Source organism: Rhinatrema bivittatum, chromosome 4 (assembly GCF_901001135.1).
Source record: "Rhinatrema bivittatum chromosome 4, aRhiBiv1.1, whole genome shotgun sequence".
In the NCBI taxonomy this organism is placed as follows: domain Eukaryota; kingdom Metazoa; phylum Chordata; class Amphibia; order Gymnophiona; family Rhinatrematidae; genus Rhinatrema; species Rhinatrema bivittatum.
In genome coordinates, this window is record NC_042618.1 from 18,254,651 (window position 1) to 18,398,829 (window position 144,179).

The following is a 144,179-nucleotide window of genomic DNA, read 5'->3' on the forward strand; positions in this document are numbered from 1 at the left end:
GAGGCACCCATTCCATCGTAGAAGCTGTCTGAAGCAGATTGTCGAGCTTTTACGCGTCGTGGGCAAGGATTAACTCGGACCGCTGGAGCTTGGAAGTGGTCCGGGGGACAGTTACGCTCTTGAGTTTTCGTGCTTGGTGCGGGAGGCCTTTGTGGAGTCTCACGTAGCTTCGCGGACCAAACGCGAGGCAATGCAGGGGACCCTACAACAGCTTCTTGACCTCAGGGCCATTGTTCCAGTTCCCCTAGCGGAACAGGGCAAGGGACGGTATTCCCTTTGTGGTTCCCAAGAAAGAGGGCACCTTTCATCCCATTCTGGATTTGCAGAAGGTGAACCGGTGTCTGCGAGTCCCCCATTTTCGCATGGAGACCTTGAGGACAGTGGTGGCCGCTGTGCGCAAAGGGGAGTTTCTCGCATTCTTAGACCTCTGTGAGGTGTATCTCCACATCCTAATCTGCCAGGATCACCAGTAGTATCTCCGATTCAAGGTGCTGGGTCAACATTTCCAATTTCAAGCTCTTCCTTTTGGCCTGGCGACGACTCCATTTACCTTCACCAAGGGTCATGGTGGTTATGGCGACGTTCCTGTGCAAGGAGGGAGTCCTAGTTCACCCGTAACTAGACAACTGGTTGATTCGAGTGAAGTCACGGGAGGACTGCGAAAGATTGGTCCAGAGGGTGATGCTCTCCAGAAGAGTCACTTGTGGTTTACTTGGGAGTGCTTTTCGATACCTCCCAAGGCATGGTTTTTCCTAACATTGGACCTTGTGACGAAGTTGCAAGATCAGGTCAAGGCCCTCCTTCAGAGGAAGGATCGACTGTTTGGCATCACTTACAAGTCCTGGGATCCATGGTCTCCACCTTGGATTTGGTCCCGTGGGCGTTCGCTCATTTGCGGCCGTTGCAGCATGCGCTGTATTTGAGGTGGAGCCCAATGTCGGAACAGTTCCATTTACTGTTGCCTCTCCTTTCAGAGTCCAGAGCCAGTCTGTCGTGGTGGCTTTTACGCAGCAACCTGGTACAGGGAGTGGATTTGGATCTGCCAAATTGGGTGGTTATCTCCACAGATGCCAGTCTGTCAGACTGGGGAGCAGTTTGCCTAAAAAAATCCACTCAAGGTCTTTGGTCCCCAATGGAAAGATCCTGGTCCATCAACCGCCTCAAGATGAGGGCTGACCGACTGGCCCTACGAGCATTTCTGCCCCTAGTCGAGAACAGAATGGTTTGAGTGTTCAGACAACACGACGACGGTAGCTTACATCAATCGGCAAGGCGGGACAAGGAGTCTTGCAGTGGCGCTGGAAGGAAAGGTTTTGTTCACTTGGGCAGAGCGCAACTCAAGGGACTTGCCGCATCGCATGTCGCAGGGGTGGAAAATGTTCAGGCGGACTTCCTCAGCAGGCAACAGCTTGATCCGGGGGAATGGGAGCTAGCTCCCAAAGCTTGAAACCTCATTTGCACCATGTGGGGCTTCCCTCAGTTGGATCTGATGGCAACTTGGGCCAATGTGAAGACAGAACGCTTTTTCAGTCGTCGTCAAGAGGTGGGCTCGGTAGGATTAGACGCCTTAGAGTGTCCTTGCCCCACGGGAATTCTTCTCTATAGCTCTCCCCCACCCCCCACCCCCACCCCCCCGGCCTCTCATCTGTCAGCTTCTCCGACGCATAGAGAGACATCCAGGCAGCGTAGTGCTGGTGGCTCCAGAGTGGCCACGTTGTCCATGGTTTGTGGACTGGTTCGAATAGCGCTGGAAGGTTCCCTGCAGCTGGCTCATCTTCCGCGCCTGCTCCATCAGGGGCCCATATTTTCAGATTGGGAGGATCACTTCTCTCTCGCAGCTTGGCTTTTGAGAGGCGACAATTGCGATTGAGGGAATATTCAGAGCAGGTCATTTCCACTCTTCTTCAGGCGCGTTGACCATCTACTTCTATGGCCTATGTTAGGGTCTGGAAGTTGTTTGAGGCATGGTGCTTCCAGCGTTCCTTGGATCCATTGTCAACGGAGGTTCCCCAGATGTTGGATTTCCTTCAAAAGGGGTTGGCTAAGGGTTTGGCTTTCAATTCCCTTCGGGTCCAGGTAGCGGTCTTAGGTGCCTTAAGGGGTAGGTTTAACGGTCAGTCGCTGGCAGTTCACCCAGATATTTCACGGTTCCTCAAGGGAGTCAAACATTTACACCCTCCCGTCCGCCTGTTATGTCCGAATTGGAGCTTGAACCTGGTGCTTCCTGTGCTTGCGGAGCCCCCTTTGAGCCTTTAAGCAGTGCTCCAATTAAGGATTTGCCTTTGAAGACAGTTTGCCTGGTAGCCATTTGTTCTGTGCAACAGATTCCTTTCCTTAGGATTTATGATGATAGAGTTTCGTTGCGCACAGTTCCTTCTTTCATTCCTAAGGTGGTGTCTGCCTTTCATGTTAATCAGGCAGTGGATCTGCCAGGATTCCCGCAGTGGTCCCGGGATTCCCCTCAGGAGAAGGAGCTTCATCCTTTGGATGTGCATCGTCCTCTTTTGTGCTATTTGGAGGTTACCAATGATTTCCAGCCATCAGAACATCTGTTTGTCTTGTTCGGTGGACCTAAGAAAGGTGACAAGGCTTCTAGGGCGATGATTTCACGCTGGATTAAGAAGGCTATCTGGTCGGCCTATGTTGCCTGAGGGCGTCAGGTCCCCTTGGGTCTGAGAGCTCATTCCACTAGGGCCCAGGCTACCTCCTGGGTTGAGTGTCAGCTTCTGTCGCCACAGGTAGGATTAAATGGTCAATTTTCTCAGTGGAAAAGGGTAAACAGTGGATCTGTACTTGGACCGGTGCTTTTCAATATATATATATATATATATATATATATATATATATATATATATAAATGATCATTTTGTTGACTTTCCTCCTACGGGCCCTCAACTCTGGAAGGTCTGCGGCATCCCAAAAGGACAATTGTCTTTTTGAAGACTGCTTCTGTCCAGACAAAGAAGTCCCCTTGCCTGAACGAAAACGTCTCATATCCCAGAAATGGGAATGGTGAAGGAAACTCTTTTTGCCTCGCTTTTTATCAAATGGCTATGGGGGGGACACATTAGCCCACTTCTACGGAAAATGGACAAAGATCACCTCAGACCAATGAGTTCTGGCGGTGGAAAGAGATGGTTACACCTTAGAATTTTCATGCCCCATCCAGGAGGCTTTTCTAGAGTCCCATTGCTCATCTCAAAGCAAGCAAAAGGCAGTGTGGGAATTGCTGCAGAGGTTGTTAAGGTTGGACACCGTCTTAGCAAGGAAAATGAGGGCACATTTCAACCCATTTTGAAATCTGCCAGCTCCTCTCCGACCTTAAACTCAAATTCTATCTCTATGCTGATGATGTTCAGATCATTATTCCCATTCACAACTCTATCTCTGACGCCCTAGAGCACTGGGAAAACTGCCTTGCAGCCATCAACTCCCTCCTCACCAACCTTCACCTTGCTCTCAACGCTAATAAAACTGAACTCCTACACATCTCCTCGCAACCCCCTCCCCCCCCCCCCTGTCTAATGACCCCAAACTTAACCTTCTCTCAGCACAACCATCCGTTAGGGACCTCGGAGTTCTTCTTGATCACGAACTAAGCATGAAACCTCACATCAACTCTATTCTCAAAGCAGGTTTCTTCAAACTCAACGTTCTTAAAAAACTCCGACCCCTACTATACACCCAAGATCTCCGCGCAGTGATCCAAGCCACCCTCACCTCCAAACTAGACTACTGCAATGTACTCCTCCTAGGGCTCCCCATGTCTACGATAAAACCTCTCCAATTGTTGCAAAATGCCACTGCAAGACTCATCACTAACACACGTAAAGACGAACACATTACCCCTATCCTCAAGGATCTACATTGGCTCCCCATCCTCTCCCGTATACACTACAAAACTCTGACCATAGTACACAAGTCTATCCACACCCACAACTCCAACTGGCTTGACCTTCCCTTCAATGCCCCCCTGTCCACTCGAGCTACCAGATCTGCCAGCAAAGGTACCCTACATGTACCTTCCTTGAAAACAGCTCATCTTTCCTCCACCCGCGACCGCACCCTCTCCATTGCTGGTCCGGCTCTCTGGAACTCCCTGCCCGTCCACATGCGCCTTGAACCATGTGCGATCAAATTCAAAAAGAAACTAAAAACAGTTCTGTTCAACCAAGTTTACTCAGAATAGTTCCTCCCATTCACACCATCTCCCGCACCTCCCCCAGGTGACCTCCCTTTCCTTATATTAAGGAGATAATTATTTTGTAAATTGTTCATTCTGTTATGGTTCTTGTTTCATTGTTCCTTTTAAACTATTCTTCCATACTGCCTTTGGTTAACCCCCCGCCCAGTTCTCCTTCCCTGTTGATATGTATTTCCAAGCCTTTTGTTAGTATGTGAACCGGTATGATGTCCCCACTAATACCGGTATATAAAAGTTTCTAAATAAATAAATAAATTTTAGATCTGCAGAAGTTCAATGTAGCCTTGTGGGTTTCGCGTTTTTGCATGGAAACATTGTGCATAGTGATAGCGGCAGTTGCAGAAAGGAGTTCCTAGCATCATTAGATCTTTTTTTTTTTTAATCAAGTTCTATTGAGAGTTGCATAAATGAAGCAAAATCAAACAAGCATTCACAATAAATCAAAGCGAATACATTAATGTTCATTGGGTATAGGTGAACAATAAACCAATAAAAGGTAGTGAAACAAGCGCTGACACCAGAAACAGCCAATAGAAGTATTCAAAATCACTCCAAAGGAGAAAAGAAAACATCATTTAGTCATAAGTAAGCAGAGTGAAACGGACCCCAACAACTCCACCAGTCCTTATGGTTCCCTGGTTTTTATACCCACCAACCCACCCATTCTGCCCAACCCTCAAGAGACCCCGAACAATAACCTAATATAAGGCATAGAAAAAGGGAGAGAAATGCATAGGAGTAATCCAATATACCCAGGGACATATCAGAACAACTTCATAAGGAAATGTTAAGGAAAGGAAGTAGAGTTCTGTTTCCAGTGAATGTAACAGGACCAAGTTCCCTCAAATTTAACGAGGTGCCTACATTTGAATGCTGTGATCTGGCCCAAATGATACACTCGATCAAGTCTCGCTTTTGTTATTGCTATAGTGAGAACCTTATGATATCGCCATATCTCACACGGGGTGGACACAATTTGCTGTACCAGCATTTGCAGATATTTATCGCTTTGGGGTATGGGGACATTAAGCAAAGCCTGTTTGGGAGACAAATCAATGGAAATATGAATTTATTTCTTGTATTCAGTTGGATATTTCTCTCTAATAGTTTTGAATATATGTGCATTCTCACCATAAGTGGAAAAAAAGAGCCCAAGCAAGAACAGCCTTTCCAACAGATTCTGAGAGTGCTCCGTGGGCCTCTGTTTGAGCCCTTATGGAGGAGCATATATAAAGGACCTACCTTTGAAGGCAGTGTTTCTGGTGGCCATTTGTTCGGCCATATGGATTTTGCAACTTCAGGCTCTATCCTGCGGAGACCCTTTTTTACATATTTTGAAGCATGGGGTAACAATGTGTACGGTCCCCTCCTTCTTACTGAAGTGGTTTCTTCTTTTCATGTTAATCAGACAATGGAACTGCTGGCTTTTCTGGAGTGATCTGAGGAGTCACCGCAGTCAAAGGAGCTTCATCTGTAGGATGTGCATTGGATTCTGTTACAGTATCTTAAGGTCGCTAACAGTTTTTGGCGATTGGATCATCTCTTTGTGGTGTTCAGTGGAGCAAAGAAAGGATGCAAAGCAGCTAAAGCCACGATTTCTCGTTGGTTGAAAGAGACCATTTGTTTGGCTTATATTTGTCGGGATTGAGAAACACTGGTAGATCTGCGGGTGCATTCTGTTACAGTTTTGGCTGCAGTGCAACCGCCTCACCACCAGGGGTCCCTCTAGTGCTGGCTTTCCGGACAGGTCCAGTCCGTCTCCTCTGTCCACTCTATGTTCTGGGTGTGCCCTTATAACCCTGCCTGACAGTTGCCTCGGTGGTTCGGCATCGAGCTCACCTGGGCTCCCTGCTCTAGCCTTGCGCGGCCTTCGGGCCTTTCCTTGCCCTGCGTGGCCTTCGGGCCTTTCCTTGCCCTGCGCGGCCTTCGGGCCTTTCCTTGCCTTGCGCGGCCTTCGGGCCTCCTTCCTCGCTGTTCTCACCTGGCCTACGGGCCTTCTGACCTGCCTGCTCTGCTTACGGTGTGTGGCCTACGGGCTTTCTGTGTATGTGTGGCCTATGGGCCTTCTGACCTGCTTGCCCTGACTACGGTGTGTGGCCTACGGGCCTTCTGTGTATGTGTGGCCTACGGGCCTTCTGACCTGCCTGCTCTACTTATGGTGTGTGGCCTACGGGCCTTCTGTGTGTGTGTGGCCTACGGGCCTTCTGACCTGCCCTGCTCTGCTTATGGTGTGTGGCCTACGGGCCTTCTGTCTGTGTGTGTGTGGCCTACGGGCCTTCTGACCTGCCTTGCCCCGCTTATGGTGTGTGGCCTACGGGCCTTCTGTATGTGTGTGGCCTACGGGCCTTCTGACCTGCCTTGCCCCGCTTATGGTGTGTGGCCTACGGGCCTTCTGTGTGTGTGTGGCCTACGGGCCTTCTGACCTGCCTTGCCCCGCTTATGGTGTGTGGCCTACGGGCCTTCTGTGTGTGTGTGGCCTACGGGCCTTCTGACCTGCCTTGCCCTGCTTACTGTGCCCTGACCCAGCCTGGACCCAGACACTGCTTATTGCCGCCTGCCCTGACCCAGCCTGAACTTAGACTCTGCTCCTTGCCGCCTGCCCTGACCCAGCCTGAACTAGACACTGCTTATTGCTGCCTGCCCTGACCCAGCCTGGAACCAGACACTGTTTCTAAGCTTCCTGTCTCTCTCCACCTGGAGCCACCCTGCTGGGTGGTGTTCACGCCTCCTGACCGGAGCCCAAGCGTAACACATTCTACTAGAGCACAAGCTGCCTCCTGGGCTGAGTCTTGGCGTTGCCCCAGGAGATATTCAGAGCTGGGATGAGGTCTTTGTTGCATACTTTCACCAGGCAGTAGCGATTGGATGTTTGGGCGCAGGAAGACGCAGCACTCGGTGAGAGTGTGTTGCATGCGTGCCTTTCGGGTTCCCGCCCTGTTTAGGGGTGCTTGGGTACATCCTACTTGTCTGGTCTGATCTGGAGTAACCTACAAGGAGTGGCAGTTGCAACCCTACACCAAGGAGGTCTGATTGCACCGGGGTATTCTGTACAGAGGGACTATGGTAAAAACCCAGTTTGGGGAGACTGGAATTTTTATTTTTTACAATGGCCTCACTAACCTTAGTGGTTGTGGGAATTAATACAAAATTTGGTTCTAAGACACAGAAGGGGGGCCTAGTTGTGACTTCCATATTGGTCTTGTAAGAATCAAAGCTAAAGATGGCACGGCCTGAAATGACCGGTAACTAGCAGAGGCCATTACTGTGATGGATTTTAGGCATTTTGGGATGGATATGGAGAGCAGTGGTTAAAAGACTAGGAGAAAAGAGGAATTGGGGTTGGACTGAACATGGGAATATATATTCCCATCTACCCAAAATAAATGAATTTCATCTGCTCCGAATGGATGGGTCATTTACCATGTTCCAAGAAGGCCACTTATTTTGAGCCTTTTATCATGTTCCCAGAATTCCCTTCCACTGCAATGTGCCTCTTGTGTATTCATGGGTTTGATCTCCCCCCACCCCCACCCCTCCCCCAATGTCTATTTAGGTCCTTAAGTCTTTATCTCGTATGGCTTTTGGTAACTCATCTCTGGGCCACCTCCAGAATTGGACTCAGTAGAGGAAGACAAGTTAATTTCTCTGTCTCCAGATCCGTAGGACTATGTGTTGTTTGTGCTGAGTTCTCAGCATGAACAGTTAGCCTTAGCTGGCTTTTTGAGAAACCAAATTTGAAGTGCCCCCTTTAAAGGGTAATTTTCAAAGAGACTTCCACGGCTGCTTTGCCTGGGCAAATGGTCTGTTGTAACGCTGCCTGCCTGATATGCAGGTATAGGGCCTGCATGTGCATTCCTGGAGGAGAGGCTTTTGCACTTGCACATGTACTTTTTCAAATTTCAAAGGTCTGCATGTAATTTTTCTCAATAAAAAAAACAAACAAACTTACATGCACCTTATCAAGCCTGAATGTGTGCAGGTAATTTTGGTGGAACAATTTTCAAAAGGAAAGTGTATATGTTTTCTTTTTGAAAATTGGTATTTTAGGTATATATTTGCTTGAAAATTTAAGTGGGCTGTTATGAAAGCACACCTTTATTGCCTCTGGATTTTGATAAAATTGCATACGTGTTTCAGGAACAATCGATTTCAAATGAACCTGTTTTCCCTTTGTCAACGAGCAGGGCTGAATTAGTGTGGTATCATCCGAAGGTGCTGAATGGCCCCCATCTCTCTAGCTCAATAAAGTTTTAGTACTGAGCATGTGTGGGACTTCCTGCAAACACTGCCCAGTGAGCACCACTGTTCTTTTTGTCTGTCTGCTTACATTTTTGTTCTCTCTGTTTCTGCAACAGCATTGTCTTCAAGGTCTATGAATTAATTGTAGGATTTTATAAAAGTAGGCTTCTGGTATGGAATGGAGAAAGCCTGTTAAAGGATGCCCCAGAATCCAGTTTAAAATTGTCAAATTCTATTTTCAGTGTAGCAAAAGTAAAATATTAATAGCTTATCAACCGGCTTAATGATTAAAGTGATTCATTAGATGGGTAGAGCAAGCCACAGCAAGACAGTAGTAATTAAACTCTTCCAGGCTCCTTAATTCAGTAATTAAAAGAACTGTGTAAAATACTGAACAGTACAATATTTATTTAGTAGAACATTAAATTGGATTTACAGTAAGTTCTGGTATTGACATTACAATAAATAGCCTTTTACCACTTTATATAGTCACAGGATTTCTAAAATGTAAAAAATAAATGTGTATTCTGTGATGTGAGATTAATAGCATACAGCTGTACCACTATGAAATATTATTGTTGTCTCTGTTCAACAAGATTGGACCTTGGGTTGTATGTTAAATGCACCTGAGCGGTATTTTACAATGAATCGCTGAGATGAACTCAGAATACACTGCTCCGTTCAGGAGATATAGAAATGCTAAAGTGTTAATCCAGAATTTTCTGCAGTGAATTGAATGGAGCTTCATGATTCAGAGCCAGCCTAAGTGGCCGGTGCTTTCTGCTTCTGAAACCGCGGCGTGGTCCTGCTTGCCTCAATTCAGGCTGCTGCTTATTAGAGGGAGAGGTCTGCACAAACCACAGAGATGGCTAACTATGTACTAAGCTTGTGCCGCTGCCCGCATGCTGGTCATGGAGCTGATTTCGTGCCACAGGAGGTGGAGGGGAAGATAAGATATGTCATGCTGGATCCATTAAGCCCAGGTTGGGTCCCAAAAGGTAGACCTAGGTCTTGTTGCTCATTCCCAGAGATAAGCAATGGCTTTCCCCAAGTCTACTTGGCTTAATCGATTTTTCCTCCAGGAACCAGGAGTGGATTTAGGAACTGGCATATACCTAAGGTGCCAAATTCTGAAAGTGCCCGAAAACAGGGACTCCCTCTGTTTTGGATTCCAGGGAAAATCTTCCTGTGGATGCTATAATTTTAAATCCAGCCCTCTGGCATCAGCTTCCACAGCTTGACTGGGTTGAGTGAAAAAAAAAAACAAAACACTTTCTACAATTTATTTTAAATCTGCCGCTTGTTACCAGAAGCTGCTCATGGTGCCCTCGCTGCTGTCCACTCTATCTACGCAGCTGACTCAGTATTCCTCTATCGGCCTTATTCTGTAGAGAGATTTAGGACAATGCAAGACAGAAACTTGTGCGCAGAGACAGAGGGTTTTAAAGTAAGAGGAGATCACTGGAGGAAAGGACTGAAACCAACAAAGGTCCTTCTGCTTTCTGAATGTTTAAAATGAGCAGAGCAGTTTGAAGGATACTGAGAACATTCTCCTCAGACAATGATTTCCAGTCTTGCATTTTCTTTGGACAGCTATTCACCAGTCTGGGACTTTCCTTCAGGAAACCACGTATGTCTTTCATTCAGGAATAGTAGTAGCGTGGACCTTCCCTCTGAGCCAGCTGGTAATCTCCCAGTTCCTGACCCTAAAAAGATTGCAAATCGTTGTAGGCAGCCATGGTGCTCGTGTTAAATTTGCTTTGCTACTGCTTTTACATTTGTAATCGTATCTCACCTCGATGACTTCAAACTGGATCCGTTCTTGCTCGGCTCGTCTCCTGACGACAATCTTCATAAAAAAAAAAAAAAAACATAGTTAATGACTACATTTCTTGTCTGCTGTACAGCACACACAAAAGCTTCAGTCTTTCAGTGCTCTCTGGCTGGACAAATAGTTATGTCAGTGCCCTCTTCCCCAGCGAACAGGAGTGGGGATAGTGCTGCAGGAATTGGTTTTCTTCAGTGCATTTTGCTGGGCACCCGAAGCCACCTGGGCTCTTGAGGAAAAATCTAAAGTTGGCTCCATTTATTACAGAAATGATGAAGGATTATTCCTTAACTCCCAGTTTAGAGGGGCAAAAAGCATGGTTGGTGTTGAATTGTACTGAGAACCAAGCAAAAGAATCGGCAGACCCTTGTCTGTCTTTCTCCGCCTTTGATAGTCTTTGGTTGTCCATTAAGTATTTCAGAGCAGGCCGGGCAAGCCAACAGAAGAAGGGAAACCCAAGGGCTGGCAGCCGTTTATCTCAGCTCCCAGTGAATTTAGCTGGAACCATATTATGAATGGTGCTTCTCCCTTGCAAAGAAAAGAGCTGCTTGAACTTGTTTAATTGCAACTCCTTTGCCTTATGTTTTGCTAATAGAAGACACAGGTATAAAGTCAAAGATTGGAACGCAGGCAACTCCAGTCCTTGAGTGCTGCGAGTTGAGTGGGTTTTCAGGCTCTGCAAAATGAAGATGCATGAACTGTATTTCTATGCAGTGGAGGCAGCGCGTGCAAATGTATCTCATGCATATTTAGTGGGGTTTGCAGTGCTGGAGGACTGGGATTGCCTGCCTCTGTATCAGAACATTTATTTATTTAGGGCTTTTTTTTATACCGACGTTCGTTTGCACATCACATCGGTTTACAAGGAACATATAGATAAACGTTGTGAAAGTATAAGAGAAGGAAATTACATATTAAACAATATAAGTAATGTTACAATTTAGGGGGGGGAGTGCATTAGTAATTAGTTTTGTCCATTTCCTTTCAAGGCCATGCACACATTTGTCCTTTGCTCCACTTTTCTTTCCTTTCTCAACTCCAAAATGGTCCAGTTTACATAAAAATCACATTTTACAGATTTTACCAGTTTGGAGCCAGTCCAGTTCTTGGAGGCTCTCTTTAGCGAGAGTGAAAGGAGTACGAGACCCATTACATTTGTTCTGTGTTAAAAGATTAAAGAATCTACTGCATTGATGGGTCTGCAAGGTGTGAACCTTTAATCTTCCAATCAACCTTTACTCCCTAGGCTTTGCTGTAGGGCAACCAAACATTACGGTAAATTGCACCAAGAACTGAGCCAACACAGGAAGCACACAGTGTACAGAAGCTATTTCACACTCCGAGTCACTGAGTGTGCCAAAGCAATCCAGAATCTCAGGGCAGTAAGTGCGGTATAACTGAGCAGGTATGGTGATGGCAGAGCCAAAACAGCACTCTGAGCTTCCAGAAGCAAAGGCAAGCAGGGATGGTGCCAGCCCAGCTAGCAGGCGCTGGCGAGCATACTGCCTGGGCCCACTTTCTGCCTATCCTGACCTACATAATTGGGCCCTGGAGCAATGCAGAGCTAGCTTCCATTTTCATTCATGAAGGCAGAGGCTAAAGATGGCCAAAAGCCTAAACGACTGTTCTACACTGAAAGAAATAATGATTTACACTCAAACTAGAGGTGGATCACTGTGAGGTTTTAAGCAGGCCTGATCGTTCCTGAGGGGAGTGGATTGTAAGTGCGTATCCCTGTAAATGCTTGCAGCTACTCACAAACACAGCGATTCCTGTGAGGATAGCCAGGGCTATGACGATGATGATGGCTGCAAAGCCTGGGGAAATCGTCTTCATGTTAATTCGAGGCGGCTCATTGTCAAAGAAGAAGATCCGAATTGAATCCAGCTCCACCTCCAAGTTCCTTCCATCCAAGGAAACAACTAATCTGTTCCTCTTTAGCTGTGGAGAACAATGCACGCTAGGTTTAGACCTTCAATAGGATTATTTCATACTAGCATCAAGTAGGCACAGGCAGTCACTCCCCTGGCCTCCCCAAGCCCAGAGACCATTCCTTTCCTCGGTGCATCTTTGCATCCCAAGAGACAATCATTTGTCTTGTATTTCATCTTCTATTAATGCACAAATTAGTGCAACTAGACATTGCATCAACTTTTCAGGCTGTTCCACATGACAAGTTGCCTTGTCGGTTGCAAGGGGAACTGCATTACAGGTGGTTTACTTCTTTCCTAGCCAGCAGGGAACAGAGGGGTCCGTAGAAATGGGAAAACCTTAAGTTGGTATGGTGTTTTGGTGGAGGTACTGCAAGGGTCTGTTTTGTCCCCCATGTTATTTAAACCTATATTTGAGTCCGCTAGGGAATTTATCCGCTTTAGGGTTAATGTATAAATGTTATGCAGGTGGGCAATGTTTTATCTCAAGCATTAAACCAGGTGAAATACCATTCAGCAATTCCAGCAAAGTAGGAAAGCTATTCAGGAGTAGCTAATGGAAAATGAATTGCTTTTAAATTGAGGCAAAACAAATTTTTTATGGTTAGGGAGATCTCAGGTTCTGCAGTCAATGACTGTGAATTTTGACACTTACATGTTGACAGTGAAAACTGAATCCCGTAATTTGGGAGTTACGTTGGATTCTGCATTGACATTGAAGGCTAACATTGAAAGTTTAAGAATATAAGAAAAGAACATAAGAAATTGCCATACTGGGTCAGACCAAGGGTCCATCAAGCCCAGCATCCTGTTTCCAACAGAGGCCAAACCAGGCCACAAGAACTTGGCAAGTACCCAAACACCAAGAAGATCCCATGCTACTGATGCAATTAATAGCAAAGGCTATTCCCTAAATCAGCTTGATTAATAGCAGTTAATGGACTTCTCCTCCAAGAGGTTATCCAAACCTTTTTTAAACCCAGCTACACTAACTGCACTAACCACATCCTCTGGCAACAAATTCCAGAGCTTAATTGTGCATTGAGTGAAAAACCATTTTCTCCGATTAGTCTTAAATGTGCTACTTGCTAACTTCATGGAGTGCCCCCTAATCCTTCTATTATCCAGAAGTGTAAATAACCGACTCACATCTATTTGTTCAAGACCTCTATCATATCCCCCCTCAGCTGTCTCTTCTCCAAGCTGAACAGCCCTAACGTCTTCAGACATTCCTCATAGGGGAGCTGTTCCATCCCCTTTATCATTTTGGTTGCCCTTCTCTGTACCTTTTCCATCACAACTATATCTTTTTTGAGATGTGGTGACCAGAATTGTACACAGTATTCAAGGTGTGGTCTCACCATGGAGCGATGCAGAGGCATTATGACATTTTCCATTTTATTCACCATTCCCTTCCTAATATTCTGTTTGCTTTTTTGACCACCACAACACACTGAGCTGACAATTTCAATGTATTATCCATTATGATGCCTAGGTCTTTTTCCTGGGTGGTAGCTCCTAATATGGAACCTAACATCGTGTAACTACAGCATGGGTTATTTTTCCCTATATGCAACACCTTGCACTTGACCATTAAGGAATGTGTTATCTGTGGAGGACGTTAGATTGATTGTTCCGGCATTAGTCTTAGTTATTTAGATTATTGTAATGCTGTTATACAGGAATGCCAGCCAGTTTGGTAAAAGTACTCCAACTGATTCAAAATGCTGCTGTTAGGGTGATATTTAATTTACTGTGGGGGGGGGGGGGGGGTATCAATTAAGCCTTATTTGTTGAAGTTACATTGGCTTCTGGTAACTTAACCGGATTCAATTTAGGATGTACACTATGATATATAAATCAACTACACAGGAATCATGCATTTAGCTGGCAAACTTAATAAATATGAACCTCTTTGTACATTAAGATCATCCTCCCAAGAACTGCTGAGCAAGCCTTCTGCACAGGATTACCAGCTAGCCAGAGCCAGATCGAGGGCTTATTCAGTTATGTGGAAGAGGTTGCCACTAAGGCTGCGTTAAGAGCAGGATTACTGAAAATTATTAAAAGATGATTTATTTTAAAAAGCCTACAGTGGGGAAGAGGATTGAAATATGAGGAGAAAAGTAAGATTATAGTGTGTGTATGTTGTAGTTTTATAATTTTGTTTTTAGCTATTTTGCTGATTTTATGAATGTTATCTGGTAATCCAAGGTGAACAAAATGGATAACGCAGAGTAAAAGATGTAATAAATAAATAAAAATTATGGTAGGTTAGGACAAGTACATCCCAAAGAAAGGAAATCGATCATTAAATGTCCCAAAAGAGTAGCATAAATTTGCTTTTTGGAGTGTGACTAACAGAGTGACCAACACACCACCATAACAAATTATTTAGAGAAAGAACATATTCTCCTTTGCTTATTTTTTTGACATTACTTTGTGTGATTATGCATTAGGTTTTGCATCAGCATCTGCTTCAAAGATGCAGCGAGTGATCTTAAGTGGCCAATAGCAAAATGCAAATCTGTGACCTTCTTCCAGTGTTGCCCATTGACCACTAGGTGTCACCAAAAGAACAGTGCCTCATTGTTTCCTGTTCCAGTCTATGGAAGAGCAAATATCCTAAACCTCTGCAGAGGAGAGAGGAGGAGGACTTAATCTCCCATTGGAACAAATCAATGAGGGAACTTTAAGGAGTCAGAAAAATAGCCACTGCTTTGTGCAAGAAAGGAGAGAGCCCTGCCTCGTTACAAAAAAAATAAAATTTCAGTGGTGATTTTCTGCCACGTCATCAACCTGTAACCTTTTGTCACTGACCTAGAACTGTTTTGGAAGGTGGAGACTGCCACTGGCCCTATCATAGAAACATAGAAATGACGGCAGAAGAAGACCAAACGGCCCATCCAGTCTGCCCAGCAAGCTATGCACTTTTTTTTTTCCTCTTACTTGTTACGCTTGGTTCTTAGTACCTTTTAGTTATATTTCTCTTCCACCCCACCATTAATGTAGAGAGCAGTGTTGGAACTGCATCTAATTAAATATGTAGCTTAGTTAGGGGTAGTAACCACCTCAATAAGCAAGCTACACCCATGCTTTTGTTTACTCAACTATGTAATTCAGTCCTTGTTGGTTGGACCTCTTTTCTACATTGCCCCTGCCGTTGAAGCAGAGAGCTATGCTAGCTATGCATTGAAGGTGAAGTAACAGACTTTCTCCCCTGCCGTTGAAGCAGAGAGCTATGCGTTGAAGGTGAAGTAACAGACTTTCTCCCCTGCCGTTGAAGCAGAGAGCTATGCGTTGAAGGTGAAGTAACAGACTTTCTCCCCTGCCATTGAAGCAGAGAGCTATGCTGGCTATGCGTTGAAGGTGAAGTAACAGACTTTCTCCCCTGCCGTTGAAGCAGAGAGCTATGTGTTGAAGGTGAAGTAACAGACTTTCTCCCCTGCTGTTGAAGCAGAGAGCTATGCTGGCTATGCTTTGAAAGTGAAGTAACAGACTTTCTCCCCTGCCGTTGAAGCAGAGAGCTATGAGTTGAAGGTGAAGTAACAGACTTTCTCCCCTGCCGTTGAAGCAGAGAGCTATGCTGGCTATGCGTTGAAGGTGAAGTAACAGACTTTCTCCCCTGCTGTTGAAGCAGAGAGCTATGCTAACTTTTTTTTTTTTTAGAAAATTACTACTGGGAAAGTTGATAACTCTTTGAGCTGCAAATGAAACCCAGATTTCCTACTTAGTTGTGCAGAGGCATGGCCACCTTGTGGTTAAAGCAGCAGGCTGAAACCTAGGGCAGTCAGGGTTCACATCCTGCTGCCAATGCCTTGAATCTTTGGGCAAGTCACGTCACCCTCCATTTCCTCTGATTCAAACTTACAGGCCAGTACAATCCAGGGCACTCAGCTGAGCACTGGTTAACCCACATCCCCAAGCCCTTATGCAATAAGGAGATTAGTGCATCCAAAACACACATAGCTAATAGCACTCATCACATGTAAATTCATAGGGGTAGATTTTCAGACGAGCGCGAACAGCCTACTTTTGTTTGCGCTCCAGGCGCAAACAAAAGTACGCTGGATTTTAGTAGATACGCGCGTAGTCGCGCGTATCTACTAAAATCCTGGATCGGCGCGCGCAAGGCTATCGATTTTGTATAGCCTGCGCGCGCCGAGCCACGCTGCCTCCCCCCGTTCCCTCCAAGGCCGCTCCGAAATCGGAGCGGCCTTGGAGGGAACTTTCCTTTGCCCTCCCCTCACCTTCCCCTCCCTTCCCCTACCTAACCCACCCGCCCGGCCCTGTCTACACCCCCCCCTTACCTTTGTCGGGGGATTTACGCCTCCCGGAGGGAGACGTAAATCCCCGCGCGCCAGCGGGCCTGCTGCGCGCCGGGCCGCGACCTGGGGGCGGGTACGGAGGGCGCGGCCACGCCCCCGGGCCGTAGCCACGCCCCGTACCCGCCCCCAAAACGCTGCCGACACGCCCCCGGAACGCCGCGACGACCGGGCCCGCCCCCCGACACGCCCCCGACACGCCCCCCTCCGAGAACCCCGGGACTTACGCGAGTCCCGGGGCTCTGCGCGCGCCGGGAGGCCTATGTAAAATAGGCTTCCCGGCGCGCAGGGCCCTGCTCGCCTAAATCCGCCCGGTTTTGGGCGGATTTAGGCGAGCAGGGCTCTGAAAATCTACCCCATAGTGCTGAGGCTATTCACTATTACCTCCCAATGCAAAAAAAAAAAGTGCACCCAGCACACACATTTTTACCCTCAGAAGTAAACGCCTGCCCCAGAGCAGGCATTAAGTTTTGAGGAGCCCCTAAAGCTGACAGAAAAGTAGAAAATACTGCTTTTCTGTAATTCTTCCGACTTAATATCATGTGCAATATTAAATCAGAGGAACTGAAAAAAGGAGTTATGTAAAAAAAAAAAATAAAAACATTTTTTTTAAATGTTCCAGTGGTCAGGTTGGGGAAAGGGACACTCAATTAATGTGTCCCTTTTCCTAACCTGTGGCTGTGCACAGGTTAGAAACACGGACGCTCGTAAAATTGAGCCTCTGTTTTCCTAACCGGCTGACAGCCGCCTCTCCCGGATGCCCAATGCCAAGGAGGCGCTGGGGATGCACAATTTCCCCTAGCGCCTCCTTTTTACCGTGGTTCTCCATTTGCATATTGCATCGGGCGCCCCGGAGAGGTCTATCGGCTCGCGCTAGGAGAGCAGGCGCGTGTTTTCCATGTGCCGATGTTGCATCAGCCTGTTAGATTGTGAGCCCTCTGGAGATGGGGAGATATCTCCAGCACCTGATGGTTACTCTCCTTGAGCCAATAGGAAGTGGAGATGACGAGCGGTATACGCTAGTGGTGACTAACCATGAGTAGAACTGGTAGGTGCTAGAAAATCACGGCTCCTATTGGTGAGTAAATCAAAAAACGAGGACTTAAAGCGCGTGTTTCCACCTTTTATTCAGGAATATTCCCGAAACACGTGCTTTGTTTCGGGAATATTCCTGAATAAAAGGTGGAAACACGCGCTTTAAGTCCTCGTTTTTTGATTTACTCACCACAAGGATCTGTGATTTTCTAACACCTATCTAATTCAAAAAGAGGATAGCTTGAAATTTTTAATCATTTATTAATACAAATCTTTATTATCAAAATGTGTCCACTTAAAATAACACACATCCATCCATACACACTCATACCTTAAAAATATGCATCCTCAAGGAAGGTACATCTAAACACCTACAAAATACATGTAAACCTAATCTAATAATTGTTGATCCCTGTGGACAAATTCCACTTACAATCTATCAATACACTTATAAAAATAGGTATCCTCGGTAGTCTGACTTCTCCAAAGTATCCTCCCTTCTTAATGCATTTCTTAGATGTACATGAGGTTTATCTCGGTGTAGTCAACCCCAACAAGTGGCCCCTGTTTCGCACTCGTTTGCTTCCTCAGGGGGATGAAAAACCTCAAACCAGTACTCCTCTATGCTCAATTATAACTTCAGTTCCAAAACCTCTCCGACATGGGTTATACTTTCAAAACCTCTCCAACGTGAGCTTCTTCATGTTAACCAAGAAGTTGTAACACGAACGTTCCATCTGGCAAATGCTTTTTTCAATCGCTTTTAAATCTCAAAAGCATAGAGGAGCAAAGAGCATAGAGGAGTACTGGTTTGAGGTTTTTCATCCCCCTGAGGAAGCAAACGAGTGCGAAACAGGGGCCACTTGTTGGGGTTGACTACACCGAGATAAACCTCATGTACATCTAAGAAATGCATTAAGAAGGGAGGATACTTTGGAGAAGTCAGACTACCGAGGATACCTATTTTTATAAGTGTATTGATAGATTGTAAGTGGAATTTGTCCACAGGGATCAACAATTATTAGATTAGGTTTACATGTATTTTGTAGGTGTTTAGATGTACCTTCCTTGAGGATGCATATTTTTAAGGTATGAGTGTGTATGGATGGATGTGTGTTATTTTAAGTGGACACATTTTGATAATAAAGATTTGTATTAATAAATGATTAAAAATTTCAAGCTATCCTCTTTTTGAATTAGATAGTATTGCACTTATAGAGGAATTAGGTCTATTCACCCAGTGTTTATACCTTGTACGATTTTCTAACACCTACCAGTTCTATTCTCCTTGAGCTACATAAATAACCACCAGGCCATCAAAGTAGGACCTTAACTTTAAATGTATGGCAACAGCTCCTCACCGAAGGAAGAGGCCCAATGACCCATGCTGTACACTCCCTTTCTGAGGATCAGTGCTTGGGATTGACAAAAGTTGGAATGCAGAGGATTGTATGGGGGTATTTATAGCAGATCAACTTCTAGGCACAGCTTCATGCCCACTCCAGAAGCAAAGCATCCTTCCCCAGGAGAGAACACAGACATTGTTCTGTAATATTTTCATCACTAAAAACATATAACAGGCAAGGAAAATTCACTTTCTAAAGGAAGGGCTAAGTAAATTAAATGTGTTCACCTAATTCACCATTAGGAAATGTTTTTGCTTCTCTTTCCACTGAGCAAATAAAAAAAAACAAAAATACTTACGTCCCTCTCTATATAGTAAGCCACGGTGGCGATATCCACAGGCTCCTTGGTACCATTTTTGTACAGTTTGATAGTAACTTCCTGAGTGAGTTCGTGCACCTGCAGCCAAGAGCAAATAAGTGAGGTCAAGCTTGTGGGGAATCGCCAGGTGAAGGGCTAGGACTGGCTGGAGTTCTGAGCCTTCCCCAGTGAAGAGCAAACCTGAGAAGGACCCAGGCGCATGGACTGCAGAGGACGAGCTGATGCCTGCCAGTACTGTAGCTAGATACACAGTCGCTATACGGAGGCCCTGGGGTAGTAGGAGGGGATTTACAGGGACTGTTGGGTAGTAATAGTAACGTTTGGGGCTTTCAGACACACAAACAGTTCTGTAGAAACGCAGCAGCAAATAAAGTTCATATCGCCTCTCTAGTCTGCACATCCCTACCAAGTGCGCGCTCAGCTCTGCCATCCCCCATCATTCCATCAGAGATCCCCTGTGCCTATCCCAGGCTTTCCTGAATCCAAGTATTGTCCTTGTCTCCACCACTTCCACTGGGAGGCTGTTCCATGCTCTCTGTAAAAAGTACTCCTCAGTCTATCCCACTTCAACCTCATCCCATGACCCCTCGTTCTAAAGCTTCCTTTACATTGAAAGGGGCCTGCCTCTTGTGCATTGATGCCTTGTAGATATTTAAATGTCTCTGTCATATCTCCTTTATCCCATCTTTTCTCTAGGGTATGAATATTTAGATGTTTATGTCTCTTTCCATATGCTTTATAATGAAGACCATTAATCATCATAGTAGCCTCCCTCTGGACCAACTCCATCCTGTTTATAGCCTTCTGAAGGTGCGGGCTCCAGTACTGTACACAGTATTCCAGGTGAGGTCTCACCAGGGACCTATACAGGAGCAATATCACCTCCCTTTTTCTGCTGACCATTCCTCTCCCTATGCAGCCAAGCTTCTTTCTGGCTTTTGCTGTCACTTTATTCATCTGTTTGGCCACCTTAAGACCATCAGATACAATCACCCCCAGATCCTGCTTTTTTCCTCCATAGAAGAATTTCTCCCTCCATTCTGTACAACTCCCTTGAGTTTTGCAGTCCAAATCCTTGACTCTATTTTTTAGCATTAAATCTTATTTGCCAAACTCTAGAGATCATTTCTCCAGCTTTGCTAGATTCTCTCTCATGTTTTCAACACCTTCCTGGGCATCTACCCTGTTTCAAATGTTGGTATCATCCACAAAAAGACAAACCTTTCCCAAAATCGCTTAGGAAAATGTTGAAAAGGCCCAATCCCTGCTTCTCCATTTAGCACTACCCTTTGTCGCCTCCCACTCCACCAGGTTTTAACGCAGTTAGGCATAGAAGGTAGAAAGGTCTGTGACTGCAAGCCTGAGGCAAGCAAACCCGATAAGAAAAGACTCGTGAAGAGACGGCTGTAAGATTGCCAACTGGCCGGTTTTATTGAAGGGAGTCCTCTGATGGGCAGGACCGTAAAACCAGTGATATAATTGTTGGCAATCCACTGACTGCCAGCATCCCTAGCAGTAGACCTTCTCCAGCAATGCGTGTGGACTCCACTTTCTTCCTCCGTGTACCAGCCTCCTAGCCCCCTAGTTCATTACTCACTCTCCCCAACTTTGCTTTCACCTCCCCTGACTCAGGCCCCCAACGCCACTCTCCTCTCCACCTCCATGCCCCTTTCTCTCTCCTTCCCCCCCCCCCCCCCCCCCCCAGTCAGCCCCCAGCTCCACGAGCTTTCCCTAGCTCCCTGCTCAGCTCCACGCTCTTCAGTTTTTAGTTTTGCTTATTTCATACTTGATTACAAATCTTACCACGGCAAAATGACGCTTTCTCCCGTAGCCCCTGCTCAGCTCCCCAATTCCACTCTTCTCCTCCCCTTCCTGGCCCACAAACTCCATACTTACTCTCTCCCTCCATTCCCCACCCTCAGCTCCAGTATCTCTCCCCTCTTCCTCCTCTCAAAGCAGGGAAATATGTCCCCTCTGGAGCTGACCTTTCAGTGGGGGGCTCCTTATTCCCACACACCCCTCACAGTCTTGGGCAGAAGTCAGGCGGATTCACTCCCAGCTGACCCGGCCTGCAGCGAGGGAAGCAGGACACACGTCCAGGGCTTGGGTCTCAGGCAAGGAGCCACAGCAGTACCCTGCCCCCTAGTGGACACGATGCAGGAAGCTTGTGCACATGCGCATAAGGCAGCCCAGTGCCTGCCCTCACTCTTTAAAAAGGCATCCTGCCTCATTTAAATGTTATGACGCTGAAAAGGAGCTTCAGGGAGATGAGAGTTACTTAAAAATTAAAAGTAATTATTCCACTGGATGCTCAGGAAGTACAGTTGTCAAAAGGATAAAGCTTTTAAAGATGCACAGCAAAGTTTCTTGGCTGCCGAGTGAAGATTAGAAGTTATGGGGAGTGAAGCCGCCACTGGCCTATGAGGATTGTTTCTGTCCAGTACTTACAGTTATTTCTAGGATCTGCGGTGTCTTCAAAGGGAAGCGAGAGACCACCAGAGCAACCAGATACCTGTGGGAATCGGATCATTTCAGTTAAGCAAGTTTTTGCTTTCTGTCTTATCACTTCCCATCATTGGAGCATGCTGATGTTTTACATTGTAATTAGCAAATGACCCCATCCAGACTGCTCACATGAGATGTTACCAGTTTGGGCTTCGTGTGGGATTAATATGCAATTTAACGCAATCCCAGCAAGCACCCCCACCTATGTCTTGTACCTAAACTCTCAACCCTTTTCCTAGTGCTGCCCTCTCTATCTGTCCCAAGCACGCCCAAAATCTGTTAGAGTGATGGCCTTTGCAACCTCCGCTAGTAGGCCATGTCAGGCCTTCCCGCCTTCATTCATGCTTCTTACAAGATCAGTACTTAACTTGACACCCGGGTCCAGCTTTGTAATAATCCCCACAGCCACCACCAAGGTCAGTGAGAACTGCTGTAAAACACATCCAGCCTCCCCGTGCTCAACGGCGTCTGCATGTTAACTGTGGTCCCTCCGTGGAAATCAACCCCAGCCTTTTTGGAAGCCTCATGCAATTGTATCCCTGCTGTTCAGGGTTGCAATCGCCACTCTGAGGGGCCGATGCAATACACTGTGCTCAGCCGAGCGCACTGTATAACCAGCAGTCGGACGCGGGTAGAATAGGCGCTAATCAATCCCCTAATGCAATAAGGGGATTAGCGCATATTCAACGCGCGTCCAACGTGGAGTGAATCTAATAGCGCTCATCACGTGCAAATGCATGTGAAAGAGGCAATTAGGCATTCACTCCCGATGCAAAAAAAAAATGTGCGTCTTGGACGCACATTTAACTGCCATCTATTAACGCCTGCCTGGAGCAGGCGTTAATAGCTGAGCGCATCAAAAAAAGTACAGAAAAGCAGAAAAAAATGCTTTTCTGTACTGCCTCCTATTTATTATCGTTGTGATATTAAGTAGGATGAAAAATAAAAGAAACAAAAAAAGTTAAAAAAAAAAATAGTTGGATTCAGGAAATGGCGCTCGACTGACAAGTGTTTGCTTCCTGCACCCTTGGCGTCTGTTTTCCTTACCGGTGGACGGCCGTCACGAAAATTGACGCCGGGTTTATCGGCGTGGGTTTTCGTGACTCGGCTGTCCGCCGGTAAGGAAAACCGATGCCGAGTTCGATGGCTGTCTGCCAAATCACAAAAACCAATAGGGTTCGCATTAAATATTGCATGGCGCCCTCCTCCTTGGGGTGCATTAGGAGAGTGGGCGCTCACTGTTCAGCGCCCACTTTCTACGCGACTTTATTGCATCGGCCCCTGTGTGGGTTACCCCAACGCGTTCTTAGAAGCAGAGTGCAGTCATTCCCACTGCTGTCGCATGCACGTTACCCTTAGGCTTCTTTATCATCCACACTCTACATAATACGCTCTCTCCTCCCCTGGACCTTTTCCAGCATTACAGAAAGCTCATTCCCAGCAAGCAGAATTCAGATAATTTCAAGAAGAACCGTAAGAGGTGGGAAGTCACCCAGCAGCAACTGACCTCTGCAGCTCCTTCTCTTTTCCTTTCAGAAGTGTGACGTCCGCTTTGAAGCTGAAATGTATTTGAATGAGACTGGAATGCAATCATAATCAGAAAGAGCCTGTGAGTTACAGGTCGTGATCCAGAGCACTCAGTGAGCAAACTTCGGCTTCATACAAACAGAGACCCTTGCTGCAGACTCCCGTTATTTTACTTGTGAGCTTCAGTATACACTGTTGTTTTTATCCCATGACTGAGAACGAGAAATTTTGTTTCCTCGGTTTTACGGGGTTTCCTGGTAGGTCCAAACAGAAGCCAGAATAAGTTAAGTTTAGGAACCAACCTCATGAATCTGACCAGGACAGTCACTGCTGGAAACAGAAAAGAGTCCAAGCAGAATGTAAACGAACATGTTTGAAGAATGACACCAGCATACCAGGTCTGTAGGGAGATTAATGGTCTGGCATGGCAGGTTTAGTTTATTAACTTGTTATTACCGCCTTTTATAAACAATCAAAGCAGTCTGCAAGAAATTTCAACATACTGTAAATAATACAATAAAACTTAATCTAAAACTACATAACATAATCAAAAGATCCAATCAGAGCATCTCTAAAGTAAGAAAAAGCACAAAATAAAATCAACAGCAAACATCAAATAAAGTAAAAATAAGCAGTTAAATAATAACATATCAATCAGCCTCTCTGTTAAGTAAAAGCCCGATTAAAAACTGTCTTTATGAAATCTAGAATAGTTCAGTTCCTTACAAATCTGTACTCAAGGCATTCCATAAAAAAGGACCTTGTTAGCTAAAAGTTACTTGGGTATATTGAAGCCTCATCTTATTAGGACCTGGAAACTCTAGAAGGCAAGATCCTACGGTGCTGGTCAAAGGGCTCTCACAGGATGATCAGGTATTTGTTTTATTTATTTCAAAACTTATATTCTGCAGTTTTCAACAATGTTCTGCAATGCAGATTGCAGTTTAAAAGATCAAACAATGGTTCCACAATTAGACATAACATTACTTTCAAAACAGATAACCTGTCTGCTGCTGCTCTCATTCCGACTTTCATTCCTCAATCGATTCTCAGCCAATGCTCCTCTGAAATGCTTCATGAAACAGGACATCTGTAAGCCCCCTTAGGAAACTTCAGAATATCAATTTCTTATCCAAGGGCAACTGGCCAGAAGATCAGACTGGCACTCAGATCAAGTCTAACACAGTCCTAACGCCAGGAAGGTTTTCCATCTGTCAGGCCGATTCTGTAAAGTGCAGTCGGCCGTGCGCACTATTTAACACGCAGTTGGCCACATGTTTTCGACGTGTGTCTATTACCCCTTATACTATAAGGGGTTTAGCGCGTCAGAAGCATGCGGCCAAACCCCTGGAAACTAACAGCGCTCATCAACATGCAAATGCATGTTGATGAGCGCTGTTAGTCACTCGGGATGCTGAAAGTAAAATGTGCAGCCAATCCGCACGTTTTACGCTCAGAAATTAACGCCTGCCCAAGAGAAGGCACTAATTTATGAGCAGCCCAAAAAAGTGTACAGAAAAGCAGAAAATACTGCTTTTCTGTACAACCTCCGACTTAATATCCTAGCGATACTAAGTCAGAGGAACCAAAAATGTTTAAAAAAAAAATAAAAAAATGTTTAAAGTGCCGGCAGGTCCGGTTAGCAGAACGGGTGCTCAATTTTACCGGCGTCCGTTTTCCTAACCAATGGCTGTCAGAGGGTTCGTAAAACCTACCCTCGTAAAATTGAGCGTCGGTTTCCTGAACTCCTGGGCCAAGGAGGCACCAGGGGCGCGTAATAAAGGGTGAAAGACAAATAGAATTCCAGAAAATGTTACCGATTGCACCGAGCTTGGACACTGAGGAGGAAACGCAGGGGGTTAGGGCCTGGTTTCTGTGGAAAGAGAAGGCATCCACTGGCAGAAAAAGAAGCAGGGGTAACCTGCAGCGTTATTCCAGCTAAACCCAGAAAAGCCATCTCGCTGTCTTCAAAAAGGAAAAAAAACCTTCCTTTATTAGAAATAAGCTCAGCTGAAAAGTCAGCCCTGGGAGGCTTCTACAGAACAGATCAGGACCCCCATGCTTGGCCAACCTGATGATGCACGATAGCTTTGGCAGACACGAAATACGAAATACGAGAATTTTCCCTTAATAACCCTGCAATCCAGAACAGCAGGGGGATCAAAGCCTGAGAAGTGATGCATCGTGGGTTTACTGCTTTAAATCCTTCTTACAAGAGCACTCAACACCTAGGGGCAGATGGATCCAAGCTTTGCTTCCCTGAGGGTGCCTTCAGGGATACATCTGGAGCAAAACCCTCCTACATCTGCCTTTGACCGTTTCTGGGGAACATGCGGGTATTGTAAACCCGGGCAGGAGTGCTCAGCAGCTGCTTTTACTGTGCTCTTCCACAGGCTCGGAGAGGCTGATTAATAAACCATGTGTTAGAACTGTGCACTGAAATTCTTTTCTTGATGCACACATTAAGAAAAAATGTAACCCTTGATGCAGTAAGCTAATGGTATGCTAATGCATCCAGGGTTACAATGTGTGTTAAAAAAGGCTCAGCGTGCATAAAAACAAGATGCTACATAAACCATGATTTATACACCGACAACATGGTTTATATGCACAAATCATTTTCTGTGCTATTTTGTGACCCTAATTCTGTTCCTGGGGATTACAGGGGAAAGAGATTCGAAAATTACAACTTATTGAAAATACGACTGGCCGTTTGGTTTTAGGTAAATCTCGAAGAAGTTCGGCCAGACCTTTGTTGCTGGAACTGCATTAGTTGTTATCCATAGTGGATAGAAGCAGATGCAAGAATTTAGTGTTGGCTTCTAAAATCTTAAATGGCTATAGCTCTCCCTCCTTGAAGGGATCTTTGTTGCCAAAAGAACTTTACGATCTGCAGGAAGGCGGTTTTGGAATCTTCCGCCTGTAAAAAAAATATATTTATTCCCGAATGGGTGCAAGATCATTTTCAAATATAATCCCGAGTTTAGGGAACAGTTTGCCTCTGGAGATAAGAGAAGAACTAAACTTGGCCAAATTTCGGAAGAAATCAAAGACTTGGTTTATGTTGGCAAATAATTAATCTTTGTCTATATATCATTAACATGTGATCCATGTTTGGCAAAAGCTGCACAAAGTAAAGGGTGGTGATAGGTTTATGCTAGGAATGTTGTATGTTTTTATTTTATTTTATTAAGTTTCATTTTATTGATTTATATTTTATGTTCTGAAATTTGTACATCGCTTTGGGCAATATTTTATCTGGAAAGTGATTCATAAGTTCTAATCAATCAATAAATAATTCATGTTGTGCTCCTAAGTTAAATATGATTTATGTGCACAAAAAGGCTTTCAGCACAGAAAACATTTTTTGGGGGCCCATTAATCATATTTTATGCACAGATAATTCCTGACTACAGGTCCCAGCACCAAAACTCCAGCTTCTGCCTACAACCTAATACTCGCCCTGGAAACTTTAAGCCACCTTGGACTAGGAGTTAGCCAGTGCACCTTTCTGCTCTGGGGAGGAAAGAGCTAATTTGCATGAGACTGAACTGTCCCACACACATATTTTTGTGTGCAAAACTCCTTGCTGCAATAGGAGTAATGTTTGTGCACAAAAAATGTGTGCAGAACAGCAGAAGAACATAAGAAATTGCCATGCTGGGTCAGACCAAGGGTCCATCAAGCCCAGCATCCTGTTTCCAACAGAGGCCAAACCAGGCCACAAGAACCTGGCAATTACTCAAACACTAAGAAGATCCCATGCTACTGATGCAATTAATAGCAGTGGCTATTCCCTAAGTAAACTTGATTAATAGCAATTAATGGACTTCTCCTCCAAGAACTTATCCAAACCTTTTTTGAACCCAGCTACACTAACTGCACTAACCACATCCTCTGGCAATGAATTCCAGAGCTTAATTGTGCATTGAGTGGAAAAGAATTTTCTCAATTTGTTTTAAATGTGCTACTTTCTAACTTCATGGAGTGCTCCCTAGTCCTTCTATTATCAGAAAGAGTAAATAACCGATTCACATCTACCCGTTCTAGACCCGTTCTCATGATCTTAAAGACCTCTATCATATCCCCCCCCTCAGCTGTCTCTTCTCCAAGCTGAACAGCCCTAACCTCTTCAGCCTTTCCTCATAGGGGAGCTGTTCCATCCCCTTTATCATTTTGGTTGCCCTTCTCTGTACCTTCTCCATCGCAACTATATTTTTTTGAGATGTGGTGACCAGAATTGCACACAGTATTCAAGATGTGGTCTCACCATGGAGCGATACAGAGACATTATGACATTTTCCATTTTATTAACTATGCCCTTCCTAATAATTCCTAATAATTCCTAACATTCTGTTTGCTTTTTTGACTGCTGTGGCACACTGAGCTGACGATTTTAAAGTATTATCCACTATGATGCCTAGATCCCTTTCCTGGGTGGTAGCTCCTAATATGGAACCTAACATCGTGTAACTACAGCAAGGGTTATTTTTCCCTATATGCATCACCTTGCACTTGTGCACATTAAATTTCATCTGCCATTTGGATGCCCAATCTTCCAATCTCGCAAGGTCCTCCTGCAATTTATCATAATCCGCTTGTGATTTAACTACTCTGAATAATTTTGTGTCATCTGCAAATTTGGTCAACTCACTTGTCGTTCCCCTTTTCAATCATTTATAAATATTAAAAAGCACCGGTCCAAGTACAGAACCTGAGGCACTTCACTGTTTTCCTCTCTCTACTGAGAAAATTGATCATTTAATCCTACTCTCTGTTTCCTGTCTTTTAACCAGTTTGTAATCCACGAAAGGACATTGCCTGCTATCCCATGACTTTTTAGTTTTCTTAGAAGCCTCTCATATGGAACTTTGTCACTTTCTGAAAATCCAAATATACTACGTCTACCAGCTCACCTTTATCCACTTGTTATTTAAAAAAAAAAAAAAATGTAGCAGATTTGTGAGGCAAGACCTTCCCTTGGGTTAAATGCAAGCTGGCTGTGCCCCATTAAACCATGTCTGTCTATATGCTCCGTGAAAAATAGTTTCCACGATTTTTCCCGGCACTGAAGTCAGGCTCACTCAGAGACCTGAGACGCTAAGAAAGACATGAAACTGTGAGTGGGATCAGCAGAGTTGCTGCAATGTTGGTTATTGCATGTTTTCATGTCAGTTGAGGAGTATTGGATTGTAAGTTAGAAGCAGGGGAGCCTGAACCTCTGTAAGTGGGTGGCTGGAATCCTCTTCAGGAAGGGTCTCTGCACCTAGGCAGGGAAACCTGTGGGGGTGTTTTTTTTGGGGGGGGATACCCTGGTGAAGATGCTGGGAGGGCCAGCTGGTAGAAAGACCAGGAAGGGTATCTGTATCCAGGTAGGGCAAGTGGTATCTGCCTGTGCCTGTGTTGAATCACTGTCATACGTGAACCCGTGTGCTGTGGAGCTGCCACTACCAGCTGGACCAAGCCAGCATCTCTGGGGCTGCAAAAGTGCGGCATATAGGAAGTAAAACACCTCTCAAATCGGGGAGCACTGAGACCTAAAACCGTGAGTAAGCAGGCTCTGCCTGCCGTGCTGTCGCCACCTACAAAACGAAGTTGTTAGACCCTTCTTGTCTGCACTCTCCTTTGTTGCACACCGGCACCGAACCCACGGCCTCAGGGGCAGGGACGGGAGAGGAACCCAAAACGTGCAACGGTATCGCGAAGGACCCACGGAACAGTCCCGAACTGGCGGCTGGGAACAGCTGTACTCACTGCACCCGGACTGCGCGATCACATTTCGGGTCGTCTCCCGTCTTGTCGGTGACCCTGATGCCAGCGCTGTCCACACACCAGCACAGGTTAGAGTCTTCGTCGCACTGCTTGGCTTTAAAGGTGCCGTTCGCCTCGCACTCGGGGTCGTAGACGTTATCCACCTCCAGCCTGCCTCTCCCGGGGCGGCTCTGCCCGCCTCTGCTCTTGTGAAGCATCTCCAGGTGCATCAGACGACATTTAGGTGTCACTAGAAATAGATAATTGTCATTTTTATACGACATCTTGCGCAGCAGAATAATGTCAAAATGTTTAACACTTTAAAGCCAACGTTATTTCCAGCCTGTAAGACCTGGAGGAGAGAAGCACAGGATAAAGACTTTCAAATGCCTCAGAAAAGTATAAAGAGTGCAGGAAAGAAGCATTTTATATGTTGGTAGAAAAGGATTTCTTGAACAAGGGCTCGTGATACGAGGCTAGAGGGGGCCAGACTGAGGAGTAACCTAAGGAAGCCTTTATCCACAGTAGGAGCGGCAGGGTTCAGGGTCAGGGAATGGGGTCAAAGTTATAGGACAAACGCGGAGAAGCCTCAATGATGGAAGCGGATTCTCTGCAGGTTGTGTTCCCTAATTTTTGGACCAACAGATGTGAAGGGACATGTGAGAGACCAAAAACCCATGTGGCCTTGAATCTGGATAATCCTTTCTATTCTGTCCTGACGTTTGTATCCTGCCTAATCAATCTTTAGCCCTAAGCGGCTTACAGCGGTAAAAGCAAAGCTGCATATTATGAAATGCATTTCATAAAAGGAATACTTACAGACTTATACAGATACAAATTGAGAAATGCAATGCTCGGGATGCACATTTTAATCTGCTAAATGGGTTTAGCCTTCTCCCTCTATCAACTATCACAATCTGCAAAGAATCCTTTTCTCCAGGGCCAACCTGGCTGCTGGAGCTTCTTCACTGTTTAATGGTAGAAAAGTCAGAGAATCCGTGACGTCTGAAGTAGTTCAGTACATGGGTGAAACAGGAAGCTGAACTGGACCTAGAGGGGCTTTATTTGCCTGCAGTCTTAGTGGTGGGAACTGACAAATGCTGAGTCCGTTTGGCACAAACTGCGTCAGCAACAAGGGATAGGGAAATGCTACCATGACTGCCACAGTTTGCTCTGTTGCCCTGGCATTCATGGAGACGGGCAACACACTGGCATCCTGGAAATTTGTTTCAATGAGTCTTGCACCTCAACGGCACAGAGCAGCCATGCCAGCTGGCTTGGCATCTGCGCAGGGCCGGGTCAAGGCCAACTGATGCCCCGTGCGCAGCCCAACAATGGTCGCCTCCTCGGCCCTTCTATTGCTTAACCGACAAGACATTAAGACTCAGGAAGTGCTGAAGGTGAAATAAGAGATTAAAAATTCAGCTTTCTTCCGGGCCATCCCTCAGGCCAGATCCCACAACTATATTAAATCTAAACTTTTTTTTTTTAATTGCATTTATTTAACACTAATTAGCAGTAAGCAATATAAGCAAATTATTTACAACTGGGGGAGGGGGGCAACAGAAAAAATGTAAATTTTCAACCTTCTGTGGTGCCCCCTTTCCTTGGTATCCTATGCATGTGCTTATTTTGCTTAATGATTAATCCAGGGCTGCCTGTGCTAACCACTCTGAGGTCTATATCCAAAAGCCATTTAGACAGGTAACTTAAAAGTCTAAATGGTAAAGCTGGCATATACAGCCACTTATCCAGCTAAATTTGTTAGTTAGCCCGATAAAGTTATCCGACTAACTAGCCAAGCTGCACAGCAGCTGAAAATGGAGCCCTCTGTTACTAGATCTCTGCTGAGATGCCATCTTGTCCAGGTGCTTTCCCTCATGCTATCTGGTTTATTGCTACTCCCAGAAGTCAATGCTGCACAGAAGCTCTTTTTATAAACTGAAAAGTGAAAGAAAAGATCAAAGGTTTCTGTACAACTGGAGAGAGAGAGAGAGACGTGGCCCATGCTAAAAAGGCCTAAAGCACTGCAAATGTTACTACAAGAAAATTATATTTCCCATAATGAAAAAAGCTATGCAAATTATATATACACTATGTGGTCATGGACTACTCTCAGGACCAGCAAGGAAAGAGCAAAATTCCTGAAAGAAAAATTGCAAATCTCTTAATTATTGCAACTTTGAAATATATTTTTTACCCAAGGCTTAGATTTCCCTCAGAAAATATTCAGCAAAGATTAACCGTGCTGGTTGCAAGTTCCATTTTTTTTCAGGACTGGGGCTTCAGAGAGTCAGACCATGAACGGACGGGCAAGGGTCTTACACTGTTTGCAGTTCACGGTGAGGTTGTCGTAGCCACGAAAGACAGCTTCACAGGTCCCACAGCGGTTCAGGTGGCAGGTCACATACTCGTTGTACTGGCAGGAGGCGTCTTCACACACTTCATCAAACTCGCAGTTCTCGTGAGCAGGGAAGGCATCCGGGCACTCATCGTCTAAGGGAGATATTACTCGTTTACTTGGGAATAAATGGAATTTGTAAGTCAAGCAAGCTGACCTCACTGAAGGCTATTGAAGTACAAGCAGGCAAAAGCTATGGGAGGGAGGCCCAGCCGAAGTTACTCAGCTCTTCCCTCGGCATCTGTGGCGAAACGGGAGTTTTACCTGTTAATGTTATTATTGTCTGTCATGTACAGCTCCTTGGTGTTTTGTGCTCTCTGCTGACGATTTTCAGCCGGGCAGCAGGTGGCAGCTTAACAATGAAGTGCTCCGTCCATAGTCACCAGCAGCTGGAGGCAGCTGGGTTAATATCGGAAAGGCCGATGCAACAAGGTAAGTCCTAACGATGCAGGAAGGAGTTCACGCTCACCAAACGCACGCTAAAAAATGTGCGGTCAGCTTAGCGCCCCCGGCATGGAACTTCCATATGGGCTGATACAGTGCAGTGCGCTCCGGCTGAGCGCACTGTTAGTCCGGGTTTGGACGCGCGTTTTTGACGCGCCATCTTTACCCCTTATACATAGCGATATTAAGTCAGAGGCCCCAAAATTTAAAAAAAATTTAAAATTTAAAAAAAAAATGTAAAATCGGCCCGCGGGTCGGAAGACGGATGCTCAATTATGCCAGCATCCATTTTCCGAACCCAAAGCTGTCAGCGGGTCTGAGAACCAATGCCAGCAAAATTGAGCATCGGCTGTCAAACCCGCTGACAGCTGCCGCTCCTGTCAAAAAGGAGGCGCTAGGGACGCCCGCTCTCCCGCGACTTTTACTGAATCGGCCCAATGCGTTAGCATACAATTTGTGCAGGATAAATCATACTTTATGTGTAAAAAACATGATTTGTACACATAGATCATGTATGCTGTGTGCTAAGCCTTTTCTTTGTGCAATTTTCTGGTTTGTGTGCATTAACGCCCAATGCGTTAGCATACAATTAATTTACAGCATTGGGAGTTAAACAAAATATTAGCTTGTGCATTATTTTATTTAGATTCTGCTTTTCAGACACTTTTCAGAATGGATTACATTCAGATACTATAGGTATTTCCTTTTCCTCAATGGGCTCACAATCTGAGTTTGTACCTGAGGTAATGGAGGATGAAGTGACTTGCCCAAGGTCACAAAAAGCAACAGCAGGACTTGAATGCTGGTTTCCAGTCCACTGCTCTAACCACTAAGCTACTCATCTAGCACACAGCTTTTTGCATCAGCCCCTATTAAAGTTACAGGTGTTCAACTCTGTATACAGGCTGATTTAAAACTATTAGTGTTACTGTGAAAATCCCTTTTTTCCTGTGAATTTGTAATGCAGTTTTTAATCTTTATTTAGTTTATTAGTTCTGTGTTTTGTGACTGATTAGTGACCCAGGTGAGTGCTAAAGGATCCCAGTATTTTTAGTAAATGATCTGAGTATGTTTTTCCGAGAATGCTGTGACCTCAGGTTGTTGTGAGGTCACAGTGTCTCCAGAAACCCTCAGGGTGTAGCTTCAGGATAGGGTACTTATCCAGAAACAAATGGAAACCTAGCTGGCAGGTGTCAAGTTGATAGGATAGGGGCACGTATGCAGGTTCAGGTGAGATCTGTACAGTGCTTGCTGGGATCCTCAAGTGACCAAGGGTTTAACCCGTGGGAGTGGCAGGGTTAGCTCAAGGGTCTTACATGATAGCATTCATGAAAATTCCTATTTTGGGCAACTTTGTTTAAGTAAGAGGGTACCTTCCAAACTGATCCTTAAAAATTCTGAAGTCTGAAAACAAAGCAGCCAGTTTTCCATGTTTTTGGCATAACCTAGACAAGATCCCTCTTTAAATGATCCCAATGGCACATACTTAATCCTATTTCCATTGACAGGGTTCTTTTTTAAATAGCCTTGTGCATGCAATGAACTGCAATTTCCTCTCCCCCTCCCTATGGAAAGCAGTGGTCCCCAAACCTGTCCTGGAGGGCCACCAGCCAGTCGGGTTTTTGGGATATCCACAATGAATATGCATGAGAGAAAATTTGCATGTTATGGAGGCAGTGCATGGAAATTTTCTCTCATGCATATTCATTGAGGATATCCCAAAAACCCAACTGGCTGGTGGCCCTCCAGGACAGGTTTGGGGACCACTGAAAGATTGTTTCTCTTCAGACCAAATAAACTGCAGCACTGCTCTTGAGGGTGTTTGTGCTGAGCGCTAAGTGCAGCATGGGAACCATGAGTTAAGGTCAATTCCTTGGTCTTTTAGCAGGGACTGAGAACCTGTATAATATGTATGGGGGGGAAGGGGAAGAAGGGAGCTTATACTCTGCCATCCGACCCCCTCTAAGGACACAACCATTTCGGAGGATTAAACCTCATGCAAAAAATATCTATTTTACTGCAGTAATTACACTTAAGAAGACCCTGTCATCAGGACACACAAACACACTCATGTACGGGCAAGGTGCAGAATTATAATTTGGTGACTGGATGGAAAATTCCAGAAGCTGAGGGACACTCTCACTGCTAAGAGACATTATTGTCAGGTGTAGTCGAACTCAAATTTTTCTGATGGGTGGGCACTGTGGCCAGTCCTCCCCCATCCCATACCATATGGGTCTTCACAGCAGGGGCTACAAAACCTTTTTTAATTTCTGTAACACCTGTCTCTTCACTGTCTCTGCTGTTTCTCCCTCTCCCTCTGTGGTTTAGGCAATTGTTTTATACAAATGTTAATCCCTCAGGGGCCGATGCAAATCAGTCTGCTCAGCCTAGCGCACAGCTTGCCACGCGGTTGGACGTGCGCTTTGGACGCGCTAGAATGACTCCTGATGCAATAAATGGGATTAGCACATCCAAAACATGCGTCCAAACCAGCGCATTGCTAATAGCGCTCATCACATATAAATGCCATGTACGTAAGGCTATTAGCTATTACCCCCGATGCAAAAAAATCATCGTGTGCCCAATGCACACATTTTAACATGCAAAACTTAACGCCAGCCCAGGAGCTGGCATTAAGTCTTCATGTGCTCCAAGCCACCACAAAAAAAGCCCAAAACACTGCTTTTCAGCAAGCAGCATGAAAAAAAAATCTTGATGTCTGTCAGGATAGGAAAACGGATGCTCAATTAACGAGCGTCCGTTTTCCTAACCTGCAAAATGGATGTTCAATTTACGAGTGTCCGTTTTCCTAACCCGCACACAGCCACATCCCCTGGGCGCTCGATGCCATGGACTAGCTAGGGAAGCACAGTTTATTCCTAGTGCGTCCTTTTTAGCACGGAAGCTCATTTGTCTATTGCATCAAGCGCCCTGGAGAGGGGGATGTGCGCGTTTTGAAAAAACAAGTGCCCAGTCTGGATGCACGTTTTTCGTGCTTGATATTGCATCAGCCCCTCAGGCTGCTGGAGAGCAATTATGTAAAGAGGTTTCCACCCAACCCAGGCATTCCTGACCTCTAAAGGGGCTGAGGGTAGCACAGGGTGAGATATAAATAATCACTTGTCAAAAGTAGACGTCTACACGTCTAGCCCAAGGGCAGTGGAGTTTCCTATTCTATTTAGCCTCCTTAAAGGTGCAGGAGATCATGGACTAGCAGTGATTCCAATGCCAAAATCAATAAGAGGCACGTGAAGCAAACTCACTGGAAACTCCCAGAAAACCTGCTTTACGAAAATTAATCTTAGTGCAACATCAACCACTTTGGTTCATTACTTTTTCTGGTGTATTTAAAACACAACTATCTAATTGTATCCTAATAATATTTTTATTATTTATAATGGTTTTTTTTTGTTTAATTCTAAGGAGGAAAAGGTCTCAGAACCATGGAATGGTAAAAACAAGCACTCACTTTGCTTCAAGTATGGGGCTTAAAACGTCCTATTTATAAATATAGAAAGAACTAAATTTGCACAAATATCCTTCACACATGAGAAAACTCTAACTTGGCGATAGAAAATAGTGACTTAACAAGTCAAGAGCATAATAGAGTCACTTCTCTTAAAGAAAAGCTCCCAAGGCTATCAGAGAACGCCAGCATGCGCACAATTCACCAATGGTTGCCTCAGGGTGTCAAGATTATTAAAGTCTGCAAAAACATAAAATAGCATAAAGATCTTTTCTTTCATTATAGCATGAAGGGTAGGTCAGTTACCGTAACTTGGCTATGATGATTTTCCGGCTTAAAGAAGTGAACATAGGTATACAACCGTCTCATTCAAATGGCACAACAGCGACGAGACGTGCTTGAGATTTATAAATACTAAACCGACCAATCATTTAAAAACCTTTCAAAGTGATTTCCAGCCAATCAAAAGTCTCTTTGGCGTGAGTAACATGCGCACTACTGCACTGTTTTAAACACTAATATCCAATATTCGCTTTGAGACCATTGGGTTCCATAGATTTGTAGATTGAAGATCCACTTCTGTTTCCTTTGGCTCAGTAAGAGACCATGATTACCGCCTTGGGGACGTGGTGGAATGTGATCTGTTACCAAACATTGCAAAGAGTCAAAATAAAACTGTTGATACAGTGTGTTCTTTGCTATTCTCCTTTGTTTTACAAAATAGCTAAAATCATCAGGACAGATTTGTCAGTGCTTTCACTATTACCATGTTTTAAGAATCGAGATTTGCATATTCAAAGGATAAAAATGCTACCCATTGTTAAAAAAGAAGATATAGCAGACAGGAGAAAAGCTTTTGGGACACTTAAAATGTGCAAAAAGGTGATAGGCGAGGGTCCAACCATCAAAGATGAAAGAGCAATGAGAAGAGGAAGGCCATAAAAGGTTCAAGCAAATCCCATTAAGTTCAAAGTTTTATTATATTCAAGGCAAGCGAAACGTTCAGATTGACAACATTCATATCAATGATTTCACGGGGGCACAATTTGGACATTTCTCTTGCCTTGAATATAATAAAACTTTGAACTTTATGGACATTGCTTGAACACTTTAAATGTGGACATGGTTCTTTTTGTGTCAACTTGTTTTGAAAGAAAGTATATGAGAATCCGACTAACAATCAAATATGGTTTTTTTGTGTTATTTCACTTCTGGTGCAGCTGCATTTGTTGTTTATATATGGTCTCCCTGCATGAAAATACATGTGGGGAAGACTATTAAGGCACTACATACACATTAGCTGGATATCAAATGTTTGCATCTAAACAAGTTGGAACTCATATAGTTTCCCACCAAATTCAATATTAGCCTAGTTTTCCAAGGTGATAGATCACATTCCACTATGTTCCCCGAGGCAATAATTGTGGTCTCTTACTGAACCAGAGGGAACAATCTAAGGAGCCTAATGGTCTCAATGTGAATATTGATTGGAATCAGTTCCTTCAGTTGTGTATTCGAGATAAGAAGTGAGCTTTCATGTTTTGCTTGTGATTATTTTTTATGAAATCACCATTGTACATCTTTTTATTGGATATTAGTGTTTAAAACAATGGACTGTTGCGCACGTCACTCTAGCCAAAGAGGCTTTGGATTGGCTGGAAATTATTTTGAAACATTTTCAAATAATTGGTCGGCTTAATAGCTGTAGGTCTCGAGCACTTCTCGGCACCATCGTGCCATTTGAATGAGATTGTTGTACACCTATGGTCACTTAATTAAGCTGGAAAATCATCATGGCCAAGGAAATGGAACGGATGTAACCTTCGTGCTGTAAATGAAAGAAAATATCTTTACACTAATTTTTGTTTTTGCTGACTTCAATAATTTTGAGGCAACCCTTGGCGAAATGTGCGCGTGCTGGCTTTCTTTGAGAGCCTTGGGAGCTTCTCTTTAAGAAAAGTGGCTCTATTATGCTCTTGACTTGTTAAGTCACTATTTTCTATTGTCATGTTGGTGTTTTTTCATGTGTGAAGGATAGTTGTGCAAATTTGGTTCAATCTATATTTACAGATAGCTTCAAGTACGGGTCTAAAAACCTAAGTGAATGGTTGTTTTACCGTTCCATAGTTCTGAGGTCTTTTCCTCCAAAATAAAAGTTATAAATAAAAATATTATTAGGAAAACATGAGATGGCTGTGTTTTAGATACAGCAGGAAAAGTAACGAACCAAAGTGGCTGATGTTGCACTAAGAGAGCTATACCTGTTTCATTTTTGGGAAGCAGTTTTTCTGCTGGTCTCTAGTGGTTGCATTGCCACCAGACCCTCTGACTTTAGCATCCTTAAAGGACTGACTCAGGTGGGAGATGACCCTTCTGCTAGGGATGGGGTCCGAGCCAAAAGTGAGGGGGCCGAGGTTCGCTGGCTTGAGGCCGTTTGACATTTTCAGACTGTTCCAGGACAACTGGGGATATGCCTTAGTGGGAAAATAAATGGGAATTGTCATCTAAATCCTGTTTCATGTTGTTTTTAAAATGAAAGAAAAACAAATGAATATTTTGCTGCAGAAAACAAAAGCTCAGAAAAGCAAAAACCTCTCATTCCCTCCACTCCAGTCTGGCATCATTTTCCGACCTAAATGAAAGAAATTGATATTTGGTACTGAGCTCAGCGCTGCTGGCATCATTTAACCGTTGAAATACTGGTGGGGCAGGAGCGGCCAGGGATTGCTCCAGCTCCATGAAGAGAGACGAAGACTAGGGAGGGAGAAGATCCTAGGGAGGGGGAGGAATCAAGAGAAGACCTGGGAGGGGGTTGTGGTTTCAAAATGAAGTGTGCAGGTACGTGCTTCAGGACAAATCATTTGTTTTCAGTGTTCGACGTGCGCTCGTCCATGCTCAAATTCAAAGAGAGGGACTCCTGCCAGCCTTGTCCCCAGCTTCACGTCGGCCCTGTGTCCTCTTTTCCGGGTCCCTGCTCCACGTGACATGGAGATACTGACAGGGACAGAGAACACCTGGATATCCGATCTCCAGCACCAGGCAAACGTCAGACACTCATGGTTTGATTTTTACAGGAGCTAGCACCGAAACGAGAATTCGGCCCATGTACCTCGCGCTCGTAGCACTTCAGCAACATACACGTGAGTGAGTACGCGTGGGACGAATGCCCAGATCAACTCTTATCAGTACTGGACCCCCACGTAGCTTCTGAACTGGGAACAGCTAAGCAGGAACATTGTTACTGGGCCCACATCCATTAGAATTATCCAAACTGATAGTTGGATAGATTGTGGTAAAGTGACACTAAGAGCTGTAAGGCAGAGCCAGGATTAGAACCCAGGCTTTCTGAGCCCCAGCTCACCTCTCTCTGGTTGTAGTTGCTAAATGAGTCAGGAGTAAAAGCCATTTTTCTTCTTACCTGGGACCGGAGAGACCAGGAAGATGCAATCCAAGATTAACAGGGACAGGAAGAAGCTGTGAAAGCGAATTTTTTCCTTTGCCATGGGGAAGGGGAAGAGAAGGATGCAGAGCGACTGTACCGAGCAGGACCAGATTCTGCTTCTCCCCTTTACCTTCTGCGTGCGGCCTCATCTCAGCCGGTTCCAGGTCACCGAAGGCCCAGTTTGGCATTATAGCTCCCAGGCACTCCTGCTTACCAAGGTGTGCTGATACATATCTTAACTCACTATAAATAGAGTCATGTGTGCTAGAAGCTCTTTCAAGGGGAATGAACGCACAAGCACCCCCTACAAGGATCCGGACTGGAGAACAGGGACAAGCAGAACTTCACTCGCTCTTCTGCAGGCTCCCTTCCACCAAACTAAGGGGTGCCACCGGTTTTAAACAGGGTGACGCACCCCCTGAAAGAGAAGATTCAGCGACACGAGGCCCCTACCAGCCTCTAGTCTACAGGAAAGGCATGCGCGTCAATACTCGGGCAGACTTTGAGCTGGACGGTTTGTTTGCAAGAAGGAAAAGCTCGTTATGAACAGCCACCAAGTGCCTTGCATTCGGGCTCTTGCAGTTAATGCAACACAACGCACTGCAAGTGACCTATCTGCCAGTCCTGGTTAGTGGATGCCCTGCGGTCACCATTGCTTTGTACTTTTATAAACCGCTGTGCTGTGAACACATACCAAAAAGGGGGATAATCAAGCCAATAATTACGGTAACGTCACACACACTTCCCTTTGCAGAGTGATGGTGCTCTGCTGCCTGCACCGCTCCTCTCACCCCCGCCAGTCACTTCTCTCCCTCCCTTTATTTCACTCTGATCCTGCGTGCCACCACTTACCAGACCTTTAGTAACAGCCAGCTGCTCGGATATTAACTTTTCTCCCAGGGGAATCAAGAAAAGAGGACATGCCAGCCCACGCCACTCACTGCCTCCCCTTCCCAATGACATCTTGTGCTCTGCGCGGCCGATGTAACAAGTGCGCCGAGCCTACCGGGGTTTTTCTTTTAGTGCCAGCCTTACTCATATACGCAATTTAGGTTTTAGCGCTGAAAAGACCCGCGTTGAGAAACCCATGCACACAAATGGCATTTAAATGAAGCCATTAACTATTACAGGGCAATGCAGTCAGCCGCGTTAGCAGGAAGACATTTCAGTGCAGGTTTTTTTAATGCAGGAAACTTACCGCCTGGCTCGGGGCAGGAGTAAAACTTAACTCACGTTCCTGATGGCCTCGTTACACTATTGCTGTGCCCGGTTGTGGGAGTGTCTAGCTTTTTCTATCACACCGGGCACAGCAATAGAATAACTTTGGCCACCAGACTTCACTTGGCGTGCCTTGCCCAAATGGCCTTGCATGTGATATTGTGCCCACGTTGGGATGCCCAGTGCCAATCTTGCAGGTAAAGCCATTTTAGTCACACTCCTCCCCTCTCCAAGCACTCCTGTTTTAAAGCACTATTCTGCATTGGTGAGGATTTTTTCAGGTTAACTCATATTTTAGCACTTTTTATTTTATTTATTTATTTTTTTAATTTAGCATGCTTTTTTTTTTTTTTTTATTTAGCATGCTTTTTTTTTTTTTTTTATTTAGCATGCTTTTTTTTTTTTTTTTAAACTCCTGCTCGATTTCCATGCCATTAGCTTACTGCATCCCACAGGGACCTGTTTTTAATGCGCACTGTAACCCCTATTTTAGCGCGGGTTGTATTACATCAGCCCTGTGTGAGCCAGCCTTGTCACCTCCCCTTTCTTCTCCAGAATTAGGATGAGTTGCCCCCTTTATTCATGGCACTAGGATTGTTTGTACCAGCACAAAGCCCCAACAGCTGCCCAAACTCTCTTGTATGCTGTACAGATCCTCATTCTCTTCCTCCCCACAGATTCCTGAGGCCGAGGGTCAAGTTGACAGCTGTCAGCTAGCCACAGTGCAGGTACTAGAACAGGCAACGGGGCAGCTGGTAATGCTGAGAAGTAAAGCGAATGAACTATGCCAATTCAAGCACTTTTTTGTAGCCTGTCCAGGAGAGGGTTTAAGGCTCTTGCAATCACGCAGCTGCCTCAAGGTTGGTTACCTTTCACTAGATCCAGGAGCCACGGATGAGGGAGATCTGGGACACTAAACTTACACCCCGAATGATGTCATCTTGGGATTCCCATGTTCACAATTAAGGCACATGCTCATCACTAACAAATTCTATTTCAAATACTGGCACAAAGATCAATGTCAGATTAACCTTTACTCATTTAAGGTGTATTCTTTATTTTATATATACAATAAAATACAGAATAAAAAATTGGAAGGCTGATAAACCTTAATATGTTTTTACAATTCAATATATAAATACTATTTACAGCTGTGTGTTTTTTTACATCATCCAACATAGCTCATTCAAAAATTATGCACATTTCAACAAAGTGCAGTACACCTGGCATTAGAGAATTTAAAATGCTGCAAGATGAATATATAGCCAAATTCCAGAAAAACTGTTTTAAGTCGTATGTAAAAATATATACATTGAATGAGCAGACAGATTTACTGCAGGAGAGGCAGAGAATACCCCCAATGCAGTTAGGAAGTGAACGTAAATGCAGTGTAAGAACTACAATTCTATTTTATAACAGAGACCGGAGGTTACTCCTAGAAGAGACTTTGCACACATCCTCTCCGCATAAAAAAAAAAAAGCTTGACCCGGAAGCCACTGTATTACCGCATCCATCATGTCCCAGGGAAGCTCACTGCCCTGACCAGTACATGCTTTTGTGCTGATCCCCCACACCCATGCTCACACTGAAATGGGGAGTTCAAGCCTCGCAGGTGGCAGCAGATGGTTCGCCATCACAGACAGATTTTTGTCTGCTGCGAGCCGATGCTGCAAACGCTTGCGTTATCTGGAGGGATGTGCCATGCGTGTGATTTATCATACTCACACATGAAACCGGTGCATCCTGGCTTCTTTAGAATTAAGCAATCTGGAAGCTGCAGTGATGTGGGTTTTTTTTAAATTTAAAGCACCATTTCAGCTCTGTGGTAGAAGAGGCAGAACCCTTAGATAGTGCAGGGCACCGTGCAGGAGGAGCTGGCAGAGCTCAGAGGACTAAGGACAGGAGAAATTCTGGGAGGGCTGAGGGTAACTGAAGAAAAGGGAGGAAGGACCAGATACAGGAGGAACCTGTTCTATTTCTATTTTTCTCTCTATTCATTTCCCTCAGATTTAAAGTGTTTTAATTGATTCAGTTTTAACGCAAGAGGTACATGGGCATGGAGAAGATGTTCCCTGTTATGGAGCTCCAAATTTAGGCCACAGGGTTTCTGTTGTGTTTTATTACTGAATTTCTTCCGTGTGTGTATATTATGTTCTTATGTTCTGTTCCATCGCGGTGTCTCATTTGTGCTTTACGGTGGGTGTTGATTTTATTAGATTGTGATTTATTTGACTTGAATTGATGAATGAAAACTATTTTACGTAGAGTTAACGGTCTTGGGTGGGGCTATTTTTTTTTTATGTTGTGGCTTTATATATAACTTATTATGATTGATATATCTGACCGTTTTATGGTAAACCTCTGATTAACCTAGAAAGGCGATATATTAGGAGTATGAATAGATTAAACTGTGTCACGTTTTGCTTTAATGACAACCGCTCTGGAACACTGTAGAATGCTGGATACCCGCTTGAGACCCTCAAAAAAATAAAGTATATATTAAAAAAAAAAAAGCCTAAGGGCAGAGCATAAGGTAAAGAATGGAAATGCACATCAGGCCCTGCTACGCCATTCGTTCCCTCTCCGTCTGGTTAGCACATTTGTCCCGACAGGCAGGCACTTTGTAGAAGGCCAGACTGCAGAGCCTTCCGGATACCTTGTGCTCCTGCCTTTTTCTACAACAGGGATCACCTATTGCAAAAACCACATTTTCTATCCATTCTGCAAGATTCCTCTCTGTTTCTGAATCGCTCGGCGTTTGGCGGATTCCTTGGCGACCCGAGCCCGTGTCCGGAGCTGAAGCGGCTCAGTCTTCCAGCAGCAGCTCCAGCTCTTCCAGAGGCACGCGGACCCGCAGTTCCTTCTCCACCATCAGATCCAGGATCTCCTGGAGCTGATCCGGGAAGTAGTCGATGGCATCCATGTACAGCACCTGCTGGCCAAAGTGTGTGCATCATTACAAATCCTGCACCCAGAGGCTCCATAAGTAGTGCAGACAAACAGGACGATCGGGTCCCGAAAACAGCAGAAATAAATATATTGGGGGGGGGGGGAGAAGGGGCCTCAGGAGGAGATTTCAATCCACTCCTCATAAGATACTTCATGAAACCGAACGCATTTCCACAGGCGTATCGGATCTCATCACTAAACACAGATGCGGGATTTGGCTCCGAGACTTTCTTCGGATGTCGGGAATTTTTTTTTTTTTTTAAACCAGCAGAACAAATGAACTTTGTATAAATTTAAAAGGCGTTCTTCGGAGCATCTCAAATAATTGCCAAAACACGAGCAATTCAAAGAAGACAAAATTCAATGAACTCCTATCTTCCTTCTACCCACCCAAGTTTCCGTGATCCTGCAAACACGCTCACGCATGCACACGCATGCAGGAGTAACGTGTAAGTGCTGCACAGCAGATTACAAGGATCAGGTATAACAGAGACGCAGCTGGTAACCTTCCTCCCCCACAAGACAGGAGAAGGATCTGCAGCCACTAGTCCCGTCCCTGTTCACAGGACGATCCCAGGTCTCACCTCGAGTTTCTATAGAGAAAGGTTTGATGCCATTTTGGATAAAAGAAATGATATATAATTTTATTTCCAAAGTATTCTATAAAGAATAATGCCCCCCTCCAAACAATGCTTTTCTCAATAGGGATAAAGGGCCCACAGACAGAAAAGCCCTCAGCACATCTGGCTCCAAAACGTCTGCGTCACAAGGTCAGTGGCGGAAGCAGGACGCGCACCCGATTCCCGCTCCGCACCAGCACAGCCCCTTCCTCCTACCTTGGCCCAGGGACAGCTCTGAAGTGCTTTATAAAACAGCCCTTTACCGCCTTCCTTCTCGCCCGATGAAACCTGGGAAATGGAAAAAGAAAAAGTGATGGCAACACAGATGCAGCCGAGCTGAATGCAAAGTGTAAAGCTCTGTTATTAGCAGGGGCCCCGCACTGCGGAGGTAAATCAGCCTGGGCTCCAGAGGGCGACTGTCACACTGGGGGGGAGACACAATAAAGATTTTGCTTGACTCAAATTCCCCCCTCCCCCCCCCCCCAAACGTAACCATAGCACATTCAGGGGGTGCAGGTGGAAGTCCATTCATGCCTCTTCTCCTCCAGTCACCCTTACACGTTCGCCCTATTTTATTCGCCAGCCTGAACCCAGCGACCCCAACAGAAAGTGATTCTTGCCCCGCTGCAGTCACAAAGCTCCCAAAACGTTGCCACTGGTTTTTTTCTGGTCTTTACCAAAAAGCAGAACCCTAGCCTAGCTGAGACAGGCCTTGCTGTTTTTTGCCACAGAAGAAAGGCCAAAAACAGTTCTACCCTTTAAACATCACTCACTCACTTTCTCTTAGAGCAAGAGAGGCAGTAATGCTTTTTTTTTTTTTTTAATTAATTTGCACAAATTTCTACACTTTGTCATTATGGGGTATTGCATGTAGATTGAGGAGGAAAAACATGCATATTATCCATTTTAGAATAAGGATGTAACATAACAAAATGTGGAAAAGGCGAAGGGGGTCTGTGACTTTAAAAGTTATTTACTCCTCTGCACACTGCAAGGGTTGCCAAGTCTCCTACAGCAGAATATTTCAACGCAGGGCAAATCTAGAGGAGCTGAAAGCGCTAGCGTCCCAGAGCTTCATCTCTCAGCTCTGTGAGGATTTGTAGGCCGCCATGACAGCTCGTCTGTTAAAGTGAAAGTCAGAACGACCAGAGCTAGCTGGATACGTTATCCGCCTAACTCTGAATATCCGGCTAACTCAGCTCCTTCCTGTCACGCCCGTTTCCCACCCCTGACTTATCTGGCTAAACACTCAGCTGGATAATTGAATAAGTAGGACTTATCTGGCCAAGTATCAGTTTGAGTATCGGGCTCTGTATGTTTTCTTAGTCTCGGTTTAAGGAACGTAGCCTTATAAGTCCGTGTAGTGTGCGTGTGCCCGTGTGTCTCCTTTCACTTTCTAAACAGCAGGACCTAGGTAATCAACCTTTGTATGGCGGCAGCTTTTGGAGGCACATCAGACTTTTCAAAATAAGTGAGAAATATGGGGGGGGGGGAGGTGCAGGAGGGGGCAAAATGGGGCAATTTTCTCATAAGCAATGCATGGGGGATTGAACGGACGCTATCTAGAATGTTACAGCTTCTTCTGGTTTTATCCATCTTAAATTTATATTGAGGAATTAAACAGATAAAGAAAAAAAAAAGGAGAAATTTATAGATTGTCTTTCCGATTGTAGCTCAAGGCAGGTCATAGAAATAACCTTCAACAGAAATATAAGAAAGTACAATATTAAAAGGGAAATCAAACAACCGTAAAACTTCTAAAGATAAATCCTAAGAAAAAAAAGGCCATCAGATAAGAAATCCGAGAACCAGAGCGCCCATTATGTAAAGCAGTAAAAATAAAATCAAAATAAATACAGACCCTAGATATCAACACAAAACTAATTTCTTAAAACCCAAGAACGCTACTAGAGCTCTCTCTCGGGTGCTGTGCCCTTCAAGTTGCCCCATGGCAGAGCAGATAAGGCGCCTCTTCACACTGGGGTGGATTTTAAAAGCCCTGCTCGCGTAAATCCGCCCGGATTAAGCGAGCAGGGCCCTCGCGTGCCTAATTTGCATAGGCTGCCGACCCGCGTAAGTCCCGGGGTTTTTTTAAGGGGGCGTGTCGGGGGCGGGGCGCCGGCCCGGGGGCGTGATCGAGGCCTCCGGACCAGCACCCGGGTCGGATGACGGCGCGCCAGCAGTCCGCTGGCGCGCGTAGATTTACGTCTGCTTCTCGCAGGCGTAAATCTAGGGACAAAGGTAAGGGGGGGGTTTAGATAGGGCCGGGGGGATGGGTTAGGTAGGGGGAGGGGAAGGTGAGGGGAGGGCGAAAGAAAGTTTCCTCCGAGGCCGCTCTGAAATCGGAGCGGCCTCGGAGGGAACGGAGGCAGGCTGCGCGCCGATCCAGGATTTTATAAGTTACGCGCAGCTATGTGCGTAACTTATAAAATCCTGCGTACTTTTGTTTGCGCCAAGAGGCTAAGAGGTGAAAGCAGTTACAATAAACAAGGAGCAGAAAAACTGGGAGTGGATGGATGGCCATGGGAGTGAAATTAGGATAGGGAAACAAAGTTAGGACCTCAACACTGATTTTCAGAACTGGGCACCTAATTTAGGAGCCTAAATCTATGAAAATGAATAGCAGGCCTAAATGACGGATCCTAACTTCTAGGTGAATTTTCAGCCGAAAACCTAGGTCCCTAAGTTTGGATAAAATTAGGCACCCAATTTAGGAGCTCAGCTTTTTTTTTTTAAATATTGGCCTATACGTATCTTCCAAAGGAAGCTCTGATTTGTGAGCCCTGACTAAGAAAAGTCTCTATGATGCCGGGTATCGCCTGGCAGGGGGATAAGCAGAGAGGAAAAACCTGAGCAGTCTGAATGAAGGCTCAGAGCAACATAGCCCAGCAGAGACGGGCACCGATAGGCCTGGAAGCCACACCCCCCTCCCTACATATTTCATTTCTAAAAAGGCACTTCCGTACCAAAACTATTTCTGGCCAAGCACGCATCCATTCAGAAATCCCTGATGTGCTTTTCTATTGCGCAAACCACACACATTTGCAGCTTATTATGGGATAAAAGAAGTCACTCCTGGAACAAATACGTAAACCACAAATGAGTAATTAACATGCTGACAACTACACAGAAAGTACAGCTCTTCTCTCACCATAAAGTGCAAATACATCCTCCACAACAGCGGGCAGTGAGCTCCCTGTTGGCTTCGGACGGCGTGTTCGAATAACGCTTTGATCCGGTTTGTCAATCCTGTCTCAGGGATTGTTGCATGGATCGCTCCTATGTCTTGCCTGTAACAGAGGACCGAAAAGGGGCGTAACACATCGGCGGAGAGAGGAGGGATGGCATGCACCACAACCTCGTCTGCTGTTGGAAATTTCACAAAATACAATTTTTTTATTGGGTTTTTTGGGGGGTTTTTTGGCAGATCTACACTGATCTACCAAAAAAAAGCATGAAAGTGCTTCCTTACAGCAACTCCTCATGACAGACTTTTGTGTTGCTCATTGGTAGACTGCACAAGACACTACTGCAAAAAATGTGATTCAGATGAAGGCATGTTCTGCTCACATAAATTTATGGCCACTTATAAAAGGTTACTGGCTAATAGGGTCATTCATCAAAATGCGTTAAGGCGTTAATGCACGCCATAATGCATGCGATAAGATCACTAACGCATGGAATTTGGGTGGAATTTAGGAAAATGAGGGGCAATATCGCACCATACATAAGAACATAAGAAATTGCCATGCTGGGTCAGACCAAGGGTCCATCAAGCCCAGCATCCTGTTTCCAACAGAGACCAAAACCAGGCCACAAGAACATAAGAACATACGGTAGCATAATGCATGGAATCGCATGGTTTTAACACCAGAAATAACTACACTTTTTTTCCTGGCGTTAGGCTGTGCGATATGCCCGAAATGGCCATAACGTAATTCGAGATAAACTTTTAGAATTGCATTTTGACCATTTCTGGGCTTGGGAAAGAGAGGGGAGGGAGAGAGAGAGAGAATGGGGAGGAGAGAGAGAGAATGGGGAGGAGAGAGAGAGAGAAGGGGGAAGGGGAGGGAGAGGGGAGGAAAGAGAGAGAGCGCATCTCCTGGGAGGGCCTCACAGTGTGCAACTCTCTAAAGGAGGGCCATCTAATAGCTTGAGGTGATGTGTTGGTGGTGATTTAGGGTTTAGGAGCCAGTTTCTCATGTAGAGTGAGACATACAAACTTACCAGTCCATCAAGCTAGGGTGAGAGAACATTGTAGAAATGGCATCTTTGTGAGACTTTCCTCACTCCAATTGATGTCAAATCTTCACCAAGGTGTACCGTGCTGTTCGTGTGTCTCACTCTACATGAGAAACTGGCCCCTAAACCACCAACACCTCACCTCGACCTATTAAGATGGCCCTCCTATAGAGATATAAATACTTCACTACTATGACGGCCTTGTAGATAGGATCTCTCTCTCTCTAGCACAAGATGTGAAAAATAAGGATTATCGCAGGGCACGCTAAGTTTACCGCACCACGTGATACTACTGATGCGAAGCAGTAATTCTAAAATTTCCCTAAACACGCCCCTTTTTCTTAACGCAGGCATTATCAATGCATTAATAACGCATTTTGATTAATCTAGGGGTTAGTAACTAGAATTTACCTCTGAACTGTCTCCACAAGCTTTTTTCTAGCTTGCTCTGCCTGGATCGCAAAGAGCCATGGTTCAAGGCATGTGGAGGATCTTCTCATGTTGTCGAAAAATTTCCTTGCTTTACTAGCATTGTGCAATTTACTTTCCACTTCCACATAGGACTTCCAGAGCAACTGGTTGCCAGGATACAACCTCAGAGCCCCCGTAAGGGTCTCTCTCAGCGAACTCAAGGGATGCACGCCAACTCTGAGGTGATACCTGAGCAAATTTGCATGCATCAGAGAGAGGGTTTCAAGTGCAGTCGGCGAACTCCGAGTTTCCAGGTTCCCATCACTAGGTCCTCCAGCTTTCTGCACGCTAACACCACTAGCTTTATCGGTAAAAAGTCCGAAAACCTGAACCGCAGCTTCAACCCCCACAGTCAAATACTGGAAGAGGGCAAAACAACCCACCAAGCTCACAAGGTGGTCAAGGGACATGCTGTGGCCACCGACGCAGCCTTCCTGGAGGCAGTCACGCACTGCGTGCTCGTACACCTTCCGAGCTTTCAAAACGCCGACCGATAAAACCTGCCCGTTGTAGGGGACGTACGGCGCGCTATCGGCGAGCTTGGTCAGGACGTGGACAGCGCGGGAGCTGACTGTTCCTTCCAGGCTCGTCAGCAGGCCCACTTCCAGTTCAGCATAAAGCAGGCACAGGCTGCACAGCCCAGCGCTCTTCAGCCCACCGCTCCCTGCCAGGCTGATGGCTGTATCGAAAACCTTACGGGAATCATCCGCGTTTCCCAGCAGCCACTCCAGGCGGGCATACTCTCTCCAGAGGGGAAGACTGTTTCGGTTCTCCACTTCCTTAAGGAGGCGTTTGGCTAGCTTTTTGCTCTTTTTCCCCTGAGACTTCAGGTTCTTCTTGTTTTTCACTCGTAAATACCAAATGGCCTGAAATTTAGAAGGACAAAAACATTTTTAGAATGGGCCCTGTTTTTGGAATTTTCAATTTCATGAGTCCGTTTACCATTCATCACCAATGTGCACACATCGTTAAAGGCAATCAGGAAAAGAGATTGCAACAAGGAAAAAAAACCAACATAACAGTAGATAAGGCCCATCTAGTCTTCCAGTCCTGATGCAATACCCGATCTCAGGCTTTACCCTCACATCCTCCTCTGTGCTTATCCCAGGCCTTCTTGAATTCTGTCATAGATATGGCCTCCGCCACCTCCAGCGGGAGGCCACGCCACAAATCCACCACCCTTTCCAAGAAGAAATATTTGTGTGACTCTTGCGTCTATCCCCTTTGAGTCGCATATCATAAACCCCTGTTCTAGAACTTTCTTTCAGTGAAAAAATGTTTGCTTCCTGTGCATTATACTTTTGAGGTATTTGAATGTCTCTTATCATATTTCCTTCCCCTGCAGCCAGGTTATTCACATTTAGGTTTTTATGCCCTATCTTGTAGAGTTTACAGTGCATACTTTGCGTCTTTTGGTGCAGACATTCTTTGGACCACGTCTATTCTGTCGATATCATTCTTGAAATATGACTTCCAGAACTGGACCTGATACTCCAACTGAGGCATTATCACCTTCGTTTCTTCTCCCTCGAATCCCTCTCCCTATGCACCCTGGGATTCTTCCAGCTGTCAACTCAAATATGTGTACTTGCTCTTAGTTATCAATAGTACTTTAAATAATTGTGTCTTTCTTATACCGAGACAATAAGTCATAGCCTCTGGTGATTTGAAGTTATACAGCGAGCTTCAACCAAACAGGATGCCTTACAAGCACTTCAGACACACTGGGAAATCCACCTTGGAATTATTTGCAGGTTGCAATTCTTATGCTGTTCTAATAAAAATCATCATCCAAAGCTGCTGCAGGAAATGGGTTTCCCAGTCTACATGTCATCTGTGTGCTCTTGAAGGCTCATGCACTACGGTTATCTTCATTGTTCTTTTGACCAAGACCAGTCCAGGAACTATTTATTTATTTATTTAAAGGCTTTTATATACCGGAGTTCATGCACTTGTGCATACCACTTCGGTTTACACAGAACAAGGAACAGAAAATTACATCAAACAGATTGAACAATTAAACAAATATACAATTACATCCAACAATTGGGTATAAATAAAAAATTTATATTTTTTAATAAAAAATAAAAAGGAACTAGAACTCTGATCTATGGAGTCCGGATCTGGGATGAAGGGACTCGCAGCTTCTTCTAGCAGGTGCTCCCTCAGCATTGCTCGTTGGCCAGCAAGGACTCCCACAGCGGCTGCGGCAGCCACCTTCTCTCTCATCCCAGGGCTGGCTGCACACATGGCATGCGAGGAAGACCAAAATGCCTGTGGCTTCTCCTAAATTTTGTATGTTCTCGTGTAAGAAAAATGCAGCATTTGGAATCTTGCAGCCTGGTGGATTCTATGGGTCAGCCTGGTTAGTGTAGTGAGCCCAAGAGCTGCGAAGCCTCCTCCAGTCCAGCAGGAGGTGAGACTGAGAAGGAAGGTGTCAGATGCTCTCAGGTTCTGCTGGTCCTGGGTACAGAAGATTTCTGCCCACCTCCTGGTTTGGAAAACACTGCTGTGGCTGTGGGCCCTGAAGAAGTGGAGGCTGGGGAATTCACCTACTGGAAGACCTTTGCGGTGACGAGCAAGGACCCATCTGCCTGGGCCGAAGTCCTTCCTGATTACATGAAGGACAGCACTAGTGTGATTCCAAAACAAATGCAATTGGCTGCTCCATTTGGAATAATGCAGATAAAATTTTTACTTTCACTGAACCCATTTTGGATGCCTCTAGGTGGCAGCAGTGCCCATGTATGATATATAAAAATATAAAGTATACATAAGCTTAAATCAACAAAAGATGACATGGAGAAGGTGCGATATCCCACAAGCAGCCAAGTTTCTATGGCTGCCAATAGGGCTATATGTAACAGTGTGAACTGGACTAGCTGGACGGGCCACCTGGCTTCTACTATAGTACTGCGTTACAGTATAAGAAGAAATAAAAAGGAATATGGCTCAAATCCTGGGCGTACCTTGGATATTTCATACTGTAACCAACAGACTGAGAAATGAGACTTCTCCTCTCCCGAGAAGCAAGTCAGCGCCAGCTGGAAGATGCTCTGTAAGAACTCCTCCCCTTCCTTAGCATGGCCCACCTGCCGTCTCCCCCTGGCCAGTGTGGCCATGTGGCCCAGAGTGCCGAGTCCAGAGAGGGGGCAGTCAGCAGGGGTCAGCGGCCTCCCAGAAGGGTGCCCGCTATCAAAGACAGAGTTCTCATCCATGGCGAGGTACAAGCCGGAAGCAGGGAGCCAGTGTCCACATGGAACCCCCAAAAACTGCAGGAATGCGTCCATCAGCTGAAATTTCAGCTCGGGGCTGGAAATCCTGAATAAAGATGGGCCCAGTTCATCAAACACCACCTGCAAGAGACAGTAAATACAAGTGAGAGAACAGCAGCCCACGCTCCCTGATCTCTGACAAACGCGGAGAGAAAGGGACGCGCGTTCTGTACCAATTAAAAATCATGGACTTTAACAAGAGAGACCCAGCAAGCTGGCCCACCTGACATCACTCCCCCATGCACGTTTTGCAAATACGCTTTCTCTGGGGGGAGGGACACAAACTACTGGATCTTCAGAGGGATTGTCTGATGTAGCAAAAACGACCCGAGGCGGGTGGCACCTTCTAGACTTAACCAATTTATTGAGGCATGAGCATTCGAGGACAGAGTCCACTTCGTCTGACAAAGTGTCCTCGAAAGTTCATGCTTCAATAAATTGGTGCCACCCGCCTCGCATCAAAAATACTGTAGTGACCTGTTAAAAAAATAAACAAACACAACAGTGCAATCTACAGACCATATCTTAATAAAAATAGAAAAGTCAAATCACAACATAAAAAATTTCAAATACAATTTACAAATTATCTTAATCATTATAAATACCCATTATAACAAATTCCAAAACACATGAATATAAATTCTAGTATATAATAATTCTGCATTGTACTATTCTTTCCAAAAAAGCTTCTCTTCCATTCTCTGCAATTACTAATAGCCAAGAGTAACAGATAAGTATGAGAAAAAAAGAGTGTGAAACTTGCTGGGCAGATTGGATGGGCCTTTTGGTCTTCTTCTGCCGTCATTTCTATGTTAACAGATTTCATAAATGTGTGAACATGTTGAGGGGACCTCTACAGTGCCACTGAGCCCAGACTCTGGGCTCCAGACTACAGAATCTCCCACCCAGAACTTAAGAACCCAAAAACATTTAATCTGCTGAGAAAAGCCTTCCCAGTTCTCCCCTGGCAGGAATTCTTGTTCTAGGGCCTTGCCTCAATGTACCTAGCACATTTTTGAAGACTATAATAATTCTTTAAAAAAATAATTATTCAACTCACACTTGTCATTTTTTAAACGAGTGCTTTCACTGGTGGCTAAATCAAGTTTAGTTCAGAACATGTGTTCTAGAAGCCCAGGCCAGCCCACCTGTCTCTCTGGGTCCTCGCAGTCCTCTTCCGACTGGCCACCGGCTTTGCTGGGTCTCCAGGGCAGCCAGTGCTTGGCTTCGCGTGCACACTCCATCTCCAGCCAGATCTGCCATTTTGGACGCGTTTTATCCTCTATTTCTGGCTCATCCTCTACGTCATCTTCCTCCTCCTCCTTATCATCTAAAAATATACACCACACAGATTACAAAACTGAACTCGCTGCCCCACCCTGGACATCACAGCGTCTGGCACAGCCGACCTCAAGTCACACTTCAAGATGGCTCACCAAAAGGTGGTGACATGCTCCCGGAAGGTGCCCAGTGTTATAACACACACAGGGGAACATCAGGCGTTGTCTTGTGGTTCCAGGCTGGCGGTACGTCACGGGAATCCCTGTGCCCCTCTCCTCCCCTACCACGTACAGCTGCATGATTCTATGGTAGCTTTCCGACTGGCCAGAAAGGAAATCAGAGGGCAACCATACCGGCAAGAAAGTAAACAATACACAGGAGGTATTTGTTTCTTTCTGAAAGAGCACTGGACGCATCCAGGCAGTATTTCAACCTTGCTGACTTCCTGAGTCTGCTAGACTGAAGTTCCTCTGTTTAGGATTCCTGTGTTAAAGATGTCAGGCCCTGCTCTTGCAGCCCAGTTTGCCTGATACAAAGTCCCCCACTGCCGTTCACCATCTCGGTTTGAAAGACATAAGATCTGGCTATGCTGAAATGCTTCCTAAGGGGGGGTAACAGAGCCCTAAAACACCTGTACTAGGCGAGACAAGTTTCTACAAGAAGTGTCATGTTTTTCTGCAACCTGGAAACCAGTTGCAGCCGACACGTGAGTGCTCTTGGATCTCCTTGCTGGGGTCCATGAAAGACCACTAACTGGAGCAGCAAGGAGCAAGTACGGTGGCACTGAGACGAGGGCCAAGTACAGAATTAGGAGCGCTCAGATATGGAAACGCACACATTATCTGTCTACATCTATTTATATATGGTCAATATTCAAAGGGGTTTTTCCAGCTGCGTTCAAGACTTAGACAAATCTCGTGTTTCAAATTTCCCTCCATGCTGAACAGTTATGTTTTAGAGTGTAAATCATTACACAGCTAAAACTTTGTCAGATTAAAAAAAAAAGGAAGGCTATTTCAGAGTGTGATTTACATTTATCTGGCTAGCACTAACTGGTCGACCAAAGTTAGCCTGAGAACTGCCTCCCCTGCCAAAAAAACCCCAACATATATCCAAACAGAAGCAGCTTAACAGGCACAGCATGTCCTCTCCTGCCCGATCCCCTGAAACACACAGTGAGCAACCCCGCCCTCTCCCGATCCCCTTCTGACAGGGATTGGGCCTTTCACTGACAGCTGTCAGTCAAGGGACCAATCAGAAAGCAAGTGACATGAATACATGAACACTGAATGCCGGTACAGCTCTCCTCTAAACGCTCTTCCTATCCAGAACATAGAAAGTAAAAAGTGCCGATAACTGTGCACACGCTGAAAAGAATCCAAGGAACAGCAAACAAAAAAAAAAACCACAACCTACAAAATCCCTGGCTCTGTAAGACAGCATGAGGCGCCATGCGAGCATTTGATGGCAAGGTTGGCACATGGCACTGTTGGTGTGTGGCGCAAAAAACCGTGCGAGCTCCTCTGTCCCTCCCCAGCGGCAGGCCCCCCCCGAGACCCCCCCCCCCCCGGCTCCCAGACCTGCTTCTAAGAGACAGCAGCAGAGAGCCGCAGAGCAGTCCGACGGTGCTCATCTGTTGTCTGGGACCTGGGCCTCATGGTCCAGACAGCCCCTGAAAAACCGGAATTTGCAAAAAAAAAGGTTTCCCCTCGTACCCAGGAAGCTGATTAGTGGGCGATTACTGCTGAGAAGGAAGGCTTACCGTGGAGCACAACCCAGCCTCCCCTTTCTTGCTGACGCATCCAGGAGTTCCAGCCTTTGGCTCCTCTCTCCCCAAACCGAGGCTCCCCGCTGTCCCAGAAGGGTTCGAAGAACTCCACCTGCGGAGGAAAGGAAGACCTCAAGGTCCGTTCTGCAACAATCATCGAAAAGGACAGGGCTGGCGGCCGGAAACTCAGACTGCAGGTCAAACTCAAAAATACGAATCTAACCCACCACTTCTCTTCTCTCACCGTGAAGCCAAAGAAGCCATAAGATCGGCAGCACAAGGTGAGAGAATACACATCATAAATACAAGAGTCCGTGATAAGCAGACTGTTATGGCGGGACAGACAATCTAAACACAACATGAAGATTAAATCTACATTCTAGAAGCAGAGTTAATAACGCTATATGCTTACTAGGCAACAATTTCATGTATGTAATGTGAAGCATGTGCAATTTTGTAACCCGCTCTAGATAATTTTATTGGAAGATCAGCATACTATAAGAACTTATAAATAAATATATACGACTAGCTTGGGAAAAGAAAATTGGTTCTTACCTGCTAATTTTCGTTCCTGTAGTACCACGGATCAGTCCAGACCATGGGTTATGCCTCCCTTCCAGCAGGTGGAGACAGAGAAAAATTTGAAAGGCACCCTCACTTAACCTGATGTGCCTCCTGCATCCCTTCAGTATATAGAGTATCAAAGCAGAATAAGACTAGCAATGAATCAAGCAAGAACAGAACTTTAAGAGTGAACATATAAACATGTAACCGTAGCTTTCTTTCTTAGTATGCTGCAATAGCATAACCCAATATTAGAAAAAACTGGCAACAATGTGACTAGATAACAACAATAGAAAGAAAAGGTCACATTCTATTCATGGTTTTAAAATGTGGAAAATACCATCATACCAGGGCTAGTGCACATTTCCGCCCACCGGCGTCTTTTACTTTTATGTACTACCGCCAATTTGGCTGCCCAATTAAATTGCAATCATGGGGTAACCACCTTTTTGTTTAAACCATGATACACTGCCGCATTTCTTAGCAGTTTAATTCATTTCTCATAAAATTTTTTCTTAGCACTTTCCAATTTGAAAATGAGAAATGATAGAGAGTAAAAGAGTTTCTGGGACCAAAATTGTGGTTGAAAAAGCAAATAAGTTATTATAAAAAATATATAAAAAGAAGAAAATATTTAAAATCTTTTTTTAAAAACATTTTTTTGTAAAGACAAAAATGGGAAATGAAAACAAAATGAGAAATGAATTAAACTGCTAAGAAATGCGGCAGTGTATCATGGTTTAAACAAAAAGGTGGTTACCCCATGATTGCAATTTAATTGGGCAGCCAAATTGGCGGTAGTACATAAAAGTAAAAGACGCCGGTGGGCGGAAATGTGCACTAGCCCTGGTATGAGGGTATTTTCCGCAATAGCATAACCTGCATAAGCGCGTGCGGACTTTATAAATCCCCGTTACCCACTCCTAGTCTTTGGGCAGGCGTCTGGAATGATCCGTGGTACTCCAGGAACGAAAATTATCAGGTAAGAACCAATTTTCTTTTCCTTGTACGTACCCGGATCAGTCCAAACCATGGGATGTACCAAAGCTTCCCTAAACCGGGTGGGACCTCGCGAGTCCCGAGCGTAATATGCCACTGCCAAAATCTCCAGGTGCCTGAACATCCAAGCAGAAGTGGCGAGCAAATGTGTGGAGCATCTTCCAAGTAGCAGCTCTGCAAATCTCCTGAGGCGATACCATTCGGCCCACGAAGTTGCTTGAGAGCGAATTGAATGGGCCTTCAGGCCCTCAGGAACAGGTCTTCCTTTACAAATGTATGCAGACGAAATGGCTTCTCTCAACCATTGTGCAATCGTCTTAGATGCCTTATGACCCTTCCTGGGACCAATCCATAGGACAAACAAATGATCTGAGAGTCTGAAATAATTTGTGACTTCCAAGTAACGTAACAAGGAACGCCGAACATCTAGCCGACAAATCTCTCATGCGTGTTGTACATCGTTCGACAAATTAGGAAAAGCCGGAAGCTCAACTGATTGACAAATGAAAAGATGAGACCACTTTGGGCAAAAAGGACGGAACCGTTAGAAGAGAAACTCCCGAGTCCGAGATTCTCAAAAAGGGCTCCCTACAGGAGAGAGCCTGCAACTCAGAAATTCGGCGAGCTGAGCATATAGCCACCAAAAACACCGTTTTCAAGGTGAGGTCCTTCAACATCACTGACCTAATAGGTTCAAATGGCGGATCACACAATACGCAAAGAACCAAATTAAGACTCCATGACGGACATACCGGATGGACAGGGGGCTTCAAATGCCTTATCCTCGGATCCTGGATGTGACGCCACCGAGGTACCAACTAGAATGCCTAGGGCCGCCACCTGTATCCGGAGGGAGTTAAGAGACAAGCCCTTGGCTAAACCACTTTGCAAAAAGCTTAACATCTGAGCAATCGTAGCGTGTCTGGAAAGAATCTCTTGCTCACGACACCATGTCTCAAAAATCCTCCATGCCCTGATGTATGAGAGAGAGGTAGACGGTTTCTTGGCTTGTAGCAGTGTAGTGATCACCTCCTCAGAATACTCCTTCTTCCTCAATCTCCTCCTTTCAAAAGCCAAGCCACTAGACAACAGCGAGCTGCCTGGTCGAAATATATAGGCCCTTGACGGAGAAGACATGGAAGATGCCAGAGTCGTAGAGGGCCATCCACGGCCAGATTGATGAGATCCGCAAACCACGGACGTAGGGGCCACTCAGGAGCCATTAGGATTACCCTCCCTGGGTAGACCTCTATCCTGCGAAGCACCTTGCCCACCAGAGGCCATGGAGGGAACACATACAGGAGAACTGAGGTTAGCCAGGGAAGTGCTAGCACATCGACTCCCTCTGCGCCGTGATCTCTCCTGCGACTGAAAAAGCGAGGAGCCTTGGCATTATCCCACATTGCCATCAAGTCCATGTGGGCAGTCCCCCATCTGCGAGAAATGAGATCCATCGCTCTTGTCCGAGAGTTCCCACTCTCCGGGATCTATGCGCCTCCGACTCAGGAAGTCCACTTGTATGTTGTCATTCCCGGCAATGTGAGAAGACGCTAGCATCGCAAGATTTTGCTCCGCCCAAGCCATGAGTAGCTCCGCCTCATCGGCTACAGCTTGACTTCTGGTGCCTCCTTGACGGTTGATATAGAACACTGTCGTCGCATTGTCGGAGAAGACGCGAACCGCCTGATGGCATAAGTGAGGAAGAAAGTGCAGCAAGGCCAAGCAAACCACTCTGGTCTCCAAGCGATTGATTGGCCATCCGGACTCCTCTGGGGACCAGCTGCCCTGTACTGAAAGATACTGGCAGACAGCTCCCCAGCCGGAGAGGCTGGCATCCATGGTCACCACTATCCAGTTTGGGACTTCCAGATCCACCCCTTGAGACAGGCTGTGCGGGCAAAATCACCACCCAAGACTGGACCTGGCTGATCGGTGAGTGGCAGAGGGAATTGGAAATTCTCCGACTTGGGATCCCACTGGGAAAGTAATGCTCGTTGTAACGGTCTCATATGAGCAAAGGCCCAAGGAACCACCTCCAGCATGGATGCTATCGAGCAGAGAACTTGAAGGTAGGCCCAGGCCTTGGGCAGTGGAAGAACCAACAAGCGACGAACTTGTCCCATTAGTTTGTTCCTTCGATCCGTCGGAAGAAAAACTTTCCCGACCATAGTGTCAAACCTGGCTCCCAGAAATTCCAATGTCTGAGAGGAGACAAGGTTGCTCTTGGCCTGATTGATTACCCAGCTGAGGGATTCCAAGAGTGTGGTCACCTTGTGGATCGCCTCCACACAGCAGTCCCTTGACTTTGCCCTGACGAGCAGGCCTTGTCTCCGAAGGGACGCCGCCACAACCACCATGACCTTGGTGAATGTACGGGGTGCGGTCACGAGACCGAAAGGCAGAGCGCAGAATTGGTAATGCATTCCCAGGACCATAAAGCGAAGGAACTTTTGATGATCTTCGTGGATGGGAATGTGCAAGTATGCCTCCATCAGATCCAAAGAAGCCAGGAATTCTCCCCTGTGTACCGCCGCGATGACTGAATGCAGAGACTCCATGCGAAAGTGTGGCACCTTGAGAGACTTGTTTACCTTCTTGAGGTCCAAAATTGGCTGGAACTACAAAGTAAATGAAGTACCTTCCTTTCCTCCAGTGTTCTGGAGGAACTGGCTTTACCGCTCCCAGAGCCAGGAGACGTTCAAGAGTCTGACGAACAATCTGCCGTTTGACTTGTGGACCCGCATGGAGATATTAAGTAGAAGTCTCTGAGAGGCCAAGCAAATTCCAAAGCATAGCCTCGTTCTATTATGCTTAGCACCCACTGATTGGAAGTAATTCTAGCTCATGCCTCGTAAAACTGGGACAGGCGACCCCCAACCCAAGGGATCGAGGGATGGGCCGGCCCCATCTAATTGTGTAGTCTTAAGAACATAAGAACATGCCATACTGGGTCAGACTAGAGGCGAGAGAGGAGGAAGAACCCCCCTCTCGAGAAGTTCTGCGTCATCGAAAGGACGAGGACCAGGCTTGGTTCCTGGCCAATGGTTGCCGCTGTCCAGCCGCTTGCTGCCTGTTCTGCCGACACCTCCGCTACCCCTGAAAACAAGAGCGGGTTTCGGCCTGTTCTCTGGTAACTTCGTTAAGAACGCAGCGATTCAGATGGGGAGGGGTCCTGGATTGCAGCAGAGCAAAAAAGAAAATTTTTGAAAAATTTTTTTTTTATTTTTATTTTTTTAAATGCTCAGAATCACCACGGGGGTAAGAGGGACTGGACCACCAGTAATCTCTTCCCCAGCTCCTTACCTGACTGGAGCCCCGCGGAGTTACCAACCCCAGCTCCAATAACCTGCCACCAGAGGGGATGACACCGCAGGATCCAGCAACCCTCTGAGAGGATTGGGAAACACTCCCCTCTGTAGAAGAGCTTCTCCTTTTTTTTTTTTTCCTAAACTTGCTTGATTCAAAACTTATAGCTAGTTCACTCTTAGTTAATTTTAAGGGATAGCCTAACCCCAAAAACAGGACAAGGCTGCAGGGTTTGCACCACCTCCATCTGCTGGAGACAGAGAAATACTGAAGGGATGCAGGAGGCACACCAGGTTAAGTGAGGGTGCAGCCTTTCAAGTTTCTCTCTGTCTCCACCTGCTGGAAGGGAGGCATAACCCATGGTCTTGGACTGATCCGGGTACATACAGGGAATCAGTTATGCTAATGTGTAAATTCTCAAACTTCGAGGTCCACATTCAAACAAACAGTCACATAATAAGACAAGAGAGATACCAAGCCCTCGGAGGCAGAGTCCTTACCTGCCTCTTCGTCGGCACGTCTCTGAGGCTGTCCGGTTTGAAAAAGGTGAAGTCGCTCATGGCCTGGAAGAGAGCGACGGCTTTCTCGGACTGGCCCGCCTGGCGCAGGAAATGGCACTGTTGCAGGAAGATGGCTGAAAGGTACAGGAGAGGAGGCTGTCTCTAACGGGGCAGAGGCATGCACCATTCCCAGAGAAAGCACCCGCCAGGGCAGGGAAAATCCTAGGGGACAGAGAGCTTACGAATTTCGTAGGGGAAAAATAAATTATGGCAAATAAAGGAGGAAAGATAAATAAATAATGTTTCCTCTTCTACGCAACTGCAGAAACAAGTACAACAAAGCAGTCATTCATGGACGGGAGGAAAGGCACTTTGAAAGCACTGAAACTTTGTGGTCAGATAATAAACAGCAGAATGCCTCGTTCGCTTAGTGTGCCATTAAATCACTGAATTACTGCAAGACGAGCATGGCTTATGATCAACGCTCCGTGCTCGTTCTCCCTCTCACCTCGCTATATGTCCGATGAGGTTAGGAGAACAAGAGTGAGCTGGACCTAGGCCACTTTGGAACACAGCTCCTCTGAAAGAGCTGGGCATGATCACACGGCTTCTTCCTCCTAAACTGCACCCACACACCCCGAATCAGTAAGCTGTGCCACCTTCCAGGTATATGCATGGATGGTACAGAAGCTCAATCGTTCTGACCAGCTGCTTCACAAAAACGTGTTTTCCCAAGGCTGTGGTTACTGCATCTAACGTTAACTTCTCCCTCTGCTAGGTAGATTACAAGAAAATTGGTTCTTACCTCCTAATTTTGTTCCTGTAGTACCAAGGATCAGTCCAGAGAAGTGGGTTGTGCATCCCTACCAGCAGATGGAGTCAGAGAACAAAGCTTTGGGTACTGCCATATATACTAGAGTGCCACCTGCAGTCCCTCAGTATTGTCCTGTACCCAAGCCCAGGCTAACAGAACTAAGGAGCGAGAGGTAGTAAACATCAAAAACCCGGACTACCCCTCTGCTCTAGACAAAAAATAAACTAACCCAACCGTGCATAACTGCTCCATCAATCCGTTTTCTGCCAAAAAAGGAGCTTCAATAAATGCTTCAGGCCACAATATCGGCCAATGGTAGCCAACACAGTTTTTTGGAATCTGAAATAAGAGGTGGGCCTCTGGACTGATCCTTGGTACTACAGGAACGAAAATTAGCAGGTAAGAACCAATTTTCTTTTCCCAATACGTACCAGGATCAGTCCAGAGAAGTGGGATGTACCCAAACCACCTTACACTGGGCGGGCCCCCAAAAGACCCGCACGCAGCACACTCTCCTCGAAGGACGACTCAACAGACACCTTGACACATTCAAGCGATAATGCTTCGTGAAAGTATGAATACACACCACCGCCCTACAGATCTCCTGAAGTGACAAAAGCTGACACTCTGCCCAGGAAGCAGCCCGGGCTCTAGTGGAGTGAGCCCTGAGACCCAAGGGGACTTGTCGTCCATGGGTAACGTATGCCAAACTAATGGCTTCTTTAATCCACCGAGCAAGGGTCGCTTTAGATGCCTTGTCTCCTTTCTTCGGACCCCCGAACAGGACGAACAAATAATCAGAATGTCGGAAGTCATTAGTAACCTCCAGGTAGCGCATTAACACCCGGCGCACATCCAAGAGATGAAGGTCTCTATCCTGAGGAGAGCCCCGAGACCAATGTGGAAACCCAGGAAGTTCCACCGTCTGATTTACACGAAAGGAGGAAACCATCTTAGGAACAAAGGACGGGACCTTTCGCAAAGACACCCGATCCACCGAGATACGTAGAAATGGATCCAAACACGACAGCGCCTGCAGCTCAGAAATTCGCCGAGCAAATAGCCACGAGAAACACCGTCTTTAAGGTCAGATCTTTCAAAAAAGCTCTGCTAAGAAGTTCGAAAGGAGCACCGCAAAGGACCCGGAGAACTAAATTGAGACTCCAATCCGGGCATATGGGGCAGACGGGAGGACGTGAATGTTTAACTCCTTTAAGAAAACGAGCAATGTCCGGGTGAACTGTCAAGGAACAACCATTGAACTGTCCCCGTAAGGCCCCCAGAGCCGCCACCTGTACCCAAAGGGAATTGAACGCCAGTGCCTGCTGAAGAAAATCGAGAATTCGAGGAACCCCAACTGTTAGAGGGTCGCAGGCCCATTGACAATACCACGCTTCAAAAAGCCTCCAGACGCGCACATAAGAGATAGCCGGGCAACATGCTTGAAGAAGGGTGGAAATTACCTGCTCGGAATAGCCCCTTAAGCGTAAACGTCGCCTCTCAAAAGCCAAGCCGCGAGAGAGAAGTGATCCTCCCAATCCAAAAATATGGGCCCCTGTTGAAGCAGACGCGGCAGATGAGCCAGCTGCAAGAGGCCTTCGAGCGCTAGCCGCACTAGATCCGCAAACCACGGACAACGTGGCCACTCCAGTGCCATGAGGACCACCCGGCCCAGGTGAAGTTCTATGCGACGGAGAAGCCGACCTATGAGCAGCCAGGGGGGGAAGGCATACAACAGAATTCCCGTGGGCCAGGGACACACAAGGGCATCGATGCCCACCGAGCCCTGCTCTTTTCACCGACTGAAGAAACGTTCCATCTTGGCATTCGTCCGCGTTGCCATAAAGGTCCAACTGAGGCACGCCCCCCCTGTCGCAAATGCGGTTCCACGCGTCGGCGGACAGTTCCCACTCTCCTGGATCGAGTTGTTGTCTGCTGAGGAAATCCGCTTGAACATTCTCCACCCCCGCGACATGCGAAGCAGCAATGCCCTCGAGATGATGTTCCGCCCAGGCGAACAGAAGTCATGCTTCTAGCGCCACAGCGGGACTTTGCGTCCCGACTTGACGGTTGATGTACGCCACCGTCATCGCATTGTTAGAGAAGACTCATACCATTCTGCCCTGAATCCAGGGGAGAAAGGCTTGTAAGGCTAGGCGTACCGCTCTCGTCTTGAGGCGATTAATAGACCACGAGTCTTCCGTTGCTGACCATAGACCTTGAGTGGACCATTCCACGCAGACCGCTCCCCAACCAGAAAGACTGGCATCGGTGGAGATTATCAGCCAATTCGGAGTGTCCAAATTCACTCCCCGTTCGAGATTGTCGCGCAACAGCCACCACGACAGACTGACCCCGGACTCCTGAAGTAGCGGCATTGTAAGCTTAACCTGTTCCAACACCGGGCTCCACTGAGTCAAAAGTGCCCGTTGCAAGGTGCGAAGGTGGGCAAACGCCCAGGGAACTAAGTCCAGAGTGGAGGCCATGGATCCCAGACTTGAAGATGATGCCACACTGTGGGTGTGCTCCTCTGAAGGAGCGAGTGAATCTGGTCCTGTAACTTCGTTATTCGATCTGTTGACAGAAACACCTTCCCTTGTATGATATCGAATCGGGCACCGAGATAAGTCAACACCTGGGTGGGTACCAAGTGACTCTTCTGGACATTGATCACCCAGCCCAGGGACTGCAACGTGAACATCACCATGCACACTGATGTCTCGCAGTCCTCCCATGATTTTGCGCGAATCAACCAGTCGTCCAGGTACGAGTGGACCAATATTCCCTCTTTGCGAAGGAATGCTGCCACTACCATTACTTTTGTGAACATGCAAGGAGTCGTTGCGAGGCCAAAAGGAAGGGCTCAAAATTGGAAGTGTTGTCCCAACACCTTGAAATGCAGAAACCTCTGGTGACTGGACCTTATGGGGATATGAAGATACGCTTTGGTGAGATCCAGAGACGCTAGAAATTCCCCTGTCTGAACCGCCTTCACCGTCCGCAATGTTTCCATCCAAAAATGAGGAATCCGGTGATAACGGTTCACTTTCTGGAGATCGAGAATGGGACGAAACGTGCCCTCCTTTTTGGGTACCACAAAGTAAATCGAGTAACGGCCCCTGCCTTGCTGCGTCTCTGGGACCTGGACAATAGCCTTGAGGTCGAGAAGTCGTTGCAAGGTCCCCTGGATCGCCTCATGTTTGCTGCATGAGGTCACTCGGAATTCCACAAATACTTCTGGGACCGGCTGTGAGAATTCCAAGGCATACCGCTCTCTGATGATCTCTAACACCCACCAGTCTGAGGTAATCCTTGCCCATTCCGTGTAAAAGTTGAATAATCTGCCGCCGACAGCTTTGATGACGGAATGGGTGCTCATGGCTTCATTGTGAGAATTTGGGGCTTCCCGCACCCAGGTGTCCTGGGTCCCTGCCAGGACGGCAACCCCCGCAAAAGGACTGCTAACGTCCTGTAGGCAGCTTAGAAGCAGACGGCGCAGAGTATCTGCTAGTCTCGTATTGACATGTGTCCCGGAAACGGGTTCTAGGAGGGTAGGCCTTCTTGGACGATTTCCTGTCTTCTCGTAACTGATTGCCCTTGGATTCCGCCAGCAATTTTACCAACTGATCCAGTTCCTCTCCAAACAAAAGCTTGCCCTTAAAGGGCAGGTTGCATAACTGGGATTTAGATGACAAATCTGCAGCCCAATTCCCCAGCCAGAGGAGACGCTTCGCTAACACCATGTTGACCATACCTCTCGCCGAAGTCCTCACTAGATCATACAGGGCATCTGCCATGTAGGCGATACCCGCTTCCAACTGAGCGGACTGTAAGGCGCCTCTCCACCGCTAGTTCCGGGACTGGCCGCTTCCTGTATCCAACACAGACATGCTCTCTGCATCAAATTGGCGCATATCGCTGCTCGAAGGCTCAGCGCCACAACCTCAAACGCCCATTTCAACTGGATCTCCAGCTTTCGGTCCTGCATGTCCTTAAGGGTGGCCGCCCCAGCGACCGGGATAGTAGTCTTTAGTGACCAATGAGACCGCAGCATCCACCTTAGGGATCTTCAAAAGGTCTAAGACGTCCGACGACAGGATATATATCTTAGCCATTGTTCTGCCCGCCTTCAGACCGGCATCAGGAGCTTCCCACTCCCGGGTTACCAGTTTGCGGACTTTCTTCGGTAGAGGAAAAGACGTCGTGGGACCCCGGATGCCGTCAAGGGCGGGATTAACCCCCTCATTGTCCGACTCCTCCTGAGACACCTTAATGTCCAGGACCTCTAGGACCTGAGGAATAAGGGGCGTAGTTCGTCTCTCTTGAATAAACGGACCACACTGGGATTGTCGCCCTCTGTTGGCGGGGTATCGAGATCATCTGTGTCATCCGTATCCACATCCGCCTGATCCGGGTCCTTATCTGCACCTGTTCCCGCGGATGGGGCTGATCCGGATCCTGGTAGTGCCCCTGAGGACCCTGAATGCCCTCCTTACCCGGTTGTCCCTGATCCATAGGACAGTGCCCAGGATCAGCGGCCCCATTACATTTCTCCGGAGGATGATTGCGGTCCCCCGGGATTCCGGGTCTCTTCACCGCCGTGCGTTTGTGGGCCAAAAAAGCTTCATGCACGAGGAGAATAAACTCCGCGGGAAACCCCTTTTCAGAGCCCCCTCCCCTTCTGGGGAAGCCACCGGAGGCGCAGTACTCGCTCCTCCTGGGAGATCCTCCCCTACAGGAACCAAAACGGGAGATGGATCCTCCTCCCGCGATTCCAGCCCCGGGAAAACTAGGGCGTCCCCGGAGGCAGGGCCTTCCGGTTCCGATAATTCCCCTGCCTCCTCAGCACATTTGGGGCATAACAGGGCCACATCCAGGGCCTGCCCGCTTGTGCCACACACGGGGCAGGCCAGCGATTTAGAGCGCGGTCCCATCCCTGCAATCGCGCCGCCAAGTGGAGAAGGGGGAGGAAGAAAGGCTGCAAATGCTGCACCATCTCACGGAACCGCAACGCGGGAAAAAATGTCAACACTCAAGCGCGGTCTAAAGTAGGTAAAAAAATGCGCGCACAGCCAGGCCGCACCCAACCAAGCCGGTCCCTGTCAGAAAACGCCGCCGCGAAATAAAATCGGACCGGAGGATTAAAAATTAAACTCACCCTTTCCCTTCTGCGGCAGCCCGGAGCTCCGGGAGCCGAAGGGAAATGGAGCTGACAGCCTCCCAGGGCCTGATCCCACCGCACAGACTCCTTACCTCAGAGGCATTGTCTCAGACCGGAGCCCCAAAGAAACATTTTCCTCCTGTTGAAACTTTTTTTTTTTTTTTTAATAAACTTTACTAACAACAGAAGTTGCTCTGGCAGGGATGAAGGGAGCAGCTGAGGCAATGTCCGTATGGCGTACCCAAGAACCCCTGGCCTGCACACACAGACCCGGAGCAGGCGAAACCCTGACAGGGATATCCAATCCCCCAGACGCCAGGCTTCCACCGAGGGATGGCCCACGAAGGTGCCTAACACTTCAGGAAGCGATCGTAAGAAAAGGAAAAAATTCTAAGTACTGAAAAATAGAAAATCAAATTAAAAACTGCAAGAGTGCATCTCTGCCATCTGCTGGAGTCAGAGAAATACTGAGGGACTGCAGGTGGCACTCTAGTATATATGGCAGTGCCCAAAGCTTTGTTCTCTGACTCCATCTGCTGGTAAGGAGGCACAACCCACTTCTCTGGACTGATCCTGGTACGTACTGGGAATGTGGTTTTAAAGCTTGAGGGGGCCCAGGGAGAATCAAGTCATCATCATCAAAATGCAAGGCCCCGGAGCTGGCTGACAAATGAAAAACAGAAGGCCACAGAGCTCTAGCAAAAATGCTTAAGGAGGAAGCTGGAAAATCAGGGGGACAAACATATAACACAGTATGTTACATTACCGAACATGGCCTCCTCTGTGCCCGCCAGCACAGGGTGGGACACCATGCTGCCGTCCTGCACTGCTGCCAGGGTGCTCAGGCATTTCCCGTACAAGCTGATGACTTTGGACACGGAAAAGGTGCTGAACTGGCTTTGGGAAAAGAGGAGATACTTCTGCCAGAGCGCGGCATTATTGGGATGCAGGAAAACCAGCTTCTGCCACTCTTTCAGCAGAGCGGCGGGCTCCCAAAACTCCTCGCACAGCTTCAGCCTGGCCAGCTTCAGCTCCACGTGGTGTGGATTGCTCTCGATGGCCCTCTCCAGGATGCAGAGCTTTTTCTCCAAGACGAGCCTCAGCGACTTCCTTCCGCTTTCGAGCTCTCGCTCGTTGGTGGTGTACATACTGGGTCCTTTCAGCAGTTCGTCCTTAAGAAACAATACAAGTGGAGTTAAAGGCCCGCTCGGGAAGACGGCTGGCGGGTGACTCTGATGTTAACTATGGGATGCTGCAAAGAGGGAACGACACTGCTTCACTGCAGCTACCAGAGAGCAGAAGTGGTTTTCTCAGCTCTTGCAATATCTCTTCAACTTTTGTCATCAGTGTGAAAAATACAAACAAGAAATAAAGGGGCCGACATTCAAAAGAACTGAGCTCCTAAGTCAGGTGACTGTTTTCAGATGAAAATTCACATGCATTTAGATGCTTAAGTTAGGCTCCTAAAATGACGGCCAGCTATTCATTAGCCTAGATTTAGTAGTCTAAGTTAGGTGCCTCGTGCTGAAAATCAGTGCCAGCTCCTTCCTTTCCCTGCACTAAGTCCGTCCCTGTAGGCACCTACTTTTTAGGATCCTAAACCTAAGAGCCTAATGAAACGAGGAGCCTTCAATTAGGTACTCAGCCCTAGTTAAATTTTCAGAAGGGCCTATATAAGAGCCTCTTTCCCAAAATTAGGAGCATAAACCCTTTGAAAATTGGCTCCCAAAAGCCTCAGCATTTCCCCATATATTGCTGTGATTCCCGTCTATGGCTTTCATGCATCATTCAGGTCTGGAGCGGGGAAGCCATAAGAACATAAAGATATGCCATGGTGGATCAGGCCGAGGGTCCATCAAGCCCGGCATCCTGTTTCCAACAGTGGCCAATGCAAGTCACAAGTACCTGGCAGGATCCCAGACCGGGTTTGCCATTTTATCTCCTTCCCAACCTCTCCCTAGGTCTGAGATTCCACAAACCACCTTTCTCAACTCAGAAACCTTAAAAACTGCAAATTTCTTAAATTCTGCTGTAAAAGCGCACCTGGAAATCGACAAACGCCATCCAAGCCTGGACATCCCCGGGACTCTCCCTCAGCTTGCGGTTGAACTCCTCCACCTTTGCCTTCAGGGTGTGGTTCAGGTCCTCGCGGGACGGCGGCTGCTTGGCCTCACTCTCGGGAACCCCCTTTCCTTGGAGCCACAGCGTGGTGGACGCATCGTAAACTCCGAGAGGATTGACCCAGGCCGCCTTCTCACCCTCGCCCCCTTCCTGGAGGGGTATGAGAGCAGGGTCACAGAGGAGGGTGGCCTGGGTTCTGCTGCAGACTGGGATCCCGTCCGTGGCGAGTAACCGCACCCCGCTTTTGGTGAAGTAGCGCTCCGCTCGCTTGATGAGCTGTTTCTTTTCAGTGCCAGAGTCCTCCCAACTTATCCATTGCTTCTTTGGATTAATACCAAGACAGGAGTTCCCTTTCCTTTTGTACCTACAAAATTTAACATAATATATGTTCTGTAGGTTTTAAATCAAAAACAACGAGAAATATCTGAAACATAAAAGCACTTTTTTTTTTTTTTTTTTTAAAGATGAGCTAACAATTTGCCATATTTGCTGGATTATGATCATGTGTTTGCATGGGGAAATATCTGAAACATAAAAGCACTTTTTTTTTTTTTTTTTAAAGATGAGCTAACAATTTGCCATATTTGCTGGATTATGATCATGTGTTTGCATGGGGAAATATCTGAAACATAAAAGCACTTTTTTTTTTTTTTTTTTTTTTTTTAAAGATGAGCTAACAATTTGCCATATTTGCTGGATTATGATCATGTGTTTGCATGGGGAAATATCTGAAACATAAAAGCACTTTTTTTTTTTTTTTTTAAAGATGAGCTAACAATTTGCCATATTTGCTGGATTATGATCATGTGTTTGCATGGGGAAATATCTGAAACATAAAAGCACTTTTTTTTTTTTTAAGTTATCAGGGACCGCCCTCTCAGTTTTTGCTCTGACTCCATCTGCTGGAAGGGGGACATAACCACGGTCTGGACTGATCCTGGTACGTACAGGGAACATGTGTTTGCATGGGGAAAAATGTCATTCCCTGTCTCTATGCATACTGATGGAGATTTATTTTCGTTTATGGACAGTATGTGTAACCATGATCATTGGCACGGCTCCAGTTTCCTGAGCTTTTTTTTTTTAATAAATACCATCCTGTCACAAAAAGCCTTAGCGCCACCCCAAACACCTGTTCAGGGTTAACCCTTTGGACACGTAGAAGGTACTTCCCAAGCACAATGCTTTGGCCCGCCTGCACCTGTGCATGTATGTGCTTCTACACTGGCTATCTGCTGCCCACCAGCTGGGCCTCCGGGCCTGTACTCGGCCTGAACGTTATCCCCTGGTGCTTTCTAAGGACACCCGGATCCCACACAACCAAAGGGTCACCCAGTTCCTAGAAATGCACCTACAGACCAAATACAAAACAACACTGGGACAGAGCTAACAAACTAAAAAGTGTATTAACAGATACTTACAACAGTGAACAGAAAAAAAGATGTACGTTTGCAAACAGCCAATGGGTAAAAGAACAAGTATTTAGACATTTCATTGTACTTAGCTACTGCCTAAAGAAGTTCAGGTTAGGCTGTCCCCACAAGAGCTTGGACAAAGCCTTGGAAAAATCAGATTCCTCTGCACTCCCAGGCAAGATTGAGAACTTTTAGTGAATTCTGGGCTAGTCCCCACTAGAGCTGGTACTGTACAAGCAATGATAGCCCAAAACACTAGTTTTCTGACCACCAACAATGCAGAATGTTACAACATTACACCTTCTCTTGGGGACCGGGGGAGTATGCATTCAAGCCTCACTTAGGGATATATATAGCATAAGAACATAAGAAGTTGCCATACTGGGTCAGACCAAGGGTCCATCAAGCCCAGCATCCTGTTTCCAACAGTGGCTAATCCAGGCTACAAGTACCTGGCAAGTACCCAAACACTAAGTAGATCCCATGCTACTGATGCCAGTAATAGCAGTGGCTATTCCCTAAACCAACTTGATTTATAGCAGTTAATGGACTTCTCCAAGAACTTTTCCAAACCTTTTTTTAAACCCAGCTACACTAACTGCACTAACCACATCCTCTGGCAACAAATTCCAGAGCTTTATTGTGCATTGAGTGAAAAAGAACTTTCTCCAATTAGTTTTAAATGTGCTACTTGCTAACTTCATGGAGTGCCCCCTAATCCTCCTATTATCGAAAAGTGTAAATAACCAATTCACATCTACCCGTTCTAGACCTCTCATGATTTTAAACACCTCTATCATATCCCCCCTCAGATTAACCTGTTTAGTTTTAGCCACCAAAAACTGCAGAGCACAGCAGGCATTAGGCCTCCACCTGCCTGTCAAGTTCAAGGACTGCAAGGGAAAGGCAATCTTAATGGGGCAACAAAAAGGTCTCAGGGCATAATAAGAAACCGGATCAATACACATCCTATGTATGCATCCACTGCAGTATATACAGCACCGTACAAGGCAAACACATCCTATGTATGCATCCACTGCAGTATATACAGCACCGTACAAGGCAAACACATCCTATGTATGCATCCACTGCAGTATATACAGCACCGTACAAGGCAAACACATCCTATGTATGCATCCACTGCAGTATATACAGCACCGTACAAGGCAAACACATCCTATGTATGCATCCACTGCAGTATATACAGCACCGTACAAGGCAAACACATCCTATGTATGCATCCACTGCAGTATATACAGCACCGTACAAGGCAAACACATCCTATGTATGCATCCACTGCAGTATATACAGCACCGTACAAGGCAAACACATCCTATGTATGCATCCACTGCAGTATATACAGCACCGTACAAGGCAAACACATCCTATGTATGCATCCACTGCAGTATATACAGCACCGTACAAGGCAAACACATCCTATGTATGCATCCACTGCAGTATATACAGCACCGTACAAGGCAAACACATCCTATGTATGCATCCACTGCAGTATATACAGCACCGTACAAGGCAAACACATCCTATGTATGCATCCACTGCAGTATATACAGCACCGTACAAGGCAAACACATCCTATGTATGCATCCACTGCAGTATATACAGCACCGTACAAGGCAAACACATCCTATGTATGCATCCACTGCAGTATATACAGCACCGTACAAGGCAAACACATCCTATGTATGCATCCACTGCAGTATATACAGCACCGTACAAGGCAAACACATCCTATGTATGCATCCACTGCAGTATATACAGCACCGTACAAGGCAAACACATCCTATGTATGCATCCACTGCAGTATATACAGCACCGTACAAGGCAAACACATCCTATGTATGCATCCACTGCAGTATATACAGCACCGTACAAGGCAAACACATCCTATGTATGCATCCACTGCAGTATATACAGCACCGTACAAGGCAAACACATCCTATGTATGCATCCACTGCAGTATATACAGCACCGTACAAGGCAAACACATCCTATGTATGCATCCACTGCAGTATATACAGCACCGTACAAGGTAAACAGGTGCATTATCATTTATTTTTAAATTAGCAATTATAAATACGTATCATGCAGGTGAATAAGAGCTCCCTGCCCCAAAGAGCTTCAGACAGAACAGACCAAGAAGTGTTAAATCCTGTACACCTTATATAAAACGATTTAAAAAAACAAAACCAAAACGACACTCCACATCAGAGTGCCAGCGACATCCCCCCCCCCCCCCCCCCCCGCCCTGCTAGGATGTCATCCCAAACCCCTCTGCGCACTTCCAGCCTTCTCATGACTCAGCGCCATCTTTCATTCCTCTTCCTCCTCCAGTGAAGGCCCTGCCCATAGCCTGAGCCTCGGGAAGCAGCACTGAACGGGTCTGGCAGGCTCTCACCCATCTTACCTTGCTATATGTGCTCGGTAGATGGACTTGTACTCCCAGTTTGCAGGATCAGGATTCTTATCAATTCTGAAGGCCTCTCCGGTCACCGACTGAATATCCTCGAGCCAAACCAAGTGCCTTTTAACGGTGTCTGATATTTCAATGCTCTGTCTGGGAAGAAAAGGGATGAAAGCAGGTCTTTTTTGGAAATGCAGTCGGCATTCGTGAAATCATGAATTCTAACACCTCGACACTACAGACGCGCGCTGCACACATACACGTACGCTTCAGAAAGCTTGCAAACAAATGAGCCACGTGAACAGCAGCAGAGGAAGCTGGGGCCACTGGGGCCAGGTCACCAAAGCATTTCCTGCAGGGGAAACAGGCAGGATAGATCTTCTGAACTAGCTGGACACATGGAAAGCATTTCTTTATCAAATAAAATAGCAGAGGAAAACAAACAAAAAAAACCTCTCAATGGCAACTCCAAAAGTCTTCAAATCTCTGGACTCAAAAAAGGATTTAGACACCTCGAATACACTTGCATGGGGAGTTTTTCAGTTCAGATTGCATTTGGTTGGCTCGATGACAAAACCAGTAGACCTGGGTGACTTCCAGCTTCTTCAGGCTTAAATGGGATGGATTTAGCATCACCTTTACCCATGTACCCCCTCCTTCTGCTTCCAGTCCACTGCTAGTCATCCTGTGCAGTATGGGAACCTTAATCTACAACACAACACAATCTCCACCATATTCTTACCCTGGTTTCTGGGCTCCTCTTTCCTGCTCCCCTGCCTTGTCCTTCACAGGCTCTGTCTCCGAGCTCGATTCACTGTTCCTAGAATCTGTCTTCCTCGTCTTTTTTCTCTTGAGATGCTTGTGTTTCTTTTTCTTCTTCTTGCTTGATTTTTTGGTCCCTTCATCTGCAACGCTTTCTTCTGTCACATCGGATCTCAAAGGACTCCTATTTAGGCAATAAAAGAGAAGTCTCATTAGGGTTTCTGAGGGAAATTCAGCTAAGGAAACCTTCTCCCTGATCGCTGGGGAAAGCATGGTGAAACTGCTTCTTACCTGATACATTTCCTTTCCTCTGCACTCAGGCAGGCCAATCCATACCAGTGCGTTATGCACTCCTACCAGCAGATGGAGACAGAGAAAAATGACTTGTTGACATCAATAACATATGGCCCTGCCCCAACATCAGCCTACCAGTATCTCTAGAAAAGCCAAACTGTGGACAAACTGATTATACTTGAAATATGACTATTAACAGTCAACAAAAAACTCATTACTTCCTGCCAACTGGGAAGCACTGAGCTCAGTAAAAATTTAACATCAATTGATCTTAGGGGCTGGTTATTTCACTTACCAGTCCTTCAAACAACTCAAAAGAAGGAATACTCTGCATCATCCCCAAAGGACAAACTAAAACCAAGTAGGCAGCCTAGGGTGGGTTGTGGATTGATTTGCCTTCCTTAGAAGAAAGGAAATTATCAGGTAAGAAGTAATTTCATCTTCCTCTGCACTCAGGCAAGCCAATGCACACCGGTGGTATGAACCAAAGCTATTCCCGAAACGGGTGGGAAAATACTTGCAGTCCTGTCAACACTGCAAGTATGAAAGCCGCGTCCTTTTGAGCCTTAACATCCAAGCGGTAATGCTTGGAGAAAGTATGTAAGGAAGACCATATTGCTGCCCAGTAAATCTCGACAGAAGTCAACAACCACCTACAAGACTGCCTGAGCTCTTTTGGAATGCACCCTGCCCTGTCTAGGCAATGATATGTCTGCATCCACATAGGCAGCCACGATGACCTCTTTAATCCAACAGGCTACCTGCGATGCCAGTTCCCCTTGTTTACCTCCATCATGGAGAACAGTCGATCAGTCTTTCTCAAAGAGCGAATAACCTTCAAATTCTACATCTGATGCCATTTGACATCCAAAGCATGCAACAATCAATAATTCCGCTCATCTCTATCCCTGTCCATTTTGGGCAGGGAAATAGACTGATTCAAATGAAAATCTGATACCACTTTTAGTAAAAAGGAAGGTACAGTCTTAAGGTGTATTGCCCCCGGAGGTATTCGGAGAAACAGCTCATGACAAGAAATAGACTGTAGCTCAGAGAGATATGCCTCGCTGAACAGATCATCACCTGAAAAAACATTTTCAAGGTAAGCAGACGCAAGGAGAGATCACATAACGGCCGAAACGTAGGACCCACCAAAAACCGAAATACTAGATTAAGGTCCCAAAGAGGCATCGGTAGGCTCAAGGGAGGATGTAGATGCTTGACTCTCTTCAAACACTTGGACATATCTGGATGGGAAGACAAGTACCTATCATTGGTCTGCCCCCTATAGCAAGCTATCTGTACTTTCAGAGTGTTTAGGGCCAAGCCCTTAACCAAACATTCCTGTAAAAATTCCAAAATGAGTAGAATCTCAACTTTAAGACTGTGAGAACCTTGCACCCCACACCAGCTCTCGAATACTCTCCAAACCCTAACATAAGCCAGAGACGTAAAAAACTTTCTAGCGCAAAGCAATGTGGAAATCACTGCCAAAGAATAAACCATGCTTCAGTAGCCAAGGCCTCTCAAGGGCCAAACAGTAAGACAAAACCAACCCAGATTGTTGTGCACTATCAGCCCCTGATGTAGCAGATCCTCCCTGAGAGGCAGCCTGAGAGGACCATCCACTAGGAGCTGCTGAAGATCAGCATATCATGGCCTCCGGGGCTAATCCAGAACCACTAGAAGTACGGACTTGTTATGACTCGCAATCTTCTGAATTACCCTGCCAATCACTGGCCAGGGAGAAAGCATATAACACGCCTGCAGCCACATCTGGACGAGAGCATCGATCCCTAGTGCTCTCAGATACCTTCTGTGATTGTAGAACCATGGCACCTTCACATTGTTGGAGCTCACCATTAAGCCCAGTTATGGCCAATCCCAACGAGACACTATGAATTGAAAAGCCTCGTCTGCCAACTCCCACTTCCTGGGTCCAAGACCTGTCTGCTGAGAAAGTCGGCCTGCACATTGTCCTTCCCATCAATGTGGAAGGTGGATATCTCTTGAAGATGTTGTTCTGCCCACACCATGAGAGCATCTTTCTCCACGACACCTGATGGCTTCTGTTTCTGCCCTGATTATTTATGAGGACAACCGTCGTGGCATTGTCCGATATTATTCACACCATTTGATCTGCTTGCTGCTCAGCGAACCTTAAGCGCACCAAGAGAACTGCATGTGCTTTCAAACGATTGATGGTCCACTGTCATTCCTCGACATTCCACCGATGGTGAGCCTCCCAATCGAAGGCTCGCATCTGTCGTGAGCACCAGTCTGGTGTCTCCAAGCACCCTCCTTTCCTGAGGTGGCCCACTTGTAACTACCATTGCAACTGGTTGCCCACTGTTATCGGCAATTGGAGCCTCACTGCGAACTACCTCCAATGCTGCCACCATAGACCACCTGGACCTGCAAAAAAGATCACACCACTGGATGAAAAGCCCTCAAGAACTGGACCTGAGTCACCAACTTCTGAATATGTTTCCCTGGCAGGAACACCCTGCCCCGCTCCATATTGAATCGCATACTGAGGTACACCAGCGACTGAGTCTGCTGTAGACTGCTCTTGGCTAAGTTCACCACCCAGCCTAGCTCCTGAAGCACGGCAAATCACTTTGTGAATCGCCAATTGACTCTCTTCCACACTCTTGACTCAAATCAACCAGTTGTCCAGATACAGATGGACTAGAATGCCCTCCTTGCACAGAGACGCCACTACATCCACCATGACTCTGAAGAAAGTTCTGGGCACAGTAGGCAGACCGAAGGGTAGGGCTTGAAACTAATAATGGTGCCCTAGAACAGCAAAATGTAGGAAACTATGTTCTTGTCGAATAGGAATATATAGACAGCCTTCGTCAGATCGAGAGAAATTCCTCTCTCTGTACTGCCATAATTATAGAGCATAGGGTTTCCATCCTGAAGTGAGTCACAAGCAAATGCTGATTGACTCCCTTCAGATCCAAAATTGGTCGAAAGGAACCCTCTTCCTTCTTGGGAATGACAAAATAAATGGAACAGTGCCCTGTATTTTCTTGTGATCTGGGAACTGGAATTATGGCCTTCAGATCTATCAGCCTTCTCAACATAACCTCCATTGCTACTTTCTTCGCTAAGGAGTTGCATGGGGAAACCATAAATGCATCTGGAGAAATTCAGAGGAATTCTAGAGCACAGCTGTCTCTTACCACCTCCAGGACTCACTGGTCCATCGTAATCTGGGCACACTTGTGATAAAAGCGAGACCACATGCTTAGATAAGTGAGCCCCCACACCTTCACTGAGAAAATCAATATGCTCCAGTCCCAGAGCCCATTTCCTTATGAGGCTTCTTAGGTCAAAAGAACTGAGATCTTCTGAAGGGACAAGACTTTTGAGCAGCTGCTCCTCAGTAAGGATGAAACCAATGGGAATTCCTGAAGCAGGTTTTTGCCCCAAAAGAACGCAACGCCACTTTCCTGTCCTCTGGCAATCGTGGAATTTTGGATTCACCCCATTTATTCAACATCTTCTCCAACTCAGTCCCAAACAGGAGAGAACCCATAAAGGGCAATCTTGTCAAACTTGATTTAGAAATAGTATCCGATGACCAGTTTCGTAGCCACAACAGGCGCCTGGCTACTATCATGGAAGCTATATCTCTAGTGGCCGTATGCACCAAGTCACAGCCAGCATCAGCCAAAAATGCAGCCCCTGGTTCCATCACTGGACCGCTATCAGCTTCTGATCCTTGAGTCTCCTATGAGAGACACAAACCTGATTGAGTCACCAGGCAGCAGCGAGAAGCTATTTGTAAATTCATTGCCATGGCTTCAAACACCCACTTGAGGATAGCCTCAGTCCTCCTGTCCTGTGCATCTTTCAAAGCTGCCCTCCCCCTTCGACTGGGATGGTGGTACACTTAGTAAAAGTGCACACCAAGGCATCAACCTTCGGGAATCACAACTGCTCCCTTGCCTTCGGATTCAAGGGGTACAGACTCAAAGAACGCCCCACCCCCCTTTAAAGCTTGCTTCTGGAGTATTCCAATAAGTCAATTAACTCTTAAATTGGCTCCAGGAGGGGAAAGAAACAGGACGCTTTGTGCAAGATGCCCAAGATGAGATCTTTCTTATGTAATCTCACAGTGTCAACCCCATCTTCTCCAAGCGTTTTCAAAGTTTGAGTCAACAGACCTGACAACTAGTCTTTGCAAAAAAAAAAAAAACAAACAAAAAAAAACGGAGTAGAGTTCTATATAGTTCTAAGTCAGACAGAATTTCTCCCTCTTCAAGAGGTGTGAAATCTGAATCTCCACCAATATCATCCAACAGGTCACGATCAACATTCTTAACATCCCCAGGGTCAGCCTCTCTGCCGTGCCTGCCCAAATTAGATGGCAAGTTGGATGCTGCATGACGTGCCCCCTTCTTACTGGGCTGCTTCGGCTCTGCTGGGCGCCCTTTCAGAAAGGCCCGTAACCACTGGAAAAATTCCACTCAGGTGAAGGAGAATGAATCTATACCAGGGCCTCTAGGCCTGAATATGGCACCCTCCGATCCCTCCCTCCCATCAGAAACAAAGGGGGAGTGGAACTGTCCATAGTAGCGCGTCCTGCACCTCCTCCCTCCGAGTCCTCCATCAGATGAGGGGATGCCCCAAAAGTGGCAAAATCTTTAGGAGACAAATCACCTTGAGCCTCCAGACAATGGTGGCACAGTCGAAGTGAGAGCAATGGCTGAATTGTTCTTATATGGCAAGCAGCACAAAGAGCAAGGTGCTTAGACTTTTTTGTCCCCGGTGCCATTATCCTTTCCACAAGGCTGCTGCATGCACACCAACACGTGCACAGGCATACCCGTGAAATTACGCCCCCAAAACCTAGGTTGCAGGCTCACATACATACGTGCCTGTTCACATACAGCACAGCAGTGTCTTATCGTATTCACTCGTGTATGCACGCATGGGCCTGAGCGCACAGGAAAATACTGCCCGCCGTGGCCTACCACGCAGCTGACTGATTGAGCCTGCGATGCAGGGCCTAGCAAATGCTGCTCAACCCGCCGGCCCATGCCGCCCCCTCTCTCCACTAACTCCCAGAGAAGTGAGAGAGGAAAAGGGTAGGAAACATCGAGGTAGGAAAAGAAGGGGGCCTAACATTTCCCTCCTAGCTCTGTTTTACCTGAGCTCAGCCCTTCCCTAGCTGACAGCACGATTGGGTCACTGTCTACTGGGGGAGAGGGCAAAAGCCTTCACTGCCGAGCTCTCCCTCGTCCCTTTTTAAATCTAGGCCTGGCCAAGCATCGAGACTTAAACCACTCAACTGAAGGAGGGACCAGTCGGGTGTCGCTTCAGGAGCTCAAACTCTGCATCTAATCCTTTTTTTTTTTTTTTTTTACCATGAGCGCTCCCCTCTAGGGAGACGCAGGCCCACCATCTGCTGGAGATGGAGAATACAGGCAGGCTGATTTCGAGGCAGGGCTATATGATGTCAATGAGTCACTTTTTGTCCATCTCCGTCTGCTGGCAGGAGTGCATAAACCCAGAGGTATGGATTGACCTGCCCAAGGGCAGAGGAAGGCTGAATTCTGATTCTTAATAGATCCATCCTTGGCAAACTCTTAAAGAAGGAGGTTAGAATGGAGGGACAAGAAACAAGGAGCTCCCAGACTAACTGAAGCTCACTCTCCAGAGAAGTCATTATATCTTTCTGCCTCGGATTACTTCATTCTAATTAGGTAATGAAATGACAGAAACCTCCCTCTCACCCTCAAAAGATTCAGCCAGTATCCTTCAGCTAAAACCACCGCTGCGACAGTCACTCTCTGCAGCCTTCCGAAGCGAGGGTTTTAAAGCTGAAAGAACTTGGGAGGTCTTTGAACAAGCTGAGGATTTTCTTTAATCTTTCCTTCTGGTAGAAACAATTCAAACACATAAGTAAAAAAAAAAAATATATTTTAGAAATTGGCTCAAGCACATAAAAGGTGAATTTTCAAAAGGCTACATGCGTAAAAATTAGCATGTGCATGTGTAAGCAGCCTCTACTCGCATAGGGGTAGATTTTAAAAGGGACGCACACGCGCGTCCATGTGCGCACATGGATGCAGCTACTTTATAACCTGCGCGTGCTGGCGCACGCATGTTATAAAATGTGATTCCCTCGCTCACATGCGCACCGGATTTTAATGTCCATGCGCACATGTGCAGGTGGGTGACCTCCTCCGCGTTTAAAAGAATCGCACGGCGACGCAATTGGGCCTCCCAGTCCACTCCTTAACCCTACCCCTATCCCTTCCTCCCTCTTCTCCTCCCCTAGCTATCCTCTTTTTTGTTTTTACACTTCCCGGGACAGCATCTAATGGCGCTGTCCCACCCCTCCCCACCCAGACCCCGCTCCCCAGTCCGCCCCCCTTTCTTCAGGCCCGGCGCTTCTGCGCGTCTCAGGAGTTACGCACGTGGCCAGGCCCTTTCTAAAACGTGCTCGGCGCACGCAGTGCCCAGCCACGCAGATAACCCCCCATATTTGCGCTCGCAGGCCTTTTAAAATCGATTTGATATTCTGTTATTTTGTAAGAGTCCAAAAGGCACGCTTATTTTCACTTTCATGCTCACGTATATATGCGCTTTAAAAGGGGGCAGTCTAGGAGCATTTCTGGGCGGGGCCAACAGTTACATGCGCAAGTTGCTATTTTAAAAGACACGCATGTACATTTTCCAACTTATTTGCATATATTTACACCAGCTAATTATCTGGTATGATATTGAATGTGTTTACTATGTAGTACTGACAAGGTGGGAGGTCTGGGTGAAATGGGGGAGTTCAGGGTGAAGAACCAGACGGGTTTTGCTGACCTGGAGGAGGACTGGGCAATCTGGTGGATTAATTGATTAAAACTGGTAACTTCACTCATGCACGTTTATTGTAAAATACACTGATTTACACATAGAAATCCCGACTCACGTAAGTCCTACTTTATTTTCGCACGTAAAATACATGCGTGAATATTTTAAAAATAAGTGGGTAAAGTACATGCTTTCAATGCATTGCATGTATTCGCACATTTGGCCAACATATGCATATTTTATAATATGCGCAGAAGTGATATACACGTTATAAAATACTATGGTAAAACTATGTGCGGCCACATACATTTGTATATGTCACTGCATGCAGTTGTTTGAAAATTATCCTTAAAATAAATATGAAACTAATATAAGAATAAGAGGTGGAAGAACAGGAGGAGTCAAGATGGCGGCATGACAGTAGCATGGCTCTGAGCTGCTCTGTTTCCTTGCCTCTGAAGCCCAGCTTCTCCCCAGCGAGTCTGCTACTGTGCCTCCTGCTATTGGGACGTGACCCCCAATGCTGGGCTCGCGAGAGGAGTGTCAAGCTTTTCCAGGGAAGCATCTTTGAATCCCCTAGATCTCTGCCCACTGCCAACCTCACTCAGAATGGCACTCGCATCTCCGACTGATGATCTCATGGGAGCCGCGTCCGAGGAAGTTGCATCGGGTAGAGTGTTGGCAACAGCGGTAATGCCATCGGAGGATGCGAGTTCTACTCTGGATCTCTGGAATGTTTGTGAATTGATATTTCACCAAGTAGTGAATCTACTACTCTTGTTTCTTTGGTCCCCTTGTTCACCATCTAATTCCAGTGGTTTACAGACTGCAGCTCTAATCCCCAAACCAGCTGTGGTGACTCTGGACTCCATTTGGGAGTTAGTGGCTAAGTCGGGTTCAGAATTTCATGAGTGCTCTATTAAGGTTTCTTCAATATCTTCAAGAGTCTATTTTCTTCCGTTTCGACGCTCTAGTGCTAATGAGGTGCATTCCCCACCTGATTTTGCACACTTGACTGCACTCCTGGAACCTTCCACTTTTGAGATTGTTGAAAGAGCAACACTGTTGGTATGATTTGTTCACGAGCAAGATATTAGTTTAGTTATGTGAGGTTACTTGGAATATGAAGGTAAATTTCATGGGTAGGTTTGTACAAATCTTTCCAGATCTTGCTAAAGTTACTCAAGACAGAAGAAAGGGATTTTTAGCTTTGCATGGGTCTCTTGGAGCATCATTTACGTTACGATATCCTTGGAAATGTATTATTAAACTGAATGCCGATTGCTATATTTTCTTTTTCCCTAAACAACTGTGAGCATTTCTAGATTCTAGGAAACTGCTTTTGCCTTCTTCCCAAAATGTGAGTCCTAGGTAATTAGGTCCCTTGTATTTTTCAGGAGGCATCTATTCATGTTATGGCAGTTTCCTTTTTTTTTCATGTTTTTCTGGATGATCACCTCAGTTTGTTCTCCTACCCCTTGATATTTTGATTTTGAAATGATGGCTTCTTCTTATTATATTTCTTTGTATTTGTTTCTATGTTTGCTGTACAAAGTACATTTGCTTTGTAATTATTATAAATGAAAACAAATATAAAGTTAAAAAAAATAATACAAGAATAGAATGAGCAATAAATTATATTTCTAAACTGATACGAATGAACATGGGACCATTCAGTTACAGGGATGCCAAGGAAAGTGTCCGTAACATGATCAGGCGCATGCATTATACACGTCATGTGACTCAAATAGAAATGAAAAACTTAACAAAATTAAGCTACAAGAAAGGAAACCACTCAATCTCCTGATTGTCGGCTTAACGTGTTCTATGTAAAAATGAAATGTTCACGCTGCAGCTCAACTTAACCCACATTACCACCCCCAGCACAAATCAATCTGCTAACCAAAAAATTGAGTCAGATAGCAAATGCTGATAAGCGAGTCAATGATTCACTAGCGAAGCTTCCAGTTTCACTGTTCGAACAGCATTTCTGTGTTCAATGATATATTTAAGTTTGTCCAATATAAAATCTTTGAACACAGGCATACAAGTTCATAAACCACTGGGCTGCTGCAATCAGGAGTGACCTGGAATAGTGTATGGAGTTGGTAATGAGGCGCTAAAAACATGTGCACCTGCTATCCAGGATCCAGGATCAAAAAAGAGAACAACATTAGATGAAAAAGAGAAAGTAGACGAGAACAACTTGATCTCATAACCTCTTTTCCTTTTTAAATGTGAACACCAGAGATTGAGTTAATACAGCACGAGAGGTTACTACATTCCAGGGCTTAATCAATTGTGAATGGGCTAAAAAGGGCTTTGCACAAATCATGCCAGACAGAGAAGACTTATTTGAGCTATGCAAAAGATTTGTGCGGTCGGCTTGCAAAGCCCGTGTCTATGCTTGTTTGATTAAAGAAGCAGAATATCCCCTCGGAGAAAACCTTTGTGCCATGAAAGATGCTTGATACTTGCACTTCCAAGTTCTACACAGAAGTGGCAACCAAGAAGTCGACCCACTGGGATGTTACCACGCAATGAACGTGGATGACCACTAGTAGGAACGGTCTTTCCACTACTACATACAGGAAGCCAACTGACAGGAACAATTAATTGCATTACACTAGCCATCATCCATGTTCACTGCGATAACCTTTTGGGCCTCTCTGCCACCTTCCCATACTTTGTATTCCTTTTCTTCTTTTCAACTTTGGGAGCTCTTTAGTATGAGTACTGAATTGGACTCCAAGTCCACCAGTCCCGTCCCTGATCTGAAAAGAAACTAGGACGTGTAAGAGGTGCAGCTGTGAGGCTGCAGACCGGAAGGAAAGCAAACGCAGAGAGAGCGCAGAAGACGGAATTCATAATGAATCAGCATTCTCCTCTAATGTTTATGAAAAACATTTGTAGTCGGTCAGAAGCCCTCATCCTTCCCATCGAAGGATGGCGATACATCTCTGAAAGGGCACACTACCTGGAGAGAAGAGATGGGGCAGATGCAGGGTCCTCAGGCTGCAGGATCCGCCGGTGCAGCGTTTCTGCTTCGGTGCTGTGGAAACTTCGGTTACTCAGCCAGTCCAACTCTGCACCTATCGGGAGAAGCAAGAGAGGGGGAAGGAATGAAAAGGGAGCTTTCTGTCCTCGCTTGCACAGAGAAAACCCTCAATTATTGCCAATGACAGCAGTCCCTGATATTTTCAACAAATCTTCTCACACACACACACACACATATTTAGAAGCTAAAATTCACTTTTGACACCAGTCTGGGGTCTAGGAAAAATGCCACCAAACCACTGTAAACAAAAAGTGAAATGTGGTTGTCCCTGTTAATTTCCTCTCTAAGTCCTGCTAGACCAGTTGAGAATAGCAGAGATGGAGACAGAGGACACCCCTTTTCCAGTGACATTATCGCTTGGTACGTAGACTGGTGCTGCACTGACAACAGTCAGCATTATGATGTGAAAGCAATGGAAACCACCAACTGCCCTAACACACAATTAACTTTAAGAACTAGCAGGGCTCAAGGAAAGAAAATAATCAGGTAAGAATAATTTAACCTTCCTTTCCTTCCTGCCAGACCAGGTCATCACGGTCTGGGACTTACAAAAACAACTCCTTCCCGGGGCAGGCAGAAGGCGAGGCTGTCCTAACAATTCCCACCCCCAAGGCAGCATCTGCCTTGGCCTGTACATCCAGCCGCTAACGCTTGACAAAAGGAATACAAGGATGACCAAGTTTCTGCCCTACACATTTTTTTCTGGGGAGGCTGTTGAGGCCTCTGTCCAGGATGATACCCGCGCCCTTGTAGAGCGAGTCTGTAATGCTGCCAGCAGCTGCTTACCTAAAAGCAAGTAGGCCGAGGTTTTTGCTTCCTTAATCCACCTGGCTAAGGTGGCTTTGGAGGTCACTTCCCCTTTTCGGGTGCCAGCAAACAGAACAAACAGCTTGTCTGTCTCTCTACAAGCATTTGTCACCATCAGATATCTCAGAAGCATGCGACACCCATTTAGTAGGTGCAGACTCTTATCCTTCCCATGACCATTGCTACTGTTGAATGCTGGAAGAGAAAATGGAGCCGGGATTTTCCTTGAGACGCACTTTGCCACAGCAGGCCCCACTCCCTAGGCAACTCCAATTGGGTTCCGTCCAGCAGCCTTACCAGATCTGCAGAGCAAGGTCTCCTCAGCCAATCTGGGGCTACTAGAATGACGACGGTTGGATGGTTCTCTCTCTTTGTTTATTGTCTTGTTTACTAGAGGCTGTGGTGGAAAGACGTACGTAACGCGGGCTGAGCCGTGCCCACAGGCATAGGAGCACACCTATGCAGCTCTGCCCTGTGACTGAAGAATACGTTGGCCTTGGTGCTCGACCATGTCGCCATTAGATTTGTGCCTGGCCGCCCCCAATGTTCCACTATCAATTGAACGCTTCTGGACCCGGTTCCCACTCTTCCGGGTCCAACTTGCTGCTGCCGAGGAAATCTGCTTCGAGGTTTCCCTTCCCTGCTACGTAGGACACGGAAAGGCGGGGGGAGATTCTCCTCGGCTCATTCGAACAGCTGAGCCATTTCTTGTGCTAGCATGAGGGTCCGAGTGCCCCTTGTTTGTTTACATATACCAAGCACTCCCTAACTTTAACTCTTGAATGGCTCTAGAAATATCCAACTCCATAATAGGCTGATTTAAAACACCTAATTGCTCTTCTGACAACTCGGGTCAAAAAAATCCTTAAAAAAATGCTTGCTGATACATAACACTTGGAAAACGTCAACAAGGTACTGCGTTATATCTTCAGTAGCCTCGATACCCGTAATATAGGGGAATGCCTCTTTTTAATTCAGCTAAAAGTATGCATGCTATGGAAGCCCCCGGGTACTTCTAGTTGGGCAGGTAAAGGGTTCTGAAATGATCTCCAGCAAGACTTCCTCTCCCAGTAAAGGGTAATTTAAGCAGACAAATATGGCCTCATACACTCCGGTACTTCACTAACAAGGTATCACATAAACCATAACAGGCAAGGAGCAAGTGAAGAGTAACCAAGCTCTGAAACATTTAGGAAATTAAAAACTAGTTTTCATGACTCGTTCAGGGCTAACAGTCCTCAGGTAGCTTCCATTTTCTAAGACTGGTATTCACATTTGTAATCTTGGCCGGCTTGCATTATTTTTTTAGGCGCTGGGGGGAGGGGGAGCGAGAGGAGCAGTCACTGTGGTGAGAATTAGCTGGGACATTTGATTAGTTCCCGTCTAACCTGGGGTTCCCCCCACCCCAATTACACACACACAACTAGGGCTGCCATCTCTGGCTTCATTTAGTCTCCATAGGCAACTCCAGTCCTTGTAAGTTCTGATTTCCCTAAGAGAAGCAGGATAACATCAGCATGCATGCAGAGGAAAGACCAGGGAAATGAATGGATCTACCTGGAAACCTTACAGTCTTTGTCCAGAAAAAGATTTCTGCTGCCCGAACAGCCCTGGAAGAGAATACTCCTGTTAAAGGAACACCTCAGCCCAGCCTGCAGCTGCTGACCACACAGCACGTCCATCCAGTCTGCCCAGCAAGATTTATTTATTTTCAGGGCTGTAACTACCGCTCCCTGCAGGTTACCACGATTAACACAGGTTCTCCCGGAGTAGACTCTGGTTACTGCACTTTTGGCCAAAAAATGTGCTGCCTTTCAGCCAACTCATTGATATGAGTTAAAGATTCAGTTGGTTGCTGTGACTATTATTATTACAAAGCAGATTCAGGCCAGGATGCCACAGAAATACATGAAAAACCAGAGTCAACGGAAACAGCCTTATCAGAGGAGCGGAAAGAACAAACATCAGAGAGAGGAATGTAAGAGTTTAACATGATTCTACCATTAGCAATCCAGTCCCAAATGTTAGCTGCAGGTACTGGGGATGGCATATCGCTATCAGAATGCACATAGCTCTAGGCACTCTAAGAAGTTTGCCATCTGTAAACCACACCTGAATTCCAACACCAATGGTATTCGTTTGCTCTGGGTTGTGATATCTTCTGGCTCTCCCCCCTGTGTTCCTTCACCCTGCCTGAGCTCACGTGGAAAACACGAACAAGACAGCAACGAAACCTCAGCTCAGGTACAAGGTGTGTTTCTCAGGGAGGGGTGGGCACAATATCTTGGTGCAGGTGGAACGGGGTGAGTGGTTAATCCTAAGGTCCAAATCAATGCTTCCTGTGCAGCGCGTTATTTTGCCAAGTGAAAAATTCAGGAGGTTACTCGAATATAGCTCAAAATGTATGAGGTCTACGTTTTGATTACCTTTTATTATCTGAAGTTCATTTTGTCTGTTGACTCTCGATACAAATTTGACATACAAAGACATAAAAAAAAAGGTCTGGGAACAGTTTGACTTTTCGGGCAGGCAGCACTCAGCTGTGCAGTGTATTACACAATGCCTGCAACACGTGAATACACATTTCCAATCTGCCAGCTAGCTCCAAGCTGTTGGGGGTTGTCGTGTTTTAACTCGTGTAAGAATTCTGGGATTTTCAGTCCTGCATGCTGTACAGCTAAAAGTGGAACAAATTCCAAAATGTTTAGAAATGCTTAAAAATAAAAAAGATTACTGTTCCAAAGGGACCTTAAGTGGCTTCCAGCCAGAGGAGAGGAGAGAACTGCCATGGAATTTATAGCGAAATAGGACGCACAGAGTCAGGTTCTTCTGGATCTCCCTTCTGGTGCCGAGTAAAATATTATATAAAAGTGTATTTATTCATTTCCTTAATACACAGTCTTCTATCCATTATCAAAATAATAAAGCATTCATTACGACAGGGCCTCATACTAAGCACTACCTTTGTTGCTTTACGCATCATCACAGGTCCCAAGCATCCAAATCTTTTCTTTGTTGTTTTTTGGTTTGTTTTTGCAGAGATATCTCAAAACACGGTGTCTGTTGGGACATTTGGGATTATAAGATTTCACATGGCAGCAGCAAGATAAGTCACTTGTGCATAAATTTTAATTTGCAGAAAAACAACAAAAGATATGGATGCTTGGGACCAATGATGCTCCATGAAACAACAAAGGTAGTTATAATACTGGTAGTGCTTAGCATGAGGCCCCTGTCGTGATGAATGCTTTATTTTGATAATTGGTAGAAGACTGTGGGTGTTATCACTGTTGAGTTTGGACATCTTAATAAGAAGCTTTATTTATTTTGTCACATTTCTCAATCGCCTGACCTCTGCTTCGGGCTATTTACAAAATAAGCATCATCAGCAAAATAAAACACCACAAACAAAATCAGAGTGCTTATAAAATGTAGATTGCACAACCATAAAATCATAGAATAAAAAAAAAAAACAAGTAAACTGGTTCGCAGTTAAACCAATCGAGAAGAAATGATATCCCTAACAAGACAGTCAGAAACCGAACCATCCCACTGAGATGCAGATCTCCAGATCCCTTAGCGAGGAACGTTTAATCGTAGGCCATCCAAAAGAAGTAGGCCTTCGAGAGCTGCCTAAACTTCAAGTAAGGTTTTTTCCTAACCTCGTCTCCCTTGACAAGGAATTTCGTAAACTGCAAGCCCACGCGCGAGACCTTTTCCAGCCAGCCTGCATTCTCTGCCAGAAGGCACAAGAAGCCAGCAGCCCTTTCCACACCTGGGGATGTCTGACGGGAGCACCACCGTGCCAGTCTGCTCAAACGACAAACTGGAGCTTGCCCATAAAAAGCCTCGAAACCAAGGCAAGGAATCTTTAACTGTGATCTATAAATAACTGCTAACTGACGGAGCCCGGCAAGCACTGGGGAAAGATGTTTTCTCACACCACACCCAGAGATCAGCCTTGAACTTTTCCAAGAAAGACCCACTAACAGGGACTTACTGCAATCCACTGGGGCCAAAACCAGAGATTGGGCTGGAGCTTGAAACTGTGGATTATACAGGTTTCAAAAGTAAGCACAAGTCACAATTTAAACCAAGCCTTTTTACATACCTAAGAGAGACGGTTTTCAAAATTAAGCTGGGAATCTGAAATCACACTTAGGAGTTGATTTTAAAAGGTGCGCGCGGGCGTAGATTTGCGAGGCCGCTCCGATTTCCTTCTGCCCACCCCCCACCCGCCCCCTCCCTTCCCCTAACCCGCCCCCCAGCCCTATCTAAAACCCCCTCTAACCTTTATCGTAGAAGTTACGCCTGCCTCTGGGCAGGCGTAACTTGCACGCACCAGCTCTCCATCCCCTGGCACACCCCCTGCCCACGGAACGCCCCTTTTTTGCAAGCCCCGGGACATACGTGCATCCCGGGGCTTGCGCACGCCGCCGAGTCTATGCAAGATAGGCTCGGCGCGCGCAGGGGCAGGTTTTCGGGGGTTACATGCGTAACCCTTTTAAAATCTGCCCCTTAGGCTTTTAGCCTGAGATTTCAAATCTAGAGAGCTTCCATTCAAAATTATTTGGAACTGACAACTGAATCCCAACCCTAACCACCATTACCTATATCTTATCTGCAATTCAGTGTCCTTCAGGAAAGTATTACTAGTTCCTACAGGATTGGCAAGGCTATCATCCCAAGCGCAGTAAATCTGTAATTTGCCTGCAAAAGGTTGTGTCTGGAACCCAAAAGATTTTATACTATCCAAAACTGGACACAATATGGGGGACAATAATATGTCCCCTGGGGAGTCCTGCAGTTCAGGAGGCCATGAGAAGATATTTTCATCATCCGTACCACGGACTGTGTCCTGTTTAACACAATCATCTTGAACCACTGGACAATCCTGTCCCTAACATCACTGGCCATAGTTCTAGCCAACAAGAAATCATGGTCAATGGTGTCAAAGGCCAGCTGAGGGCAAAACAATCAGCAAAAATGACCTCCCCCTGTCCAGCCTGAGCCTCAAATCATCCAGCATATTCACCAGAGCTGTCTCAGTACTAAAGCTCGCTCTAAAGCCAGACGGACAAGAGCCCATGACTGATTCTGGGAGAGAAACACCTCAAGCTGCCCCAAACAGACCTTTCCATTAAATTTACCAGAAAAATGGTAAGTTAGGCCCAGGTCTGTGGTCATCTACTGGACCGACATCCAGCAGAGCTTTCTGCAGTAGTGGATTAATTACAGCAAACGTCAAAGATCCTCCTGTAAATAAGAGTTAATAATCCAAGCCAAAGTATTAACAAAAATAGGCCCTAACAATTTAATGCGAGATGATAGGCATGGGTCCAACTAACAGGTGGCTGGCCGAGACTTACTAGAAGGGTAATAATCTCAGACAGATCAGACGAAGACACAGGGTAACGTCCTTATTCTGAAGTTTACGTGGACAGCATAAGCTGATGAATCTCTTGAATTTTTTTTCATTAAAATATACAAAAAGACTGTTCCAGTCTAAGAGAGGCAGAAAAACTTGATTGAACCAGCTCCTTTACTATTGCCACATATCCCTGGCCGTACTCAATTCTAGAGTCATTGGCATCTTCATATACTTTGACATAAGCCTCCTGACTTAGCTTATCAATACAAGGTACACTCACTGGGTAACAAGAACTATTTTCTCTAGGTAATTTCACGTGGTCTAAGACCACGTGAAATAACATCAAGAACAAGTTGAGAATGGAGATTCCACGTGGAGATTTCACGTGAAATAACATCAAGAACAAGTTGAGAATGGAGATTCCAAAGTGAAGCAAGTTTGCCAGGGGTCAGCTATAGAATGAAGACAAGTTGCAATATGTGTTAAATTAGTATTTTATGTACAAAAGAGTTGGAAAATAGGTGTGGGGGTTGGGTATATAAAGATTGTAAGTGGATGCATCCACAGGGAATTCAAGAAACATTTGGTATTGAAGGCATTTTGCAATATTGTATAAGACTCGTTGGAGTCCTACATGCTGACCTCTGTACTTATATCTGCACTTGTATGATTTTAGGGTGTAAATGAGTGTGTGTGTGATTGGATATTTTATGGACACATTTCTAAAAATAACATTGAAAATTGTGATAATAAAGTTGTACACTTTTCTCTTATGATTGGTTGTGTTAGCTTATCAATAGTCATTCCGAGCTCGCACTATCTTGCTTCATTGCTCTTAACTTCTTAACCAGGAGGGTAAGATTTTTTTTTTTTTTAATTTTTTATTTATCAATCTTTTACATATATTAAACAAAGATACACTTTGTAATGTAACTTAAAAGTCATTATTTAAGTAATCTCTAATTAAATCCTCATTAAGGAAGAGAGCCCTTTCCACGTCGGGACCAACGCAATGGAACTTGCTCCCCCCAGAGCTACAGCTAGAACAATGCCCAATCACCTTTAAAAAAAAACTAAAGACCTGGTTGTTTAGCGAAGCCTTTGCCTAACTCTGATGACCATTTGAACCCATTATGCAGCTTTGTTAGTAGATCTTCATCACTAGCGAGCCGCTCTGATTACAGATGATCTAATCAAGCTTTCTTCCTCAATACCCAATCATCTCTTTGTTAATCCCATTTCGTTGGATCCAAGTTTTGTCTTCCTTTGTTTAATGTAATGCATCCTTTTGCAATGGTTATTGTTATAATGTAAACCGAGGTGATTTGTAACTTGTTACATGAACATCGGTATATAAAAGTGCCAAATAAATAAATAAATAAATAAATAAATAATACACTTAGCAAAAGAAAAGAAAATATCATTCTCTTATTTTCCAAACAAGAAACATTGAGGGAGAAAGAATTTACTAAAGAAAAACAGAGGAGCTTCAATGAAAACTAATACAGAAGCAAAATGCTGCATGATTTTTTATATATATATATATATATATATATATATATATATATATATGTGCCCTCTTGTAGGATGGTAAATAACTTAATGACGGTATATAAAAACTTTTAAATAAATAAATAAATGATACCCCAAACCATATTATAATGGTCCACACTATTAATTGGTTACAGGATTTTGTACTCTACTATTAAGGATGTCCCGTAATTGCTCTGGACTGAAGAAAACATAAGTGTTACCAGAGAGCTTCATTGTACACCTACAAGGATAACGGAACTGAAAGTTTGCTCCTAAAGTTATTACTTCCTGACGCATTAATAAGAAAGCTTTGCAAAGTAATCGAGTTGGTCTTGCCAGATCTGGATAGATCCGGACAAGATCTCCAAAGTATGGAACATTTAAATTCTTAAAATAACATCTCATCACATAGCTAAGGTCGTGTTCAGAGAAAAAGGAAACGAACAATATAGCTCTCTCTGTAATCTCCACATTTGAATTTTCAAGATATTCAGTTAAATTTGAAATATCTGCCCTATTAGCTACCGAAATCTGCATTGGACCCAGTCTCTGAGGCAGAAAAAGGATTGATGATGTTTTTATAATAACTATTTGTATTGTAAGGATTGTTTTAATGTATTTTTATGTATGAATGCTGTAGAGATGTATGAATGTAAACCGATGTGAAGGTCCTGGTTCCAAACACCGGCATAGAAAAGTCTATCTATAAATAAATAAATAAATAAATAAAGGGGCAAGATGGCTGCCAGGTGAGAAGCAAGGCAGGAATGCTCTGATTCTAAGGAGTGTCTAGAAAACTTTACCTCTAAAACAATGCCTCACACAAAACGGAAAGCTAGGGTAAGGGAGGTAATATCTTCATCCCCCTTACCCGAATCGAGTTCTTCTTTGTCCAGGCTGTGAACAGTAAGTCGGTGGAGGGAGCCCCTGCTGAGGAAGGCACAGAGCGGGCGCCAAATCAGCTGGCTGACGACATCTCACTGAGTCCTGGTGCACCAAACATCCCACCCCCGCCCTCGGCTGTGGAGGAAGCAGAGCGGGTGATTGTGAATGGCCGAGAGAAGCAGTTAAGCACTGCAGAAATCGGCGGAGCAAGAAGGAAAATAAAATCTGCCGGTGAAAAGATTTACCAGGCTGGATGAAGAATCCTCCTTGGGAGACTCCGTAGGAGCTGCGGAAGATGAAGAAAAACTGCAGGTCGAGATCGGGGACTTATCGGATATGCGGGAAGATCCTTCCAAACAACTCATGGAATCTTTTCCTCAAATTGAGAAGCCCAAGGTAATAACTCTTGACTCACTGTGGGGGGCCTTGAAGGATCTAGAGGCAGAAATAATAAATTTAACTAAAATAACCCTAGAAACGAATCAACATTTTCATAAAATGGATATTTCCCTTAAAGAACAAGAGGTAAAAGTAGAGCAGTTAACCTCCAGAGTGGGAAAACGTGAGGTGAATCAGAATGAAATACTCAGAGTGGAAGATATAAATTTAAAGAAAAATGAAAATCTGGAGAACATGGGGAAATACTCAAACTTACGAATTTTGAACTTTGCTTACTCAGAGATGATATCTCCAATGGAGATGTTTAAAAAGTACCTCACTCAAGTGCTGGGATTACCTAAAGAAATACTCCCTGGGTTTAACCAGATATATTATTTACCAGAAAGAGTGGAAAGGAAAACTGAAAATCAACAAGTTTCCCAGATACAAGATGAGTTGAATTTGTCTCAGTTTTTGGAATTATCCTCTGAGACTATAACAAATAGAAGAACGTTATTTGCTTCTTTCACTTGGACAACGGACAGAGATTTGGTATTTAAGTATTTCATGCGTAATAGGTTAAAAGAGTTTCACGGAGCAAAAGTTTGGATTTATCTTGATCTTTCAAGAACCACACAGGAGAGGAGGAGGACATTTATCTCCATGAAAACTGAAGTAGAAAAAAAAAAAAGAGGTGGAAAATGTATATTTAAATATCCATGCAAATGTATATTAACCTATAAAGATAGTAAGTACATGTTTTTTGAACCATTAGATTTGTATAAGTTTTTGGATGGACATCCACAGGTTGTAACTGATTAAGGTTTGATGCATATATGCAATGTTCACAGCTCTTTCACCGATGAGCTAATGAAGCAGTTGTTTTCCTTTTGAAACCGCTTTTTACACGCCCCAATTACTATGATACCTAAATAATATATTAAGTTAAGAATATATGGAAAGAATAATTTTCTGTATTAAATGTTTCTTTGCCTATTAGGAAGTATATATGGTATGTCAAACCTGTGGTGATGTAATTATTGGAAATGAATAAAAAGAAAATTGAAAACAAATAAATAAATAGATCTACTTTACTGCGGGAACTTGCTCGGAGGGAATCTTTAGGATATCTTGTAAATATCGTTTAAAAGTTATTAAGGGTATTTCACCCAGAATTTTAGGAAAGTTCAGCAGCCTCAAATTTAAATGTCTCAAGAAATTTCAAATAGATTCCAATCTTCTCGAGGAAATCTTGCGGTCACACATAGTTATGACAGAGGAGTCTTGAAGACTTTTTACGTCCTTTCTTAAAGACTGAATGGATTGGGAGTGCTCTTGAAGCACCTGTTGGTGGTTACAGGCTACTGAGTTCAATTTTTTGGCAATAGCTTCTAAACGACAAGACTGTTCCTTAAATGTAGAGGACATACCTGCAATCAAATCCCAGAGGGATTCTAAAGTAACAACCTCTGGTTTTCTTATCTCTGAGGTCATAGAAACATAGAAATGACGGCAGAAGAAGACCAAACAGCCCATCCAGTCTGCCCAGCAAGCTTCGCACTTTTTTTTCCCTCTAATACTTATCTGTTACTCTTGGCTCTTAGTAACATTTTTTATTCTATTTCCCTTCCACCCCGCCATTAATGTAGAGAGCAGTGTTGGAACTGCATCTAAGTGAAATAGCTTAGTTAGGGGTATTAACCACTGCAATAAGCAAGCTACACCCATGCTTATCTGTTTATCCAGACTATGTAATTCAGTCCTTGTTGGTTGTTGCCTGAATAAAGATCCACCTTTCTTCATCCCCCCCCCTGCCGTTAAAGCAGAGAGCTATGCTGGATATGCGTGAAGTGTCAAACTTTCTCCCCTGCTGTTGAAGCAGAGAGCTATGCTGGCTTTGCATTGAAAGTGAAATATCAGTCTTGCTCCCCTGCCGTTGAAGCAGAGAACTATGCTGGATATGCATTGAAAGTGCAGTGTCAGTCTTTCTCTCTTGCCATTGAAGCAGAGAGCTATGCTGGATATGCATTGAACGTGAACTACCAGGCTTATTTGGTTTGGGGTAGTAACCACCATAACAAGCAAGCTACTCCCCGCTTTTTTGTGAATACAAATCCTTTTTTCCACATTTCCTCATTGCTGCTGAAGCTTAGAGCAATGTTGGAGTCGCATTAACCATGTGTATGTTTATTGAATAATGGTATTATCACCAGGTAGTAGCCGTCATTCCCGCGAGCCACCCACTCTTCATTCACTTCCTCTAGACTTTATGGATCCACAGTGTTTATCCCACGCCCCTTTGAAGTCCTTTACAGTAGATTATTCACTCCCACATCTTGCACCGATTCATTCCCCTCCGGTACAAACGGGGAATTTGCTCCACAGATTGCACCTCTCTTCTCGGGAGCCTCGGTCTGCACAACACGCAGGGAGCCAGTTCCTTGTCCAGGCAAACGCCGGCAATACCGGCCGACTGAGGCTGCTCGGTTATGTCATCATCCCACGCCCCAGCAGTGACGATGACGCCTGGAGGAGAAGTCAGAGGAGGTTGCCGTGGATCCTGTGGGCTCAAGGAGATTTCTCCAGGCTCCTCTCCCCATCGCGCCAGTGGGGCTTGATGCCCTGAAGTCCGGGGAAGAGACAGCAAACTTGGATATAAAAGGCTGGTCCGAGGGAACATTGAATTCAGCCGGATAAATTCTAATCTTCCCCTTCCTTTTATGAGGCATAGCTATAATAATAGACGTTTGTAGGAAAGCGAAGAACGGAGCAGCGAGGTTGCCGTCTGCTCAGGCAGCCATCTTTCCCCCCTCGAGATTGTCAGGAGGGTAAGATTTTAAAGAGAAAGCTACTCGGGATTTCTCAGGCACTAATTCATCATACTAGTACTAATTATTTTTAAAGCACTACTCAACATACACAGTCCCGTAGAGATACAGTGGATACTCCAGATGCGGATTGGAGTGTCCCTTCTGCGGAATCCACAAGAAGTAGAGCGATAGTGGATGCCTTCGAGGGGCTCTGCTCAAACAAATGGTAATGGAACCCACGAGGGAGGGTGTGATACTCGACTTAGTGCTCACAAATGGGGATCGCGTCTCTAAATGTCCATGCAGGTGCCCACCTGAGCACTATACCATCTGATAGAAAGGATCACTGCAAGCAAGACAGAACTGAGGAATCGGGTGGGAATGGTGGTTTGACGAACACGTAATGAGCTTGGAGGGGAGAGAAAAATGGGAGATTTCCTCCTCTGTGATTTCAGAAAAGGAAGGGGAGGTAAATGACATGGGGCAGAGGCAGCGGGGAAGAAGAGAATTTGTACACTCAAGCTAAGTATAACTATATAAGCGTATGAGATACTGCATTTTTTTTAAGAAAACAAATGCAGGACTAGGAATGCTCCCTGCTGAGCATATCAAAGGTTGCTTCACTTCCCAGCCAGGTACATTTTACATCATCCTGCCAGAATTTTCACAGATTTCTCTGAAACTTTGGGAATTCTCCAAAAGTCACCAACACCACGACAAGACATGTCTGTGCAAAAAAAGCACCATCTCACACTGATCATCTGCTAGGCCCACTCTGATATTCCACTGCACAGGAATATGTACCTGCTGCAGCTAAAAAAAAAAGGGTTGATACCTTAACTGTACAGTACATGTATTTTTTATGCACACAAAAGGGAAATTGGCTCTTACCTGATAATTTTTGTTCCCATACCTCCACAGATCAGTCCAGACAAGTGGGTTTTGCCTCCCTACCAGCAGATGGAGTCAGAGAAACAAAAAGTTGAGGCACTGCTACATAACAGAGAGTGCCACCTGCAGTCCCCTCAGCATTGACCTGTACCCAAGCCAAGATGTAACCCCAAAACCACTTTCTCGGGCTAACAGGGAAAACTATAGGGTTGGAAACCCCCCAAAACACTCCCAAAAATCCAAACCATGATCAACGACTGCCCAAATACCCTGAAAGGCAAACCAACCTGAACCACCAGTTGGCAAAAAACAGTCTTTCGACAGTGTTGGGATGGGTCTCTGGACTGATCTGTGGTATTACAGGAACGGAAATTAGCAGGTAAGAACCAATTTTCCTTTCCTGAATATACCCAGCTCAGTCCAGGCAAGTGGGATGTACCAAAGCACCCCTGGACTGGGCAGAAACCCGAAAGACCCACATGCAGAACACACTCCCCAAAGAATGCTTCTTCCTGCGCCCTCACATCCATGCGGTAATGTCTGGTGAAAGTACGCAACGAGGACCACACCGCAGCCCTACAAATCTGAGGTAAAAGCAACTGACATTCTGCCCAGGACGTGGCTAGCGATCTTGTGGAGTGCGCCTTCAGCCCCACTGGAACTCGATGATCCTTACAAATATAGGCCATGCAAATAGCTGCTTTCAACCAACGAGAAATGGTAGCCTTAGAGGCCTTCTCTCCCTCCTTCCTGCCCCCAAACAGGACAAAAAGGTCATTAAAGTGATGGAGCTATTTGGCAGCTCCAGATAATGCAACAGAGTTATCCTCACATCAAAAAGATGCAGCTCCCTGCTCCTAGGGGAATCCTTAGACCACTCCAGAAAAGCTGGAAGGTCTACCGATTGATTAACATGAAAGAAGGACACCATCTTAGACCAAAAAGAGGAGACAGTCTGCAAGGAAACCCCATCATGGGAAATCCGCAGAAAGGGATTCTTGCAAGACAGAGCGTGTAACTCCAAAACCTGCCTGGCCAAACAGAAGGCCACCAGGAACACTGCCTTCAGAGTCAAAGGCTCAAACATAACCCCACAAAAAACTCGGAAGAACATAAGATATGCCATATTGGGTCAGACCAAGGGTCCATCAAGCCCAGTATCCTGTTTCCAACAGTGGCCAATCCAAGTTACAAGTACCTGGCAAGTACCCAAACATTAGATGATCATAAGCTACTATTGCTTATTAATTACCATCATAGCAGTTTATGGATTTATCCTAGGAACTTATCCAGACCTTTTTTAAACCCAGTTACACAAACTGCTGTAACCACATCCTCTGGCAATGAATTCCAGAGCTTAGCTATGCACTGAGGGGCATAAATGTACATCCGATTTTATAACATGCGTGCGCTGCCGTGTGCATGTTATAAAATCCAGGGACGGCGCACACAAAGGGGTGCACACTTGTGCACCTTGCGCGTGCCGAGCCCTAGGGGAGCCCCAATGGCTTTCCCCGTTCCCTCCAAGGCCGCTTTCCCCGTTCCTCCAAGGCCACTCCGAAATCGGAGCAGCCTAGGAGGGAACTTTCTTTTCGCTCCTCCCACCTTCCGCTATCTAAACCGCCCCACATCCCTACCTAAATCCCCCCTACCTTTGCTCCAAACTGGGCATAAATTCTGGACCATAAATTGCAAATGCTTGACCTCTTTTAAGAAACAAATCATGCCCGGATGTGAGGCCAAGAACCTCCCTCGCCATTCGCCCCTAAGAGAGCCCAAAGCTGACACCTGAACACGAATGGAACTACAGACGAGACCCTTAGACCAGCCCTGTTGCACAAATTTCAGATGAGAGGAACCTCCACAGATAGGAGAAGCACCTATCTCCAAAGTCACCAAGACTCAAATGCCAAAGTGGCAGGTCAATGAGCCTGGAGAAACGTGGAGATAACCTGCTCTGAATAACCTTCCAGGCGCAGCCGCCACTTCTCAAAAGCGAAGCCGCGAGACAAAAGTGAGCCTCTAGATCTAAAAATATGGGCCCCTGATGCAGCAACTTTGGTAGATGAGTCAGCCAAAGGGATCCGACCACCGTGAGATGCACCAGATCTGCAAACCACGGACACCATAGCCACTCAGGTGCTACCAATACTACAGTAGTGGGATGCGCCTCTATACACCTCAGAATTCGACAGACCAGAGGCCTAGGAGGAAACACGTACAGCAGGATTCCCAACAGCCAAGGGCACACTAGAGCATCCAGGCCCACCGAACCGACCTCTCTTCTGCGACTGAGAAACATCTCTGTCTTTGCGCTGAACCGTGTCGCCATGAGGCCCAGCTGGGGAACAGACCACCAGGTACAAATGCAGTTCCAAGCCTCGTGGGTCAACTCCCATTCCCCCGGATCCAGTTGCTGCCTGCTGAGGAAGTCTGCCTGTACATTTTCCGCCCGTGACATGCAAGGCTGCTCTGCCCTCGACAGGGCGCTCTGCCCACACAAACAAACGCCATGCCTCCAGAGCTACCTCCGGACTATTCATCCCGCCTTGAAAACACACAAACCTGCATCCATGGTGACCACCACGCAGGCCGGGGGTTTCAGGTCCATTCCCTTTATCAGATTGCACCGAGACAGCAGACCTGGATTCTCACAACAGGGCAACGGCAGATGATATTGTCCCGACAATGGGTCCCACCTGGACAATAGAGCGTGCGGCATAGGTCTCATGTGCACAAACGCCCATGGAATCAAATCTAATGAGGATGCCATGGAACTGAGCACTTGAAAGTAATCCCAAGCCGTTGGCAACGTAGGACGAAGCAGGCATGTCACCTATGCCTGCAACCTCCTCACTTGGTCTTCCGACAAGAACACCCTGCCCTTCCTAGTATCGAATAGAGCCCTCAGATACTCCAAGGACTGGGTCAGAACCAGATGGCTTTTTGACATATTTATGACCCAACCTAGTGATTGAAAGGTGTTCATCACCGGTGAAGCTACCTCTACCACTCCTCTTTCTCAGTCTCAGACTACAGGGTTGCACCTCTACCATCTGCTGGAGTCAGAGAAATACTGAGGGGACTGCAGGTGGCACTCTCTGTTATGTAGCAGTACCTCAATGTTTTGTTTCTCTGACTCCATCTGCTGGTAGGGAGGCAAAACCCACTTATCTAGACTGATATGGGTATGTTCAGGAATACTTCTTAGCAAAACTTTATTTTCCCATTTTTTAAAGCTCAAATTCATTTAAAGTTGTATGGCAAACTTCCATCAGCTATACTGGTTGGAGAGACAACTGGATTCTTTTCAGGTTTCGATACCTTGTACTCAATATAGTTAAAAACGGACCAAAAATGGTAATGTACATGGGCTTTCAAAACCATGTCCTTTCTTTAGATTTCCCATCTGAAGAAAGGCAAAATATTATTTTAAAAGCTCAAAGAGGGCAACATCTTTAGATAATTCTTAGGCTGGGCCAGTTAGGGGTTACTACCTGCAACAGCTAAGGCTGGAAGTGGAACCTACACTGCACTGCTGACTTCTCACAGATGGCATTCTGGGAGCTCAAGCATTCCTTGCCTTAGGACCAAGGCCGGACTACAATTCCCAGAGTGCAACAAGATAAAAGTTCGACACCAAGGGCAGGTCCGACCGTCTCATAAGGTAACCACAGTGCAGGACCTGTCTGGGCTGCCCTGCTTTCGGCGTGCGCTGAGACCAAGCCGCTGGGTTTGCCGGGAGTTACCTCTCTTTGCGCCGTCGCCGACGGTTTGAGTATCACCTGCGGACCCCTCAAAGGCCGGGAACAGAGCCATAGCCGCGGCCACCCTCCAACTCCCAACGCTTACGTTCAGCCCATCACCGTCGCAGGGCAAAAAACGTCACTGCCGCTCGCCGGGGATGCCGGGAAATGTAGTCCTGGGCCCCGCCGTGCGAGGCCGCGGTTCACGCCGCTTGGGAAGTCTTCCTGTTGGCGCCGCCTGTAGAGGGCGATCCTAAGGGGGAGTCGGGGGTTGTCTTCCCATTGAGATACCCGAGAGAACAGATCAAAACAAACCTTTATTGCGTCTCTGTACAGTGCTGCGTACCTCTGATATGCACTATAGAAATGCTTAATAATAATAGCTTTTTTTTCCCCCCCCATTAATAGGTGGCGTTCATGGATGTGCGCCTACTGTAACTTATCCTTCTATATTGGTCAATGTCTATAGTGAAAGGACTGGAGGGGGTGGGCTGCTCCATGTTGAGCTGGCACAGGGAGCGGGAACTTTCCCTTTACGCTTTGGTAAAATAAAACTATAGGGGGTTCAATGCAGTAAGCCGGGGGTAAAAACGTACATCCAAACTGGGCGCCTATATTTTTTTAAGCGCACCCAGCTGGGTCTCCTGGGCGTCCAAATGCAGTATCGAAATAAAGTACCGTGCTAAAAAGGAAGCACTAGGAATCAATTGTACATACCTAGTGCGTCCTTGGCATCGGGCACACAGCCACAGGTTAGGAAAATGGACGTTGGTAAATTGAGCATCCGTTTTCCTAAGCGATGATACTAAAAGTAGGAAGAACCACGGAAAGAAGGATTTTTTGTTTTATTAGTGAGCTCTTGAATCATGGCAAGACAACGCCAGCTCTGGGGCTGGCGTTAAATTTGCCATGTTAAAAAGTGCATGTTAGGATATGTGAGTATGTGGGCCCTTGGGCCGAGGTAGAGATGGTACCACCCATGGGGAGGAGCCCCGTGAGCCTCACCGTCGGGAGGCGAGGTCTCAGTTAAGAGGTGTGCAGAGCAACAGGTGCTGGAGAGAGAGAGTGGAAAGGACAGGGCAGTAGAGCTAGAGATGGTGATCCCAAGGAGTGGAGCCACAGGGCATCAGTACAGGGAGCTGACGTCAGTTCTAGCTAGAATGTCCTTAAGAGTCTTTATTAAAGGAGCAGAGTGACACTGCCCGCGGAGCGAGAGGTGAAGCAGAAAGTCACACAGATGCTGAGGTGTTGCAGGTCTGTGCAGTGGGGTATACCCACGGAGGAGTCCTCTGTAGAGATGAACGGTGATGGACCGTAAAGCGGGGTACACCGGTGAGGGAACCTCAATAGCATTGGCACGGCAGTGGTCCACAGAGCAGGGTACACCAATGAGGGTCCTCAGTAGCGTTGGCATGGGAATGGTTCGCAGAGCAGGGTACACCAATGAGGGTCCTCGGTAGCGTTGGTACGGCAATGGTCTGCATAGTGGGGTACTCACAGTAGTAGTGCGAGAGTTCCAGAGGAAGCCCCGGGGAACGGAGCAAGTAGCAGTCCAAGAAGCAAGGCCCTCCAAGGAGCGGATAGCCCGAGACGGGAGGGCCCTCGAGGAGCAGGTACCCGGAACGTCTCTAGTCAAGGAAGCAAGAACTGGAACGCAGGTCCAATGTGAGTGGATTCAGCACTGAGGGATCGCGTTGCCAAGTCATAGACAGGCAGGGCCAGCCGGCTTAAATGTCAAAGAGTATTGAAGTCAACCAGGGGGGACGCCCTCGAGGTTCCCACCATGACGTGAATAAGACTGGCCCAAGGGCGCGCGCGCCTAGGGAACTCCCAGGGCAAGATGGCGGTCGACAGTGTCCATGCCGTGTGGAAGGGCCCGGGAACTAGGGCGTGCAGGCCGGCAGAAGCTGGTGGAGGCTGCCAATCTCCCCAGAGCAGTCGATGCAGGAAGGCATAAGGTGAGCAAGAGCGGTCGCAGCCATCTGCGACCAACGGGCGTAACAGTACCCCCCTTCTTAGGTTCCCTCCCCAGGGGTTTGGGTTTTCTTGAGTGAGAGGCATGAAACTGCTTGATCAGTTCTTTGTCAAGGATATTGACCACAGGCTCCCAACTGTTTTCTTCAGGGCCAAATCCTTCCCAAGATATCAGATATTCCCATCGCCTTCTGCGCTTCCTGACGTCCAGGATGTCCTGTACCTGATACGTAATGTCCTCTTCTGATACCAGCGGTTGGGGTTCAGGTGGTTTCTTGGAGAACTCGGACAAGATGAGAGGCTTTAAAAGTGAGATGTGGAAGGCATTATGAATCTTGAACGATGTGGGCAGGCGGAGACTGTAAGTGACTGGTCCCAGCTGGTGAAGTACGGGAAACGGCCCGATGTATCGAAGGGCGAAGTGGGCTGAAGGCAGTTTCAAGTGAATAAAACGAGTGCTGAGCCACACCTTGTCTCCAGGGTTGAACTGTGGAGCTGCCCGTTGATGGGCGTCATAGAACTTCTTTGACTTCTGAGCGGCTTGCTGTAGAAGTTGTTTGGTGTGGTCCCAAAGTTGGTGTAACTCTTGTGCTGTGGCTTGCACCGCTGGAGAAGATACAGACAGAGGTAGTGGAAGAGGAGGCAGAGGCTGACGTCCATTTTCTACTTGGATGGGTGAAGACCCAGTAGATGTAGACTCGTGGGAGTTTAATGCGAACTCGGCCCAGGGTAGTAAGTCGGACCAGTCATTCTGCCAAGAGTTCACGTATGCCTGAAGAAATTGTTTCAGAGTTCGGTTCGTTCTCTTTGTCTGCCTGTTAGCCTGTGGGTGATAAGCCGATGTAAGGTCCAGGGCGATATCAATTTTTTACATAGTGACCTCCAAAATCTGGCTGTAAATTGTACACCCCGATCCGAGAGGATGTGTTTCTGGAGTCCGTGGAGATGAAAGATGTGGCGAATGAACAATTTCGCCAACTCTGGGGCTGAAGGAAGACCAGGTAGCACCACAAAGTGAGCCATCTTTGAAAATCGATCCACTGTAACCCAAATGGTATTGTTGCCAAAGGAAGCTGGGAGGTCCACAATGAAATCTGTGGCTATATGGGTCCATGGCTCACTGGGTGCAGAAAAGGGTTGTAAGAGATCCCAATGACGGCCTGCCGGAGGCTTCTGACGAGCACAAGTGGTACATGATTCTACATACGCTTGAGCGTCTTTCTTCGTGGTCGGCCACCAGTAGAATCTTTGGAGAGTGGAAAGAGTTCTAGCTTGTCCGGGGTGGCCTACCAACAAGGAGTCATGCGCCCAGTGGAGGATTTTCTTTCGAAGTGGTCGGGGAACCACCGTCTTCCCAGCTGGTACTGTGAGCGTGGTGGAGAGTAGAATTTTAGTTGGGTCAATGATGTGTCATGGAATGTCTGGAACATCTGTGATGAATGAACGAGAGAGTGCATCGACTCGAGTGTTCTTATTGGCTGGACGGTATCGTAGAAGGAAATTGAACCAAGTAAAGAAAAGAGACCAGCGGGCCTGCCTGTGATTGAGGTGTTGTGCATGGTGGAGGCACTCGAGGTTCTTGTGGTCAGTATATACCGTAATCTGGTGCTCTGCTCCCTCGAGCCAGGGACGCCACTCCTCGAAAGCCAGTTTAGTTGCCAGCAATTCCTTTTCCCCGATCCCATAATTACGCTCAGCCGGGGAAAAGCGTCGGGAGAAGAATGAGCATGGGTGCAAGGTGTGATTGGCCGAATGCTGGCTGAGTACTGCGCCATCTCCGACATCAGAAGTGTCAACTTCGACGATGAAGGGTCATCGGGGGTCGGGATGGCGCAAGCATGGTTCTTGTAAGAATGCTTCCTTGAGTTCCTGGAAGGCGGTCATGGCTTCGGGTGACCACTGAGAGGAGTTTTCCCCCTTGCAAGTCATGGCCGTGAGTGGGGCAGTCAGTGTTGAATAGTATTGGATGAACAACCTGTAATAGTTCCTGAAACCAAGAAATCTTCGGAGCGCCTTAAGGCCTGTGTTGAGGCCAATCGCGAATGCTCTTGGTCTTCTGTGGATCCATTTGGAACCCTTGGCTCGAGACCACATAGCCTAGAAATGGAACAGACTCCTGGTCGAAAGAACATTTCTCCAGCTTGGGATATAACTGGTTGTCCCTTAGGCGTTGCAGAACGTTGGCGACGTCCTGGTGGTAGCTCTGGAGGTCTTGAGAAAATACCAGGATGTTATCCAGATAGACCACGACGCAGCTATAGAGCATGTCTCTGAAGATCTCGTTCATCATATTCTGAAACACTGCTGAAGCGTTGCAGAGGCCAAACGGCATTACCAGATTTTCAAAATGGCCGTCACGGGTGTTAAATGCGGTTTTCCATTCATCGCCGTGATGGATCCTGACCAAATTGTAAGCTCCCCTGAGGTCCAATTTAGTAAATGTCTTGGCTCCCTGGAGTCTATCGAAGAGTTCAGAGATTAATGGCAAGAGGTAACAGTCCTTCTGGGTAATCTCGTTTAAACCACGGTAGTCTATGCACAGCCAGAAGGAGCCGTCCTTCTTTCCCACAAAGAAGAACCCTGCTCCAGCAGGAGATTTGGAAGGCAGAATGAAGCCTTTTGCAGGTTCTCTTGTATATATTCGGACATAGCCTTTGTCTCAGTTAATGAAAGTGAGTAAACCCTTCCGCGAGGAGGCTCAGAGCCAGGCAATAACTTTATAGCACACTCAAATGAGCGGTGAGGAGGTAGGGTGTCTGCTGCCTTCTTGGAGAACACATCCAAGAAAGAGGAGTACTGCAGGGGAAGACCCAGGCAAGGCATCGGGGACACGGCCTCCAAGCATCCCCTATGACAGGAGTTACCCCATTGGGACAGTTGTAGAGTGCTCCAATTGAATTGTGGAGTATGTAGTTTTAACCACGGTAATCCAAGGACCACAGGGTGTATAGCCTTGTCCAGTACCAGGAAGGAGATGGTCTCTGTGTGTAGAAATCCCATGCCTAGTCGAATGGGAACCGTGGAGAAAGTAACTTCGCCTGGTAGGGGCTCACCATGAATGGAGGAGAGCAGTAATGGTGTTGGCATACAGACGGTGGGGATCCAAAGGTGTTCCACGAGTTGTCTTAAGATAAAATTTCCACTAGCTCCGGAGTCCACCAACGCCAAGGTGTGGAATTCTTGAGCGTCCGAGTAAATGGAGACAGGCAGAGTTAATGTCGGAGAGGGTGACTTCAGGCTTAGGAGAAGTCCTCCAGCAGAACCTAGGCCTGGGAGTTTCCTGGACAGTGTGGACAGGAGGGTGCTGCATGACCCGGTTGGCCACAATACAGACAGAGGCCCAATCTTTGATGTCTACGCTTCTCTTTTGCAGATAAATGGCCGTGGCCCATTTGCATCGGTTCTTCCTCCTCGGTTCCTTGTGTAGTAGCAGTCTGAGGGAACAATGCGGGGCGGCCGCGTGGAGCACCTGAAGCTGACCTCTTTGATCCTCTGGTCTCATGCGAATGTTCACAAAGATGGCGGTCGATACGACCGGCGAGGTCAATAAGGGAATCCAACACCTCAGGGAGTTCTCTGACTGCTAATTCGTCCTTGATATGCGGGCTCAGGCCTTCGAGGAATATCGCACGCAAACAGCCCAGGTCCCAGTGCAATTCGGAAGAGAGGGCCCTAAACTCGATGATGTAATGCGGAGACCCAGAGTTGGCCCTTCGCCCTGGGTCGTCGAACACAGAGCGAAATAGGCTGAGAAAGCCTGGCAGATAGTGCAGGATCGGATTCGTTCGCTCCCAAAGAGGTGATGCCCAGGCCAATGCCTTTCTATCCAGGAGGGATAAAATATATGTAGTCTTGGAAACTACGTCAGGGAAATATGCAGGTTGTAAAGAAAAGTGCATGTTGCACTGGTTCAAGAAGCCCCTACATAATAGGGGGTCACCTGCGAAATGAGGAGGTGCTGGCAAAGGCACTGTGGGCCGAATTGGTAACGCATGTGAGGCTGGGCTTGACTTGGTAGGTGTCAAAGCGGAGTCCAGCCGATTATTCAATTGGTTTATGGCATTAGCCAAAGTCTCCAGAATTTTTTGTTGTTCTGTAATTCACTGGGCCAGGCCAGGGATGGCCTGGAGTGCCGAGACCTGTGCCGGGTCCATGGACTTGGCAATCTGTTAGGATATGCAAGTATGTGGGCCCTTGGGCCGAAGTGAGAGATGGTACTGCCCACGGGGAGGAGCCCCGTGAGCCTCACCATCAGGAGGTAAGGTCTCAGCTAAGAGATATGCAGGGCAACAAGTGCTGGAGAGAGAGAGAGGAGAGGGCAGTAGAGCTAGAGATGATGACCCCAAGGGGTGGAGCCACAGGGCATCAGTACAGAGAGCTGACGTCAGTTCTAGCTAGAATGTCCTTGGAGTCTTTATTAAAGGAGCAGAGTGACACTGCCCGCGGAGCGGGGAGTGAAGCAGAAAGTCACACAGATGCTGAGGTGTCGCAGGTCTGTGCAGTGGGGTATACCCATGGAGGAGTACTCTGTAGAGATGAACGTTGATGGTCCGTAGAGCAGGGTACACCGGTGAGGAATCCTCAATAGCATTGGTACGGCAGTGGTCCGCAGAGTGGGGTACACCGATGAGGGTCCTCGGTTGCGTTGGCACAGCAGTGGTCTGCAGAGCAGGGTACAACGATGAGGGTCCTCAGTAGCATTGGTAAAGCAATGGTCTGCAGAGCGGGGTACACTGGAGAGGTTGTCGGAAGCGTTGGTACGGCAATGGTCCACAGAGCGGGGTACTCACGGTAGCAGAGCGAGAGTTCCAGAGGAAGCCCCGGGGAACAGAGCAAGTAGCAGTCCAAGAAGCAAGGCCCTCCAAGGAGCGGATAGCCTGAGAAAGGAGGGCCCCTGAGGAGCAGGAACCCGGAACATCTCTAGTCAAGGAAGCAGGAACTGGAATGCAGGTCCAAAGTGAGTGGATTCAGCAATGAGGGAACTCGTTGCCAAGTCATAGGTAGGCAGGGCCAGCCGGCTTAAATGTCCAAGAGTATTGGCGTCATCCAGGCGGGGGGACGCCACCAAGGTTCCCGCCATGATGTGAATAAGACTAGCCCGAGGGCGCGCACACGCGCGCCTAGGTAACTCTCAGGGCAAGATGGCGGTCGGCAGCATCCACGCCGTGCGGAAGGGCCTGGGAACTAGGGCATGCAGGCCGGCGGTAGCTGGCGGAGGCCGCCAATCTCCCCAGAGGAGTTGATGCAGGAAGGCATAAGGTGAGCAAGAGCGGTCGCAGCTGTCTGCGATCGAAGGGCGTAACAGAAGAATTGCTGGACCAGAGGCAGCATGGATTCACCAGGGGAAGGTCCTGTCAGACTAATCTGATTGACTTTTTTATTGGGTGACTAGGGAATTAGATCGAGGAAGAGCGCTCGATGTCATCTACTTGGATTTCAGCAACGCTTTTGATACGGTCCCGCACAGGAGGCTTGTGAATAAAATGAGAATCTTTGGAGTGGTGGCCTGGATTGCAAATTGGTTGACGGACAGAAGACAATGTGTGATGATAAATGGAACTTACTCTGAAGAGAGAGCGGTGTTAAGCGGAGAGCCGCAAGGATCAGTGTTGGGACCGGTCCTGTTCAATATCTTTGTGAGCGATATTGCAGACGGGATAGAAGGTAAGGTTTGTCTTTTTGCGGATGATACTAAGATCTGCAACAGAGTGGATACGCCAGAAGGAGTGGAGAGCATGAGATGGGATTTAAAGAAGCTGGAAGAGTGGTCGAAGATATGGCAGCTGAGATTCAATGCCAAGAAGTGCAGAGTCATGCATATGGGGTGTGGAAATCCGAAAGAACTGTATTTGATGGGGGGTGAAGGGCTGATGTGCACAGAGCAGGAGAGAGACCTTGGGGTGACAGTGTCTAACGATCTAAAGTCGGTGAAATAATGTGACAATGTGACAAGGCGATAGCTAAAGCCAGAAAAATGCTGGGCTGCATAGAGAGAAGAATATCTAGTAAGAGAAAGGAAGTGATTATCCCTTTGTACAGGGCCTTGGTGAGGCCTCACCTGGAGTACTGTGTTCATTTCTGGAGACCGTATCTGCAAAGGGACAGAGACAGCATGGAGGCGGTCCAGAGAAGGGCGACCAAAAAGGTGGAAGGTCTTCATAAAATGACTTATGAGGAGAGATTGAAGAGCCTAAATATGTATACCCTGGAGGAGGGGAGGAGCAGGGGTGATATGATACAGACTTTCAGATACTTGAAAGGTTTTAATGATCCATGGTCAACAACAAACCTTTTCTGTTGGAAAAAAATCAGTAGAACTAGGGGTCATAATTCGAAACTCCAGGGAGGAAGACTCAGAACCAATGTCAGGAAGTATTTCTTCACATAGAGGGTGGTGGATGCCTGGCATGCCCTTCTAGAGGAAGTGGTGAAGAGTAAAACTGTGAAGGATTTCAAAGGGGCATGGGATAAACACTGTGGATTCATAAAGGCTAGAGGATGGGAATGAAGAGAAGAGCCATGGGGTTGGCTTACTGGAATGGAGGCTACTACCTCGTGTTATGGTTATGGTTATTGATGTTTGGGTGGATCCTTGGACACTGTGGCAGCTGACCAAGCCCATGCGGGGCAGTCCCGTGAGGGACCACAGTGTCAGGCTAAACTCCGGACAGACAAACACAGATTGAATCTTTTATTAAACTATATGTGAAACCATCAGAGGTGGCAGTAGTGAGTAGTGGTTGTAGAGCCCGGCTGGGTGCATCTCTGGAACAGCGGATCAGTGGGAGATGCACTGGAACAGCACTGATCCGCTGTTCCAGCGCTGGAACAGCGGATCAGTGCTGTAGTGGAACAGAAACTGAGAGTTACGAGCACACAGTAGAAATAGCATTCAGAGTCCCAAGTAGAATAGGAGAGCTCAGAGACAGGGACAGCAGGCCCTCGTGGAGTGAGTACCTGATCCCTTAGAGCAGAGAGACTCAGTAGCATTGTACTCACTAGCAGTAGCAGAGATTCCACTAGACAAGAGGTCTGGCACCGGAGCAGAGGGCAGGCCCTCGAGGAGCGAGTACCTGGTTCCAGGAGACCTCTGTGATCCTTCTTCACTTCTTCAAGGCACTCTGTTCTTTGTTGGAATCCCCTTGTCTTCATCTGTGGTTCCTGATCCTTTGTCTTCATCTTTGTTCTATGTCCTGGTCTCTCGTCAGTTCCTGTGCCCTCGTCTGTCCTGTCGTCAAGATGTTCCTGTCTTCAGACAGTCCAGTCTCCGGATGTTTCTAGTCCTGATGTCCCTGGTCCAGAAGTACCTGATGTTCCATGCTTCGTGTTCCAGATGTCTCTGATGTCCTCGTTTCCAGAGGTCCCTGATGTCCAGAGGTCCTAGATGTCCAGACGTCCTGGTGTCCAGAGGTACCGGTGTCCTGTAATATCCGTTGTCCTATGTTCCAGTCCTGATCCTGGTGTATACAAGTTCCAAGTCCTGATCCTGATGTCCTTCTTGTCGGCAGCACAAGCCTCCGGAAGACCCTTGCTTTTAATGTTCCGAGTTCTGAGTTCCAAGTTCCGAATCTTGAATCCTGAGTATTGTATCCTGTTCCCATCTTCAGAGTACCTTGTGCCTGCTTCTGTCCTTGACCTAGATCCTGAGCCTTGCCTCGCCCCCCGGACCTCACCTCCAGCTGACCTTCCTGGAAGTAAATCCGTATCGATCCGGTGTCCATTTCCAGTCAGTGGAGTTCTCTTCTGGCTGGATCCTTTTGCGCGTGCTGCTCGAATTCCTCCTTCATCCTGAACCTCAGTCCTGCTCCTGCTCCTGATGTATCTAAGTTCCAAGTGCCCTCGTCTCGTCTAAGTTCCAAGTTCCCTCGTCTTGTCCTAGTTTCAAGTTCCAAGTGTCCTTATCTCGTCCAAGTTCCAAGTGTCCTTGTCTCATCTGAGTTCCAAGTTCCAAGGGTTCTCGCCTCATCTGAGTTCCAGGTTCCAAGCTCCAAGTGTCCTTGCCTGGTCTGAGTTCCAAGTTCCAAGTGTCCTCGCCTTGTCCAAATTCCAAGTATCCTCGACTTGTTCAAGTCTTCAAGCCTCGTCCAAGTCTCGAGTTCCTGTCTTGTTCAACCTCTGTCCATCCTGTCTTGTTCAAGCTCCATCCATCCTGTCGCACCTGCCGTTCCCATGCGGCAGGTCTGAAAGGGCTATCGAGTGGCCAGAGGGCTACCCAAGAGATCAGCATGGCGTTGCTGGGTCTCTCCCGGTGTGGTCAGATGCGGCAGAGGTCAGGGTTACCCCACTCTGCAGACCACTACTGGATCCATGCTGTCTTGTGCCTATTGCCAACATCTACCTCTGGGTTACCCCGTGCTGCGGACCACTGCCAGAGTTACAACGCACAAGCTATATCTGAAGCAAGTACTTTCTGGGTTACCCCGTTCTGCGGACCACTACCGGATTTATGCTGTCTTGTATCAGTTACTCACATCTGCCTCTGGCCTACCCTGCACGGCGGATGACTACCGGAAAATCCATTCCAGGTCTTCTAATTCCAGGACTCAGTTTACAACCCGCTCATCGGGTTTCTCTTTGCTGTATAATAAATATTCTCTGACTTCGGTTTCCATCACTACTGAGACCCTGCCTGTCGTGGCGAGTCCCCACAGGGCTCCTCCCTGTGGGTGGAGTCAGCTCTCTCCACGACCCAAAGGCCCACAAACCAAGTTAAAACATAACAGTAGGGCTCTATAGCAGCCTGTCTTGTTCCATTTTCCTAATAGGAGGTATATTGGTGTCTTAAGGCCTGGTGTAATATTTTCAGTGGTGCCTTTTCTTAGGTAAGGTGGTTACTGTTTGAGTGTTGGAAGTTGGTGCTGTTCTGGTATGGGAGGTTTACTATTTATATAATTTATGTTCAGAGATTACTCTTATTTTTAACTTGTGTCATTCTTAACAATAAGTTATACGGGGCCTTTTTTTACATTTCCACCATAGATTGTAATGAGTAGTGTGTCACACATGTGAGAAACATCTGTCAAATGTGTGCTGACTAAAAAAAGGTTGAGAACCGCTGATTTAGAGGGATAACTTAAATGGCTAAAATGCGACATTAAAAGACTTATCCTGTATTCTAGCCGGATAAGTTGGGGGTGTTTGGGGAGGAGTGGAGATAGCCAGTTAACCTATCCAGTTAACTGTGGTCAAGCCATCAAGCTGTCCTAAAGTTAGCTGGATGTACTTATCCAACTAAGTTTAAGATAACCGGGTATATTCAGCAGTGCCCTTATCCGGCTATCTTACCGAGCTGCTCAGCAGCTGAATATTCACACCCCTTCCCCCCGTGTTGAGTTTGACCGTACAATATTTGAGCTACAGCTTTTTAACTGTGTCTGTAATGATCACCTCGACAGATTATCATAGCAAACAAACAGAGGTGAACAGTTCATCGTATACGATAGTACCCTCTCTTTACTTTCATTCCTGGAAATGTTTTAAACTGTGTTCTTTTTAAGGTGTCATGAAAGGCACTCGGCTGAGTAAAACAAAATTTAGGGAAAAGAAATGGAATATAAATTTCAATCAGCATAATTAATTTTATGAGCTGGATTGTGCAATGATATGACTTGTTAAATTAGATATGGTGTCTCAAGACCTCAGGAGAAGCACTTTTCTTGTAATGAAATGGCCCAGATCAATAAGAATTTGTGCTAAAGGCCACAGGAGACACTTCTGAATCACCATTTTTCTATATGAATGCATACATTTTTTAATAATCTTTAAGATATTTCCAAATTCCTCGAGTTTATACAGGAAGACTACTTTAGATAAGAGATGCCAATTATTAGGGACCGACTGAAGTAAAGGTGGTCTTGGCTCAGAGCAGCATATTGTGACAGGGGTAGTGATTCTCATCCCAGTCCTTAGAACACACCCAGCCAGTCGAGTTTTCAGAATATTCACAATGAATATGCATGAGATAGATCTGCATGCACTGCCACCGTTGTATGCAGTTCTATATCAATGCATCTTCATTGTGGAGATCTTGAAAACCTAACTTACTGGATGTGTCCTGAGGCCGACTGAGCACTACTGATCGGGAACCAGGATTCAGGGAGTCTGCAGGAGCTAGGAGTCCATGAAGCAAGGAGGAACCCGAAACCAGAAGCAAAGTCCAGAGAGCAGAAAACCAGGAGCATAATCTGGAAAACAGGCAGGAACCAGGAGCCAACTCAACAGACAGCGAGGAGCTTGAAGTCCCATATCCTCCTGAGCCAGCAATCTTGACTAGCCGCAGCAGATCTCTCCATTAGGGCTCTGCCTCTCTCGAAACCAATCTTTTTTTTTGGGGGGGGGGGGGGGGGGTTGGAGGAAACGTTGTGTCTCTGTGTCATACTGCTGAGGACTTTACCTCCCTTATGCTCTGGTGGCTCCTCTTCTAAACTCCTGCCTTCTAAATTCTAGCCACCAGTTTAAATCCCAGCAGGCTTACTCCTGATTCATGTTCACATGCAGTGCATGCTTGAAGGTCTAATACATGGGCAGTAGTTAAACAAGATGTTTATAATGGGTCCTATGGGGAGAACAAGTTTACAAAAAAGGGAAGCTGTTTAAAATACAGATAGATTATTATTAACAGGTTAGAAAATCTGCCTCACTGTCACTGACATTTTGTAATTGAATTTTTCTAAGTGCCATACATCAAATTATAGAAGAAATGTAATCTCCAAAATAAGACACTTGTTAACCAAAATCTAATTCACAATGATCTCCCTCCTGCAGTGAGAGTGCCTTATGCCTAAATAAATCCATGATGACACATATTAGAATCTCCAAAGATTGCATTATCATACTCCTGACTCTGGAAGTCCGATTACTTGGACCCTACCCCCCACCTAACCCCACTAATGCTTCTGTGGCCATTTGCAAAGAGAAGACAAAGACATTTGTGCCACCCTCAGAGAGGTGAACCCCATCTAGCCTATAGAAGCCCATGCAGCCAGCGGAGATATCTTTGTGTATGATAATGTGTTCCACTATGGCCCGTACCCAAGATTCCACTTCTTTATTTCATTTTCGCCTGCTCTTTTCGATGCCTTTGCAGGATTTTGCTCCTCTGCACACTAAGGAAGGATAATGTGGTACCAAACCAACACCACCTTCGGACAGAGGGCCTCGATGAACGCTAAGTCCTTTTTGATGCTAATGATGAGGTCAGGGTTTTTGACAGAGGAGAGATCATTACCACCTATAATGCAAGATGATAATGTCCAGAAATTGAAGCTGTGTGGCATATTGAAGGATGGATGGTATTGCTTGGAACCACCTCATAACTCGATTGCCTAGCAAAAACAAATGTTGGCTTTGCTCCATGGTATGTGTTACGCCCGTCAGTCGCAGACAGCTGCAACCACAAGTGCTCGCCTCCTACGTGGCTCTCCTGCCCTCCCTGGGGCTGCTCGCTGCAGGAGCTTGCTTGCAATGCCGCGTTCTGCGGGAATCTCTTCGGCGGAATGGACGCCGCCGCTCCCTGCTCCGACGCTAGGCCCTCCTAGGTGCGAGTGTGCATCACAGGCCCCGTCTATGAAGCCTCTTCAGCGGGAACCTCGGGGGCGTCCCGCTCTGATGACATCATCGGCCTTCCATTTATAAGCACCGACGGTGCCCCCAGCAAACCAACTTGGCAACAAGTTCCATCCTGCACTGAGCTCATGCGGATCCCTGAGACATCGCCTGCTGCCATTCTTTGGACCCTGTCTGGCACCTGCTCCTCAGGGGTGAGTGTGCACCTCATTGAGGACCTGCTCCCCTGGCCTACCCCGCTCCTTGGGCTGGCGCTGCACCTCTTGGGTCCAATCCCATCTTGGCTTCAGCTACAGTGTCTCTTCTGGATCATCGCAGTATCAGTGTGTTCTACGCTTGGCCTCCTCACTCCCTGAGGCTGTGCCTGTACCTTCGTCTGACTGACAGTGCTGCCCGCTCCTCAGGCCGCGCCATTACTTCAGAGAACTACCCTGTCCTACCCCGCTCCTCGGGGTTGGAATCCAACTTCTCCTTGCCTGGCAACTGCCCCGCTCCTCGGGTCAGCTACTGCTTCGTCTCTGGCATCACCTCTGCCCTCAGGGCTTGTACCTGCAACAAGCAGCTAAGGCTGAGACTGGACTCTCCACCAGTGGGTGGCAGCTGCGTCTCCTTGGGGTTGACCTTCCGGAGAACCTCCTTCAGTTTACCATCCTGCGGGGGTTAGTTGCTGGTTCCTGGGATCTCTCCATCGCTCTACCTAGAGCTCCCCACTGTGCCGATAACCCACCTCCTGACGGCGTGGACCTGTGGGGCCCCTCCCCACAGGCTGTAACAACTCGCGCCTCAGGCCAAGGGTCCACAAACACACAAAGCATAACAGTATGCCCATCGGTTCGCCGGCGCTCTTTTCCTTGGCTCTAATGTGTGCCCAATAAATGTATGAGTGACCCAGAATCCTTGTGTCTATGATAAATAAGAACCATGTAAACCGTTGTGATGGCGATACCAAACGACGGTATATAAAACCTGACAAATAAATAATAAATAAATAAAATAAATAAGGTTAAGGTGATCGAGGTAAGAAAGTGTCCCAGTATGCCTCAGCCAATTCTAAGGAGGACTGTTTTATGGGCCGCATGTATGATTTGCATCTGCCAGGACTGCCAGCGCCCTACGGCCTTGATCTATGCCTCGCTTAGCTCACTGCTGCTCGCGGATCATGCCGCACCAGTTCTGAAGGAGCGATTGTGATATTCGTGCGGCTCCTCCCTTATCGCTGCTAACCCTCTACGGAACATACTAACAAACTGGTAACGCGACAATGCAGATCCATCCTGATGTTTTTGTCAGTCCGATGCAATATCAGCGCACTTAAAATGGGCGCTCATGATTAAGCGCTCGCTCTCCTAATGCACGCCAATCCACGTCTCCTGGGCACGTGATTTAATATTCAAATGAGCTGCCACAGTAAAAAGGAGGCACTAGGGGAACTTGTGCATCCCTAGTGCCTCCTCAGCATCGGATGCCCAGGAGAGGTGGCTGTCAGTAGCGAGTTAGGAAATGGACGCTCAATATGAGCGTCTGTTTTCTCCCGCTACCAACATAATATACACCCACAATATACACAGCCCGGACCGTGTACATTATTGGTGTATATTGGGTGCCCAGAAATGTTTTTTTGGCAACTTTTTTTTTTTTTACATGATTCCACTTTCTGTAGGAGGAATCACAGAAAGCAGGAATTTTTGTTTTTATCAATGAGCCCTTGAGCGCGGCAGACCTTTATGCCAGCCCCAGGCTGGTGTAAAATTTGCCACATTACAATGGGCGCATTGGCCACGCAGGAAATGTTTGAATTGCGGGGATTAGGTAATAGCCTCATCTACATTTACTTTACATGTGATGAGCGCTAGTAGCTACGTGCTCGATTGGATGCACGTTTTGGATGCTCTAATCCCCATATTGCATCGGGGGGGTTTGGATGCACATCCAAAACCTGCGTACAATTGCACGTTAAGCCGTACGCTGGCCACAGCGCATGGCATTGCATCGGCCTGAAAATGCGAAAGAGAAAATAGAAAAAAACTGAAAAAGAAAAATATAGAGCCCGAAATTCAAAACAGTACTTAACCAAATAAGTCCTACTTATCCTGCTAAGTGGCACTACTGAATATTCAGCTAGGGTGAGCAGGCACCATTTAGTCAGATATGTCACTTATCCAGCTACGTATTTAACTGGCTATGTCAGGGGCAGAGAATGGGCATAACAAGGAAGAGTTGAGTTAGCCAGATAATTATCCTGCAAACTCTGGTCGGGTCACAGGGCTGTCCTAAATTTAGCCTGACAAACTTATTCGGCTAACTTTAAGACAGCCGGGTATATTCAGCAGCAACTTCCACACAAGTGAATATCCTGGCTAAGTATGCGACAAATGTAACTGCCTAACTTGCCGAGCCTCACAGTGGCTGAATATGAACTCCATAAAAACACGAGACACAAAGGGAAAAAAACAAAGGAAATGCACAAAAGAAACTGGATTTTACAACAAATAACACCGCACATCCAACTCACCTTCTGTTCCAACCTGGGAAGATCAGGAATACCTGTAAAAGGAAAGAAATATAAACGTAAAGATTCAAATTCTTTTACAACACTCTATATCAGCTTAACAAATTTGCTCTAGTACAGATAAAAGAAAAGTAAACTGATACTTATCTGATAGGAAAACATCCAAGTTACAGAACCAGTTCTATACAAATATCTAAATAAAAGAAAAAAAAGAGCGCTTACCATTTTTAAGTGGTTTATTACTTTTGAAAATGTTTTAGTAAATACAATCGTTGCCAGCTTGCTATACTTTGATTAGAAAATAAATCTTAAACTTTGAAATTCTAATAATCTAATTTGATTCCATCTGATTTATTTAAACCCTGCCTTCCTTCTGAACTCCAGAGAGACTACCTGAGTGGCTTCCTGACCCGGTTTCCTTTTTAAGAGAGGGCTTTTTCAAACTGCTGCTCCTGTGAGTTTTCCAGTTAAATGCCAACTTCTGAATATTTCTGCCATTTATCTGGCTAAAATTCAGCCAGATAATGTAGGGGCATTCTGGAAGTGTTCCAGGGCAGCGTAAAGTTAGCTAGATAACTTATCCAGCTCACAGTCAATCTGAATATTATCTGCATAAATGAATATTTGAATCCAGATTTGTTAGTCAAAAATCCCCCAAACTGCACATAGATATTAATCAGCAAAGGTGAGAGGATGACGCCCCAGGGGGACTCCGCAGGCCAAACTCCATAGACATAAAACTGAATTTTAAAAGCCCAACGCATGCCAAAATTAGGGGATGTGCAAATATGTTGGGCTCGTGCATGGCGAGTGGATTTTAAAATCCACATCTCGGAACGTCTAAAAAAGGGGCAGGGCTTGGTCTGGGAGGGTCATGGGTGGTACATGGGTATTTCGGGACTTTCACCAGAAATTTGCACATAAATACTTATGCAATCTGGTGCACACTGAAGCCCCCTGCCGTGTAACTTTATTTCTGCCATGGATGGCGTGTAGGTCCAAATAAAAAAAACAACAAGACATTTCAGAGTGGTTTAAAGGGTCTGGGTTAACTGGGGGATGTACAGGCTATCAAATCTGTGGGTGGGGGGGGGGGGAATTGGAGGACCTAGCTGGTAACTGGGCAAACTGGGAACAAATTGGTAAAACTGGCAAATGCATCAGCATGTGTCCCTTCTAAAATCCCCCCACTTACGTGATAGAAGTGGGATTTGCACACACAGGCATCCCGTGCCCACTTAAAATTCAGCAAACGTATGTCAGCCAGGCTATTTTATAACATGCACACATATATGCATGCATGTTATAAAATAGCCGTGTCTCTTGGTGCGGGCCGACAAACGCGCGCACACCAGTTTAAAATTTACCATCATAGAGTCTACCTGCATTCTCTGCATCATCCGATTCAAAACCAAAAGAAACCACTCTTCTTCCCTTCCTCCACCAGTATCTTAATTAAAATACCAATGGTGTCAATGGTGTTGAAGGCCAAGGAATGATCCAGTAGAACCAGTATAAAATCCCTCTCAGCCAGTCCTTTTCTGAGTTCATCTGCCAGCGCTACCAGTGATGTTTTCATTCCATGGTTTTGTTGAAAGCTAGATCGGCATGGGTGAAAATACTTATTTTCTTCCCAGTCTCCCAACTGAAGAGCTACTGCCCTTCCAATAAGTATGGCCAAATAGAGCAGGCTTGAGATGGGTCTATAGTTGGATCGTACTGAAACATCTAAGTTGACTTTTTTTTTTTTTTTTTTTAATATCAGGCATAGAACAACTTCCTTTAATCTCTCAATCCTTGATTTGAGGAATATATATACTAGGATACTGGAGCTTTTTGGCAATGGCAATTAAACACTCTGAGATTCTACATTTGGAAGAGCTCTTCCTCTCTTTGGTACCAGGTGCCAAGCATGATTTTCCGTATCCCAAATTTGCATGAATTGAGCTCAGAATCTTCAATGGACGAGATTCATTACCTTCCCTTTCTTTCTTTCTGAGCAATTGTTTGTATTATTTAACATGGGTGTTCTGGCTAACCTTTGAAGCAACATCACCTCAATTTCAAACGTACTGTGCAAAGGAATTTGGAAAGCAGCTGTAACTAGGGACATAGCATAGTAATTATTGTAGTAACAGTAATTATTGTAGCTGCATTTGTTTGACAGAAATTAAAGACTAAAATTAGCTATTTCGGGACCAAAGCTCTAATGGCACTATAAGCTGGAGAAGAGGGTGGTCTATAATGATTTCAGCACGGAAACCTTCTACCACTGACATCCCATGCGACCATAGGCAAGTTTTTTTTCTCCCTTTGCCTCTTTTTACCAAACTGTACTTCCTAATAATACAAGGGAAGGAGTGAAGACCACGCACATGTCGGGATTTTCTGGCACCCTTCAACGTTACCCTATTGAAAATTTCCCGAACCTCGTCAGGACCCAGTCACTTTTAATAGGGAAACTTCTGGGGCTGTTATGGTTCTTTCCCCTCCCATGTTTTGAGCCAATGGACGAGTTTAGCAGACATTATCGTGCTTCTGAACAGATTGAAGTACTGCCACGGTGCTTTTGCATGACGCGTTGAAAACCACAAACAAACCATCATCTTTTTCTTCCCTCTCCCCTCTTTTCAGAGGTTGCCATGGAGACAGTGAAAATTCCCTGTGATAATTTTTTTTTTTCCACGTGAGGTGAGCAGGTTCTGGAATCTTCTACCCAGCAAGGTTGCGTGAGCAACATCTTAAAACGGCGTTAAGGGGAAGCTAGATAGCTTCCTCAAAGCAAGGAGAATTAATGGACATTCTGATTTATTACAGCAATGATTAATAAGTAGGGTTGCTATAGAAAATTCAGAAGATAAATGACCCTGGTGGATTTAGTTCTTCATTCAGTCTACAAACTGTGCTACTCCAGGTGACAACCTCTCCATAATTACTGTAGCTGGCATTTTTGCTGGTGTGCTCTTAAATTAATGTGCTTTGGGATGCCCTTGCAACTAGAAATGTTTCCCCTTACTTTTCATTTCCCATCTGAAAAGTGATACGCACAATGCCCTATTTCCCTTCTTCAAACAGAAACTTATTTTGGCCCTCTATCACCGCCACTACCAAATATCTTGGTCTGAATAGTGCATTATGCTGGTGTAGTGAGATCACTAATGAAGAATAAGATGTGGGGTAGATATGCAGGATGCCAAGGGGTAAACATGCAGCTTTCCCTCATCAGTGAGAGCATTTTACAGTACCTCCTGGGTTCTGGGTAGCTTAGCTCTCCTGAATCATAGGTCAATGGCAGGTGTATATCTCCTTCATTAAAGGAATTGCACCCTGGGGGGGGGGGGGTGGAAATGCCAGATTGAGAAATCAGATTGACCTTAATCCACTCCCCACAGGAGCTCTGCACCAGCCAGAAAGGAATGAATTGTTCCTTGGACAACAGGATGTGGTAACGGAAATAAATGGTATTCCATACATCCGTGCTGAACTGCTCGATAAAGACCTTAAGTTCCGAGGAACACAATTCATCCTTCAACTGTCCTTGTTCAATTAGATGCCAGGCAAAGTGAAAAATTACATTACATTAGCGTGAGGAAAAGGTGAAAACATAAGAAATCCATTGCATGAATTTGCCTGGGTTATACTGTCCCCTTCAATATTTCCATAGATTGTTGCACATTATCAAGGCATAAATCAATATCTGAAAGATGTCCTAAGTGTTGGGAACATGGTGCAGTAGCTAGAAGTAGGCTTCCTTTAACATTTTTCTCTCTAATTCTAATTCATAACTACAACTGCCAAAGGAAGCACAAAAAGACAACCGCATGCCAGAAATTCTAAACACGTCCAAGAGTTCTCAAGTCAAGACTTCCTGTAACTGAGCAGAGGTCTGGTGTATGCGTTAGTCCTGGAAAAAAAAAACCCAGAACTCTTTCATTGGTCTAAAATAATAATTACTCCAAGATGTTGTGCATAGCATCTAAAGAAGGGACCTCTGTAGTCTCAAAGTTCGTGCACAGTGACATTTTTGGACAATTCTTATCTAGGTCCAACAAGATCACAAGGTGTGAAGAGTTCAGTCTTGTTTCATGCAGTCCATAGTAGGACCCTACTTTCTTTCCTGTTTCTTCTGCAGCGCCAACACAAGCCTCATTTGTTTCTTATTACTAAACATATAAAACTGAATGTAGACTCCCACTGGCATATTTGATTTTAATCACAATCTGCAGCTTTTTTAAATCTTCCTCCTGGGAGAAGATGTTAGCATTCTCGTGGGCTGCCCCCGTGAGCCGGCTCACTCACCTGGTGTTAGAAGAGACTGCACAACATGAGGTACAAGAGATCCTGAGCTCATTTATACAGTGAGATAAGCTAGACTACCTCATTGCTTGGAAACCCTTCGGAGCAGAGGAGAATTTGTGGGAGTCTCCCAATAACCTCAAAGCTCTGCTCCTTGTAAAAGAGTTCCACAGGCAATTCCCCTCCAAAACCAGAGCCTTGGACCCTGAAGAGAGGGCTTAAGAGGGAGGTAGTATTATGTTTGCCGACTCGCGGGCTGCCCCCGCAAGCAGACTCACTCACCTGGCACCATCAGTCCCGCTAGCACCATGACCTGCCTCGTGGCCAGGACGCCACCACCGTCATCCACTGATGCCTTCCCTCTAGGCTCGTGCCACAGCATACACCAGCCTATGTAGGCCCCATGGCGAGAACCGCTCTCCTAAGCACACCCTGAAGAAATCACGCAGCCAGGTATTTAAACCCTGGCCGTGAAACAAAGAAAAACCTCAGCAATGGGTCGTCTACCGTAGGTAGTGTTAGTTGCTGCGTGCCTGCCTGAGCCTGCCTTTGTCTCTACGAGCCTGCCTGATCCAGCCTTCCCTGCCTGCCTTGTCTCTCCGGTCTTGCTTGACCGCCTCATCTCTCCAGCCTTGCCTGCCCACCTCGTCCCTCCTAGCCCCACCTTTCCTTGGACTGACTCTCAGATTGACCACAGCCTGGACTTCAACCATTCTTGTCTGCCGCCTGCCTTTCGCCACAGCCTGAACGTAGACCATTCTCGCCTGCCGCTCACCTCTGACCTCAGCCCAAAGCACGTGCATCCCTGACTGCTGCCTACTTCTGACCCTAGCCACAACTAGGACTTGTCCCCGTTCTATTCTCCATGAGACTAACGCCTAAGTCCTGATAGCCCCTGGAACCTAAGGGCTCAACCTAAGGGGAAATGAGCTGGTGCAGGTGAAGCCCTAGACCAATGTTCACCAGCCTAGTCCTGCCTGCTGTCAGGGAGGACCACAGCATCAAGGGTCCACAATCCTTACAGAAGAAATCAGAACCTAACAGTGATGGCAAAAAAAAATAAAATAGTTAACAGAATTCAAGAAGGCTTGAGAGAAGCACAGCGGAGTTTTTGCTGTGAAGGGGAAAGCCAGAGATTGACTGGGGTCTATGGCGCTGCTACAGGAAGCAAACCGGGCACACTAGATGGGCCTGCTGGTCTTTATCTGCCATCAGACTCTAGGAGGTCCATATTCAAAAGCATGTAGCTGGCTAACTCAGAAGCTGGGCACTTATCCAGCTAAATTGTAGCCGCCTAATAAGTTAGGAAGCTAGAATTTAGCTGACTAAATTAGGGGTGTTTTGAGGGCGTAACGGGGAGGAGTTGAGTTAGCCGGCTAGGTTAACCGGCTAACTACAATATTCAGAGTTAGCCGGATGACTTAGCTGGCTAAGTCTGGTCGGGCCAAAGAGCTGTCCTAAAGTTAGACGGCTAGAGTTAGCCTCCTAACTTTAAGATAGCCAGCTATAATCAATAGTGTGGTTTCACTATTGAATCTACCTCCAGAGTTAGCTAGATATGTTTATTCAGCTAACTTTGGGGCCGATTCAGTAAAGTCCGTGGGAGAGCGGGCGAACGCCTGCTCTCCCGGCACGTGCACAGGCCACTCGCCTGTGCGATTCAGTATTTAAATGAGGCTCATGCCTTACTACCCTAGCACCTCCTTTTGTCCCGGAGCGGTGGCTGTCAGCGGGTTTGACAGCCGAAGCTCAATTTTGCTGAATTCGGTTCTCGAGCCTGCTGACAGCCACGGGCTCGGAAACTGGACGCTGGCAAAATTAAGTGTCCAGTTTTCAACCCGACAGCCACTGGCCCATTTAAAAAAAATGTTTTCTTTTTTTTTTTTACCCTTCGGGACTTCCAACTTAATATCGCAATGATATTAAGTCAGAGGATGCACAGAAAAGCAGTTTTTACTGCTTTTCTGTGCACTTTCCTGGTGCCGGAAGAAATTAGCGCCGACCTTTGGGTAGGCGCTAATTTCTTAAAGTAAAATGCACGGCTTGGCTGCACATTTTACTTACTGAATCACGCAGGAATAACTAATAGGGCCATCAACATGCATTTGCATGTTGAGGGCGCTATTAGGTTCGGCAGGTTGGATGCACGTTTTCCGCCCCTTATTGAATAAGTACTGTATCGGCCCTTTTGGTAGCCAGACTATGTCTGAATATGGACTGCTGGGTTTCTGTAATGGCGCAATGCTGAAGATCTCAGTTTTGTGCTCTCCTGTGCAAACTGTTATTAAACATGAATAGGAAATGCAGATTCAATCATATTCTACATTTCCTTAGGTCAGTTAAACAGGACATGTGCATTTCCAGAAAAACATGAGAACATTTGATTCTGAGTTGTTCATATCCCAGCAAATGAAGAGTTAGGTTTGGGCTTGATTCACCCAATGGGAGAGCAGAAGGGAGACCGTGGCAAAAAGCTATTTCAGTAGAGCCGGAGACTGAAAAGGATGCGGAGCTGAAATTGTGCAGGAGCCCAAATAATGTTGAATCAGGCGAGAGTGAGCATCCGAGGCCGCAGAACACTTTACAAGCCTCATTTCCCTGTGCGTGAGCCTTCTTTCAGACTCCATTCCAGGGGAACTGGGTACAGTGAAAGGAAAGATGATGGCATAGGCCGGCTCCCATGATTTCCCCCAGGAGTTAGAGAAATTAAAAAAAAAAAAAAAAGAAAGAATGGGAGGCCTCCCGAACTTACCACTGCCTAAGGAAGAGTAAATCTTTCCTGAGGAAAGGTCTCAGGAAACAAAACAAAAACTGCATATTTATGAGGGTTCTTAAGCCTGTAGGGTCTAGAAGAGGAAAACAGTCAACGGGGCCCGGAGTAAACCCTTTGGATCTCTAAAAGCAAGAAGTCGGAAATGAAGAAAAGCGAGCAGGGGTGTAGCTTGCTGGTGCATCAGTTACTAAGCCTTGATGCTTTCCATGCAACTGCAGCATTGCTTCCTGTTTAGACGGCGCTAGAGGGCGGAAATGAGAAAAGCATGCAAAAGGGTAACTTGCTGGTGTGGCAGTTTCTTCCCTTATCAGATTCTCCCTGCTCAGACGGCAGGGGGGGGGGGGGATGAGGAATTGGATTCAGTCAACAACCGACGGCCCCGACTTCCACGGTCTGGGATACTGATGCATGAACACAAGGGAAAAAGCACAGGCCTGCTTCTACATCCAGGTCCTGAAGGAAATGAAGAAAGCGTGCATGGGGGTAACTCGCTGGTGCGGCAGTTACTTCCCTTAGCAGAAGGCATGGAGATTACTTCCCTTAACCACTAAGCCTTGATGCTTTTAATGCGACTGAAACACTGCTTCCTTCTTCGATGGCGGGGGAGAAAAGGGAACTAAATTCAAACAACAACCAAGAGGGCCCTGACTTCTACGGTCTGAGGTACTGATATGCAGATATAAGGAAAAAACACGGACTGCTTCTAGGTGAAGTCCATAAGCAAAGCACACCAAGCAGCACAGTCTGAATTTTCAAGAAAGCTCATTACCCAGCAAAAAATGTTGCTTGCTGCAATTGTTATGGATTATCGTAAAACTTGGGGAGAATTGCATGGAGTGGCAGTGACTACCCTTAAGAGAAACATAGAAGTAACCTGCACGGAGCGGCAGTTACTACCATAAGAAGCTTGCCGGGCAGACTGGATGGACCATTTGGCTCTTTTCTATGTTACTATGTTATGTTCCATCTGATCTGAGTATCAGAATAATTGGACTTGCCCAAGTCCTCCTTGTCCTTGACTCCTCCACCCACATCTAGGGCTGCAACTCTAGCTGCTTCTAGCACTTTACTCCCTCTGCCAAACTACTCTCCTCAGTTCAATACTTACAGAATGTGAGTCAATGTTTCTCCATCCTAGAATAGCAAAAAATCTCTGAATTTCTCTATTTTAGGAGCTGTACCTGTCACCTTGGTTGCTCTCTGTGGCTTTTCCCCATGTACACCTCCTCCAGGTTGTCCATCTCAGAAAGTTGTGGGCCTAGGATCCATTCTCTCTTCTTCCTCCTCCGTGATTAACAAGATGTACCAGGTAATCCGTGGCATCAGCATATTCACATAATGCATTTGTGTACATCAAAGCTGAGTGGAGCAGCTTACCTTGTATTTAACGGCACCCAGTCACCGTTTCTTACATTTCAGGAATAACTTGTTGGCGCCAGTGGGAATTAATACCAGGATCCTCTTTCCTTACATGCAATCTCATGCTTTGGCTCCCTTGTTATATTGTTCTTTATGTGTGATTTGGTCCTTCCTCAAGTTTTCCTGGACCAATCGACCTGACCAGTCCAGTGTAAACTCTATTATACTTAGCTAAAATAAAAAATGTCCTCAGTAAATCCACTTGAGTTGTACAGTAAGTGCATATCAGAGATGGGATATATTTTTCAGATGAGATGCCTAATATCTAGAATAAGCAGATTGATGGATAAGAACATAAGAAGTTGCCATACTGGGTCAGACCGAGGGTAACGAATTCCAGGGCTTAATTTTACATTGAATGAAAAATAATTTTCTCCGATTTGTTTTCAATGTGCTACTTGCAAACTTCATGGAGTGCCCCCCAGTCCTTCTATTATCTGAAAACTTAAATAACCATTTCACATTTACGCATTCTAGACCTCTCATGATTTTAAAGACCTCAATCATATCCCACCTCAGCCATCTCTTCTCTGAGGTAAACACCCCTAACCTCTTCAGCCTTACCTCATAGGGGAGCTGTTCCATCCCCTTTATCATTTTGGTCGCCCTTCTCTGTACCTTCTCCAGTGCAACTACATCTTTTTTGAGATGCAACGACCAGGATTGCACTCTTCTTATGTTCCCTTCCTAATAATTCCTAACATTTTGTTTGCTTTTTTGACTGCTGCAGCACACTGAGCCGACGTTTTCAAAGTATTATCCACTATGACGCCTAGATCATTTTCCTGGGTGGTAACTCCTAATAGGGAACCTAACATCGTGTAACTACAGCAAGGGTTATTATTACCTATATGCATCACTTTGCACTTGTCCACATTAAATTTCATCTGCCATTTGGACACCCAGTTTTCCAGTCTCACAAGGTCTTCCTGCAATTTATCACAATCTGCTTGTGATTTAACTACTCTGCATAATTTTGTATCATCTACGAATGTTATCACTTCACTCATCATATCCCTTTCCAGATCATTTATAAACATACTGAAATGCCAGTGTCAGTGGTACATCCTTCATTGTCTGCTGGGAATTGTGCCTCTTAAATGCCAGTAGCTTGCCCATAAGTGTCACCTTCAGCATGACTTTGCCACCTCTAGATTCAGCACTCTTTTCTAACATCATAATGCTGCGCATTATAGCTAAGTCCCTGCTTTATCAACATTTTTCTCTCGTTCATTGCTCATAGGAAAAATTATTTCTGAAAGATGAGTAACTTTTCCTGGAGATCATTCTTTTCAAGCTTTGATCTCATCCAACTTTATTATGGAAATAACGTCCTTATTTTACCTCCGTCATTGTCATCGCAGAGCAACAAACCAGAAGGCCACAGATTATGTAGCTGCTGTGGTGTTTTGAAGGAGTTAAGATTTTTTTTAATATTTATAAAAATTAAAAATACGTCAGCAACATCATTTCCTTGATCTCACCTTCTTTAGTGTCTCTAAAGAGAAACAGACACACATTAGCAAGAAATAGAAATGTTTATTCACGCTGTTTTTCATACAAGCAGGCGCTCAGATCATCAATGGATGTTGCAGTTTTAATATCCATGCAGTCACCTCTGGAGTGGAGAGACTAACAGCACATCTCTGGCCTGTAAGGACATGGTCTTTTCATGAGCATTATGAAAAACTGAGGCATGGAGAGATGACCTGCTTTAGAGCAGAGCGATCCGACATTGGAGTGGATTTAAAAACACATAACCAATGATTTCTCACTATGTCCCACCTCATCATACCAGGAGAAAAGAAATGTAGGGCAGTACAAATGAATCGTGATGCATTAGAGTTTTCATTCTCAAAAGATCTTCCTTTCAAAAAATGGTGCTGCTTCTCTGGGAAGGAACAGCAGAACATAGAACAGAAAAACTAGTCGGAGTCTGCTTCAGAATGAGAGGCAACAAAACTGTTTATACATACCAGGCTCCCAAATTCTTAGAAGCTGGAAAAAGACAGTTCTGAATCTGATGTGACACTCATCAGACGTGGCACTTGAATCTGGACAATGAATTCCAAAATCAGGATGAGCTGGTGAGCTGTTATTGTGCAACCTGCACACAATAAATACAAGTAAACCGGCCTTGTACTTTGTAATTTAATAGAGACATGGGTATTTACTAAAGGCTTTATCAAAGATCTTTGAGAAATAAGATCCTAATATTATATATTCAGCTACTGTGTACCTTGGCATCTTAAATATGAAATTCCCTTATTCTGGCTAATTTACCAAATGTAATTAGCCAACAATGTGGACCTAACCTTCAGAGAGATGGAGTCATGTTCTTATGGAACAAAATGTAAACACAATACACTCTCGGTAATTAAAAAATGCTTTTGGATTGGTAGTAGCACCTTAGCTCCAAAAGATGGCAGTCCTGCATACGAATCCACCATTTAACCACCTGCAGTGTGATAAACATTAAAGTGAATACATTGGTCAATGAAAGAGCTATGAAGCTTCTCCATGCATGCACTTAATTGGGAAAATCTTAGTCAGCTCAGAAGGTTTGCTCACTCTCTTATTTATTAGATCCCTTCCAGAACACTGTTTAGGGTTCATGACTGCTGATTTCCTATCATATGCTCCTCATGGGCTTTTGTTTGCCTGATTTCTCTTCTCTCCCTTTCAATGTTGGGGATTGGGAATATAACGTGCTTGTGGAAATTTCCTCTTGATGTATGTGAGAATAAATTTGTAATTTTTTACATTTTTACCAATTTTTTTAGATTCTTAGATGAACAATGTGCCTTGCGCCCGCAGGACTGGGTCTAGCTGAAAACCAGCGACCTATTTTTTATATAATCACTATGGGGCAGATTTTCAAAGGGTTACGCGCGTAACCCCCGTAAAGCTGCCCCTGCCTGCCCCCGCGCGCAAGCCCAGGGACGCGCCTATGTCCCGGGGCTTCAAAAAAGGGGTGGGTATGGGGGGACGTGGCGGGGGTACGGGGGCGGGTACGGGGGGCGTGGCGGAAGTCCGGGGGCGTGGGGGTGGTCCGGGGGGCGGTCCCAAGTCCTCCTGTACTGTGGCCTGTGCTGGGGGCTGGAGAGCCGGCGCACGCAAGTTACTACAATAAAGGTTAGGAGGGGGTTTTAGATAGGGCTGGGGGGGGGCGGGTTAAATAAGGGAAGGGAGGACAATGTGTGGGGGGGGAGGGAACGGAGGAAGGCTGTACGGCGCGGTGCAAGTTGCACAATTGTGCACCCCCTTGCGCGTGCTGACCCTGGATTTTATAACATGCGCGCGGCAGCGCGCGCATGTTATAAAATTGGGCGTAGATTTGTTGGCGCCGGGTTGCGCCAACAAATCCACGCCCACACGCAGGTTTAAAGATCTGCCCCAAAACGTATAGGTAAAATGGTTTCAGCCATCTGATTGGCTGCGTGCAGCATGTGACTGCCAGGATAGCTGGCAGCAAGAGAACCCAGCCGTTAACAATTCAACCAGTGCCGGAGCAGCTGTCTCAGCCTCTGATGCCTTCGCAGTCCAAGTGAAGCAGTCAGTTGTATCTGCTTACAACACATTTGTATTTCTTGAGGGGTGGGGGGAGGCAGCGAATACTTTTCAAAAAATGACACAGATCCGTAAATTACTAGCATGTGTAGCGTTACCCTAGGTGTGGTTCTAGCTGACTGTTTTATCTCCGGTTTATATATAGCATTTCCTGTTTTGTCTTTTTTTTTCTGTAATAATATGTTATTCGAGTCAACCATGTTACAGCCTATCCAGCATCAAATCAACTACTAATTATTTTTTGTATTTTCTTTTCACGTCCCATACGTAATGGTTTTTAATGGGACCTGAAGTTACCAAAGAGACTTTCTTTCTTTTTTTTTTATTGAAATTTCAATTTCAGAATACATTGAAAACAAATGTTAACAGAAAATAATAGAAATATAGCTTACAGCATCATAATTTGTAAGAATTAAATTAAAGACAATATTATAGGAATATTTAGGAGAACCAAATACTAAGCGGAATCATAGGCAAATAATATTCATCATAATATTAAGGCTGTAACACCATATCACGCAGCAGATATTACATTAACCAACACCTTTTGCAGCTTTTAGGAGTGTGAGTCTAAGTATACACGTAGTTGTTCTGAATCTGAGAAAATATATCTATCATTTTGATATATTAAAATACACCTACAAGGAAACCTTAGGTAAAATTTGGCACCTCTAGAAAGCACCTCATTTTTCATCGACAGAAATAATTTTCTTTTCTCCTGTATTCTTTTAGTAATGTCCGGAAAAACTCTTATTTGAGCTCCAGAAAAAAAGCTGTAGATGTGTCCTAAAAGACTTTCTCAATATGTTATCTCTGTCCATAGCCTGCATAAAAGTCACAAGCAAAGTAGCTCTTAACTCAATTTTAGCTTCATAGGATTTTTCCAAAAAATCAGTAAGATTGTCAAAGGCAATATTATCCTGTTCCTCTTGCTGCAAATTTATTTCCTTTCCAGGAAGGTAATATATCTTGGAAATCTCTGGGATATTTGTTTCTAAGAAGTCCAAAATATTAATTAAATAGCTTTTTAAAAGATCTTTTGGATTCGCCCATTTTGTCTTCGGAAAATTCAGAAATCTAAGATTGTTTCTTCTTATCTCATCTTCTAAGAAATCCATCCTCTTCATTGCCATATTCTCTGATTTTATTAAATTAGTTTGCACTGCTTTTATATCCTTAATTTCTATTTTCACTTTATTCAAAGATTTCTCAACCACTTGGACTTTATTTTCCAGAATTTGTGTTCCCTCCATATTGCGTTTTACAGCCCTTGTTAAATCAATTTATCGCCGTACTCATCTTTGTCAACGCCTTCCAAATTTCAACAAGAGTTATTTTATCCGGCGTTTCCATCGGAGTTAACACCACCTGTATCTCAGGCTCCTTACCTCCTTGCTGCATTAGGCCGTCTTTGCCTGCTTCCTTTTGCCGTGTTTCGCCATTGTTGTCCCTGGAGCCCAGGTTTAACGGGCTCTCCGAAGGTGATGGAAAGTTCCCATCCCTTCTCTGGGAATCATCAAGGCTGTCGAATGGTAATATCCATGGTGCTATTTTTTGCTGTTCCGTTCCTTCTTCAATCAGAGGCTTATAAGACAAGGATGGAACTGTTGGTGTTCCGGGGCTGAGTGATGCCTCCTCGGCCAGGGCATCGGGCGGCCGCTTTCCATCACCGACGCCAGCGGCCTCGCTCTCCGGTGTCTGCTGCATGGACTGGAATACCTCCTCAATTCGTGTTTGTCGCAGGGAAATATCGTGAGTTGAGGTAAAGACCTTGCGGATCTTTGCCTTCCTTTTTGAGTGCGGCATTAAGAAATATAAAGGTAATATTTCAGCAAGAAAAGCAAATTGTAAGAAGAACCTCAGAGTTAAGGAGTTCCCGTGCTCACGGTGTGGCAGCCATCTTGGTTCTCCTACCAATGAGACTTTCTGAAGCTATTTTGCAACATTTGTTTCAACATTTAAATAGCCAGTTACATGAACAATCACTTTATCTGGATACTTCACTGGTACACAGGTTTCGAAGTATCCACCACACTTCAGCATATATATTTCTGGTACTGTGACTGACATAAAACACTTTTACTGCCTGTATAAGTGAAGCAAATTTACTCAGGTACTGAAGGCAATTTATTAATTGAATATAAAAGAAAGGATATCCTACTCACCACAATCAGGGGTGGTCGGACTCCAGGCTGAAAGAGCCATAGTCAGCCAGGTTTTCAGGATATCCACAGTGAATATGCATGAGAGAGATTCACACACACTGCCTCCACTGTATGCAAATTCATTGTGGATATCATGTCGGCACCAGGTGGTGGTGTGGATTATAAACTGGTTGAATGACAAGAGTCAGCAGGTAATGGTAAATGGAAACTACTCTGAAGAGAAAACAGTGTTAAGAGGAGTGCCACAAGGATTGGTTTTGGGACTGGCTCTGTTCAATATCTTCGTGAGCTCCATTGCGGAAGGGATAGAAGGTAAGGTTTGTCTATTTGCGGATGTTACTAAGATCTGCAACACAGTGGACACGCCTGAAGGAGTACAGAGATTGAAAAGTGATTTAAGAAAGCTTGAAGAGTGGTTGAAGATTTGGCAGTAGGGATTCAATGCCAAGACGTTCAGAGTCATGCATCTGGAGTGTGCTAATCCAAAAGAGCCAGGGGCAAATTGCTGGAAAATATTAGCCTAGGGGATTTTTCAAAACTGGCCCCTGGGGTATCTGACACTCTCATGTACTTTCCCTGCAACACGTGTGTCAACAGCTCCCAAAAGCACGCCAAGTCGACCCTGGAACCCAGAAGAATTGAACCAAAATATCTCCAAAATAAACTTCATCTTTCCTAAATAACTAAGAAGTTGAGAACATTCTAGAACAGGGGTAAGCAGAGCTGCAGCCCCCGTTCTATCCATGCAAATAGGTTGGGCCCCCTACACATCTGCTTATATTTCTTATAGAGATATATCCAGGATTCCCGGTCTGGTTCTTGAACCAGTTACAAGTAATGACACTGCAAGCCAGAGTCAGACACACACCCCTCAGTTACAAACAGATTTTTTAGATTGCAGAAACTTTATTGGCACATACACACTAACACCCACAAAGACACATATTCTCTCAAACACAAAGACACAAACACACACACAGAGTGTGTGTATCTGTGTCAGAGACAAAGATTATCCCCACACACACTCTCTCTCTCACACACAAAGTATGTATGGGTGAATGTGTGTCTCTCACTCTCTCTGACCCAGACACACAAACACTCTTTCTGACATGCTAGTGTTGTACTGCTACTTATGTGCTCACACACAGGCCAGTACAGTAAAGCGCGGCCGCGGTTCCCTGCTTCTAACCCGCTTCTAACTCACAATTTGGCCGCGTAAGTCCAACCCGCGATTCACTATCCCTTTTAACTCATCCTTACTGCTTTTTAAATCAACCTGTAACCCTTTCCGCCCGCAGCATGTATATGAGATGTAAACGCTCCGATTAGCTAGTCCCTCCCATATAGTAATTGCGCCCCGACTATCGCCTTTTTAACCTGCAGTTTTGCCGCGTGTTTAACCTGCTAATTTACCGCCTACCCTTACCCCTGCATTAGTGTGGAGCGTCGGGTCAGAGAGAAGAAATTTCATGGGCAAACGACCCCCTCACCCCCCGGGACCCTTACCCTGGTGTTAGTGTGGTGTGACAGCAATAGGCAGGCTCCGGTCAAAATCCCCCCCTCGAAAATCGGCTCGACATGTCATTAAAACAAAAGTAAATAAAGTGTAATAAAAGTAAACTTACTGCATGTGAATTTTCTTTGAACAGTCCTCTCTCCCCTCCTCCCGAGACGCGCACTGCGGCTCCCCTGCCTCCCGGGGGCAGCCGGCGGCGAAAGCGGCTTCCAGCAGCCCCCGCCGGCGAAGGTGGATGAATGGACGCCCGTATGCCTGGATGAATGCACGCCCGCCAGCGGGCGTGCATTCATCCAGGCGGGAGCCGGCGGGCGGGCATTCATTCAGTCACCTTCGCCGGCGGGTGGGCATTCATCCAGGCGGAGGGAGCTGGGGGGCGTGCATTCATCCAGGCGGGAGCCGGCGAGCGTGCATTCATCCAGGCGGAGGGAGCCGGCAGCGAAAGCGGCTTCCAGCAGCCCCCGCCGGCGGTGAATGAATGCACGCCTGTGTACGCCTGTGCGTGCAATTTGGGCGCTCAAGGCGTGACTTCGGCGTTCGCTAATGCACTGCCTTGAGCGCCCAAATTGCACGCACAGGCGTACACAGGCGTGCATTCATTCACCTTCGCCGGCGGGGGCAGGGGAGCCAAAGCGGCTTCCAGCAGCCCCTGCCGGCGAAGGTAAATGAATGCAATTTGGGCGCTCAAGGCAGTGCATTAGCGAACGCCGACGTCACACGCCGTGACGCCAAACATCGTGACGTCACACCTTGAGCGCCCAAATTGCAGGCACAGGCGAACATTCATTCACCTTCGCCGGCGGGGGCTGCTGGAAGCCGCTTTCGCCGCCGGCTGCCCCCGGGAGGCAGGGGAGCCGCAGTGCGCGTCTCGGGAGGAGGGGAGAGAGAGAGAGAGGACTGTTCAAAGAAAATTCACATGCAGTAAGTTTACTTTTATTACACTTTATTCACTTTTGTTTTAATTTTTGCCCTGCGCCTTGCTTCGGGAGTGGGGGGAGAGAGGACTCGCAATCCCCCCTGGTACCTGTCATTTAAAAAATCATTTGAAATGACATTTGAAATGACAGGTACCAGCGCACCCAGGATACTGTATAGGCGCTATATAGTGCTCTACAGTAAAATGGATTGCGCGGGCCTAACGCTTCACGGACGCTTCTTGGACGCGGCTTGCATTTGCAAGCTATTTAAATACAGTATCAAGCGGTATGTGATCCGAACTGTGCATGCGGCAAACGCGGGTGCGGCCGGCACTAACGCAGCTCTTCCTACCGTTCCTTACTGTATCGGCCTGACAGTGAGTGACCCCAGTCCAGCAATGCTACGTCATAGAGTAAAGTTCTTGCTTGTTGCCAGCCATTCCCCATTCTGCAGCAGCCCCCTCCTTTTCCCAATCTTACAAGCTGATTCATTAAAAAGTGCAGGAGAGCCGGTGCTCCATGTTGAGCACCCGCTCTCCCTAAGTGCACCCAGGCACCTCTCTTGGGCACACAATTCTCTATTTAAATGAGGCCATGTGCTAATAAGAAGGTGCTAGGGACAATAGTGCATCCCTAGTGCCTCCTTATTAGCATTAGGGATGGCTGTCAGCGGGTCCGACAACCGACACTCAATTTTATCAGCGTCGATTTTCGAACCCGCTGACAGCCACGTGTTCGGAAAACAGATGCCGGCAAAATTGAGTGTTTGTTTTCTAACCTGCTGACCAGCGGGCAGATTTTTAAAAAAATTGTTTTTTTAATTTTTGGTTCTGCTGACTTAATATCACTAGGATATTAAGTAGGAGGGAAAAGATAAGCAGTATTTTCTGCTTTTCTGTACACTTTTCAGGGTTGCTTCGAACTTAATGCCTGCCTTGGGCAGGCATTAATTTCTAAGAGTAAAATGTGTGGCCTAATAGGCTCATCAACGTGCCCCAACTATCTGTTCTTATCACATCAGCAAGCAGTTAGGTGTGGCCAAGTCGCTATTGTCCTGTTTTCCTCTGATATTTGCACAGTTAGCCTCCTGAGTAACTGCTCTTTAATATATCTAATCTCATGACTTGTTTTTTGTTACAAGCAGGCTAAGAAAAATGGCATATTTATTTTCAGAATTTATAGGCCTTATATCAAATAATTACACTAATAATATCAGTGATTCTCTGCTTCAATACTTTCTATCGTGGTATAATATTCTTCATATAAGCTAACTAGCTGTTTAAAATAATTTCCCACAAGCTTGTTGGCCCTCAGAAAGGTTTAAGTAAACTTAATTATAATATAGTAAACCTCCCATACAAAAACTGCACTGTCAGCACTCAAATAGTGTACAATTCATGTCGCCGCATCTCAAAAAAGATATAGTTGCGATGGAGAAGGTACAGAGAAGGGCGACCAAAATGATAAAGGGAATGGAACAGCTCCCCTATGAGGAAAAACTAAAGAGGTTAGGACTTATCAGTTTGGAGAAGAGACGGCTGAGGTGGGATATGATAGAGGTGTTTAAAATCATGAGAGGTCTAGAACAGATTAATGTGAATCAGTTATTTACTCTTTCGGATAATAGAAAGACTAGGGGGCACTCCATGAAGTTAGCATATGGCACATTTAAACTAATCAGAGAAAGTTCTTTTTCACTCAATGCACAATTAAACTCTGGAAGTTAGTGTAGCTGTGTTTAAAAAAGGATTGGATAAGTTCTTGGAGGAGCAGCCCATTACCTACTATTAATGAAGTTGACTTAGAAAATAGCCACTGCTATTACTAGCAACAGTAGCATGGAATAGACTTAGTTTTTGGGTACTTGCCAGGTTCTTATGGCCTGGATTGGCCACTGTTGGAAACAGGAGGCTGGGCTTGATGGATCCTTGGTCTGACCCAGTATGGCATGATCTTATGTTCTTAACCCTATCTATGAAAAGGCAACATTTCAAATATTACACCAGGCCCTAAAATACCAATACACCATATAGTACTCATGCCTCATCATATATCAACTATAACTTATATTGCGGTCACCCCCAATGATACAAGTTAGTTTGTTTCATTTGTTACGAAGTTGTAATGTTTTTACCACTTCTGTTATAATTTATATTACCACCTATGACTCTCCACAGACCATATGTTACTCATGTTACAAAGTTTCAATGTAAAATAAGAAGTCTATATTTAATAGATTCCTCTGTTATGCTGTAAACCGGTGTGATATGTCTAATTGAATGTTGGTATAGAAAAACAAATAAATAAATAAATGTTAGGAAAACAGAACAAGTCAAGCTGTTATAGATCCCTACACAGAAATTACATGCTAGCAAATACCTCACCTCATTCACACATGAAGAACACAGACCGAGCCTCACCAAATACAGAATAAAGAAACAAAGTATAACTAGAAACATGCAGACAAATACTAAATTAGAAACCGTAACAAGACAGACTCTGTATGCAGTGCAACAATGGAAAAACAGAAACATCACCATTCCTCATTAAACATCAAACAATAAAATCAAGATATTTAAACCATCAATCATAATAGTAAAACCATAATCATAAAAAGAATAAATATTTCAAAATAGCTGATGAAAAGAATACCCAATAATTATTTTTTAATATTCTCAAATACCATTAAAAGCAGAATATAAACCAAATAAATAAATAAAATATTTAAAAACAGAAGACATCAAATAACACACAATTATTAAAACTAAGAAGGATTTAAAAAATCCTCTGCTCTCCATTCCTGGGAACTTTTGATTTCTAGTCACCGAGATTGTCTTTGATTAGTTGGGGGAGGGAGTGGTAGAACTTTCTCCTCTTTTTCTCACATACCCATATTCTACAACACACACACATTCTCTTTCTCTTTCCTATGCTCTCTCACATACATATGCTCTCTCACATTCTCTCTCGCACACATACATGCACATATTCTCTCTCATGCATACACACTCTGTCTCCCTCCCCAAACATACAGAGGCCTCCTCAGGCCTGCACAGCTTTTTTCTCACACACATACACACATTCATTCTTACGTGCTATTTGCTCACATGCGTCTACACATGTTTACCCACATGCTCTCTTACATGCTATTTGCTCATACATATGCTCTCACACATACATATATGCTCCACCTCACATATAAATGCTCTCTCTCACATACACATACTTGTTCTCTCTCTCTCTCTCCCCAGAACATACCAATTATTACGAGTGCGGCCTTCCGGAGTCTGTTACGAGTTGAGGGCTGGGAGGCCCTCAGCTACCGTTATGAGCGCAGAAGTGCGGTCTTTTCTGAAACAGGTGATGTGAGCCCTTGGACCACGGCATGACTCAGGGAGGAGCTCCAAGACACACCGTGGGAGGTGAGCTGGTGCGACCATGGGTAGCAAGGAGCAAAACAAGGCTGGAGCAAAGACAAGGAGACGAAGGTCTGACCCTCTACCGGACCTGCACGCCCCAGGATGACCAACAATGCAATGTTGATCGATGAACAGTCCTCCGACCGTTCCAAGCCCTTTCGGTCCTGCTGCTGGGTATGGCAAAAGGCGGCAGGCCGGACAGAGGACAAGGGCAGACAGAGTCCTTAGAACACAGAAGACTTTGGATGAAGACTCAGGCGAAGACACTGTAGACGAAGACTTAGACGAAGACACTGTAGACATAGGCAAAGGATCAAGGCACTGTAGACGTAGGATCAAGGATCAAAGTGCTGGGTCGAGACTGCGACGCAGCGCGCCCTACACAGTCCACCCGTGGCACTGGTCGCAGACCACACTGGGCTCGAAGCAGAATCTAGGAGAGATAGTGGAAGCTAGTACTGGAACATGATGAAGATACTGAAGAGGCCTGCACCGGGGCACGCCCTACAAATCCACCCGCGGGACTGGTCGCGGACCACAGAGTCTTGACATGGATAGACGCAAATGCAAGGAGCTCCGAAGACCGGGACACGTTTCAAGCACAGGATTCAAGATTCTCTAGGATTCAAAGACAACTCAGGATTCAAGACTTAGAACTGAAGCAGAAGTTTTCCGGAGGCTTGCATGGCACAGGAGAAGATGGCCTTGTACCGTGAAATGCCATACACAGCCTGCCCGTGGGCTGGTTGCGGACCACGACAATGGCACGCCAGGAAACTGGTCATCAAGGAACCAAGACATGTAGGCAGAGGCGAAGGCAAAGGCGTCAGGAAGGACATTGGACATCAGGAGGTACAAGAGAAGGACATCAGGAACACAAAGACATCTGGAGACATGGACAAAGAACATCAGGAACCTGAAGACATCTGAAAGCATGAACAAAGGACATCAGGAACATGAAGACGAAACCGTCAAAGCAGGAGAAGACCACAGAGGACCTGGACCGGAGAGAAGACAACTGTGGAACCTGATCCGAAGGCCAGGAATGACTGAAGAGAGGCCCTTAAATAGGGCTGAAGCAGGAAGTTGTCATCAGGTGGGACCCGGGGCATATCTGGCCACGGGCCCTTTAAATACAGTAAAGAGGCACACGCCGGCGCCTAGGAGGAGGCCCTGAAGAGAAGCAGGACCCTGGACAGCGGCGCCCCTGCCGTGCAGAAGCAGACGAAGAGCAGGCAGGCTTCGGGGCGGTCTCTAGGTCGCAAGATGACTTCGGAGCGGCAGTGGGCTTTCCCCTGCCGCTTAGGAGACTGGCTCGTGGCTCCCTGCCGCGAGAGGAGCTGGCTGGTGCGGCCTCCAGGCCGCATGAAGATGGCGTCGGCGGCAGCATAAGCCGCGAAGAAAGGCGAGGTCCGCGGCTTCCCCGTTGCAAGGCAGGGGACCTCGGACGCAGCTCCTGCCGCTTAAAAGGTAGTTGGCACCATGGGTTAATGGAGGCCCAGGACCGCGAAGACGAAGGCAGGGCCCGGCAGCATGGCGGTCTAGGCCGCAAGAACTTCGGCGGCTTCCCAGCGGCGTCAGAAGTGAGAGGCCTGCTCGCGGAGAATAGCTCCGTGAGCAGGCCTCTCTCACATACTCACTCTCTTTCTCCAAGGAACATACAAGTTCAGGTAGCATCAGCCTTCTTTCTTCAGCCGTGTGGCCCCACTGATGCAACAGACTCCTTGCCACACAGCTTGCGAGTGCAAAAGCTTCTTTCGGCCATGCAGCCCTATAGGTGCAAGAGTCTCTTGTGGCGCAGCTCCCAGCAGCAGCCTCCTTTCCATGGAGCGGCCCAGCTGACAGGGCCTCTTCGCTTCAGCCGCACGGCTGAAGAGAAAGTGAAGAGGCCGCTGTCAGCTAGGCTGTGCAGCTGAAGAGAAGAGGCTCCTGTTAGCTGGGCCAAGAGGCGGAAAAAAAGAAGGTTGCACGGTCCAGCTGATAGCAATCTCTTCTTTTCAGCCGCGCAGCCCGGCTGACAGCCGCTTCTTCACGTCAGCCGTGGGTCCCTGCTGACAGCCATGCGGTCCAGCTGATAGCAGCCTCCTCTCTTCCAGTGCATGGCCCGGCTGACAGCGGTATTCTCTTTTTGGCCATGGGGCCAGTCAGACAGCAGACTTCTCTATTTGAACACATAGACCCAGTCAATTCAGCTGCTATGTGGGCCAGGCAGATGCAGCCTTTTCTTCAGTCCAGAGGGAGGAGGGACCCAACAGAGCAGAAGACTTCCTCAGACGTCGGGGAGCAAGCCCTGTGTGCCTGCACAAGTTAGCCCCACAACCATGTGACTGGCCTGACCAGCCCATTGGGGCATGCACGAAGCCCCGATAAGCCCATACGCCCCTGAAAACAGCTGAATGTGATCAGGGGTGAAAGACTGATGTGCACCTTGGGGTGATAGTGTCTGGTGATCTGAAGGCGGCGAAGCAATGTGACAAGGCGATAGCTAAAGCCAGAAGAGTGCTGGGCTGCAGAGAGAGATGAATAACCAGTGAGAAAGGTGATAATCCCCTTGTGCAGATCTTGGTGAGACTTTACCTAGAGTACTGTGTTCAGTTCTGGAGCCCGTATCTCAAAAGGGGCAGAGACCGGATGGAGGCGGTCCAGAGAAGGGTGACCAAAATGGTACACGGTCAGTATCGGAAGATTTAGGAGAGAAGGCTGAGGGATCTAAATATGTATATCCTGGAAGAGAGGAGGTGCAGGGGAGAGATGATGATATCTGAAAGGTTTTAATGATGCACAAACTTCAAACCTTTTCCATTGGAAAGAAATCAGTAGAACTAGGGGTCACAAAATGAAACTCTAGAGGGGATGACTCTAGAATTAACATTAGAAAATATTTCTTCATAGAGAAGGTGGTGAAGATGAAAACAGTGAAAGAATTCAAAGGGACATGGGATAAACACTGTGGATCCCTAAAGGCTGGAGGATGGGAATGAAGAAAGGGGTGTATGGGGGTAACTTGCTGGTGCGGTGGTTGTTACCCTTAACCAATAAGCCTTGTTATTTTTGATGCAACTGAAACATTGCTCTCTGCTTCGACGGCAGGGAGAAAAGAGGAGTTGGATTCAGACAACAACTATCAAGGTCCCTGAGTTTTACGGTCTGGGGAACTGATAAGCATGGGAGGAGCCTGCACGGAGCAACAACTACCACCTTTAACCAAGGGATTACTACCCTTAACCAATGAGCCTTGATGCTTTGGACGCAACTACAACATCCCTGTCCGCTTTAACGGCGGGGGGGAGAGGAATTGGATTCAGATTGTAACCGTCTCTTTTCTGTCAGTAAGGAGGTCCAGACAACTGATCCGTAAAGATAGACTTTTATTGCCAGCAAGATGCAGCTAAGACAACGGCTTAGTACAACTGCATGCCACGCCCCCTTCGGAGCAAACCTTTATACATTTTACAGTTCTTATCTTTCACACATGCGTTCTGGTTTTGCTGAACAAACATTTTACAAACTGCTGAACAAGCAATAGCTAGCGTGGTCTCTAGTAGGCGTAGCTTATGATCAGACTATTGTTTCGTCATTTAATTGACGGGTTAGACATTTGCGACGGCGTTCGTATTAATACAATACAAAATATGAATCCAAAATGGAGTCATGTTCACTAAACGTTAGTGTGTAAGTACGTCATTACGTATTAGGTTCCGTTTGCGTTGCAAATGTTAGTAAATCAAAATGGCTGTGCGTTTCACTGCAGCATGATGAGACGAGAGGCGTCACAGCTGTGCAGTCTTCAGGGGTTCATGGAATCGAACTCCTTCATTCCCCCCTTTGATACTTCAACGTCGAGGAAAAGTGGAAGTATCATTTGTAGCTGTTAGATAACTGAGAAGAGAAACAAGAATTAATACATGGAGTTTGCAATTTGGACCCTAAAATGCTGCCAGGTCGTTGGTTACTTCACGGGTTTGAGACGGATGGGCCCTATAGGCGTCACCCCCCTTTGTAGCCCGACTTACCCTAGCAACAAAAGTGGTCCAGGGGATGTTCGGCTAATGGGAATATTAGAGTTTGGTTTCAAAATAATCGTTATCTGAAGTATCAGAGTCAAAAGAAATATCAGAGTCAGATGCATTAGAATCAGGGAATGGGGAAATTGACACATACTTATTGATCATCATAACATGAGCTGCAGCTCTGCGATCAGCAATGGTTTCAATCATTGATCTGAGATTTCTGAAAATAAGAGGTAGACAGAAAGGGAACAAAATGCAAGTTAGAATAAAAAATAGCAGAGGAAAGAGAATGTCCTTTAATCCGGGAATGGAGGTGAGCCAATTTGGTAATGAAGAAGTCCAATCAAGGACACCGGTCCAGGTTTGCACAGGAACATGGGCTAACCGGATCATTCGGTCAGTAATTTCCTCGATTACTTTACTCTTATCATCAATCTGCAAACAACAATTGGAGAGATTAAATTTACCACAGACACCACCTTCTTGTGCTAGGAGGTAATCCAAGGCTAAACGATTTTGGTAGACAGCTGTAATTATTTTGGTATTTTGTTTGGCAAGGATATTGAGAGCCATTGCAGAATCGTTAGTCAGCATTTCTAATACTGCTTGCAGGCGAATGATGCGATTTAACATGTATATAGGAGTTCTATATCCATAGGAGCCATCCTCAGCCCATGTGGCCGGGCCGTAGTATTGTACAATGCGTTCAGGAGGCCACTCCTGATCCTTCCAATCTCCAATAGAAACTTTAGGTGTTCTGCGACGCTTGTTTGGCTTCATGGGGCTGTAAACGGGTACGCCTAATGTTTCTCCCGCTGTGATTGGCAAGAGAAAGAAACTTGGTCGTATGGTGGCTAGGAAACAAGTGCCATACCAGTTGAGTGGTAACAATTCATATGCCCGTCGGCCACAAACGAAGTAGTAGCCGTCTGGTGCAGCGAAGATGGTAGTTGGCACTCCAGCTGCTGTCCACGTTTTGTTGAGGTTTTTTTCAGTCCACATGGTAGTGGGCATTGTGAAATTCTCAGTTTGCCACCAGGTTTGTTTAGTTAGATTAGCAGTAAGCACCCCAGTACATGGGGAATTACCAACAGAGGTAGTATATATTCGGGAATGTTGTCGAGAAATACACTGTCTGCCAATGACATCGGTCTGGAGAGCCCATTCGTATGGGTGCGGTTTTCGTTTGTAAGTTATAGTCGTGTTTAATTGGTTAAGATCGGTTTGGAAGACTTCTTTAGCTTCCCACGGCCATTGTTCTCCAGTGTTCGTTCCTCCGCAGACAAAACAGTTTTTAACTTCGAGAGAGAGAGCTATATTCTCAGCCAGATTGACAAACATATTCTTTGCTTGATTGGAGAAAGCATGTTTTCTCAATTCTTCTGATGCGTGGGATATTTCATCGAAGAAAGATTGATAGCCTACTACAGTAGTTTGATGGATGATTGGTCGAGGCTTGTCTCGACGCTGGGTGATGGTTATGTAAGTCATGGGGTCTTTTCCTGTACCATCGATTCCAAAGCCCCAAGTATCTTGCCAGGGAAATCCTTCACCTCGTATTGGCCATTGTATGGACATGATATTACCAGCTACTGTAGTTAATCTGCCAATTCCATGGCAGCCATGATATCCTCCTCCTGTATAATCACATACCAGAGCCCATCCTGATAAAATTAAGTCTCCTTGACATGGTAGCCAATTTGATGGGTTGGCTACCCGATTGTAAGGGCAAAGGTACTTGTGGTTGTGAGCGTAGGACTTTTTCCAGGACTGAGATCCGCAATGGAGGGCGTTAGGGTGTTTTCCAATGGCTGCACAGGCGTCGAAGGTTATTGTAGCTGTAGATTCTCCTCCGATAAGTACTTTGGTTGAGTTGATGTAGTATAGGATACCTTTTCCTTCTGGAACGATAGTTGAGGTATAGCTCTTTGGTAGCCCAGCGGTGAGGGTAATGTTATAGTACTTGGGAGTTGTTGGGGTATGACAAATGACTTTGTCATCTTGTAAACATCGGTGAAAAGACTGGTATCCTTGAGTGGTATTCAATGCACATGCAGGCTGAGTTGCACATAAGGTTGGTGGCTGAGATTGGTGTATAATGGTAGAGACAATCTGGAATCCATCTGGAGTTGTGGTGCGGATTAACTTGACACATTCAGTGCAGTTCTTGCTGAGAGGTAGAACAAGAGATGTAGCTCTAGAACAGGAAAGTAGTAGAATAACTTGTAGTAGTCTGTTTCTCATGGCCAGAAGTTGAAGGTGACACTTTGGTCTTGAGTTGTAAGTAGTTCAGTAGATTAATTCTGAAATGAAGAAAAATGTATATGTTAGTACTCTTTAGCAAAGTACTATAGTCATCTAATCTGGACTAGTCTGCTGCTTGTAGTGAGTGAACTTTAATTTGTTGTCCCCAATCCTGGAGACTTGCCAACTGGAGGCAGCAGGTTTTAGGCGAGTCCAGTGAATCCAGGAAGGACATCCAGAGACCTTTACAGCAGTAGGAGTGGTGAGTAGTACTGTGTATGGACCCTTCCATCGTGGTTTAAGAAAATCGGATTCATCCCAGTCTTTCATCCATACAGAGTTTCCAACCTGGAATGGATGAACTGGGGTTAGCAAAACTAATGGTTCAACGTTACATGCATAGTCCTGAATCGCGATGACTGTGTTATATAGTCCTTTGAGCTGATTACTGAGGGATAATTCTCCTTGTATCTGCAGTGATTCAGGGAAAGAGGGGAGAGGTGGAGGTCTTGCATACATCATCTCATAAGGTGTTAGACCAGATCGCTTTGGACTACATCTGATATGTAGCAAAGCTAAAGGTAGGACGTCTGGCCACTTGGTCTTTGTTTCTTGGCATAGTTTAGCTATCTGATTTTTCAAAGTTCTATTAGCTCGTTCAACAGATCCACTGCTCTGTGGTCGCCATGCGCAGTGCAAATGCCATGTGATTCCCAGAATTTTACTTAGTTGTTGGATAACGTCGCTGGTGAATGCTGGGCCATTGTCTGAATTAATTTGTCGTGGTAATCCGTAACGTGGTAAGATTTGGTGAAGGAGCAAGGACGCAACTTCTTTGGAGGTTTCAGTTCGTGTCGGTGTGGCTTCGATCCATCCTGTATAGGTGCAGACAGCTACCAGCATTGCTTTGTATCCTTTGGACGGAGTCATGTGAGTGAAGTCGATTTGGCAAACTTGAAATGGCGTAGTTCCTCTTAAAATATGTCCGGGTGATGGACCAGGTCCACTTCTAGGATTATTTTTTGCACATGTGACACATTGACTGATTGCATGCTTTGTTAATTGGATGATTTTATTGATGTAGTACGTTTTTCCCAGTAACTTTATTAGTGCATCTCGTCCGAGATGGGTTTTGTTATGAGCTTCCTTGACAATAGTCCAAGCTAATGTTTCTGGTATCCATATTCTGTTATCTTGTAGAATCCACCAGCCATTGTGATGGTGGAACTGTTCAGCTTGTGCCCAGTCATTTTCCTCTGTCGAATAGGTAGGAGTTTCTGTTGGAAATTGCAGAAGTGGACATGTTGTAGTTGGAATTGGCAATAGATGGGCACGGGCTGCTTGTTTTGCTGCTTTATCTGCCCATTGGTTTCCTTTTGCAATGGGATCTGACTTTCCAGTGTGGGCTTTACAATGCATGACAGCTACTTTGTACGGTGCCCATACAGCATTTAGCAATTGATGTATTTCGGACGCGTTAGCCAATTGCTTTCCTTCAGCTGTTAGAAACCCTCGCTCCTTATATAGGGCTCCATGTACTTGGATTGTGAGGAAAGCATATTTGGAATCTGTATAAATATTCACAGTCTGTCCTTCTGCCAATTGTAAAGCTCGAGAGAGGGCTATTAGCTCAGCTTTTTGGGCTGATGTCCCAGGAGGTAAGGGCTCAGCTTCAATAATGTCGTCTTCAGAAACTACAGCATATCCAGCAACTCGAATTCCATCAATAACTTGGCTACTTCCATCAGTAAACAGTGTCCATGCTCCCTGCCATGGTTGATCTCTCAAGTCTGGTCTGCTGGAATGTATTGTAGTCATGACCTCCTCACAGTCATGTGCGACGGGTTCAGGTGCCGGCATAAGAGTAGCCGGGTTTAAATTTTTGCTATCCTGTATTTGGATTTCAGGAGTTTCACATAGCAGAGCTTGATACTTTACAAGACGTGAATTAGTCATCCATTTTGGTCCGTGAGTTTCTAGCAGTCCTTGAATGGTGTGGGGGGTCGTTACATTCAAGATTTGTCCAAAAGTTAATTTGACTGCTTCTGGAATTAGTAAGCATGCAGCTGCAATGCTTCGAAGACAACCTGGCCATCCTTTTGCAACATTGTCCATTCCTTTTGACAGATATGCAACAGGTCTTTCCCATGAGCCTAGAGTTTGAGTCAATACCCCAATGGCCATGCCTTTCTTTTCATCGACGAATAGATGGAATGGTTTCATCACATCTGGCAATCCTAAGGCAGGTGGTTCAATCAAGGCATCTTTCAATTGTTGTAAGCTTGTCAGTTCATGGGTTTCCCACTGAAAAGGCTGAGATTCTGCCTCCTTTCCCCGCAGCTTGTCGTACAGGGACTGGGCAATAACAGCATAGTTAGCAATCCACAGCCTACAGTATCCTGCAGCTCCAAGGAACGCTCGGAGCTCTTTCTTGCAAGTGGGTACAGGTTGACCTCGTATTGAACTGGTACGGGATATTCCAAGGC

The 144,179-nt window shown here is 46.0% G+C and overlaps 2 protein-coding genes across 4 annotated transcripts; both read right to left on the bottom strand.

Moving 5' to 3' along the window:
- Positions 1-8,826: 8,826 nt before the first annotated feature.
- Positions 8,827-38,945, bottom strand: LOC115089645 (epithelial cell adhesion molecule-like). Of its 2 annotated transcripts, XM_029597778.1 has the most exons (9): positions 38,803-38,945; positions 31,396-31,566; positions 29,074-29,320; positions 23,300-23,371; positions 21,736-21,799; positions 19,267-19,365; positions 12,030-12,212; positions 10,239-10,292; positions 8,827-10,149 (listed from the first exon to the last, which is right to left on the bottom strand). In XM_029597778.1, exons 1-9 carry the CDS (start codon positions 38,885-38,887, stop codon positions 10,087-10,089), a joined length of 1,038 nt encoding a protein of 345 aa, XP_029453638.1. In that variant the 5' UTR covers positions 38,888-38,945; the 3' UTR covers positions 8,827-10,086. The 2 variants fall into 2 exon arrangements, with proteins under 2 accessions (XP_029453638.1, XP_029453639.1); XM_029597779.1 differs by lacking the exon at positions 23,300-23,371.
- A 2,136-nt stretch (positions 38,946-41,081) lies between these two features.
- Positions 41,082-99,463, bottom strand: NRDE2 (NRDE-2, necessary for RNA interference, domain containing). Of its 2 annotated transcripts, none has more exons than XM_029597781.1 (14): positions 99,320-99,463; positions 82,815-82,929; positions 72,696-72,899; positions 71,957-72,106; positions 68,039-68,480; positions 66,762-67,167; positions 60,021-60,154; positions 54,646-54,763; positions 52,751-52,932; positions 51,297-51,683; positions 48,268-49,193; positions 46,766-46,904; positions 43,831-43,902; positions 41,082-42,977 (listed from the first exon to the last, which is right to left on the bottom strand). In XM_029597781.1, exons 1-14 carry the CDS (start codon positions 99,387-99,389, stop codon positions 42,852-42,854), a joined length of 3,471 nt encoding a protein of 1,156 aa, XP_029453641.1. In that variant the 5' UTR covers positions 99,390-99,463; the 3' UTR covers positions 41,082-42,851. The 2 variants fall into 2 exon arrangements, with proteins under 2 accessions (XP_029453641.1, XP_029453640.1); XM_029597780.1 differs by having other exon boundaries at positions 41,082-42,980.
- Positions 99,464-144,179: the final 44,716 nt, after the last annotated feature.

What these genes read in the sequence shown, in the direction of transcription:
- NRDE2 (XM_029597780.1), bottom strand. Translation starts at nt 99,389, where the DNA reads ATGGCTCTGTTCCCGGCCTTTGAGGGGTCCGCAGGTGATACTCAAACC. An exon ending in TACAGTATGAAATATCCAAG is followed by an intron (nt 49,194 to 51,296) that starts GTACGCCCAGGA and finishes TCTAAATTTCAG; the next exon opens with GCCATTTGGTATTTACGAGT. An exon ending in GGATGTATTTGCACTTTATG is followed by an intron (nt 43,903 to 46,765) that starts GTGAGAGAAGAG and finishes TCCATTTCCCAG; the next exon opens with GTTTCATCGGGCGAGAAGGA.
- LOC115089645 (XM_029597778.1), bottom strand. Translation starts at nt 38,887, where the DNA reads ATGGCAAAGGAAAAAATTCGCTTTCACAGCTTCTTCCTGTCCCTGTTA. An exon ending in CCTGGTCTCTCCGGTCCCAG is followed by an intron (nt 31,567 to 38,802) that starts GTAAGAAGAAAA and finishes TATCTCCCTTAG; the next exon opens with ACGATGAGTGCCCGGATGCC. An exon ending in CGCAGATCCTAGAAATAACT is followed by an intron (nt 19,366 to 21,735) that starts GTAAGTACTGGA and finishes TCTTGGCTGCAG; the next exon opens with GTGCACGAACTCACTCAGGA.